General features: G+C 36.1%; 3 protein-coding genes across 11 annotated transcripts in view; 1 reads left to right on the forward strand and 2 right to left on the reverse strand.

Moving 5' to 3' along the window:
* Positions 1-1,100: 1,100 nt before the first annotated feature.
* On the forward strand, positions 1,101-24,725 carry AP5Z1 (adaptor related protein complex 5 subunit zeta 1). 4 transcript variants are annotated; one of them, XM_074281215.1, is made up of 18 exons: positions 1,101-1,385; positions 6,699-6,752; positions 7,491-7,628; positions 8,479-8,665; positions 11,473-11,617; positions 11,985-12,097; positions 12,734-12,902; positions 13,503-13,643; positions 14,637-14,674; positions 14,759-14,921; positions 16,494-16,672; positions 17,300-17,442; positions 19,864-20,004; positions 20,728-20,839; positions 21,397-21,494; positions 22,904-23,036; positions 23,171-23,385; positions 23,695-24,725. In XM_074281215.1, the coding sequence occupies exons 1-18, from the start codon at positions 1,345-1,347 to the stop codon at positions 24,032-24,034; spliced, it is 2,550 nt and encodes an 849-aa protein (XP_074137316.1). In that variant the 5' UTR covers positions 1,101-1,344; the 3' UTR covers positions 24,035-24,725. The 4 variants fall into 4 exon arrangements, with proteins under 4 accessions (XP_074137316.1, XP_074137315.1, XP_074137313.1 ...); XM_074281212.1 differs by lacking the exon at positions 1,101-1,385 and adding an exon at positions 1,480-1,685; XM_074281214.1 differs by lacking the exon at positions 6,699-6,752 and having other exon boundaries at positions 1,228-1,385.
* RADIL (Rap associating with DIL domain) lies at positions 24,330-106,267 on the reverse strand. Of its 5 annotated transcripts, XM_074281206.1 has the most exons (16): positions 106,083-106,267; positions 102,958-103,097; positions 98,384-98,975; positions 70,335-70,651; positions 67,959-68,627; positions 65,540-65,577; positions 54,241-54,401; positions 49,292-49,404; positions 41,555-41,792; positions 36,461-36,633; positions 35,399-35,549; positions 34,026-34,213; positions 33,260-33,665; positions 29,964-30,103; positions 28,949-29,088; positions 25,939-26,204 (listed from the first exon to the last, which is right to left on the reverse strand). In XM_074281206.1, exons 3-16 carry the CDS (start codon positions 98,934-98,936, stop codon positions 26,099-26,101), a joined length of 3,393 nt encoding a protein of 1,130 aa, XP_074137307.1. In that variant the 5' UTR covers positions 98,937-98,975; positions 102,958-103,097; positions 106,083-106,267; the 3' UTR covers positions 25,939-26,098. The 5 variants fall into 5 exon arrangements, with proteins under 5 accessions (XP_074137310.1, XP_074137311.1, XP_074137307.1 ...); XM_074281209.1 differs by lacking the exon at positions 67,959-68,627 and having other exon boundaries at positions 24,330-26,204; XM_074281208.1 differs by lacking the exon at positions 102,958-103,097 and having other exon boundaries at positions 106,083-106,200.
* Positions 106,268-121,020: 14,753 nt separating this feature from the next.
* The window catches only part of MMD2 (monocyte to macrophage differentiation associated 2), a 110,144-nt gene continuing 86,985 nt past the window's right edge, over positions 121,021-144,179 (reverse strand). For both annotated transcript variants that reach the window (XM_074281217.1, XM_074281216.1), the window contains 2 exons: positions 138,591-138,660; positions 121,021-135,448 (listed from right to left, as the gene is read on the reverse strand). In XM_074281217.1, the coding sequence (XP_074137318.1) occupies positions 135,245-135,448; positions 138,591-138,660 (274 nt within the window). In that variant the 3' untranslated portion in view covers positions 121,021-135,244. The remainder of the gene's footprint in view (positions 135,449-138,590; positions 138,661-144,179) is intronic.

Below are 144,179 nucleotides of genomic sequence, written 5' to 3' on the forward strand. Positions count from 1 at the left end.
AGAGGTCAGGACCACTCCTACTTAGCCAGAGCTGGAGATTCCAACCCCACAGAATTGGAGATTAGCCCAGAGACACTCATTCAGTTCCAAGATTTTCTATTCTGATTCCAGCTCAAACTGTACCCGGCCTCCATCAAGGGCTGCCCCCCCTTCTCACCTAGGCTTCAATTATAAAAAGGGGCAATTTGAACCTCACTTCTTGCAGAGGGCCTAACATGCCACGCCAAGGAACCTCTCTCCCTGGCATAGCTCAACCTCTGCCCGCTGAAATGATATTCTCTTTCAGCATTACCCCCTCTCTTTATCTTTCTTGCCTATTTCTCTTAGAAGACTTTATGCCTCTCTGTCGGGATTTCTCTGCTAGAAACTACTTCTCTGCCGAGACCTTGCCACCAAGGAATTGCCTTTCTATTCATGCACAACAAAGGCCGACTTCCCGGTGCCAACAATAAGTTTCTTGTTGCCAGTCTTGCTTTCCGGGTTGGTAAATACCATTTCGGACCTCTGTGCTGCAAGAAGCCGCTCCCACAAGTCCCTGCCCTGCGCAGAATGCAAGGGGAGGATCCCCACCGCTTCACACCAAGACGGGCAGAGCCTCTTCAGTTTTTTTAAAGGAAAGCAAGACCGGCTGAGACTGGGAGCGGGGGCAGAGAAGGAGAGTCCCGTGCCTGCAGAATACAGCCAGTTCAAACCCACCTACGTGGGGAGAGGGGCGTCCCTGGCTCACAGAGCAGGGGGGGGGGTGAGGAGGGGCAGGTGGAGGAGGCCCCACAGGTGGCAGGGCCCCAGGCCGGGCTCTGGAAAGCAGGCATAATCTGAACGCGCTGGAATTCACTGAGCAGAAGGGCGCCTGAGGCAGAGCGGGGGATGACGGGAGGGGCTGAACAGTGCCCAGCTGCCCCAGGCCTGTGTGTGAAGAACTAATCTGTGCTAGGGACCCGGAGTCCCAGGCGGAGAGAGCACGAACAGCACAGGATCTCCTCCCACGGGTGCAGGGGGGGGGAGGGGGGCCCGACATTTTCCAACGTCCCCTGACGTTGTGGACGACAAAGCATTTTCTTCTAATGATTCCGGCCGGGTAATGACTGGTGAAGTGGCATAGGACAGGGCAACAAGGGGTCCGGGCGGCCCTCCCAGCAAGCAGCGGTCCTACGGCGGCTCAGGCGCGCGCGCGCATCACGTTACTACCCAGACCCGGCCTTTCACCCGACCCTTGGGCAGAGGCTCCTCCCCTTTCTCCTGCACGCGGGGTCACCAGACTTTCCTCTTCCTACGGAAGCGATTCCTGGGACTTTGGCTCTTCCGCCTGGTATCCAGAGGGCCAGGAGGGCTACTGGCCGCAGCATGTTCTCGGCGGGAACGGAGAGTTTACTCCTCCAAGCCAGGTGCGGCTAGAGGGCAGTGCCCCTCTGGGGCTGGGGTTTGGGCCCCGGGTCTGCGCCTGCGGCCGAGGTCTCTGCCGCGGAGGGCGTCGCTCTCGAGACCCGCCGGCACGGTGTTGGCGGAAGGGGATGGTTCCAGGTCTGCGAGTCTGCCGCGGGAAGGGGGGAGGAGGGGGCGTAGACACCGCCCCCAACCTAACGTAATCCGACTACCCTTTAAAACCGGAACCGATTCCGAGCGAGTGAAGCTAAAATGTTTACTCAGAAGCACGGGAAATCTATCCAGAATCGGCCAGAATCCAGGTCTGGCATAGAGCTGAGGGGCGGAAAGGTTACTGAGCGTGACATTCAGTCTTGGGGCATTACCGTTAGTTTTATGTAGAAAAAACGCCGTGCCGGGGCTTGCCCGGACCCGAAAGCCTGCGGCGTCAGAATGTTTGCACCGAGACCCTCGTTCTCCACAGCCGGTGGTCTTGCGCTGTGACCGGGCTTTCTTCCCCGCATCTACCCTTGTTTGTCGGGCAGCTTCCGTTAGAAACCCCTCCGTAATTCAACAGATTCCATCCCTTCATCTCTGATGATGTGCATTTTTAGTTGTGTCTGTTTTACTCCGAAGTGTAAAGAAGTCCTCAAAAGATATCAGAAGATAGTTTGTCTGTGTTATGTTGGAAATTAGATTCCCCTCCCTCTTATGATAACAGTGTGGGAGCACCTCGGAAGAACCGCGCCTCCGCTAACGCCGAGGGGTGATTTATCGGGACTTCCGGGTTTCGGGACCCCGAGAGGTCAGTGACTTGTTCGTGTCCCACCCCTAGTATGGGTTAGAGGAAGGGCTTGAATCGGCTCTTCCTGATTTTAAGGGTAACTCTTCATAGAGTCCGTGCAGGTTTGCCAAGCCCTTTCCGAAACTCTCGTTTTATTCTCACCAGTCCTGAAAGGCAGCTCCTGTTGTTACTTAATCCCATTTTAGAAATGAAGAAAACTGAGACTTAGACAAGTTAAGCGACTTGTTCAGAATCATATTGGGGTATCCAGGCCTAGATTTGAGCTCAGGTGTATCTGAGTCCGAGTGGGACTATCTACTGAGCTGTCTCTTTTCTTGATCCACTACATCTCAACTGTCATAGAAAAAAGTCATGAAGGAAACCAAACTGCATATTTTAGAAATAAGAACATATTTATTTAGCTTGTTAGTCTGTTGAGTAACTGTTTGCCATGTGGCATTTGGTCACTTTAGATGATTAAGCATCAGATCCCAAATCTCTTTAGTTTTTCTTAATTAGTCCATTATAGTTCTCTGATTTATTCAGCTGCCTTTCAACATAATTATTTCCTTGGTAATTCTTTGTATTTTATACATTTAAGAGCCTTATTCTGAGAATGGGTACGTGGACTTCACCAAACTGCCTAAGGGATCCCTATCAAGAAAATCGTTAATTCCTGACCTAAATCATCTAATAAGAGTTTGAATGGAAAGACAATATTTTCAGGCAGTACCTTACCCTATCTGCTATGTAAAATGGTACTTGCTTGTTAATACTTGTTAAAGATGTCCTCAATGATTTTGTAATCTCAACCTTCATCTTTCAGGACTAGAATCCTTATAGCTTTTTGATGACTATGATGATGATGATGATGATGATGATGATGACTATTTGGATTAGATTCTCTCTCATGCCCTTTGACCAGAATTGCACAGTGTTACATGGGTAGTTAAGTAGGAGAATGGAGGAGATGGGAGAGAAGGTAGAAGAGGGGGATTAAATGATGGTTTGGGGCCTGTTCATATGTTCATCTTTACTTGTACTTTGTCTTTATATTGGATTATAGACAGTAGTCTATAAATCTTTCTGGATGTTAACTGAGACTGTGAACCATCATGAATATAATTAGGATTCTTTTTGCCTAAATATGCTACTTCACCCTTATTGTAAGATGAATTTATAATTGTTTACATTAAAGCTCAATGTACAAGTTTCTCACTTTCTTGGCTTAAGAGATTTCCCTTCATTTTTTGCCCTAGCATTGGAAGAACTTCCTATTATCTGTCCACTAGATTTCACATTGTACTTTCTTATCATTTATAAAAATAATAAATAAAATTTATTCTAACACTTCCTCTTGAGGAACCTGACTCAATTCAGATGTCTTTATCTAGAGAAATGTCCTTCCATTTTTCTTCCCGAGTCTTGTACATGAATGAATGAATGGTTGAAAAATCTCTCTTTAAAATACTAAAGAAGGGAAAGAGACATATATGTGCCAAAATGTTTGTGGCAGCCCTTTTTGTAGTAGCTAGAAACTGGAAGATGAATGGATGTCCGTCAGTTGGAGAATGGTTGGGTAAATTGTGGTATGTGAATGTTATGGAATATTATAGCTCTGTAAGAAATGACCAGCAGGAGGAATACAGAGAGGTTTGGAGAGACTTACATCAACTGATGCTGAGTGAAACAAGCAGAACTAGGGGATCATTATACACTTCAACAACAATACTATGTGAGGATATATTCTTATTGAAGTGGATATCTTCAACATAGAGAAGAGCTAATCCAATTCCAGTTGCTCAATGATGGACAGAAACGGCTACACCCACAGAAGGAACACTGGGAATTGAATGTAAACTCTTCGCACTACTTATACCTTCGGAATCCAATTCTCACAGTGCAACAGGAAGTTTGGTTTTACACACATGTATTGTATCTAGGTTATACTGTAGCACATTTGATATGTATGGGATTGCCTGTCATCTGGGTGAGGGAGTAGAGGGAGGGAGGGGAAAATTTGGAAAAACGAATACAAGGGATAATGTAAAAAAAAAGAAAATTACTCATGCATATGTACTGTCAAGAAAGATTGTAATTATAAAATTAATAAAAAGAAAAATCTCTTTGTGAGCAAAATTTTCCCTTTCCTTTTCCTTGAAGTTGTTATATATAATAATATTTTTAAAGAAATGAGAAAAAGATCAGCAAAATTCAAAAATATATTTTAAAAGTCTGAAAAGAAATGCTTTTTTAAAAAAAATTAAAGCTTTTTTTTTTTAAAAAACATGTATGGGTAATTTTTCAACTCTTACAAAGCCTTCTGTTCCAAATTATCCTCTTCTTCCCCCTTCCTCCTCCCCTAGATGGCAGGTAGTCCAATACATGTTAAATATGTTAAATCTAAAATATGTATACATATTTATAAAGTTATCTTGCTGCACAAGAAAAATCAGATCAAGAAGGAAGAAAGAAAAAAACTGGGAAAAAAACAAAAAACAAAATGCAAGCAAACAACAGAAAGAGTGAGAATGCTATATTGTGAACCACTCAGTTCCCACAGTCCTCTCTCTGAGTGTAGATGGCTCTCTTCATCACTGAACACTTGGAACTGGTTTGAATCATCTCATTGTTGAAGAAAGCCATGTCCATCAGAATTGATCTTTGTATATCTTGTTACCATATACAGTGATCTCCTGATTCTGCTCATTTCACTTAGCATCAATTCATATAAGTCTGAATCTATATAAGTCTTTTGCATGATTTGGGAGATTGAACCCCAGATATTTAATGCATTTTGTAGTTCTTTGGAATAGAATTTTTCTTTCTGTTATTTCTTATGTTTTGGAGGTTATATGTGTATATGGGTAGGTAGGTATAAAAAGGTTGATTTTTGAGGATTTATTTTGTAGTATACAACTTTGCTGAAACTATTGTCTCTTAATATCTTTGCTGATTCCCTAGGGTTTTCTAATTAAAGCATGACCGCAAATAGGGATAATTTTATTTCTTATGTACCCATCTTTATTCCATTCTTTTGTCTTATTGCTTTTGCAACACTTGCAATAATATATCAAATAATAATGGAGAATGGGCATCCTTATTTCACTTCTGTATTTAATGGAAAAGGTTCTATTAATATCTCCATTGCATATAATGTTTGTTTTTGGTTTTAAATAGATTATTTTTTATATTTAGAAAAGGTCCTTCTGTGTCTGTACTTTTATGGTTTTTGACGTGTGTGTGTGTGTGTGTGTGTGTATGGATGGATGTATATTTCATAGGTCTATTTCCTTTTTCTGAGATTGTTCATTTAAGATCTCTATCTGGTCTTTCAATAGTTTATGTATTTTATATTTTTGAAGATATTTTTCTAATTCTTCTGTGTTCTCAGTTGTGTTAGCTTTTAATTGCATAATTCTGATTATTCTTTTTATTGTGATTTTGCTGTAATTTTACCTTGCTCATTTGTTTTCTTTTCTTTTTTTTTTTTTTTTGAGGCTCGGGTTAAGTGACTTGCCCAGGGTCACACAGCTAGGAAGTGTTAAGTGTTTGAGACCAGATTTGAACTTGGGTCCTCCTGAATTCAAGGCTGGTGCTCTATCCACTGCACCACCTAGCTGCCCCTCATTTGTTTTCTTTAACCAGACATGAAATTTTATTGTACTTTTTAGGAAAAGGTGAAAAAGATGGTGGTGGAAAGGGGAATTGGGTCTTTTTTTTTTTTTTTTTTGATGTATATTTCTGGACTTCTGATATTGTATTAATACATTATTTTTAAAGATGCAAGCTTTATAAGAGATTTGTGATTTCATGTACAATTTTCAGTACTTCTCTATATATGGAAATGCTCATACTTGATATTTGTTAAGTTCAGAAAAACAAAAAAAATTAAAATTAAAAGAAAGTCAATAAGAGTTTCTGTGGCATATTTATTGTTTAATTTGTTATACTTCTTTTTTCTCCTAATTAACCACTACTTTATTTTCCTTTTCTAAAACTGAACAATAAAGTGAGAATTTTCCTGTCCTATTAAAGAATTGGATCTAAAATGAACTTGGACTCCTATAGTAATGGTTGACTCACAAATACTTCCTATACCAGTTCCTGTCTCTTCTGTTTAGAACTAAGTTCATTATGTTTCCTCCTCTCCACTTATTTGTTTGTTTGTTTATACATTCATTCATTTATTTATCTACCTATCTATCTATCCATCCATTCATTCATTCCTCTATCTATCTATCTATCTATCTATCTATCTATCTATCTATCTATCTATCTATCTATCTATTTATCTATCTATCTATCTAATCTATCTAATCTATTTATTTTGCTAAGGCAGTTGGGATTAAGTGACACTTGCTCAGGGTCACACAGCTAGGAAGTGTTAAATATCTGAGGCTAGATTTGAATTTAGATCCTCCTGACTTCCACTGCACTACCTAACTGCCCCTGTTTCCTTTCCTTTTACATGTATGTTCTAGAAATTACTTATACCATCCCAGACAACTTTTTAAAAAAATTACTGATTTTTCTATTTGTATTAATGTAGGAAAAAAATGTCTTTCTGGCTCAACTGTAAAATGGGAGTGGAGAGTGGGGAACTGTAAGTGAATTTATTAGATAAATGTGAATGTACTTTCCAGTTTTAAATCATGTGCTACCAAATTATAGCTAATTGGAAATTCCCTGTTTTTGTTTTGTTTTGTTTTGTTTTTTTTTACTTTTTAAAGCTCTTTTTTTTTTTTGAGCATACCATCCTTCTATTTTTAAATGAAATAATGTTATAAGAAATAAAATTCACATTGGTTCTACCTTAAATTTAATAAGCAAATCCAGAAATTGAAGGCAAATTTAAAGAACCTTTGCATCCTTGAAAATAATTTTCTGAATTTGAGAAAAGGGTGATTAATCTTAGAATTTGTTTTACTTTTAATTGTTATCTTAAAAATGTGTGGAGAAAGAACTTTTTCATTTTTTTTTTGAATTCATTATACTATCTGAATTAACATAAACTTCTAAATAAGTATGATCTGAATTAATGAGGAGTTAACTTGTAGGCATCTCTTAATAAAAGTTAAATAATAGTTCCCCTGTCAAATATATATAATATGGAGTTTCATAAATGGGCCATGTAGAAAAGGTGATTCAAATTAATAAGTTTAAGTATTTATTTGACCACTATTGTGTGTTCAGCAATGGTTTCCATGTTTTATTTTGGAAACAATGATTTCATCACAAATGTATTTGACTGTTTTATTAGAAAGTTATATTGTAGCTATTCAAGTCAACAGTTTTGTATTACTTGATTGAATTCCTAACACATTATCATCTTTCTTTTTAGGGAGATTGAGGATGAGGAACTAAAAAAATTCTGCTCGCGAATAACAGGACTCCTTCAGAAGGAAGACTTAGGACATGAAACCATTGACTGTTTGCAAAGACTTTATCTCATTGTCTCAGCCACAAAATATTCTAGGAAGTGAGTGAAAATAGGCAGTGTTTGCCTTACTTTACCCAGTAATGTATAAAGCATTTATTAATCTCACAGAAATTCTACCATCCTTAAAACATTTTTCTTTCCTTTTCCTTTGAGTTCTCTGGAACAACACTGAACAAAATCATTTCTTCTAATAGTTGAAGATGGCTCTTGTATTTCCTATGATTTGTACATATTTCTATCACTAAAATACTGTTACTTATATTGATACAATCTAAGATTATATATACTTTTTTAGAAACCACTTCATAGTTAGCTTATAATAAACTTGTGGTCAACTAAAATCCCTAAGATAGTTCTCAAGATTTAGTGTACAATTTCTTGTACACTAAATAGTTGGAGTCTTGTATTTTACACTGGAGACAAAAACAAAATAATGACCAACTTTAAAATTTGAAGTAAAAACTTTTTTTTTTTTTTTTTGTACAAGAAAAAGGGAAAAGAATATATATTTATATAGTGGCTGCTCTGTTCCAGGCACTTTGCCAAGTACTTTTTACAGATATCTCATTTGATCCTTAGAGCAATCCTATAAGGTAGGTGATATACCCCATTTCGCAGTTAAGGAACATTTGGGTTTCAGAGCAGCAAATTAGTCTGGCCCTTTTTTTTTTCCAGTGATTTATTTCTTCTCCCCAAAAGTGCCTTATTTCTTTACTCAAACTAATATTTGTAGTGAGTAATCAAGAATTCTGAATATGTGAAAGCTATATAAAGCTAATGTCCTGGGGTTCATAACCAGTCTTAATTTATGATGTAGATTAGTATCTGAATTCTCTGAAATACAAAGTATAAGCATTAGTTTCAGTTTGACATGGTTGTATTTTTACAGGCTTGAAAAGAAATTTGTGGATCTATTGCTGTCAACATTGTATTTTCCAAAGTGTCCTGAACAGGTTCAGGTACTCTGTGCTGCCATTGTGAGAGAAATATCACCTTTTGAAAATTTGACATTGCTTCTTGACCACATCCAAAATACAAAGCTGTTAAGCCTGGTCTCATCAATTCTATTGGCTCAGGTAACTTGAACTCATATTGTTATTTTTCTTTATGTGTCTGATCCCTTTTCCTAGTTGTTTTTGTTCTTGTTTATTTTAGAGCACAAGATGGGAAGTTAGATTCTCTTCCCTGCCTGTGCCATTAGTCATGTTATCTCTTACCCCTTCCATTTCAATGAAATAAGTATTTAATTAAATAACATTGTCTGTGTAGCTTTTGAAGGATCCCTGAAGGAAGGAAGGAAGGAATATAAATGCTGTTGTATTATGATACATTAGAACTATGATACCCCCGATAAATTAGCAAGGTTAGTTCTATAGATTTTTCTAAATTAGAAATTGCTTAATGTTAGTAGTAATCAATAGTGGGGAAATTTTTATTTAAATGGTGCTATTTATATCATATAATCATACTTATGTTTTTTGTGGGTTCGTTTAAAGACAGTTTTTGTATCTAATGAGTATATATTGAAATTTAGATATTATTAAATAAACTGTTACAGTAAAGTGAATTGTTCAGAGATTCCTAAGTATAATAAACTAAGCTATTTAATTATGATAATATGACCTGGACTTTCTTAATATTTATAAGGAAATTTTAAACTTTGATTTTATGGAGTAATTTAAAGTTAAAAGGTGATTGATTCATCCTTCCCTTTAATACCTTTTCCCATAAATAAACTGTTAGTTTCTGTGAGCCTTACAAATGACTTTGCCTCCTGGAATAAGTCTAATCCCTCTAACATTCATTGCTATTTATTCTACATAGATGAACTATAAATATATGTGGCTTGGGGGGGGGGGGGAATAGATAACTTTTTGTGTCCTTTAGACTCTTGGGAAATTTTGGATGTTAGAAGAAAACTGTTGTTACAGCAGATGGCGCCAGAGGTTAGTAATGTCTAAGAAAGACTGACATTAACTCTCATCAGGGAAACAGGAGCTATTAGAGTGTGAAAGTGATTGAAGACTCCATTTAGGATTCACTTTCCATACTAGAGTCTCTTTTTTGAGCTATGTGGACTACTCAGTCTTCTTCTCTACTTGCTTTTACTTAAACGAGTTCCAAATCACTTGGCCCTGAAGAGTCATGGGGAAGATTATATAATTAGAATGGTACATAGGACTTAGTTTTTATAATACCTAGGTCCAAATTATGGCTAACTACAAATGTGTATCTGCTACAGCATAGAGTGCTTCACTAGTTATTTTATCATATGCTTTTTCAGGTTTAAAGCCATTTTATTTGTTTTTTAAAGTAGTGCATTCCAATAATTAAAATCAAAAAGTCCTCAAAACTATAAAATTGATCTTTCTCTTTTTTTTAACTTTCTGCTGTAGAGCTTAGAACTTAGTCTCTGTTAACTCAGATTTTTTGTTTTTGTTTCATTTAAGTTCTTTTATTATTCAATGAGCTCTTTTTATATTCCCAAGAGTAAAACAAACAAACAAACAAAAACTTTATCCAACTAATTTAGAATTTTTTATAAATATAGCTATTAGATAGATAGATAGATAGATAATGTAGTGCTTGTGGAGTGTATTATACATGTTCAGAGGATGGATTTCATTATTCTTCATCTAGTTTTTCCTTCTGTTTCATATTTCTATATTCTTCAGTATAGCCTTACCAAATCTTTGAATTTCAGATATTCCTGCAGATTAAGAGCTTGTATGGGCAGGTGATGGGAAGTGACCTAAGTCTTCAGAGTGGATGCTCTGAAATATTACTTTATAAATTTCTATTGGTTTTTTGCTTTGGAGGAAAATTACTGAAGCATTGGTTCAAGGGAAAGTTATTTGATCTTTCTGGAATTAACTTTTAAAGTTTTGGATTTTTTAAAACAGATTTATTTATTTAAATAGTATTTTATTTTTTCAAATACATACAAAAATAGTTTTCAAGATTCATCTTTGCAAAACCTTGTGTTACAAATTTTTTTCTCTCCTTCCTTCCCCCTCCCCAAGACAGCAAGCAATCCAATATGAGTTAAACATGTGTGATTCTTTGAAACATATTTCCATGTTCAGCACACTACACAAGAAAAATCAGATCAAAAGGGAAAAAAGTCGTGAGAATGAAAAAAAAAAGCAAATAAACAACAACAAAGGTGAAAGTATTATGTTTTGATTCATCTTCAGTCTCCATAATTCTCTCTGGATGCGGATGACACTTTCCATCCCAAATCTATTGGAATTGTTTGACCCTTATTTTCAACTGCATCAAAAAATTAATACTATCTTAAATCCCATCTTAAAGTTATTTGGCCCCAAACTTTAGCATATACAATACTTATTCTGGAGTATTCTTCAGAATTAAACCATTTATTTTTTTTGTTAGCTGCATCAAGATATTCTCCTATTTTATGCTATTGGAGCAACCAAAGCTACTACTCTTGACTTCTTTCCGTCTAGAATTACAGTTTTCAAATGCAAAATAATAGCACCAAATTGCTACTGTATTTTTTTTTTTTTAATCTGTAGTTTTTTCTTTGGGGTAGCTTTCTTATCAAAGAATGAGATTTGATTCATTAATAGATCTGGGACAGTAGAATGTGATCTTCCTACCAGCTCTGTGCAGTTGGGATTACTATAATTATTTTGTGGTAAGTAATCCTTGTGGCCTTCAGGATTTCATATGTGTTAATTGCTGGTCCTTTTCTCCCAATGGCCTTTTTGCTTATGATGCTTCATTGTGCATCAAGAAGATCTCAAGGGACATAGATTTATCATCTGTCATTTTGTGAACAGATTGGAAGTTATAGCACTTGTTTGAAGCCACAAGGACAGGGAAATACATCTTCTTTTAATCTGTGTTTGATTTAAAGGGCAATAAAAGGGATGAGGTCAGAGATGTGGGGCTGCGTGTTACAAAAATCCTTGAAAGTCGGCAGCCTGAGGGACAGAGCTTAAGATACCTCCTGCCTGTCTTGTCAAAGGTCATTACCCTTTCACCAAAAGTCCTCAAGGAAGGTAAAAATGGGTTTTATGTGTTGTGATACTTTTCCTTTAATACTTTTTTTGTTGCTAGTTATTGTAGGATAAAAGAGAAGAAAGCTATTGTGCATTTGAACCAATTTAAGGAAAAATATACATACAGAGCACCTAAGGATGTACATTATGTATCAAAAGATTGTATTACCAGTCTTTTTCAGCTTGTACCATTTTAAGGGAAGGATATGTTAACTCAGAAAGGATTGATTAGCATTTGATTGCCAGTTTGAAATAGTTTTTTTCTGAGAACCATTTTAACAGGTGTTGGTTTATCCCACAAATCTGTTTAGGATAATAACTTACATATTTCCTCTACTTTTCCTCCTTTTGCCCTCAAACCTTGTAGACCAGATAAGCCTCATCAACAAAAGACTAATTGACTGGCTTCGTTATGCAAGTATCCAACAAGGAGTTTCACAAACGTCTGGAGGCTTCTTCTCTAATCCCTGGGCAAGACAGGTAAGCCATGGTGTTTACAGAGGTTAGCTCTCTGATCATTAAATAACTATGGGAAACTTTTTCTTAAGTCTTTTTATGAATCTGAGCCCACGATGCCTAGGATAGCTTTGTTTTATTAAGTTCAAATTTTTAGTTTTTTAAACTGAAATTACACTGTCATATCATCTTCTCTTGCCAGTGTTCTAAAACTGATGTGTCTTCTATCACTGAGCCTCAATAACCTAGAGAAATAAAAGACTAATTGTATTTTAAATCTCTACAAGCAGCACAGTTTTTTTTGTTTTTTTTGTTCTGAACTTAAAGGCCAGGGACAGTTATAATTATTCTAATTGGAATAATTTTCATATCCATTTCTAGAAGATGAATGTCCAAAATACAGGGAATGAGTTTGCATCAACAGCAAGAATGAGCAATGAGACAGAAATAAAACTTATTCCTTGTATGACTGAAGATTCTATCATTCCCACTCTTGTATATCATTCCAACATTATGTCTTTTTAGGTGTTTTTATGTCTCTTAGCATATGATCTGATGCTACTTGGAGTTTTTTTTTTTTTTAATCTATTTAAAGTAACCATCCTTAGTGCCGCTTGGGAGAATTTATAACTTCCTGTCTCGTTTCCTTGTGTCCTACAGCCTGGCCCCATCACTGAGGTAGATGGTGCAGTTGCCACAGACTTCTTCACTGTACTTTCAGTAGGCCAGCATTACACAGAAGATCAGTGGTTGAACATGCAGGCCTTCTCCATGTTGCGTAAATGGCTGCTTTATAGTGGAAATGATGAAACAGACAGTCCAGATTCAGGTACTGCCTTTAGAAGCCCCTGAGGATAAACATGTTGTCTTTAAGAAAAGCTAGCATTACAATTAGAGTATAATAGAAATAAAAATCTGCATTATTGATGTCCTCATATGGTTAACATTTGGTAGCCTTTCTGAAAATTTTATAAAACAGTAGTATGTTTGAGGTCTGGAGGGTGTTAGCAATAAACTGTTCTTGATGAAGTATTCTTAATCAGGTTAATAAATGACACTGATTGAAGATGTTTTGTTTTCTTTGGTACATAAAGTATGATTTGATTAAAATTTAGATTCAGTGGTCCAAGATTGAAAGAAAACTTGAATTCTACTATATGGTTGGACCAAAGTTTTATGAAAAATGTCAGAAACAATTAAAGAGATATACAGAGGTAGCTTCTTTTTGTGTTTGGTGATTGTTACAGTTATTGAATTCTTTTGGAAATGTGATCTTATCATTTTTCTTTTTGCCTCATTAGTTTCTCATGTTGCCTCTTTAAATTGGTAGTTTGTATTTCCCTAGCTGAGCATGTGAGTGGAGTCAATTACTAACACTGTGGCATATGTGCTCTTCCCGGCCCCCTTTCTTCCCCCGCCCTCTACACAGATGATAAATCAGAGCTAGAGGGCTCTGTTATGTCTATGATCTCTGCTACCTCTACCTCTAGTCGCCAGCTTCCCCCAAAGGAACGCCTGCGAGAGAGTGCCTTTGAGTACTGCCAGAGACTCATTGAGCAGAGTAATCGGAGTAAGTTGTGTTTACACTGGTTTTTGTGCTTTCAAATAAGTCGTCTCTAATGAAACATAAAAGTTTATGACGTCTTTGGAACTTGTACTTGACCAAGAGGAACTTCCTAGGTCTCATACTTTTGAATTGCATTTAAAATCTAATGATTCTTGGGGCAAGTAGGTGGCTTAGTGGATAGAGCACAAGCCCTGAAGTCAGGAGGATCTGAGTTCAAATAATCTTAGATATGTAACATGTCCTAGCTGTGTGACCATGGGCAAATCACTTAACCCCAATTGCTTTAGCAAAAAAAAAAAAAAAAAAAAAATCTGATGATTTTTACAAGTCAAGTATTATGGGAAGCAAATTTTTTTAGTTGTGAATATGTCACTAAAGTTGGTCAAAGGATGTCTTAAATCACTTTGTAGCTATAGTGATTCTATTATATGTGGGACCCATAAAGAACACTGTACTGAAAATAAACATAACTAGTGTTCTTAAGATGCCTAGCATTTCAGAATCCTCTAAGCAAGGATATGTAGATACCTTCAAAGAGATACATTTATTACATTTAGCCATACATGTCTTTTTTTTATAACGAGTTAACAGATTGAAGAGGAACTCTACTTGACTTATTGACAATAATGAACTATTTAAGTTTTGTTTTTCAAAGAAAATGTTAAAAATTCCAAGGGGCAAAGAAAGTCGTCATAATTATGATGAATTTTGTTTCCTGTCTTTGCTTTGTTACTATTCCTTACTCTTTCTAGAACATCTCCTGTGTGAAGTATGACCCCAGATTCCATAATATCCTGTCTTTACCATATGACTTTCAACTTTCAGCCTCTATAAGAGACTATATATTTAGGTTTAAAAAATTTAGGATAGATTCTTATATTTTAATCATTTAGTATAGTGAGAACTGAGTTCCTCCATTTATTAAACAGTTAATACTCTCATTTTCCATGAATGATTTGAAGGAAGTAAGTGAACTTAATTTGTTCTTTTAATCAGGAGCCCTGAAGAAACCAGACTGTGAGTTGCAAAAAGCTGTAAGTATCCTTATAGGTGGATAGGGAAGATCAATTAAAGTCCTGCTCATTTTGCTCTGATGAGAGTACTCTCTTCTTATGCAGTGCCTGGTTGAAGCTGTGATTATATTGGATCTACTCTGTAGGCAGGATTCCTCCTTCATCTACCGGACTCTCTCTCGTCTAAAGATCTTACATGGAAGGCTTTGTGGAGATCTGACTTATGTTCGAACATTGTTGCCAGTTGCCCAGTTCTTCCTGAATCACAGTGAGATGTCTTGCTCATTTTTTAAACCTAATTTTGTTGGTCATTTCTCAGGATGGTTAATCCATAATTTTTCAGAGCTTTATGTGTATGTATCCTTTGAAGTAGGCATGAGGAAAAATTGTCATTATGAAGTTCACTGATGCAATGACACAAATGCATACTTAGAACAACCTAAAATAATAGGTTGAGACAAGAATCAAGCAGCAATTAAAAAAAAGAAAGGTTTTTTTATAGCTATGGCACTTAAAATATATATATTAAAAACTCCTTCATAATCTTTTTTTTGTCAGATTGGTCAGTCCTAGCATAGGCTTAGTGTGTTGAGCCCTATCTCACTGGCCTTGGCTCCATTTCTTGGAGTCTTTATCTACTTGATTAGCTGCTTCATTTATATTGAGAATGACGGAACAGACAAAGGTCCAGGACACTGAAATGAACCATAGAGAATGTGGTAGGAACACACCTTGGCTCGTGTATCAGGCATTTATTAAGTGTTTAATATGTATCAGGTATTTAATCAGGTGATCAGGATACAAGGAAAAATTGAAACAGTTCTTATACCTATATGGGTGAATACAAAATAGGTACAGAATGATTTGGGGAAAAGGTATTAGCTGGTGGGGTGGTTCACGAGAAGGGACAGGCCAGAAAAAAAAAAAAAGCTTCTTGTAGCATATTGATCATGAGGTGAGTCTTCTAGGAGACTAGGAATTTCAAGAGGTGGAAGTGAGGATTCACTGGGTCCATTGCATTTCACGCCTGGGAAATGGCTGCTACAAATGTGTAGAGAGAGGACATGGCATACATAGTAACATCAGAGTGACTGGGCCATGGCTTCTTTGTGTCTTTGAGGCTGCTTTCTATCTGAGGCATTTTCTATTTATAGAATTATAGAGTTGAGAGCTGAAAGGGGCCATCAATCATTTTGCAGATGAGGAAAGTGAGACCTAGAGAAAAATCATTACCAAAATGAACATCCTACAAACTACTGGGTCAGAAACTCCTTTACACTGAAGAATAGGGAATATTTAACACATGCATCTCACATGTAGCATGTAGCAGATCCTATATAGTTACATCTGTTTGTACAGCTGAATTTGGAAATACCTGTGTTACCAGAGTGAAAAACGATTTCTAGAATTTTTTTATGCTCATTTCCATAAACATACACAAAGCCAGAAGTCTCTACCTATTAAGTTTTAACAAGAAAATTCATCTTTGCATGGCATATTGGCCTTCTTAATTTCAGCAGTGTTAACAGTAATACTGTTAACCCTTTTTTCGAGAACTCTTTCATTTTATGTACTCTTCTCCTGGCCAATATTCCATAAGCTAAGGCTTATCTGTTCTTTTTTCATAATCATCCCTAAATGGTGCATATAGTATTGTAAAGATATTAGAGCTGGAAGGAATCTTGGAACACTACCCAGTTCAGCCTTTCTACCTTAATATAGATGCACAAATTGAGTCTCAGAAAAGTAAAATGATTTGCTGAAGAGTAACAGTAAGTACAGTGACTTGTCTAAAATCATTGACTCCAAATTCACCCCTTGGCTTGATACATTCTTCCAGGTGAAGCAGCAGCAGTTGATTCAGAAGCAGTTTATCAGCATTTGTTTACCAACATCCCTTCAGAGTTATTCTACAACTCAATGTTGGCCTTTGAATTCATCCAGTTTTGCAGGGAAAACATCCACTTTTTCAATGGAAATCTCAGCATCTTCAAATCAAACTTCCCAAATCTTTTCAAGGTATGTTGATATGTTCTAATGTCCCTTTTGTTGAAATGAAGCAGCTCCTGCAAAGAACAGGAACGTTTTGGGCTAAAACCAAGTGTGTAAATTGCACTATTATTTATTCTTCATTAGCTTTCCTAAGTGACCTCTCAAATAGCTATGGTTTTGAATTAGAGAGTATTCTGGATGTATGTCTGTAAACATGGGTGAAGATGACCCTCCTTTAAATAATTCAGATTCAGATTTCACTTATTTTCATTTTACTGAATGATTTACAATATAATTTGAGTAGAAAACTTCTTAGCATATTTTAAATATAAATTATTTACATAACTCTGTTACTGTTGGTGCTTATTTCACAAAGTGAAAAACACCTGCATATTCTTTTTTTTAATCCAAACTTATGTGCATTTTCACTGAGATTTTTTCAACTTAAGTGATAGTTTTATTGCTGGAAGTCCAATTTTTTTAGATATATTTGGAGTGATTAGTGGCTTATCTAAAGTCATCTAATCAATCAGTGGTATGTCAAACTACCACCATATGTATAAATTCTAATGACTTAGTTCTCCAGATGAGACCAGAACTGTTAATGCCCATCATTTGCTAAAACTCTCAATTAGTCTTATTCTTTTCTACTAGTTTTTGGCATGGAACAGTGCATCCCTGATCTCAGAATTTGTGGATATACTTCCTGTTTTCATTGATGCTAGTACAGCCATTGAGATGCTCCATGTCCTTCTTGACTTACCATGCTTGACTGCTGCCCTAGACCTATATATTAGGTGAGTCCAGATCTCCACTTCCTTGTTTGTAGGAACATCCTGTCAGATAAATCTTCCCTGTCTTTACTTTAGTCACATAATAATGATGACTAGAAAAATGTCATTTGGGCAATTTGGACTTTGGAGTTGGACTTGCCTTCCCTTGTTAGTTCTTTTCCAGAAAGCATGCCTTTTACAATTTGGACTTTGGGTGCCTTTGAATGAAATTCTGCTTTACTTCATGGATTATTATTGCTTAAATATGTGAGATTCTTGCTGCCTTAGGAAGTAGCAGTCTGGCCACTTAAAGAGAACAGAGGCTTAGAATCTCCACAGATTCTAAGTGGCAGAGATGGGGAGGGACATTCATGGAGGCAAGCAGTAAATGGTACAGAGAACAACCAATAGTTGGAATGTAAATGGGAGATGCACCAGGAAGAGCAATATGAAACCCTCCTAAAAAGGTAAACTGAAGCTTGATTGTGAAAGCTTTTTTTCATTACCAAATTGAGGACTTTGCATTTTATTACTTAGTAGAAAGCCATATCCTAGAGGTGATAGTGACATGGTCAGACCTGAATCAGTGTAGTAAGAGCCTAGTTGCAAGACCCCAATTAGGAGGCTATTGTAATAGTTTTCAGGGAACATGTGATTGAGGCCCATTCTGTGGTGGCTGTCTTATATGTGTGGAGAGATAAGTGACAGACCACACATATCATGGAGATTGACTCAACAAAACTTGGTGACTGATTGCATGTATCAAAGGTGAAGAGCTGAGGATTACTCCAAAGCTGTGTGCCTGGATAACTAGAAGGATCTATTACCCTTGACAGAAAAGAGGATATCATATAGGAAAATTATAATACAAAAAAATACAGGAAAAAAAAAACTATGGAATTCTATTTTGGACTTGTTAACTTTATGCAGCTGAATCACGCAGTGTGTTTGGAACCCCAAACACTTATTAGCTGTGTGACCTTGGAGAAGTCATTGACCTTCTCAATTGTTTTTGAATCTGTAAAATGGGGATAATGATTGCACCTACTTTGCAGCATTGATGTGAGAATCAAATGAGATGATGTAATTAATATTCTTTGTAAGTCTTTAAGTGCATATACATGCTATTAGATGATGTTTATGATTACAGGTTATCAAAGTACTCACAGCATCACTTGGTGAGAGGAAACTGGTGCTCAGAAGAAAAATGGGGGTAGATAAAATAGATTTGAGAATCACTGGCTAGAGATGATAACTGAACCCAAAGGTGTTAAGAAAAATCAAAATAGGGACAAGAAAATACCATCTTGCAAAGAGAGTGAGACACAGGATGGTTCAGCAAAAGTAGGAAGAGAGAATAACTAAAAGGTTGATGAGGTCTAGGAGGACGTAAGAATCAATAAAAAGCTATTGCAACATCAAACAATGGAAAGGATTCTGACCCTGGACTCAGACATTCTGGATTTAAATCTCACCTCTTTAGTAAGTCATTTAACCTTCCTGGGTCCTCAGGTTCCTCATCTATAAAATGAGACCACGAGTTCTAGGTCTAATTCTATCATCCTATCATCACTGGTAGCTTTGATGAGACCTGTTTCCATTGAGTAATGAGATCAGGAATCAGATTGCAAGGGGTGAGTGAGAAGACATAAAAAACCTCAAAATTGAAAAGTGAGAGATTTGAAGTCAGTGGAGAGCAGCTGGTAGTTGAGTAGGTGGAATGTCACACCTAGTATCGGGAAGACTAAGTGTGAATTTGGCTTCAGACACTACAAAGTGGAGACCTACCTTGGTCCCCATAACAGCACTTCTCTAGTAGGACTGTGAGGATCAGAATGCACATTCTCTTCCTCAAAGAAAGCTCTCTGAGAGCCAAAGTAGAGGGGATGTGTTAAAGGATATGAGGTTAGAACTGGAAAGGATCTTGTGATGAATCACTTGTTTGGGTTGGGAAAACAGTGGGGTTGGAACCTCAAGGAAAAAAGATTTGGGATGGTCACATCTTGGCAATAATAAGAGGATTTATCTGTAGGAGTGAGAGCTCAGTTGAAATTGTATAAAATAACTTTGTAGAGGATCCAGTCAGCACTACTGTGTGATTTCTCCAGGGGCTCAGCGCTTCCTGAAAGATGGGTGGAGGGGGAGTTATATGGGGTCAAATTATGGGGAATAGATGAGCAATGATAGGACTAGAGTTTGGCAAGGAATCTGAAGATACAAGACAATCTTATTTCAGTGATTGCACCAAGATTTAAAGAGAAATATAAAGCCAGAGCAGGTCATAATGAACAGGGAGCTGTAGGGAGAATGAATAATATGAGTGAGTCTCCACGGGACATCCTTTTAGGAAGGTTCTAGTAATAACTTCCCAAAATTCTGGCAAAGGAAGATCTCATGACCTAAGATTTTATCCTCTTCTCTGGGATTTGGTATTTTGGTGATTAGGTCATCGTCTCCTACAAGTGAGAAGCCTCTCTGGGATCCAACCCTGAAGCCCACCAGCTGCTTGGATGGTTTCCGAGACCCTCACTACCAGACTCTCTTTCAGTACCTGCTGCGCACAAAAGCCAGGGGAATTGTTAAGGGGTAAGATTGGCTATCTGGTTCGTTTGCTATGGTGAGAAAATTCATGGGATGAGAGTGGTTCTAGGGCCTTTCTCACTACTTTGTTATGAAGGGCTTGGGACACAGGAGCCTTGGGAAAATCTGTGAAGAGAATCCTGCCCATGCTGCAAGCTCTGAGGAGAGATTGGTGGGTTGTCAGGAAGGGTGATTTCTCTAGTGAAATTCGATTGAAATGTCTTGAGTCTGCCTTATCTTCTCTTGCCTAATTTGTTTTTTATGCCAAGAGAAAAAAAAAATCAAGATGTTCTAAAAATACTTTAAACTATTAATCTAAATTTTTTTTTTTTTTTTGCAATCCCTTTTTTACCAAACCTCCTACAGAAACCAGAGAATTTACTTTATTTTCTCCTTTGAGGTCACCTGGATAATTCATACATTATACCACCAGCCCCTTTTATTCTCAAGAATATACTTTTCTTTGGGGAGGGGAAGGGGGAAACACCAGGTAATCAGGGTTAAAATGACTTGCCAGGGTCACAGTTAGTAAATGTCAAGTGTCTGAGGCTGAATTTAAACTCGGGTCCTCCTGATTCCAGGGCCAGCACCTGAGCCTGACTCCATTGTGCCACCTAGCTGCCCTAATTTTTAAGTGGAAGTCTATGGGGAACACTGGTTTGGAATAGAGCCAGTTTTTAATTATGGCTCACCTATTATTGCAGGTCTGATATTGATTGTTGCTCCTAGGTTGACTCCACTTCATCAGCTATTGAAGCCTATGGCCAGTTGTTCACGAGTTGTACAGTGTGCAGAGATTGTCCCCATTTTAATACAGCTTTTCTTTACTGTGGTGACTGAGGTAAGCATCTTCTCTCAGATACTGTTTTTCTCTTCAGTTCTAAAACTGTCACATTAACTCTCCTTCTTAGAAACTTCCAGGAAATTATTACCCGAGTTGTCTGGATTTCTCATCTTGGCGTCCTCTTTGTAATATGGTTTCAGTGTCCCTCCTTCTCTATGTTATATGTCTAAAAAAATTGAGTTTCATACTCATATTCTGCAGTTTCCAAACATACTTTTTTATGATTTTTATTCACCTGAAATAAAATTTTTGGCTATGTATACCAACTATTTTCTCATCTGGAATGTCATTTCATACATGAAGCCTTCCCTAATTACCCCAATTGAAAGCAAGCTTTCTTAACCACTACAGTCTTTTGGGTCTCTCTGGAGCACTTAATATATTCTGATCTATATTATAATTACTCATCTTATTCTCTAATAATAAATTGTAATCTCTTTCTTTGGGGGCAGGAACTGCTTTTCTTTGCATTTAGCTACTAAAGAACAGAACACATGCATTCTGTACCATGTTTAGTTGATTGAGACATTCATTATGGCAATATTTAACTTCAGTTTGCAGATGGGACACTAATAAACCAGCTTGTAGTACTACTGTTGGAAAGAAGTGATTCACTCTTTGATGTTCCACAATTTAAAGCTGCTGTTCACAGGTATATTTCTCCTGCTTTTTCTTTTTGTCTACTTACTTAAATTTCTAGACTCCAAATTACCTTCAGGATTCTGTTTGACTTTTTTTTTTTTTTTTTTGCTGAGGCATTTGGGGTTAAGTAACTTGCCCAGGGTCACACAGCTAGGAAGTGTTAAGTGTGAAGGGGCCAGATTTGAACTCGGGCCCTCCTGACTTTAGGGCTGGTGCTCTATCCACTACATCCCCCTAGCTGCCCTGTTCTTGACCTTTTTACAGAGCTTGTTCTTTGGAAGATGTCAACTATCCCTCTTTATAGCAATATCCTTAATGTTTTTGTGTAGCTTCCTACTCCATTTGTTTTTGCAAGCTCTTTAGATAGCTGTTCCTGACTTCCTCATTCCTATTGATGGTACCTTGCATTATTTCATTCTCCATCTTTTTTTTTCCTGAATAAATGTTTCTTGGATTTGTCTGCCCTTCATTCACTATTGCAGCAAGCACCAACCAGGCCACAGCCTAACCAATCTTTCTTCCTTCATGTTCTGGCCTAACTTTAATGAAGAATGTTTTTATTTTGTTATTTCTTTTTTTCAAAAAACCATAAAATAGTTTCTTGTTGCCTTAAAAGAGCAAGCTAATTTTTATCTTCTTACTCTAGCAAAAACCTGTTTCTTCTCACTTCTCACTGTGGTAATTCTTATCTCCATGCTTTTTTTTTCATATTAAGTCTGGTATCAGGATATCTGAGTAGCGCCACTCATTCATGTACTTAAAAGCCAAGATAGATGCTACCTCATTTCACATAAGAAACTTCCATCACTCAAATCTAAATAAATGCTACTCTGCGGAGTGTATTCTATGAAGTTTGGAACTATGAAAACAACTTATTTCCTTCATAGGTTATCAGTTCTTTGTTTAATATGCAACTGGATAACTATAACAATTTAAAAAATTTCTAAGACCAGCCCAGCCAGATAACAAGGTATTGAAGTATAAATGTGCAAAATGCCTCAGAGGACCTAGAGATCTAATTTGTAATTATGTTTTGGATTTTGAATCACAGCTTTCCCAGAGTTTGAGTTAAGTCTGCTTCATTCCCATCTTCTCCCTCTCAAAGTTACAAAACTATACAGTTCTTGTGTTGTTCTTTGCATTTTCATATATTCATGGATTAAGTGGGGAGGAGGGGAAATCCATAACTCTGTAGATTATTGTATTGCCTACTTTCATTTTAAAAATTTTATTATGCAAACCTATGCAAAAATAAAAAACAAAAAAAATTTAAAAATGGAACGAGACAGTATAGGAGGTGATATATTACATTGAATTATGTATTGTGTTATGTAAAATAGCAAATGTCCCTAGAGTCTACGATTTTACGTTAACTCTAATAAATGTCTGTTGATTGTGTAACCATCTCTCCTCTGGCAGGGTAATGAGTTCCCAGCTTCTGGTCCTGTGTAAACTACATCCTTCTCTTGTAGTTGAACTGTCTAAGGAACTACTGGAGTTCACAGGAACGATCAGCAACATCCACAGCAAAGAGAACATATTCACCAATGTGGTAAAGAATATGCTTAGCTGCTGCTTACTTTTGCTTTGTCACTATTTGCTATATAGAATTCTGTGGTTTGTTTTGAGAAAATTAAGCTACTCATCCAATGGGTACTCATAATGGCTTTCTGTGTTTGGTTAAAGGTCTGGGCAATTGGAGAATACATGTCTGTACTCTATGACAGGAGATGTACTGTGGAGCTGATCAACAAATTCTTTGAAGCCCTCGAGGCCTTGCTGTTTGAAATTACCCAGTTTCGCCCCTCTGCTTCACTTCCTAAGTGCTGTCCACGAGTAATCACAGTTCTCATGACCACACTGACCAAACTAGTCTCTCGGAGTCAGGATTTGATTCCCAGGTACATCATTAGGAAGTAGGAAAAAGAAATTTTAACTATACAAACCATTTCCCACCAAAAAGCTTCTTTACTAAAATTATTTGATATCTACTCTATGTCTGCTTTTGTAAGCCTGGTGTATCTCCTATCTCCTCAGTTTGGGCCCTAGGATAGATATTATTGAAAATAGACTAAGCCAGACTCCTTCACAAATTCACTGTATGATCTTAGGTGCAGTCTTTCTTGGCCTGAATTTTCCCCTCTAAAATGAAAAGATTTAAAGTCCCTTTCAGTTTTTAGACTACAATTCTATGCTCTCTCTTTTTTCAGGGTTTTCTTGTTCCTGTCCAAAGTGAGATCCTTTGCTGAGAATCCTGCTATGACTTCTGTGTATAATAATGAGGAAGACATGGAGACTATCCTGACTAGGGCCACTGAGTTGATGAACTTACTAAAAATGCCAAGCGTGGCTCAGTTTGTCCTGACACCATCTGTAGAGGTGTCTAACCCACGTTATCACCTTGACACGAATACCTCCTTACCTCTGGCTCTGAGAATGGTCAGTCAGCTAGTTGAGAAAGAGACTGGCTTTCTGCCTGGGCAAGGTGCTAATGTGACCCAGTGCATCCTGGAAGATTCAGATTTAGAGCCCCCTCCAGCTTGCATTTAACTAAGCTCCTAAATATTAACGGCAATAAATTAATCCAAAGGGAAGCATGTAACAAGTGTGCATGTAAGGAGATATATACCCCTTTCCATGACCATGTTGTGGTCTCTCTCAGGTTTGGACTTAAATGACTGGAAAGGTGCTATTCTCACATTGAGGTCAGAGATCCTAGAATCAAGGATTGTGGATCTACTTAGATGTCTAGGAAGACACATACCCGACTCCTTTGGCAAAGACCATAGTAATTGTATGTGGTAGTGTACTCCAGCTAATGAAAGTGTATAGAGGACTCTTTCTCTTTTTGGTTTAGGCACATTAAATTGCAGTTTTCCTTTTTTTATTCCCTGAGTAAACCCTCAGATTTCTTTGCAGTTACTTTCTAAGCATATTAAAGTAGGTATTTTATTATATCCACTTTTCCACTTAAATCTTTTAATATAATATACTCTTAAACAAATTTGCATCATTTAGTATTGTTATTTGTCAGATAAATACATAAAAAGATGTACAATATTAACAGGAACGAAGAATTAAGTTTCTTGCTGGTGGTAACATCCAAGAATAAAATTTAACATTCCTCCCTCTCCCCCATCCTATTTACATTAATGGAATATTTGGATTTCAATAAACAAAGATGATATATTCCAAATATAGTGTCAATGAAACATTTGAATAAAGGAAAAGAGGTAATATAGGTTTTTGCATTTGCTCTAATTGTGCGTTGGTATGACTGTTGAGCTGAGCCGAAAGGAGTGCAGTAGAATAACATAATTCTTAGGATGTCGCCTAGCCTGTTATTAGTAGGCGTGGTACAGATAAGCTTTGTGAAACCCTCTTATCAGTTTATTTCTATTGCTCAAAAGAACCATTCTCCACGATTTTAATCAGTTTCACTCACAATCCAAACTGAGTTAATTCTATTATGATTGGTCTATATGCCACATGGAAAGTAAAACTCATTCCATTAATTTTGATTGTTACCTTTGGCTAAAAAGTTTTGGAGGAGCAGAATACTAGTGTCAGCTCTAAGAAACACATGGATAGATACCTAAAAGGGGAATGTTTGGTTTTGGGTCAGGCTGAGTTGGCACTACCCACTGTCTCAAGAAGGCACTTAGGGTAACACCCAAGTAACAGCCCAACAAGAAAAATGCACAGGGACAGTTTTTTGATACTAAACTGTCTCAGTTAAAGTATTTTAGATATGTAAAAGGGCTCATCTAGCTTGGTGAGAGAACCAATTTATCCAGAGTTCCAGGAAGAAATCTGTTAGGAACCCTTATCATAAACTAGCCAAGTTAATATTTAATATCACAAACTTTTTTTTCTATGTAGAAAATGAATGATACATGAAATAACTAATCCTCTCAAGAAAATTTCCACATGTTACACGTGACTAATGTATATCTAGGAAGCTGGTACCTTTCTATTCTTCCTTTAAGATGCTTGCTATTTCAGAAATCTTTGGCTGACAGTCAAAATGTCACTATGTAAAAATCAAGTATGTGTGTCACTCTGGCCAGAATTTTACCTTCTGTAATTTCTCATGGACCAGCTGTAGAATAACAACAGTTTTAGGTGCAGGAAAAAGATTAACTAGTAAACTATCCAGTTTAGTATTTTCACACATATGTATGTACAGAACAAGAACTGAAAACTGACCAGGGATTTTGCTGCTCACACAAAGTTCACATATAACGAACAGTAAGTCTTTATAGTAAGGAACATAAAAAAACCCTGCTATCCTGCATTTTGCACTGGACCAGACATTTTAGGTGGCAGACAATGATGTCCCTGTTGTTTAGTTTGTAGGCTGAACACATACTGGGAGCCAGTAGCACCTACCCACTTTATAAACCCTGTTTTTTTTGTGTTTTTTTTTCCCTTATACTGTGATTTCTTCTTCATGGTGTAATACTGAGTAAATAATGCAACATGAAAAGCAGATACCCAAACTGTCATGACCTGCTGGATTCCCACTTTCTAGGAGTATTATCAAGCAGAGCCTGCCTGACAATGCCTTGATATAGGCAGGCAGATGTTAGAGCAGTCCCAGAACAAAAAACCTTAGGAAGGAGAGGCGCTTGAGCTGATTTTCTTAGTTATCTCTATATCTGATTTGGCAACCAGAAACCGTAGCTTCTTTCCCCCAGATCGGATCAAGTCCACAGCACTGCAAGAGAACAACAGAGTGATTATTAGGTTGTAAATGAGGCTACAAATAAAATGGGTATGGCAGTCTAGGGAAAAAAAATCACGGAGATTTGTGGAGCTTTTCCCACTAACATATTTTTATCAAAAACTATATACTTTCTATATATACCTTACCCATCATCCTCCTCCTCCAAGGATTATATAAGTTCATACAAAATTGGCTTTTTTTTTTTTTTAAAGTTTTTATCATATTTTAAGCAAAGATGTTTTTTTTTTTTCCCCTTGATATTTTTTGCTTAATATGTTAGGAAAGGACTTTGGGGAAAAAGTAAGAAATTGACTACTGACCATTTTGTCTTTTCCTTGAAATAGGACATTTTACCTGAACAAAACACATACCACATATGTCCTGTCGATTCAACTTGTCTAGCACTTAGTTCTAACTAGACTTCCCTGTTATGTATTTGTTCAGTTGCCTTTCTAGTCCGAAGAATAGGATTTAAAATTACCCCAATTACATTTTCCTTAGTTGGATTTGGCTCCTCAATCTAACTTTGCACTGAACATCCTCCCTTAACAATCAGCTAATACTTCTTCACCAAAAAAGAGACCCACTTGCTAAAGTTTTTTTTTTTTTTTTTTCCTTATCTCTGTTCATTCAGACAGCTTTCTATTTCCAATCCTGAATGAAAAGGTAGTCCTTGCCAATTTGGATAGCAGTTCCTTCATCCCTCCTATTTTCATGTCATCTGAAAATTTAATAAGCATGCCAACCATCTGCTTCTTCATCCAAGTCACAGAAAAAAAATGAACTCCTCTCCATGTATTTGTGACAGGTATCCTGAACTTAAGGCCTTGTCTACGTAGTAGAATAAATGCTCATGGTAGAGCAGTAATTTCTGAAATGCATTGCTTTTAAAAGTAAAAAACAAATAAAAAGACTTGGAAATATTTCCATTAAATCTGTAGTTCTGACACAGGCAACTTTAAGTTGGAAGAGATCTTAGAACTAATTTGAGTATGCTAAGGAGTAGAAATTTTATGGCATGTTTCTGACTTCAAATCTAGTTCTCTTAATCCTTTATATTACCATGGCTCCCTTCTTGAATACCTAAGAAAACATGTTGCAGCTAAAGTAACATCATTTTCAGCTAGAAAACCATGACCCTGAGGATTTTTTTTTCCCTCATAGAATATCCAAATAAGAAATGGGAGTAGCAGTGGAAAGCTATTAAACTCAATAAGAAAGTTACCTCAACAATAAGTCACCATAATAAGGGACACATAAGAACTTGTGATGTTTTATCTCTTCCTTGCCTCTCTCTTCTAAATTATCTCTGTGAATCTGGCTTCTTCAATTTCATTTAACTTAAATTTCCCTCTTCAATTACCAGGGATTTAATTGCTCATTCCAGTGGACTTCTCTCAATTGCAATCTTTCTTGCCCTCACTCTTGTCATTGGACTCTGATCATTTCCCAGACGCTCTCTAGGCTTATATGATACTGATCTCTCCTATTCTCCCACCTGTCTGACACTTTCCTACTCCTTTGCTGACTTCATACCCTACCATAGGTGTCCCCCAAAGCTCTGTCCTAACCCTATTTATACTATAGTATAAATTCCCATCAATTCAATTATTTCTAGGCAGAAGATTCTTAAGATTTACCTATCCTGTCCCAAGTCACTCTCTAGAAACACAGTTTCATATTACTAACTGCATTTTGGACATCTCCAATTAGATTTCCCAAAGGAAACAAACTTAGCATGTCCAAAACAGACATCATTGTCTTTCTTCTTCTAAACTTCACTAGTACTATTGAGGGTTCTGTTAACTTTCCATTTAACCAGACTTACCACCTCAGAGGCTCTGACCAATTTTCCCTACACATATCCAATCCCTTGCCACATCTTGCTTCTCACTTCACAGTGTCTTGCCCAGACTTTTGGAATAGTCTTCTACTGCTTTCTCTGCCTCAAGTGTTTCTACACTCCAATCCTTTTTTCTTCTTAGCAGTCAAGATTTTTTTTTAAGCCTACATCTGACCATGGCTTTAAGGTGTCACGAAGAATTGGACATGGATGAAACAACTGATTTAATAAGTGATCATGGCACACTCCCATTCAATGAGCTACTATTACTTATAGGATGAAATATAAACTCTTCTGTTTAGCATTTAAAGTTCATTACCAGTTTCTCTTTGAAGCTTTCCAGTCTTATTACACTTTACTTCCCTTCCATGCATGCTATGATCCACCTCCACAGACTTAATTGCAATTGCTTGAACATCTCCCATTTCCTTACCTTGGCATTGACTATCCCATAAATCTTTGCTTTTCTGGGCTTCCTTTAAGACTCAGTTCAATCCTACTGTCTGCAAATGGCTTCTCCTGGCCCCCATCTGCTATTGCTTTCATCCTCCCAGCTTATCTTTTATCATACGTGATATGTTTTCTACACACCTAGTTATTGACTACTGCCCTCCCCATAAGGACATCCTTTTCTGAGGACAGGGATTGTTTTTGTTTTCCTTTGTATGCCCAGTGCTCACAAAGCAGTGGCTGGTATACAGTAAGCACTTAATAATGCTTATTGACAGATATACAATACAATTATTGTTGTTCCATTTTTCTGTTGACAAAAGAGCCGCCATAAAGAGGTAAGCACCCAAAACTATAGAAGACATGTTGGATTACCACACCTGCTCTGAGGGCGGAAGCCCAAATAAAGTCTTTATACAAATTTCTTTATATAAGTTTCTACCTCTGATAATCAGTGCCAATCAAACTAGTGCCATTCACTGCGAGAATCCGATCTCCTAAGGAAAGTCTCCCGTCAGAGGCTGCTGGACTGTCTTGGATCAAGGTCCGGATGTAGATCCCAGGAGCATTCAGAGGAGTGTGCTGTAAAAGATCAGAGTTCACACCAGCAGCCACATCCAGCAGGAAGCAATGTGTGCATGAGAACACCACTGCCTGGAATTCTCACTTCTAGAAAACAGTAACATTTTCATGTACGCTAATGCTGTGGTTCTCCAGCTGTGACAGCTGTGCAACCAGTACATAGGGAGATACTTCCTTCTTTCTGTAGGATCATCTCCAGGAAGAGAGCAGGAAGCAGGGTGGCACAGCAAACAGAGAGCTGGCTTTGGGTATGTGAACCCTTAAGATTTTTAACCTTCAGAACAGTTACCAATATCCACTGGGGAAGTGGATACTCATCAAGGATTCCTTATACCAATAAAAAGTACAGGTCTGGATCAACAAAGCAGTATAAGCTTTAAGGAGGAGAGCAAATAAATTTTCCAGAATTTTCAAATATCCCAATTAATAAGGATAACTGGAGGTTTGGTTTAATCAGAGTGGAAGGTATACAAACAGTATAGAATTTCTTCTAAGCTCTCTTCCACAAAAATACTATAGTGATTCAATAGTTTTAAGTGTCAGTTTGATTTTTTCCATTTTCCCTCTGCAGACTAATAAGCAGGCAATCATTTCCTAAGTAGCTCTTCCTCCTCAGACTAAAATAATTCTTAACATGAAGGTATAACCATAAAATAATAATAATAATAATAGTAATGCTCACTATACATCACACATACTTAATATTTTTAACAAAACATAAAGCTATAAATCTCTCAGACATGAAACAAGTAACCCTTAGAATTATCTAGGAAGTAAAAGAAACACATCAGAGAGTCTCCATCAGGTCTACCTCTTTCAGGAGGTATACAAGCCAGAAGGTAGTGGCTAAGATTAATTGCCTCCGATTCACTTACCAGCCCATCTATCAGACCCATCCCCAGCCCAATGGGTCCTTTTTCCAATTCCACCACAAAGGCATAACAGAAGTCATCAGTAGCTGAACTGCGGCTGGAGGAAGCAGGGGTAGGATAATCAAAGGGGGTGGGAGAATCTCCTGTATAACCAAGAAAATATAGCTTCACTGAAAAAGCAGCAGCACATTTGAACGTGAAGGTAAGAAAATTCTATATGCAAGTATATACATAACAGACCTTATGGACTATTAGTCAATTAACTATACAAAAGCCATAAGATAAAAATACAGTAAACTGGATGATTCTCCAGGCTCCCCATTTCTCCCATCTTTTGACTATCTCTGATCCTCAATGCCTTCTCTAGAGATTGACCAAAGACAATGAGACACTAACAGTTATTACCACAAATACCAGGTTATATATAATATCTCAGGTGGATGTCCCACTATTACTTCTTCCACATATTTGATTGATTTACTCTAATTAGCAACTTAATGCTGCTACCCACAAGCAGAGGTGCTCATCCTTTAGGGCATTTATTGTGCCATTAGGAAATTCAATTATTCTGGAGGTTGTTTTCCCTAGTTGCTTTGCCTTGGGAAGGGAAGAGCCCTTTTTAATTTAAAATTCAACCTACATTGAGGATTACCTTTATAGTGTTCAGCTCATACAAGTTGCCAGTGCTTTCTTAGGTATTATTATTACAGAGACAGCCCCATCCCTATTCCCCTCCAAGACTGTCCTCTCTCCTTATGAGGTTTCTAGATATTAATAAGCAGCTAACATTGTTAGATTTTGTTATTTCTTTGCCTTAACCTTTGAAGAATCTCAGAACTGGAAGAGATTGTTTTTTTTTTTTTTTTTTTTTTTTTTTTTGAGGCTGGGGTTAAGTGACTTGCCCAGGGTCACACAGCTAGGAAGTGTTAAGTGTCTGAGACCAGATTTGAACTCAGGTGGTCCTGACTTCAGGACTGGTGCTCTATCCACTGCACCATCTAGCTGCCCCAGAACTGGAAGAGATTTCACTGGCCATCTTATTCCACCTGAACTTTGCAATTCTTGCAAATCTGGTCATTTGGTCCCTGCTTGAAGAATTCTAGTGGGAGTCAATTTCTACTTCTTCAGATTCCCATTCCACTTTGGATCAATTACAACTCTGAGGGAGTTTCCTTACATCAATCCCCGATCTGCTCAAATACAGCAGTGGTGTCAAACTCTCACAGAAATGGATCCCTGTGAGCCACATACTGACTTAGAAAACCACAAATTAACATTATCAGTGCTGTTATTTGTTAAACATTTTTCAATTATTTTTTAATCTGGTTATAGTCTGAGAAGTTTAACCCGTCTTCTGGTTTTAACCTATCATTCCTCAATCTCCCCCGGGAGGCCAATCTTTCTTACACATCACAGTACTCTTGAAGAGTATTTTTGTGCTCTTTTCAACTCTCCTTCAGACTAAACATCCCCAGTTCCTTCAACTTATCTTTAATGCGAAATGATCTGTAGATCTCTTGGTCTCCATCTTGCCCATTTTTATGCACACTTCAGCTTGCCTGTGTCCTTACCAAAACATAGTACCCAGAACTGAACATTCCTTTTTCTCCATATGTGATTTGATTAAGGCATCATCCTTCATCTTCCTCAAAGCAGAATACCACTAGCATTTTCCACTCATGTCACATTTTTTAGCTCCCATTGAAAACTATTACTCCACTGAAAATGATCCCAGATTTTTTTCATAGGAAATGTTGATCATCTAGCCCAAAGCTTCTTAAACTGTGGGTTGTGACCTCACATGGAGTCATGTAATTGAATGTGGGGGGTTGCAAAATTATGATTCATTATGAGTAAATGTTTGATTTATCTGCCTATTTTATATACCTATAAACCTGGAGTCATGAAAAAATTTCTTGGGAAGAAAAGGGTTGTGAATGAAAGAAGTTTAAGAAGCCTCAGTCTAGACCTTCTGCCATTCTATGTTTGTGAGATTCTTTTGTATTCAATGTAACATTTATCTGTCCTTTAAAATTTTTAAAATCTACCCTCCCCAAATCTAAGGTAATTGGCAGATCATGCCTATGTCTTCCCCTTTTTAGAAGATATGGTCGAATGGTCATTTATTCCTAAGTTTATCACTTCTAGTTCTGTAACCAGTGGAATCCTCTCTTCTAGTCAAAATCAGGCCCAAAGGAGTTCATTTCATTACTACCTCCACATGGATAAACTTATTCAATCAAACCATAAGTACTGGCTACTCTGGCTTTTGGTACAAGGAGTATTTTGGAACATATTTGTGCTACCCTTTCTCTATATCCAGATTAAGTATATGATTTATCTCCTTAACTTCTTATGTATTTCTTCCAGTGATTATACAGTTTCCTTCACTGACAGTATTATTTTTATGTTATATACACAATATTATATATATATTATTATACATAATTATAAAATATTATTTTATATTATATATTTATATTTATTATATATACAATATATAATATGCAATATTATAGACATAAAATAATATGTCTCCCTCCACTGATTCTTACCCAGATATTCTCCATCACAGGGCCTATGAAGTAAAATTTTCTTTTCTTTTTTTTTTGGGGGGGGGTATAATCTCTAGTTCATATTCTATTTATAACTTTGCTTTCAGGAAGAAAGAAACAGAACTAATTAGTCCAAGAAACTCAGGTTTCCCTTTCTGGTTCTGAAAAAATATTACACATTCTTCTACCCCCATGAGACAGTTGACTACTATGAATGAACTCGGGCTACAGGGACCCTCAATGACATCTAAAGGCTCAGGGTAGTTAGCCCATTATAATTTAATTATTTGTGTGTACAGACATCTACACATCACCTTCCCTGGAGCTAACCAAAAAATGTGGCAGGTACTAGTTCATCTTTTTCCCTAAAAGACTACATAGGAATCCAAGAAAACTCTGGGAATATTTACAGTTGGATGTGATAAACAAAATGCTCAATTGCACACAGAGATGTCTATAACTCTATTAAATTCAACTGAATCCCCAAAAGCGAGACTGTCTTTGGAAAACTCTCTTTACCAAGATTAACACTTCCTCTTCTGTATTATGACATAGAGCCCAGTAACAAGGTAAAGCCAAAAGCCCCAACTTTCCTGGAAACAATCTTTTTCCCTTAAGTTCCATGAGTGGAAAAAATTGTTTCTTGTTTTAACAGGGTGGGTGGGTCTAATGGAAACTTTGGTACAATTGTTTATTTAAGGAACTGAGAACTACCAAAGCCCTCAGCCAGAGGGCCTTCTGTACCTTCCTGTGCCATGATCTGAGCAGTAAGGCCATTCCTCTTCAGCTCATGCAGGGATTTTTCACAGCTGCCACAAGGCTGGAGAGAATCCTGACTTCTGGGTTCAAAGTTGAGTGGTGTATTGGGAGGGGTCAACAGACAGGAAGAATCCCCTTGAGATGTGTTCATCTTAGAACTGTTCCTGCCCATGCTGTTCTGGGGCTTTAGCTTCTCCAGAAGAGGGGTTCTACCAGGGGACTGTGCTTGGGAAACCCCACTGGTAGGGACAGACAGGGTTTTGGCCTCTCCAACTGCCCTGGCCACTGTGCCCACCGAATGCTTTGAATCCAGGTGGTCCCCAGCATCCTTGGAAGTTACTAGACTATTTGGACTCTTTGAGTTCCCTTCAGGAACAGTGTGATGCAAACCCTGAAGAAGAAAAGATAAAGAATAGGCCAATTCTACCATAGGTTTAAGATGAAAAAAATAAATAAAATAAAAATATCAGGAAGCATAAAACAATAAAAGTGTTGTGGGTTTTTTTTTTTTTTTTTTTTTTTTTTTTTGGTGAAAGTAAGGCTGAGAAAAGAGAATAAAGGAATACTAGGCCACAGGTATTTGAAGGCCATCTCACCCTTTTAAGAACACATTGGGATAGTCAACTTAGCTTGATTGAGAAATTCCCAGAACCTAAAGCCATAGGCCTTAAATTGTGAATATTCTATCATGGATATCTTCCAAAAGCAACAAAACCAACCACTTTCCTTATGGAGAACCCACCAAGGTTACCTTTAGATTTTCTGGTTCAGGACCTCTAGCATGGGAAGATTTGCTCTGTAGGCTCCACAGGAAGTGGCGGATGTAAAGAAGGTGCCGGTAAATATTATCATCCAAACATTCTACCTCCAAGTCTACCTTGAACCCTCCACTTGGCAGAACAATGGGTGGGTGATTATCATAAGATTCTAGGACATCCTCTGTAAAAAAAAAAAATTGTCAAAGTCCAAGTTAATTGCCTCAGCAACAACACATAAATTGCCTCTGGCTTTCTGCCATCTGTTTTACATACTATACTAAATTTTTCTGTTTACTTTTTTTGGGAAATGAATGATTTTTGGTAGAATGATAGGCAAAATAAGCAATTTGAGCTATGGGTTCATTATCCACAGATAAGACCAACTGCTAAGGAATGAATAGTTCCCCGACCTACCTACCTATCCATAAAAATGGGGACAAATAGATTAAAAGGAGACTTATAGATCTAACAACAATTTATCAATCACCTTTCTTGTATGAAAGCAGTATGTTAGATGGAGAGATAAAAAGTTTAAATAAAAAATAGTAGGAAAAAAAAAAGAAAAAATTCCAGCAAAACTAGTCAAAACATTAAGTCTGACAAAATAAGATGTATTCAATTTCTATAATCTTTCTACCTCTGCAAAGAAGAGAAAGGGCACATGTTTTCATATCTCCTTTTCAGTGCAAACATTGTCCATTATAATTGTATGCTGGTGCTTCAATTACTGTTGGCTGTTCTTTCCGTTTACATTACTGTAGTCATATATGTATTGTTACCTTCAGTTTGCTATGCTTCAAATTCATAGGCCTTCCTTAACCAAAGTCTCCTATACCAAAATTTGTTTAATCATAATCTAATCTAATCATAATCTAATCAATGAACAATCATTTAATAACTATATATTATATGTCATGTACTTTGCCCTGGGCACATAATTACAAAGAATTAAACAATGTCCCTTCTTAAGAAGCTTGATTTCCAATTCTTTGCAACCATGAAAGCCATTGCTCTAAATATTTTGGTGTAAATTTGGTTTTTTTTTTGGAATTCCGACCTCTGAGAGGATGATGACTTATCAGTGAGATTTCTGAATTGAAGAATATGGATTTTTTTTGTTACCTTTATATCATAATTTCATGCTGGCTTCCAAAATTGTTTAATAAGATATCAATTCACACTTTCATCTATAGTGCATTAGTATGCCTATCTACATCCCCTCTAGCACTGACTAGGACCACCTTGTTTAGCCTTCAACCATTTGCTGGGTGTGAGGTTGAGCATTAAAAACTTTTGCGCTGGCTCTTCTGCTATATGGATACTTTTCCATTTCTCATCAAAAATAGATATGGTCAGGAAAACTCACCTGTCTTGAAGGCTTTGGGTCTATCTTCATCTAAAGGCTCCCAAGCAGTCACAGAACCAATGTCAGATGCTAGCTGGTATTGAGTCAACAACCGATGCAGCTGGGCAGGGCTCAATTCTGGAAACTGAGTCCTTAAGGATGACCAAGTCATCTGAGTGATAAGAGGAAGCTCTAAGAGTCAAGGCCTCAAAATAGTATGAGGGAAGCAGGGAGTTAGAACAACAAGGGATACATCAGCATTTTTATTTGTTACCTTATGATTTTATAAGCAGGGCATTCATTCTTGGGAGAAGGATTAGTTATCAGAAGAGATCAAATAACACAAATGTGAGCAGCTGGCCACAACATCCATCCAGAAGACTTTTTTAATATAGTAAATTGCATTAACTAATGTGGCTGTGTCTGAGAGATGGGGGTGGGGGTGGGAAAATAGTCAATGTAGCATTGTACATTTACTTAAGACAATGTCCTATACAGAGCAAAAAGAAAAGGCTAGTTTTGAGTGTTTTATTTTCTGAGTGTCTTAAAGAAATGTGGACTAATTAATTTTAGTAATTATTTGCAAGGCTTATTTTATAATGTTCTGAATGTTAAATTAGCCATTTTGAAGCAGCAATCCCATCTATTTCTACATATAAAATTTCCACTTAGTAATTAGCAGAGAAAAGCTACCTAACATATTTGATTTGTAAAGTCATCTAGCATTTTGGTTTTAGTTGAAGATGGCTTTTTCTAAGATTGCCCACCTCTCCAGAGTATGTAAATATTTTACTACCAAACTGAAGAAACTATTAATTTATTCATACTAGTACCCTTCAAGGCAAAGTTTAAAAAAATTTTTCTGTGACATGGTAATTACTTATAAAGCTATTTTAGGTCTTGATGGCCCTTTACACATAGGAATCTAAGCCAATGATCCAACTATTTTAAAAACAAAACAAAACAAAAAAAGCCCTAAGTCTTTTAAGAGCTACAATAAAACAAACTCCAAATGCCAGACAACATGACTTTTGTGACTCTACCTCTTCCACCTGCCTCCATAATATCATCATCTGTACCTACCTGTATCAGCTGGGCACTGGGTGTGGCCAAAAGGTTTACTGTGCAGGAAAGTTTCTTGAAGAACTGCTCTGCCAGTGGCCCAAAGCCCATATTCTGTGCCCATTCCAAGAGCTGCCGTAAGCGAGCACAAACCTGTACCCCTTTTGGCCAGTGGAAGCAACTCAGTGTAGGTCCTGTGGGAGGAGAAATAAGTGAAGTACTTGACTCTGGGAGCTGGGGAAAAAGTTCTAGGTTTGTAGAGAGAAATAAAAAAGACACAAATTCTCCTTCCCCTAATACTCCCTCCTCCCTAATCACCCTTCTGCTGAGAAAGCTTTATTCTGTTCCACCTGACTGTCCCCTTCCCTTAGTGTGAAGTTGTTAAAGAATACCAATAATCTACTATATGAAAGCTAATTGTCTTTCCTAATAACCACAAACTAGATCTAAGTCACTAGGTAAATGGTGCCTAATGATCACAATACTTACAATCAAATAAATGTACAATCTAGGTCTTTATTTAGCTCATCGCTAAAAATGCTGAACAACACAGGTCCTAACAGCTTAGGGCACTTGAGACAGAACCCTTAACGGTAACTCTGGATCCAGCCATTCAACCAATGTTCAAACCACCTCATCTGAACTACTCTTTGTCCTGCATCTTTCCACCTTGTCCATCAGAATAATAAAATACTTTGTCATATACTTTGCTAAAATCTTAAAGAGTTTATGTGTTTAAAGTAATTCTACTAAAAAAGAAAATGGGGTATCTGGAATGATCTATTCATGAAGCCATATTGGCCCTTGGTGATAATTGGTTTCCTTTCCTAGATGCTCGTTAACCTCTCAAATAGTTCTTTATGACTTAAAAAGTGACAGATATACTTTACTTCATTTGATTTCTATAAAATACTGTAAAAGATAGAGATAATGGAAGTGCTTTTATGGTCTCTTAAAAAGGAGGAACCACACTCAAAGAGTGACTTACACAATGGCATACCATTTAAAAGAAAGGGGCAGGAAACTTACTGATCAACTCAGATTGAAATTTAAATTTTTTAAATTAAAACTAGTATTCTGTTTACCCTCTGATAAGGGAATCATACAACTCCTATGGAAAAATTTACTAAGCAAATTGAAGAGAGATGATTGGAATTTTAACTACAGAAATTCAGGAGGGATTTAAATAGAAAAGGAAAGGGGAAGAAACTGTCTATATAGATTTTTACTGTCTGGTAATCCAGAGCATAAAAAGAACATAGGAAAAAAAAAGCTAGAAGTGAAAAACTAAATTCCTGAAACATTAAAGATACTATAAAATTCATGACCTTAGATATCTATCTACAAATATACAAAGTACCAATAAATCAACAAACATTTATTAAATACTTACTACTGCTATGCTAAGTACTGTACACAAGCAAGGAAAAATACAAGTATGCAAACTGGACCTTCTAGATATAATTATTGAGAGCTGGCAGAATGAGATTTATCAGTGTACATGGCTCTTATTCAGAATGAAAAAAATGATAGAAAAAGAGACAATGGAACAAGCTATACATAGCTTGGTAAGAAGATAACATTCATGAGAGGAAATCTAGGAATCAAGCATGGGGAAATGCACTTGGATCAATGTCTGTCCAAAGCAGAACTAATAAATTAATGCCTTTTAGGACTATTAACTTCATCCTTCCAAATGTAGAAGAAATTATAAAGAGAATTGCCATTTCAAGCTAGATTCCAATCAAAAAGAATAAATTACAGGTTGCTGAAGAGAAACTGATAGGAACCATTGTTTCTTCCTTTATTTTAGAATTCAAGGTAGAAAAGACGAGGAAAGGCATAATGTGCTATATTCTCTAAGACTTAATTTTTCCCTCATTTTTTAGTTTTTTTTCAATTACATGTGAAAAAATTTTTAACATTCATTTTTTTTAAATTCTAAATTCCAAATTCTTTCTCCTTCCTTGAGAAGGCCAGCAATCTTGTATGGGTTATACAAGTGTCGTCATGAAAAATGTATTTCCATATTAGCCATGTTGCAAAAGAAAAGACCTCACTCCCCCCAAAAAACGTGAAGATAGATAAAATTTAAAAATGCTATCTGCATTCATTCTCCATTAAATTTTTTTTTTTTTTTTTTTTTTTTTTGAGGCTGGGGTTGAGTGACTTGCCCATGGTCACACAGCTAGGAAGTGTTAAGTGTCTGAGACCATATTTGAACTCGGGTCCTCCTGAATTAGAGCTGGTGCTCTATCCACTGCGCCACCTAGCTGCCCCTCCATTAAATATTTCTCTGGAGGAAGACAGAATTTTTCATCTCAAGCTCTTCAGGATATCTGATAGCTAAGTCATTTACAGTGGATCACTGAACAATACTGTATATAATGTTCTCTTGGATCTATGCTCTTTTTTTCCCCTGATCTTTAGTAAATCAATGTTCTGAATATTTTTTCTTTTTTTTATTAATTTTATAATTATACATTTTTGACAGTATATATGCATGAGTAATTTTTTAATAACATTATCCCTTGTATTCGTTTTTCCAGATTTTCCCCTCCCTCCCTCTACTCCCTCCCCTAGATGACAGGCAATCTCATACATTTTACATGTGTTACAGTATAACCTAGGATCTATGCTCTTTTATCAGTTTGTATATGTCTTACTAAAATTTTCTGAAACCAGTTTGTTCATCATGTCTTATAGCACTCTAATACTATTATCACAATCATATACCACAGCTTTTTTAGCCATTCCCCAATTGATGGGCATCCCTTCATTTCAATTTTTTTGTCACCACAAAAAATCTGCTATTGATATTTTTGTACATATAAGTTTTCTTTTTCCTTGATCTTTTCGGGGTACAGACCCAATAGTGATATTGGTAAGTTAAAAGATATGCAGTTTTATCACCCTTTGGGCATAGTTCCAAATTGCTCTCCTGCATGGCTGGTGCACTAATGTCCTAATTTTCCCATGTTCCTTCTAATATTTTTCATTTCCCTTTTCTGTCATGTTAGCCAATTTGATAGAGATGAGACGGTACCTCAGAGTTGCTATAATTTGTATTTTTCTAATCAATGATGTTTTGGCATATTTTTTCATACAATTATGAATAGTTTGATTTCCTCTTCTGAAAATGACTTGTTCATATCCTTTGGTCATTTATCAATTGGAATAATTTGTATTCTTATAAATCTGATACAGTTCTCTGTGTTTTGGGAAATGAGGCCTTTATCAGAGAAACTTGCTGTAAAGTTTTTTTCTTGGTTTTCTGCTTTCCTTTCCATTTTGGCAGCATTAGTTTCATTTGCACAAAAACTTTTAAATTTAATATAAAATTATCCATTTTATATTCCATAAATGTTATTTTGTTTTGTCATAAATTCTTCCCTTATCCATAGACCTGACAAAGGAGAATTTTCATGCCATCCTAACTTGCTAATGATATCCTTTGTGTCTAAATCATGTATCCATTTTGACTGTAATTTTGTATATGATATGAGTTGTTGGTCTATGCTTAGTTTCTGCCAAATTACTTTCCAGTTTTCACAGCAATTTTTGTGAAATAGTGAGTTCTTGTTTCAAAAGCTTGGATCTTTGGGTTTATCAAACACTATATTACTATGGTCATTAATAAAATGATCCACTACTCTATTTTTTAGCTAGTACTGGACTCTTCCAATAATTTGTTGTTCAATCATGTCCAATTCTGTGATCCCCATGGACCCTTCTATCCTCTGCTACCTCTGAAGTCTGTTCAAATTCATGTTCTTTGTTGCCATACCACTATTAATCTCATTCTTTGCCATCTACTTTTCTTTCACTTTTCCCAAAAGGAAAATCTTTTCCAATGAGTTCTTATTATGTGGCCAAAGTATTTATTCTTTATCTTCAGTACTTGACCTTTATTGGAATTAATTTTTTTTATTTTTTTAATTATAGCTTTTTATTGACAGAACATATGCATAGGTAATTTTTACAACATTGCCCCTTGCACTCACATCTGTTCTGGCTTTTCTCTTCCCTCCCTCTACCTCCTCCCTTAGATGGCAGGCAGTCTTATAAACATGTTAAATATGTTATAATATATCCTAGATACAATACATGTGTGCATAACCATACAGTTCTCTTGTTGCACAGGAAGAATTGGATTCAGAAGGTAAAAATAACCTGGGAAGAAAAACAAAAATGCAAGTAGTCCACATGGAATTAATTTTTAAAGCACTGATTTGCTCTCTGCTGTGCAGCACCACAATTCCAAACTACTCATTCTCCATTCTCTGGTGCACAGCTTTCCTTATAATCCAATTCTCAAAGACACACATTGTGACTGAAAAAAACCCTTCTGGATCCTTGCCTTGTCATGGGAGAGATGTGCATCGCACAATGCAATGGCGAGCTATGCTGTGCAGGACTTCCTAGGACAGGTGACAGCAAAGAGTTCTGACAGGTGGTGATAAACTACAGAAGAAAATGGCAAACCACTCTGGTACCTTTGTTAAGAAAGGCCCACACCGTGTTAAAGTGATTTAAAAAAAAGATGATGTCAGAAGACGAAGTCCTCAGGTCAGAGGGTGCCCAACATGCCACAGGGGATGAGTGACAGCCAAGTATAAGCAGCCGAGACACTAACAAAGCTGCTCAGCCTGAGACAAAAAGAGAGGAGCCAATGGGAGAAGTTGCATGATTTTCTTCATCTTTATTCAGGAGTAGGAGTGTAGGGCGAAGGTAGTGAATGATCAGCATAATAATTCAAGGCTGACACTTGACTGGGCATAACTGGGAATAATAAAAGGAATACACTTCAAATAATTCCAGAGAAGACAACTCCCCACATCTTTTTGGCAATGAATTCTCAACTCTCACGATTTTTATGGTTAGAAAACCATGCCAAATGCCTAACCTATACTATTCCCACTCTTTATCCTCTGCTCTTTACACATTTGACAAGCATTAGAAATAGGAAATACCTGAAAAAGCCAAGGTTTAAGAAGACACTTTTCATTAATGTTTTCTTGTGATGGTTTCTATTATTCAAAGACAATCCACAGGTTAAGAGGGACAAAAAAGAAATACCTGTGAAGGAACAGATCCTCTCGCATTCCACCTCACCTTTATCTAGGAGCTGGTTGAAGAGCAGTGTATTGGAGAAGAAAAAGAGGTAGGCAAACATCTGGGAGGCAATCTCGGGGTGAACCTCATACTGCTGGAGGAGGTCCAAGGTGGCCTGATAGATGGAAACGATACGTCGAAGCTCCTCGGGCAGTTGTGGGGCTGAGCACCAGCTTTCTCGGTTCTCATTCTGGAAAGGGATACACTCTAGTAGAATGGGCAGAGAGACATACAGAGACTGGAGAGGGGAGAAGAAACAAACAACTTTTTTAAAAACAAACAAACAAATTGACTATAAACAAATCATTGAGATTTATGCTAACTTTAAATTTCATGATCAATTCAAGTAACTCTATCTGTAAGAAACTTTTTCTAGTTCAACCCCCCACACACAATTTCTAGTATCCTCAAACTACTTATATTTAACCACATAATTGTGCATAATGTAGGTAGATAACACTATAAATAGAATGCTGGAAAAAGAGTCAGGAAAGAGTTTTCTCCTGTAAAATGGGGATGATATCATAAAGTACTATGTAATATACACATACATGTTTGTACACATATATATTTGTCTCTTTTTATACTGTAAAATCCTTGAGAATTGGGATGATTTCCTTCTTTCTTATTGAATCCCAGCACCACACACAGAGTCTAGCACAAAAAATCATTTAATAAATACATATTCATTGACTGACTGGAGAGATGAAATTCAAGAGGGAAAAAATATAGATTTGGCATAAAAGAAAGATGGATTGTAGGAAAAGGAGCCAGAGAACACTGTCACAAGTAGTCATAACAGGAGAAAGGATCTAAGTTTGTTTTTCTGGGGAGGGGGAGGAGAGGGGAAGGGAGAAGAGTTATTATTAAACTTAAATGGGATTTCCCAAAATTAATTTCTAATTGTAATGTTATAATCCTGGGAGAAGCTTAAGTATTTCCTTCCACTGAGTTGAACCAAGCCATATAAATAAGTACTCTAAATTGAGTAGCTTAAATAAAATTGTTACTAGCCTGTCCTCCCCTCATGAGGTATATTAGTAGAAAAATAGGTTTTTCACTGCTCTTCACTGTCCATCTGGCAAGAACAATTAATCAAATGAGACAAGTTGTTTGGTTATTTCCAAAGTTGAATCATCTACACCCCACTCCTAATCCCAGGAAGCTATCTACTTAATTAATGAGACTGAATTTAAGTATAGGGTTCCATCTGACTTGCTTGAGGGGATAAAGTCTGATACCAAAGAGAGGATGGAGAAAACATTTATGTCATCAAAAATATGAAAGTATCCATATAACACTGCTGAGAAAAATACTATACCAGTAATGAAGTAGTATATTTGACTATAGAATTTAGCTCATAGCTCTAACATCTCTCATATATATCCCTTCTCTCCTCTGACCCTTATACCACTTTAATGCAAGCTTTCTTTACATGAATGCCTAGGCTACCACAACAGCTTGCAGGTGGATCTTCCTGCCTCAAGGCTATCCCTACTTTCATCCATTCTCTAATCAGCCACCAAAGTGATTTTGTCCTAAAGTATAGGTAGGATCATATCATTCCCCTTCTCTCCCCCCCCCAAGTCTATAACACTTCCAGGATCAAACACAAAATGCTATTTGGCATTTAAAAGCCTTTATATAATCTAGTCTCTGCCTATATTTCTGCTCTTATATCTTACTTCTCAACACGTATCCTTTCTTTAATGACACTGTCCTTCTGAACAAGACATTCTATTTCTCCACTCTGAACATTTTCTTTGGCTGTCTCTCATGGTCTCCCCCCTCAAACTCTGCCTACTGACTTCCTTGGTGTCCCATTTAAAATACCAGTTTTTATTATTTTATTTTCTTAAGCTTTTTATTTTCAAAATCTATGCATAGTTTTCAACACTTGTGTTCCAATTTTTTCTCCCTCCCATCCCCCATCCCCTTTCTTAGATAGGAAGCAATCCAATATATGTTAAATATGTGCAATTCTTCTATACATATTTCCAAAATTATTATGCTTGTAAGAATCGATCATCCTATAATCTCATTACCATGTACAATGTCCTCTTGGTTCTACTCCACTTAACATCAACTCATGTAAGTCTCTCCAAACCTCTCTGAAATTATCCTGCTGATTATTTCTTATAAAACAATAATATTCCATAGCATTCATATGTCATAACTTATTCAGCCATTCCCCAACTGATGGACATCCACTCAGGATCCAGTTTCTTGCCACTACAAAAAGAGCTGTCCCAAATATAAAATCCCATCTTTTACTGGAAGCCTTTCCCAATATCTCTTAATTTCAGTGTCTTTTCTCTGTTACTGATTTCATCTATAGCTTGCATTGCCTATATTTATTTGCACAGTCTCCTTTACTGGAATGTAAGCTCCCTGAGGGCAGAGAATGCCTTTTGCCTCTGAATCTCCTGTTTAGCACAGTGCCTGGCACATAGTAGGTGCTTAATGAATACTTATTGATTTTTTGATGTTCTATATAAATATAGTTTCTTAGCTTTTTGGTAATCTCATGACTCTTAAGACAAGCAGCTCTTTTGGAGAAATGGAAAAAGAAATTTCAAAGGAAAAAAATCATTAAAAAATCCACTAGTCAAGAGTCCAAACCACAAAGCAAATAAGGAAAAGAACAACTATGCTCTATAATCAGTTAGCTTAAATGGGTTCTTAATAAGCTACGATGAAGAAGAAAAAACTATCAACCAAGTTATCATGATATTCCCACCAAATGGCTTTATATTTATTTTGCATATATATACATATATCCACATTGTGATAGAATCTAAGCTCCCTAAGGGAAGATAACAGTCTGACTTTAGTCTTAGTATCTCAAGCTCAGTCTGTTGACAGGTACCCCAAAGGAATTAAGATTAAAGGAAAAAATTTACATGATTCAGAAAATAAAAAAACTCTTAATTCCCAATATGATTCTTAATAAGATCTTAAACCCTATTATAATGAAGTAAAGTTGAGTCACAGCAACATGTTTCTTCCCAGTCAAATGGAATCTGATTTCCCAACTATCTACCTGGTAAAAAAAAATTCAGGCCATGAAATCTCTATCCTAAAATGAAGCCCTTTTATTGCCTTCCTTAAGTAGGTTACCAGCTCCTTAAGAGAGCCAGCTGGTCCAGGAACTTGGTACAAATGGGAAAACTCAATTCCATGCAGATCCAAGGACTTCATAATTTCCTTCTGTCCTATAAGGGGAAGCATATTCCTGCTGAAAAGCTCCTTCAGATGGAGATGGTCTTCTGCCAGAGGTCTGGCCAATTGAAACTAAATGTTTACCACTTGAATGATTCCCAAGCATGTCAAACAAGGGGAAAAGTTGCAACAAATAAAAACAGGTTTATCAGTCAGGTTTGTCATTATGATTGTTCTCTGTTTAGAAATTGTTCCACAGCCTATCCCGGCTGCTAAAGTGCTCTTGGACTTGATTCAGGAGAGAAGAGGTTTTTTTTTTTTTTGGCTTGCTACTTTTTCACCAGATGGGACAACTGAACAGGACACAAAGAGGGACAGGAACAGGAAAAGGGGAGTTAGTACTTCCCTCCTGAAATTCACTATATTTTATTACCAGTTCTAAGAAGAATACTTTTGTTGCTAAGTATAAACTTGTTCTCTTCGTTTCACTCATTTCGCCCTGCATCAATTCATATAGGTTGTCTAGGTTTCTTTGAATCCATCCACTTTGTCATATATTTATAACACAGTAAGATTCTCTTACTTTCTTATACCATAATTTGGTAATTCCCCAATAGAAGGACACTTCTCTTTGCTATTCAAAAATGCCTAGCAGAAATTAAGAGTTAAACCATCAAATCCAAGAGGAGGTAGGAACAAAAGTTGTAAAAACTACTCTAGCTGTTGCTGCCTCTGCTATAGCAATAGGCAGCTGAAGAACTGGGAAATGTACAAATATGAGTGTTGAGGATGAAAAGTGTTTACCAGTCCTGCACATTTATATTCTTAGGAGATCTCTCTGGACACCTTGATATACAATGCAACTCCATTACCTTGCTGTCCCAGGATAAGGTCCTGGTTAGCTGTAAAATAGTATTATGTACATTATTCAGACTATTGGCAGATATGTCCTGGATTCAAGATACTTTGTTGGTTAAAAAAAAAAAAATTTTAAAAAATGTCTCAAATGAGTATAGATCATGGCTTGGGTGTGGTCAGGGAAATAGAAGAGGCTTAGAAATGAAATTTGAACTTATGGCCAAAGCTAGTAAATCATGATTCAATGACATATCACAGATATATTAAGTATTCTCATTATAAAGGAATTCAAAAAGAAAGAATAATTTTCTACCCTTATGTTACGGACCAGAACTTGAATCAAGGTACTAAGTGGAATTGAGGAAACAGTGGTTAAATCTACTTTAGCACTGATTTAATCCTGCAACAAATAATGGCTTCCTAGTGATATAATGATTGATGTATACTCAGTGTGGAACATATAAGGAGGAGCTCTCAGGGCCAGAAAGTACAGGCGCAATAGAAGCTCTCGGAGGCTGAGACAGATTCATTCCATCTTCCACTTTTGTGCTGGCTGGAGGCTGAAGTACAAATCTTTGGATTCAGAGATAGTCTGGGATATTCAGAAGCCAGAGAAGGCAGTCGAGCAGAATTAAGGAAGATAGAAAAGTGGTGGCAGGGTATCCTGTGGAGAACATTGAAACCAAGATCCAGAAGGCCTACAGAAAAACTAGCTGAGCTCCAAGTAAAGGAGACAATAAAGGATTTGGACTTTAATTTCTGGATGCACTTGTGATAACTGAACTTTAAGTAAGGCTTCCTCCAAAAGCCCCCCAAGAAACCTGCTCCCAGAGAAGATTACACTTTAGAGAAGAATATTATACCCTTATCTTCACAAGATCGTTTTTTCCAAGCTTGAAAAAAAACCTTTCCCCGGAAGCAGCTGCTGCTTTTCCTATAGTTCCCAAAGAATTAGAGTTAATATGGAAATAGATAATCATGTTGAAACAGATTAATATCTGAAATAAATAATCTTGTTGAAGGACCCATTAAATTACAACTGCCTTAATTCATCTTATAGGTATCTAGTTTGTGGTTTCTACAACTGTTTTCTAACAGCCTTTCTCACTGGAGAATGAAACAATCATAATTAATCAATGAAATGAATAATAACAGTGAGTTGATATTATTAGAACATATATATTTATCCTTACACACATTTATACATGTTATACCCATGCTTGGATCTTTGTGGTTTAAATAAAAAAAAATATTAGAAGTTTATTGTCTCTCTCTTCTTTTAGAATCTGAAGTTAGAACATCCTTATGTAGACCCTTGAGGGAAAAAAGCCAGAAGCATTTCCTTAGGGCTTTTGAAATTTTAAAACACAGTCAAAAGCCTGAAAATTTAAGGATAAAATATCCTATCTCCAAAACAACTAAGTTGGTAAACTGATTAAGGGATGATTGTTTAACAATAAATGTATTACCTAAAAATCCATGACCAAAAAAAAAAAGGGAATTGAAATATTATCTATTTCAAGAAACCATGAAAGCATAATTCACAGGTCTATTGGAACCAGAGGGTAATGTAAAACTAGAAAAAAATCATTAATCATCTCCTGGGGGAAAAAAATAAGTGATAAGGAAGACAAAGAGGGTAATAATTTTAATAGGAGGAAGGATTATAGAAGAGTTACTTTGAAAGGGATCAGTCAGTCTCAGTGAAATGACTTATCTGCTATGGAAGGGAAAGAAAGAGAAAGAAAAACTATAAAGCAAAAGAGAAAGTGAGGGAAAGAGGGTGAAGAAGATGTGAAAAAGGGTGAAGAAAGACGGGAAGAAGGATAAAGAAGACAGAAAAGGAGAGGGAAGAAATGAAAAAGAAAAGGAGGGAGAGAGGGAAGGAGGAAGAGACAAAGGGAAAGGAAAGAAAAAGAAAGAAAATAGGCAAAGAGAACTATAAGAGAAAGAAAGGGAACCTGTGACCTAATAGTTATGAAAGGAAAAGAGAAGAGTCAGGGAAGTAGAGGCAAAATGCATTGAACAAAGCACTGTATAAGAGGACAGAACAAACATAGATATACAATTAAAGATTATAGTTAAAAATAAGATGAATTTACCCATAAAAGAAAAAAAGCAGACTCCAACAATATATTGTTTACAAGAAATGCACTTTACACAAGATTCACACAGTTAAAATAAAAGACTATAGCAAAATCTATAGTACTTCATTAGAACTCAAAAGATCTTGCACATCCTCCTTTATATTCAATTGGATTGGAATAATTCTCATTTTAATTTATTCCAATTCCATATTTTCATCCCATTTAAACAACTACAGAGCTCAAAGATCCCAAAGAGAGATCATGAAGAAAAGTAAATCTAGTTCTCCACCAATCACCATCCACATACCCCCTGAAATGAAGGATCTCTAACAAAATATTGGGACTTAATCCTATACAAAAAGAGAAAGTTGAGAAACCATTTTTGAGCTAACTGGCTCATCATCACCCTAAACTGGACACAGATTGGAAATATCACAACATCCAGCCGTTGCTTTTAGCCAACTGTTTGGAATATTCTCCTAATATATCTCTTCAAGACCCATGATGTTTGTTGGATTCCTCCTGTTCCTGTCTCCAGTATGGAACCTGGGTTACATATAATAGCTCACTTCAGAGAAACATTTGTTCTCAAATATATGAATTGAAATGACCAGATGAAACAGGTAATTTTCCCATTTTAAAACTCAAAAATCATACAATGAATCCTAATTGTAACTATTGTAGTGAATAGTTATGACTTGAATCTCTGAAGACCATTCTAACTCTAGAGATCTATATATGTAATCCCATAAAATTTGGGAAAATTTCTGGAATTAAAGAAACACTGAGTCACAAAAGGGAGAATAAATTCATGGGTATAAATGGAAGTTTATTAGGGTTTGTTTGTTTTTTGCAAATATCAAAAAAGATTCTTCATTAACATAAACTGGGAACAAGACTCTTGGAGAGTTGGAGATGTTAGGGGGTGATAGAAATGTGGCTGAATAAATCCCTCTCTTTAAAACACAGGTGACTGTCAATAATTTGAACAGGAAAAACTTTAAATGAAACAATGTCTCCAGATTGACTAATTCAACATCATTGAAAAATATGTCCTGTACCATATTTGCATATCATGAATCGCCTTGTCCTAACTGCTAAGTAATTAAAGTATATAAGTCATATATAGGTCTGGACCATAATTAGGTTAACCAATCAATCTTTTGCTTCTTCCCTGCTTTATGCTTCTTAAAATCATTCATACACTGAATCTAAAGAGCATGTCATGATTTTAGAAAGAAGAAACACGTTAGGATCCAACAACAGACCACAAATGAAAAAAGGTGGGGGAGGGACAGGAGATAAAGAAGTAGTATCTGTTTCTTCCATTCTTGACCAAAGGAGTCCTAGTAGAATTAGTTATAAATGAACATTGCTCCTGACTCAATTTTGTTATGAGAGATTAATAAGAAAGAGGGCTTCCAAATGGAGAAAAAAAGTCTCTGGGTATTCAAAGATATATGGACTATGTTATTAAGTTACTTTGTCCATAATTACTACTACGTCTAAAACAAACCTTTGTCTGCATGATAGACAAAAATGAAGATTTGCTACGCATCCCCACTGGGAAGCTTCAACTTTTGAGAAGGTGAAATGAGCTGACAATACCTTAAAGATATAATACACATACCTTAGAGATGTAATACACACACTGCTGGAATGTGTACATGATCACCTCCTCTAAAACTGTCATGGCTTCCTCACTGGCTGTGATTGTTGAAGAAAACAATGATTCCTTAGAACCTAAAGGCAAACAGCAAAACACTGTGAGAGAACCACAATAGAAAGGTAAACATCTCTAGGGTGAGTTAAAAAGAATCCTGTGTTGAAGGTGGTTTTGGCCACAACCAGACTAAATCCATTTTGTCAGCTTAACCTAACAAAGTTAGTGTTAGAAGATAAACAAATTGTAAACAAAATAGGGTCCCACCTGCACCTCTTGTATATTTCTGAACTGAGATCACTCTACAACCAGGTAGGGGACATAACAGATTTTAATCCCAAATCAAGAGAAATACTGCCAAAAAGACAAACTTTAATTATAGATCTATAACCCAAAGAGACACAATCAACAGTCTCAAAATAAAACTACCAAATCTTTCAAATTAAAATATTTTTTAAAATAAACAAAGGGAGGAAGGGAAACCCTCTTATTTATGTTATTTTATTCATGTGAGATGTTATTTCTGCTTCTCAGTAGGGAAATGGCTTTTCCCCAAATTATGTGATGCTATGTAACAAAAGGAATTAGTAGGGTCAGGAGCAAAACCAAGGCTTTTCCTGCTCTTTTCTGGCAGTTCTTAAGTCAAACTTGGATGTCAAATATGCAACAGGAATTATGTTCTTTAATCACAAACCAGAACATCAATGAAGAATTGAAACCCTACCTTACTTGGTATTGGGGATAATAAAAAGAATACTGTATAAAGTGATCAGCAAGAAACAATCAAATCCTGAACTGTTAAAATATTAGTGCACACTCAATATATCCCATGTGCATCCGGATCTTGCTATTTTCCTTCCCACAGTACTTTCACCCTAGTGTAGATATTGGTGACCTCTCCTCATCCCCAATCCCCAAAGCTCCTGCAGAGCACTGTTTACTCACTCAGCACACATGAAGGCATGGAGCTAAAGTCCTATCAAGCTTGCCAAACTGGCCCCACCCTTAGTTCTTCCCTATGTAGCCAAATGGCACATTCCTTTCCATTATTCAACTGAGCTTATCCAGAACAGCACAGCCAGCAACCATCTTATGTTAGAAATTTTTCTGTGCCCTCTTACTTTGTTATAACATTCTGCTTAGTTGGGCGTTAAAATTCCGTACAATAAAGCCCTCTGCTGGTCTTCATCTCACCTGATCATGTAAGGCAACTATGCAAAACAATGATAAATTAATATTTGTTGCTAGCTAACATATATACAAATGACTTATTCACACACATGCTCCAATATTCCAATCCTCTAAAGTACAGAACTCATACACCATAGAATATGATATATAGGGGGACAATATCTATTTTTTAGATATAATGCAAACGGTTCCCTATTTTATTCCATTAATATATGCTTTTCTATCCTGTAATAGTTTCCAAGAAGTTCGATTCAAAATTTACTATATAACTATGAGATGTCAAAGGAGTAGATAAAAAGGCTAAAAAGAACTGGATCGAACAAAATTAACAGCTTAATTATATAGATATTTATCTCCAAGATATTCACAGAAACATAGATCATTTCACTGAAACATATACATATGTGTGCCAGGCATCTTCTTGATCAATTTGACAACCTCATTCATAATCTAAGATGACAAACATGTCACTTGCTTACCATCTCTTTGTCCATCTATGGTCTATACTAATTTTCAAAGACAATGACTAGAACAAATCTTGTCTTTCTCTGCATAGCCATGACCAATTGTCTATATGACATGAGTATCTAAAAAATCAGCTACAAGGAACAAAAAGTGATCTAGAAAAGCCTAAAACTACAAAATGCCTGTGCCAAAAATTTTTTAAATAAACATGATGAATCTCATTCTTTTATGTAAAAGAACTCCTGCTTACAAAAATTCCAGATCAACACTTGAGGTAACTTTTTTAGATTGTAAAAAAAGGTATTTTAAACACTCTCAGGACATGACATCTTTGTTTTTAAAAGTCTTCCCACAGATATTTCCTGTGGGTCAAGAGGCTAAAATGTTGATTTTAACCTTTATTTCACCCTTGTTATTATTTTTTCTTCTGGGTTCTTTGGAGCCCACTATGATCATAGCATTTATTTATCTAACTTTCAAAATTCCTGCCTCTGCTTCCCACCACTCCACTTTCATGCTCAAGAGCTTCTCTTATTCCATAGTTTACCCTATTGAGTTTGAGAATTGTGGGCCAAATGATTAGACTAGCAAGCTGTTACCTTACAATCTACTATATTCTAAACCCTATTCAGGCCATAAAATTAAGAATGATTTCCCTAACAATATTTATGATTTTCTTCTCATAGTGGATGTTCCAACAAAAAATGAATAAAGAAAGTGACCTTTTTCTTTGCACTAAACTGTGCCTCCTCAGTTTTATGAAAACATTCTTTCCCCATGAAAACTACATATCCAAAAAAATCCACCATTTAACTTTTTCCCCCCCAGTAGATGCTTATCTACCTTTATTTTTCATTTATTTATTTATTTATTTTGCTGAGGCAATTGGGATTAAGTGACTTGCCTAGGGTCACACAGCTAGGAAGTATTAAGTGTTTGATCCAGATTTGAACTCAAGTCCTTCTGACTTCAGGGCTGGTGTTCTATCCACTGTGCAACCCAGCTGCCTCTCACTGAGTATTTAACTCTGAGTAAGAAAAAGCAAAGAAAAAATAACAGATCAACCAAAAATCATTTTAAGAGTCCTGTCCTGGGTTACCGTAATGTCTTGCAGAATAGCAACTATAAAACTGTAGCAACTATAAAACATTATAAAAGAGAAATTCAGTGTAAAAGTTTATGAGTTTGAAGAGAAAAAAGGAATCGAGTTTCCAAAATTTATGATAAAATATGAAGTAAAGATTTTGCTATCACTTTCCCAATGGTACAAGACTCTCCTTTTGGATTCAAACTAGTTAAAAACATTCCCACATACATTTTATCCATGTCCTGGGTTTTATAAGTTTTCTTGATCAGACACTGCTCTAGATGCTCTTGCATCTCAAGTCCCTAACTGCTATTTAAAGATAAGGTCTCTAAAAGGCTCTGAGAATAGCCTATTCCTAAGGGGGTCTCTGATGAAATAATAACTTCCAGATATGAAGAATATTAAATGTCTGTTGATGGTCAAAACTGAAGTGAAATAATCTCCAGAAAGTAGGCAGGGCAAATTCTTAGGATGCCAAATCACTAGATAGAATTTCTAGGGGATTGGACTTCCCCAACAGAAGGGGAAAAATTTTATTTCATAGGATAACAAAGACATTATATTCTTCAACAGATTTTTTCAAAAAGCTTAAAGCACCTGTGTCTATGAGGAAACATTCTACCATTTCAGTATTCACTGGCCAACTACACATTGGCATAACATATTTTTTGCTCTTCATTCATTTCAGTCATGTCTAACTCTGTAACCCCATTTGGTGTTTTCTTGCCAAAGATACTAGACTAGTTTACCATTCCTTCTCCAGATCATTTTACGGATGAGGAACTAAGGCAAATAGGATTAAATGAATTGTCCTGGGTCACAGAGCTAATAAGTGAAGCCAAATTTGAACTCAGGAAGATGAATGTTCCTGACTTTAGGTCCAGCACTATATCTACCACACTTGCTCCCTACATATTTTTAGCCTGTGGGAAAGAAACTTTTTAAAAACTCTCATCAGAGAAGAATGCCCTCCCCTCTTCTACATATCATATCAGTATTAGAAACCTAGATAACCAAAGTCCTGGAAGCCTTCCAGAATGCTGGAAGGTCTTTCTTCCTTGACTACAAATAAAAGAGAAAATAAAATGCTAAGAAACCAGAACATACTGAGAGGGGAGTTCGCTTAATCCCAGCAACTCACTATAACTAGGATCTGGGACCTACCATTTCATTAGAGTCATTACCTCCCCACATCTCTTTCAAAGAACAACAAAGTATCAATCCTATTCCCAAATAAACCAATTTTGTCATTCCTCACCCTTTCCCCACAAGTTGGAAAATGAGGTAAAGCAGAACTGAAGAGCCAGAAAGTCTGAAACTCTCCAGCTAGGTCTCCTTCAACTTGGTTCCTCTTCCACTCATTTTACTGGCTCAATGTGCAGGTCTAGGGAAATGCAGTTGAGACACAGGTTTCATCAAGAGAAAGTAGGCAACTCTACAAACAGATGATATGCCACCTTCCCTTGCTTATGTCATTTCTACCCAAAGGGCTTCAGGCAAAATACCCTCAACTGCTCAGCTGATGATTCTGATAGGAACAGGTTGATTTTCTCTGTTATGAAATCTATTTCTCTTTAGTACCCCAGTGCACAAAACCAGACTCTCAGCTGCAAGTCTGCAATCACTGAGACTATTTTTAACAGCTCTGTTACTTTTATCAGGTACTTAGCAATCTAGGATCCTACTGAGTGTCTATGTTCGGCATGCTGAGCACTCAGGGTTTGTTTGTTTTTAATGGGTTCTCTGAAGATGGGTTTTGTTGACTTCTCTCAGAGATACTCAGCTGTATACACAGACTAAGGGTATACTGAATGAAGTCAGTGGCAGTCTGGATGCTCAAAATTTCCTTAGCTCTATCATACTTTAGTTATCTATGCCTTATTTTGTGCAACTGAAAAATGAGTATGTTAAAATGATAAACAGCAAGTTTAACATGCTGTAAATTATGTGAGAGAAGGTGGTATTATTAATTCAAATGATGATTATTATTAGAGCTAAAGAGGGATGTTTTAGATTCACATAAAAAAGACTCCTAGCCTATGCATGCACTGGGCACAAAAGAAATGCTTCTCTTTCTTTAGAATTCCTATGAGGCCCACTCTGTCAACATGATTTCAAACCAAAGCTGTCCAACTAGTGTCAAAACAATAACAATGATACATAAAAGTCATACCTCTGACATCCAGCTCCTCTTCCATGCTTTGGATATAGAGTGGAGATTTCTGCTGGACAAAGTAAAGGAGCTCAATGGAATTAGACATCCAGAAGAGAATATATTGGAGGTCTGGCAGTAGGTCAGCAATGGTGAGACGGGAAAGGGAGATAGGATCCTGGCTAATGAAATATGAAGAGGGAAAATAATGGTTAGTTAAATTCAGCTATAATGTGACAAATATAACAAAACTTAACATTTGAACTATAAAAGAATAATATAAGGATTCAAGGGAAATAGCTAAACTGTAATGGATGAATGTTAAAATAATAACATACTACATTAACTTAATCTGCCCTCATTTTCACAGCTAAAGTCTCAGAAAACACTTCTACCCTAATTTTCTCAATTTCTATTCCTCCCCTTTCCCAATGTATTTTAGGGTTTATAAAGTGCAGTTCAGGTATTATTCTTCCTATTTTATAGATGCCTAGGACAGAACAGAGAGTCATTTTTTCAGCCCAGGTTAGTTCAGGGTGACAGAGAGGAATATGGACACTGGTGATGGCCATGACCATGCAGTGCAAAGCATCCAGGGACATGAAAGAGATTCAAGATAAAGGCAGAAAGCACTAGGGCAGAAAGAGATCCCACTCCTGCTGGTACAAGAATGGGTGCTATCTGGCAACTGGGTCAGCCACTATGCAGTTCCTGATCACAAATGCAGGGCAGAGAGGAGTGGTCACAAGAATGAATCTTGTGAAAAGCAAGGACCACAGTTCAGAAATGCTATGTGGATTTAATCCCAGGAGCAATACAGTGGCTCAATTCTAGCCATTAACCTTAAATGTGGGCCTGCAGTCTTAGAAAAAACAGTGAAAGGGGGAACAAAGGGCAGTTGTTGGTCACTTTCTCTCAATGAGCAGAATCTTCCACTAAAATTCTTAAACAAGATGAGAGACTCAACCTGAATCAGGAGCTTGTAGAACTAACCACAGGACAGCAATGAACAGACAGACCTTGCCTCACACCGTAGGGTCTGAGAAAGCAGAAGAATGTAAAATGTCAATAACTTAGGCCAGACATCCCTGCTAATATTGCAGAGCCTAACATGAACAAAGTCAAAAATAAAGAAGTGGGTTAGAAGAATGAGCAACCAAAAAAAGAATCCCACCAAAGAGAGTTATTATGGTGACAGAAAAGCTCAAGACAAAAAAAACAAAAACAAAAACAAAAGAAAATGACACTAAAACATCCATAATCAATGACTCAAAGAAAAAAAAAAGATGCCACCTAGACACAAGTGCAACAAGAATTCCTAGGAGAGTTAAAGTAAGAGATTCAAAAAAGCTAAATGAGAACAGTGGAGGAAGAAATGAGAAAAATTAGATCTTGGAAAAATACAAAACCTTATTGAAGAAAATAACTTCTTGAATATCAAAATTAGCCAACTGGAATCTAATGACACCATAAAACACCAAAAAATAATAATTAAAAAAGTAAAAACTCTTAAAAAGAGGTGAAAATATGAAATATCTCTGGAAAAATAACTGACCTAGAAAATAGACTGACACAAGACAATTTAAAATCATTTAGAAAATTGAAAAAGACTCTACAGATTGTATTTTAAGAAATTATAACAATATATTGCCCAGATATCTTAGAAATAGAGGGCAACGTTTTGAGAAAATTCATGTCACCTCCTAAAAGAAATCTTCAAATGAAAATGCCCAAGTATATTATAGTAAAAACCCAGAGCTTCCTTGTCAAGGAAAAAGTACTTCAGACAACTAGAAATAAAAAGAGCACACAAGATTTAATAGTCATCACTAATGAAGATATTAAAATATAATATTCCAGAAGGCAAAAGATCTAGTTTTACAACCAAGAACAACCTATCCAAGCAAAGCTAACAAACAAACAAAAAACCTTTCTTTAAAGGAACAAAATAGATATTTAATGAAATAGAGAATTTTCAAGCATTCCTTATGAAAAGTGCAGAGCTGAACAAAAATTAAACAGAAGACTCAAGAGAGTAAATGAAAGAGTAATCATAAGCGTCTCAATGAAGTTAAACTATTTACATTCCTATATGGGTTGATGATCTAATGCCTAAGAATCTGATCATTATTAAGGCAGTTAAAAGGAATTTACATAGAGTGCATGGGGAGGAAGTGACTATTTTGGAATAATCTCCCAAAACCCCAAACTCCAAAAACTCCAAAAGGATGAAAAGGGGATGAACTGGGTAAAGGGTAAAGGTAAAGAGGTAGCATAGGGAAAATTTTCTCACATAAAAAAGGTGTGCAAAGAAGAGCTTTTATAAAGTGGAGGAGGAAATGGGGGGGTGGCACAGTGCTTGAACCTCTCTCTTATTGGAATGAGTTAAGAGGTAAAAACACACACACACACACACACACACACACACACACACACACACACACACACACCCCTATAATTAACCCAGTAGGGAAATAAAAGGTAAAGAGCAAAATAGAGAGAAGTGATTAAAAAAAGAGGGCAGATTGAGGTAGGCAATGGTTAATTAAGCAAAACAGATTTTTTCATCAGGGACATGATAAAAAAAAAAAAAGAAAGAGAAAAATAAACCGAAGAAAATGGAGAAAGGAAATGTACACTTAGTAATCATAACTTTGAATGTGAATGAGAGGAGTTCCCCTCATAAAATGGGAGCAAAGAGAAGAATGGATTAAAAACAATCCAACAATATGCTTTTTACAAAAGACACCTGGAAATAGTCAGACACACACACTCTCTTAAGATAAAAAGCTTGAGCAGAATCTCATATGCTTCAACCGAAGTAAAAAAGAAAGAGCAAGAGTAGCAATCTTGATCAGACAAAGCAAAAGTAAAACAGACAAAAGAGATAATTTTGGCAAATTACTTTTTGCTAAAAAATCAATGAAATCAATGCTAAAAAGGCAATGAAGTAATACCAAAAGTTTTTATAGCAAGTAAAAATAAGAGCCATTCACCAATTGATAAATGATCAAAAGATATATACAGGAAATTTTCAAACAGAAATAAAAGCTGTCTATAGTCATGAAAAAATGCTCTAAATCATATTACTTAGAGCAATGTACAATAAAACAACTCTTGAGGTACCACCTTACAGCTATCAGAAAGGACAAATACTAGAGGAATGAAGGAAAAACAGATACAGCAATGAAACGTTGGTGGAATAATGAATTGGTCCAAATTTTTGGAGAACAATTTAAACAATGCCCAAACAAAAATCCATACTCTTTAACTTTGTAATACCACTACTAGATCTGTATCCCTAAGAGATTAGTGAAAAAGGAAAAGGATCTTTATGTACAAAAATGTTTATATCAGCTCTTTTTGTGGCAGTAAAGAATTGGAAATCAAGATGTTCATCAGTTGCAGCATATGATTGTGATGAAGTACTATTGTGCTGTAAGAAATGACCAGGATGGGTGGTTTAAGAAAAAACATTACAAGACCTATGTAAATTGACTTACAGGAAGAACTGGGAGATCACTGTGACAGTAACAGCAATAGTAATGATGATCAACTGTGAAAGACTTGGATACTCTATTATAGCTAATTAATCAACGATAATTCCAAAGGACTCATAAGGTAAAGAATTCTATGCAACTCCAAAGAGAGAAGTAATGAACTCAATATAAACTGAAGTATAGTTTTCTAACTTTCTTGCTTTTTTTTTTAATATGGAAATAAGTTTTGCATGATTTCCCATGTGTAATCGATACACTGCATATCTTTTCAGTGGGAAGAAGAGGAAGAGAATTAGAACATGTTAAATGTTAAAAAATGTTTTAAAAAATGTTAATGTTAAAAATATTTTTAAAATGTTAAAATGGGGCAGCTAGGTGATAAGAGTGGATAGAACACCAGCCCTGAAGTCAGGAGGACCTGAGTTTAAATCTGGCCTTAGATATTTATCACTTCCTAGCTGTGTGACTTGCACATTGCAAATCATTTAACCCCAAATGCCTCAGGAAAAAAAAAAGTGAAAAATAAATAATGGAAATATTTAAATGACAACAACCAGGAGCCAGTATCATCTATGGGAAAAAAAAAACTAAAAGCATTCACAATAAGCAAGGATATCCATTATCACCATTACTATTCAATATTATTATTATTAGAAATGCTAGCTATAGCAATAACAAAGAAAAAATTAAAAGAATAAGCATAGACAAACAGCAAACAAAACTATTACTTTTTGCAAATAATTTACCTAGAAAAACCCTAGAGAATCAAATAAAAATCTAACTGAAACAATTAACAACAATTAGCAAAGTTACAGGACACAAAGTAAACCCACACATTTTTGTATGTTCAGCATTCAGCAAATGGAGATAAATTCTACTTAAAATAACCAGACACAGTATAAAATATTGGGAATCTACATGCCAAGATACACAAAAGAAGTATGTGAACACTTTTACAAAATACCCCTTAAACAAATATAGATAGCTCTATAATTTCGATAAATTTTGTTTGTGTCCAAGGCAATATAGTTTTAAAAAATACCACTTAATTTATTTATTCAGTATCATATTCATCAAACTACCAAAGGATTATTTTATGAAGCTAGAAAAAAATAACAAAATTTATCTGCAGGGAAAAAAGGCCAAGAATATCAAGGGAATCAACAGGGAAGAAAAATTGGAAATGAAAGAAACCTAGCAATACCTGATCTCGAATACTCTGAAGGCTTAATTATCAAAACAATCTGGTAATGGGTGAGAAATAGGTTGATTAGTGGAATAGATAAATAGAAGCAAAAGAGCATATGGTATCTGATAAAGCTAAAGATCCCAGTTTTGGCAAACAGAACACACTATTCAACAAAAGCTATTGGAAAAACTAGAAAACAGTCCAGCCAAAACTATATAAAGATCAATATCTCACTCTGTATATAATCTCCAAATACGTACATGATTTAAACACAATGGGTGACAACATAAGTGAATTAGAGGGTCACTATAAAACAATCAGGTCAGATCTAGTATATACAGTACAAATAATCACTTTTAAGAAGACCCTAATTATCAAAAAAACATAAATTAAAATAACTCTAAGGCAACAAATGACACCAAAAGAGCAAAAAAATAAAATAAAATAAAAATGACAAAACTCAATGTTGGTCAGATTGTAAAGAAATTTTATTATATTTCTGGGGGAAAAAGAGAATTCTGGAATTTTTAGAGAGAAAAATCTGACAATACACTGCAAGAATTATCAAAAGGATTTTATCTCTTTACTCAGTAATTATTATAAATATATATTGATAACATAAAAAGAATTATCTATTCAAAGATAATAATAGTAACATCAATGTTAAATAATTTTTCCGAACTGGAAACAACCTATATATCCAATAATTGAAGAACAAATATGATGCACAAACTATGGTGGACCAGAGTAATGGAATTATTCTATTGCTACAATTCAATTATGAAAGAAAATATGAAAAAATGGTATGAAATAACAAAAAAATGAAGAAAGTAGAATTCAATCAAAGACACGAAGTGCCTTCTGCATACCAGGCACTGAGAATATAAATATAAAAACAAAGCTGTATCTTCTGAAAAAATCTTATATTCTGTTGGAGGAAAACAACATATAAAGAGATAAGTGTATACATTGTAACTTAAGAAGGGAGTGAAAATTAACCATTAAAGGAATTAGGAAAAGCTTCCCATAGATTCATAAGTTGTATCCTAGAATAACTAAGAATCCTGGGAGGCAAATGTAAAAAGGGAGAGCACTGCTGGCATGGGATCGAAATGGGGGTAGTTCTAGAAGAGGGAAAGAACTATGCTGAGGTGGAATAAGTGTGAGTTGGGAATTTTGAGTTTAAGAAAAAATGAGTTAACTGGCCTAAAAGACAAAATCTCTGAAGAGGAGCAATGAACTAAGCCCATGAAGGCAAGCTGAAACTAAACTGTGAAGAGCTTTCAAAGTTAAGCTGGGAAATAATACTTTATTCTAGAGGCAATATGGAACCACTTCAGTGGTTTATGCCCTGGAGTAACATAAGTCAGATTTATGCTTCTGGAATATTATTTCAGAAACTATGTGGAAAATAAACAAAAAGAGTGAAGCTGAAAGCAGGGAGTCAAAATAAAGAGGCAGTTAAAATTATACAGGAAGAAGTGATAAGAGCCTATGGAGAAGACATCTAAGAAATGTAAGGGTGCTTAACAAATGAGTAGTACCCTCAAAAAATGGAGGATAGAGGAAGGGTAACTCTGAAGAGAAGATAATGACTTCTCACTACGATAATTTTAAATAGAATTTCTCTTATCCCTTGCCGATGGGTTTTGCCAGAAATATATAGAAATGCTGATAATTTATTTGGGTTTATTTTATATCCTGCAACTTTGTTTCCATAAGTTTTTGCATGATTTTCTAGAATTCTCTAAATATATACCATATCATTTACAAAGAGTAGTAGTTTTATTTCTTCATTGCCTATTCTGATTTTTAAATTTCTTTCCTTATTGCTAAAGCCACAATGTTGAATAATAGTGGTGATAATGGGCATCCTTGTTTCACCTCTGATCTTACTGGGAATATGTTCAGCTGTTTTTGCTGTAGGTTTTAGAAAGATACTACTTATTATTTTAAGGAAAATTCCCTTTACCCCTATGGTCTCTACTATTTTTAATAGGAAGGGGTACTTGTCAAAAGCTTTTTCGGCATCTATTGAGATTATCATATGATTTCTATTGGTTTTTATATTGATATGGTTGATTATGGTAATAATTTTCCTGATCTTGAACCAGCCCTGCATTCCTGGTATAAATACCACTTGGTCATAGTGAAATAATGAGTTCTGTTTTCGACATGGAGTTTGAGATACTGGGCATCTATTTGGAGATGTCCACCAGGCAATTAAGTGTTGTTTAGCTTTGGATGTACAGTTCTGGAAATCATCTAAGTAGGGATAATTAGACCCATGGGTACTAATGAGATCAATAGAGAGAATAAATATAGAAAAAATAAGGATAAACCCTTGTGGAGTCATGTAAAGGAGATTGAACATCAGTGATGATCTAACAAAAGAAAGCAAGAAAGAGCAATCAGAAAGGCAGATTCTTGAGAATCTGGAACAGACATCACAAAAACCTTAGGAGATAATATCAAGAAATTATTGACCATTGTATTTAACAATGAAAAGATCACCAAAACTACTAAGCATGTACCCCAAGAAGTTCACTGACAAAAGGCCCTATATACACAAAAAATATCTACAGTAACAATGTAATAAAAACCTCTATTCAATAAAAGGCCATGGAAACATAGATTATAAATGAACTGGAAATTAAATAATCCAATCCTAAAGAATGAGTGGGTCAAAGAACAAATCATAAAAATAATAATTTCATTAGAGAGAAAGAAAACAATGAGACAATATACCAAAATTTATTGGATAAAGTATTTAGGGAAAATGTTTATCTCTAAACTCATACATTAATAAAATAGATAAAGAGCAGGTCGATGAATTAGTCATACAACTAAAAAAATTGGAAAAAGAACGAATTAAAAATGTCCAATTAAACACTAAATTGGAAATCCTGAGAATCAAAGGAAGGATTAATAAAGTTGAAATTAAGAAAACCAGTGAACTAAAATGAAATTAAAACCTGGTTTTATGGGAAGAAAAGTCAACAAAATTAAATGATTAATTTGATATATATAAAAGAAGAAAACTAAATTACCAATTTTAAAAAGTAAATTTAGGGGTAGTTAGGTGATGAAGTGGGTAAAACACCAGCTCTCAAGTCAGGAAGTGTCTGTGGCCAGATTTGAACTCAGGTCTTCCTGTGTGACCCTGGGCAAGTCACTTAACCCCAATTGCCTCAAAATTAAGAAAAATTAAAAATAAATTTAAAAGTAAATTTATTACCAATGAAGATGAAATTAAAGGAATTATTAGGAACTATTTTACCCAATGATATGAGCAAAAATTTTGACCAGTAAAATGAATGAATACTGACAAAAATACAAATTGTTTAGATTAACATAAGAAGAAAAAAATATTTAAATGATCCTATCTTAGAAAAAGAAATTGAATCTGCCATCAATGATCTCCCTAAGAAAAAATCCTAGGAGTAGACGGGATTCACAAGAGAAGTTTACTAAACATTTAAAGAATAATTAATTTTCACAAACTATTTAAAAAAGTAAGCAAGGAAGGAGTCCTGTCAAATTCCTTTTACCATACAAATATGATGCGGACACCTAAAACCAGAAAATGCAAAAACAGAAAAAGAAAACTATAAAGTAATTTTCCTAGTGAATTTTTACACAACAATTTTAAATAAAATACTAGCAAGGAAATTACATCAACATATCACAAAGGTCATACATTATAATTTACATCAAGAATGTAATTTATAATTATAAAATTAAAAAATTAATTAAAAAAAAAGAATGTAAGGCAGATTCAATATTAGGGAAACTGTTAGCATAACTAATCATATCAACAATCAAACCAATAAAAATCATATGCTTATCTTAATAGATTCAGAAAATGCTCCACAAAATACAACATTCGTTTTTATTAAAAACACTAGAAAGCATATAAATAAATGAAGTTAAGATTTAAAAGCTTCAGCAAGCATTATCTACAGATAATTGTTATAACAAGGAAAGTTAAGATCAGGGATAAGCAAGGATATCCATTATCACCACTTTTTTTTGGAAATTTTTCTAGAAATGGAGGTATAACAATAAGTAAAATAAATTGAAGGAATTAGAAGAGGTAACAAAGAAACAAATTTATAATTCTTTGCTGATATGATGGAGTACTTACAGGATTTTAGAGAATCAAGTAAAAAAAAACAGTTGAAATAATTAACTTCAGCAAAACTGCAGGATACAAAATAAATACACATAATTGATCAGCATTTCAATATATTACCCACGAAATTCAGCAGGAAGAAAGAAAAAAATTCCATTTAAAATAACTGCCTACAATATGAAATACTTAGAAATCCACCCACCAAGACAAACTCAGGAATCATATGAACACAATTACAAAACATTTTTCACACAATATAAAGTCAGAGTTAAACAACTGTAAAACTATTAATTGCTCATGGGTAGGCTGAACCAATAAAAATGACAATTTGAACTACATTAATTTACTTATTCAGTGCCATGCCAATGAAATTATCAAAAAATACTATTTTATAGAGCAAAGAAAAAAATAACATCATTCATCTGGAAGAACAAAATGTCAAGAATAATAAGGAAATTAAAGGAAAAATATATGAAATTAGCTAGCAGTTGCTTTTGTTCAGTCATTTAGCTATGTCTGACTCTTCAGAGTCCCTCTAATGGGTTTTCTTGGCAAAAATATTGCTTTACCATTTCCTTCTCCAATAAATTAAGGCAAATAGAGATTAAATTATTTAGCCAGAATCACACAACTAGGAAGACCAGATTTGAACTCAGATCTTCTTAACTCCAGGTCCAATACTTTATCTTCCTCCTGGCAGTATCAAATTTCAAAATTTATTACAAAGTGGTAATCATCAAAACAATTTGGTACTAGCTAAATAACAGAGTAGTGATCAATGGCATTGATTAGGTACGATACACAGTAATAAATGATCAGAATAACCTAAAGATCCAAAATTTGGGGACAGGAAATCACTATTTCAACAAAAATTGCTGGGAAAACTGCAAAGCAGTTTGGTAGAAACTAGGTATAGACCAACATCTCACAACACGTATTTGAATAAAGAATAATATCATAAATTGGGAAGCATGGAACATTTTACCTGTCAGATTTATGGATAAGAGAAGAATTCAGGACCACACAAGAGATAAGAGAACATGAGATTATAAAAAATGGATACATTTGATTATATAAAATAATAAAGAGGTTTTTTTGTACATAAAAACAATGTTGCCAAGATTAGAAGGAAAGCAGAAAACTGAGGAAAAAAAAATTAGGACAAGTCTCTCTGAAAAACCTCATTTGTCAAATAAATAGAAAACCAAGTCCAATTTAAAAGAATTAAAGTCATTCTTCCATAGAAGTGAAAGGATACAAACAGGAAGTTTTCAAAAAAAGAAATCAAAGCTATAGTCATATGAAAAATTCTTTAAATCATTATTGATTATTGTTCAATTGTTTCAATCACATCCAGATATTTGTGGCCCCATCTGGAAAAATACTAGAATGCTTTCTAGTTTTCTAGATGAGGGAGCTGAGGACAACAGGCTTAAGTGACTTCCCAAGGTCACACAGTAAGCATCTGAGGCCAGATTTAAACTCAAGAAGATGAATTTTCCTGCATTTTAGTTTCAGCACTCCATAGCCACTTAGCTATCCACTATTGATGAGAAAAATGCAAACTAAAACAACTATGATGTACTACCTTATACTTGTCAGACTAGCTAATATATAGAAAAGAAAAATGTCAAATGTTGGAGGGAATATGAAAAAAAAATGCACTACTGTTCAAGTTGTGAAACTAATCCAACCATTCCAAAGCCCAGAGAGCTACAAACGGGGTACATTCTTTGAATTAGCAATGTCACTACTAGATTTGCATTCCAAAAAGACCAAAAGGAAAGGAAAAGGAGACCAAAAAATGTGTGGACAAAAATATTTATAGAAGCTCTTTTTGTGGTGGCAAAAATTGGGAATTGAGAGGATATCATTTGTTTATATGTTTATAATTATATGATTGTAGTGGAATATTATTATGCTATAAGAAATAATGAGCAAGAGATATTTTCAGAAAAACCTGTAGAAACTTACATGAACTTTTGCAAAGTAGAATGAGCAGGACCAGAACATGAATACATAATAATAACAGTATTATCAATGGTCAATTTTGAATGACTTAGCTATTCTCTGAAGGACTAAGGATGAGAATTCCTTACCTATTTCCAGAGAAAAAACCAATAAGAGTCTAAAGTAGATTGAAGCAATTTTTTTAACTTTATTATTCTTTGTTTTACTTTTAGTCTTTTATTTCTTTTACAAAATGGCTAATGTGGAAATGTTTTACATGACCACATATATGTATCTTATACCAAACTGTTTGCCTTCTCAAGGAATAGGAAAAGGGGAATGAGGGAGGGAGAGAAAGAAGAAGAGTGAGAGATATAATTTGAAACTAAAGATCTTTTAAAATGTGTTTAAAACTTCAGTTTATATGTAATTAAGGGGAGAAAAAATGCAATGCTCAACTTCAAGAGAGCTTCGAAATGGCTTCGAAACTGATTTACTCCATATTTGATAAGTACATTAGGGACAACATATAACTATTATACTTACTGCTGAGACTGTTTTTCGGCTAGTTCTTTGGTTTTTTCCTAAAAGAAAAAAAATGAGTAAACAAAAAAACAATTTAAAAAATGAGTAAACAATAATTCTGTTATAGAATTATAACCTATTTAAAAAAAACATGTAGTACCCTGATCAATATCAGAAACATGAAACTATCATGTCAGATCTAGTCTATATTATATTAATTACTCTAAACTATGTTGGAAAAAATCAGTATTATATCATTCAAAATTTTTTTTTGTCATTCCCTTCCCCAAATTGACCTACTTATTTCCTATAACAGACACATTTCATAATTCTTACATAACAATTATCCAGTGAAAAATAATAAAGACTAAATACTTAGCACATTCATAAATTAGGATTCTGTTTATGCTTTTTAAAATGTCTAATCCTGTGATTATGAGTAAATGAAAAGACATTTGAATTTCTAGCAATATCTGAATGTTAACATGGATCCCCAGGATTGACCAGTATTTGCAGTGCTAATACTTAAAGTGAAGGAATAAGTCTAATTTTAACTACTGATTTATTAAGGTAAACTGAACTATAATTCATATTTATCAGTTAGTCTTCTTGCTACCTACATTAGCCAATATTTGGGTATCTAGTTGTTACAGCAAAAAAAAACAAAAACAAAAACAAAAAAACCAGAAATGAGTTAAGCACTAACTCTGCTATTTAATTAACCAAATGATTAGGCAAGTTCCTCAAATTCTTTGATCCCATTTCCTCATTTGTAAGATGAAGAGTAGGTGATTTCTAACTCCAATTTCAAAATCCTATATCAGCAAACTTTGTAGACACTATATTGAAAGGAAGGGGTCAAAAAGCTCCTTAAATAGATATTCAAAAAAAATTCGTAGAGGAATCAAAAAAGTTTAGTAGAAGAATCATAAGATTTAGAGCTAGAAAAGGCTATCAGGCCAAGAGTGACTCTCATATTTTAGAGATTAGTACCTACCAATCAGTATTATAGAGCCTTTTGGTAGAATTTATATTTATTTCAAAATTAAATATTTCAGATTTCATTATTTTTATTTGGGCTTCAATTCTATATTCAATGTGTTTATCTTTTTGAGACTAAGTGAAATAAAAATATTTTAAAAGTTAAAATTAATATGACATACAGGAATTCATTTTTACTAAACTGACTTCATCAAGTTACCATGCAAATTATTAGTTCTCTGTGTGATTATTGTTATGGAAATCACAATATTGAATTTCATAGCGAGAATCCTAAGAGAATTGACACAGTACCTAGCTCTGTGTTCTGGCATTAAGGGTTAGCTATCAGATGTATGTTGCAAACCTTAGTCACATTATTTTACCTGTCAACAGCAACAACAAAAACAAGCCAGTATTTCTGAGCTTTGCTTTTTCACAAGTTTGTTCCAGGCTATAGACTAGCCTAACTTTAGCAGAAAGGATCACCCAGAATGACCAATCTGAACTACAAAGGATCTCTATTTCCCTGGATAATAAGATTATGACTGTGGCCTTTCTCATTTAGGAGCTACAGCTCAGATAACTCATCAGCCAACAGCCAATTCCAACACACTTCAGACTTTCCGAGTGGCTGTCGACCTGCCAAGGAGAGGGTATCCCAGATGTTAATAGTTAAACCTCATTTTGTAGTGTTGTGTTAATTTAAAAAATAACTAGTGCTATCCTATTTCTGAGTCTGAAAAAGCTGGCCATGCTCCCATAAGATTTTCATGAGCATGAATCAGGAAAATTGCAGGCAGTGCTTATTCTAATGGCAACGTGCCAATAAAGAACCATTTGTAGAGAATTCTAAGGGGACTTGATATATAAATATAAAACTATCATTTCTATCAATACAGAACTATCACCCTTATTCCCAGACCTAAGTTCTCAGTACATAACACCACTGGGGAACATCACCTTCATAAAGGGCCCAAATGAGAGATTCAAAAGTTATCTAGGTCAGTAAAAAAAGGTAGGGGGAAGAATATAGCTAGAACCTAAGCATGTTAAGCAAAAATAATGCTGATTCATTCTAACCCTGCTTGAGGAAATTGTAGCAAGATAATCTGGTACCCTTTTTCCTTATATTTCAAGAGTTTTATTTGCTTGCCTAGTGTGCTTGAGAGACATGAAAAATAAATTAGAAACTGTAAACAAGTAGAAAAGGTTTTGTGAGTCGGGCTCCACTTCTAATAAATTCTGATGTCCCAAATTTCCTATTGAGGAAAGCATCTAGCTTTCCTAATTCAATTTGTAGATAAAAAATTGAGGAGGAAGACCAGAAATACATTACTGCTACTTAGGTGCTAGAAACTAACTCGAAAACTGTCTCTCCTGAAAAACCAGGCAATTAGCACAAGCACTGCTGGTCACACCCTTAGAAGCCCAACTGCCCTCAATCCCCACTTTGACTAACCCAGACTGTCCTCTGTATCAGTTTCGCCAATTTAAGCAACAGGTGCCCAAATTCGCCTGGCTCAAAGTTGGTGGCAGAATGTTGAATGCAGAGGCAGAGTAGGAAAGCAGGTGTCAGCTTATGGTCATCACCCCCTGGCTCAATCAATGTCATGATCCTCTTCACCAGAACATCTTCTACAGCCGGTTCAAACTCCAGATGAAGCCTTCGTCGAGGGTTCTTCTGACTAGGCAGAGCTCCACGCCTCTTAGATGAGGAAGGCGTTCTGCCCCTGAGCACTGACCCACACATTTTACAAGTGACAGGGTCTGATGTTCGGGGGACAGCTTTGAGCCGTGCCAGGGTCTGGGCAGGGAGAGTGTGGGCTCGTGCAGGATCCTTATACAGCAGCAGGTAGTAAAGCCCCAAGGAGAGTAGGTCTCCATGGTGAAGGACTATTGTCTTTCCCACCTCTGAGAAGTTGATAGATATACTAGCCCCAGGAATTGGCTCAAGAATAAGCTTCTCTTCTGCTTGGGAGTGTCTCGAATGGCTGGAGAGGTGGAGCCGACGGATGGTACAGTGAAGGGGCAGAATGTCTGGGGCTGAAAGGCTGATGCTGGGCTTGCTAGAGGGAGTTCTCTGGCCCACTGTGTGCTGTTCACGGTTGAGCATATACACTAAGCTATCCTGAAATGAAAACATAAAACTTCAGGGATAATCCAAGGCTTCAAGTAACTTGATCAGGAAAAATACAAGGAAAAAGGCACTCTGGTCACTTGAGCTTCCAATGCAAGAAGAGCTGTCCCGAGGGCCCTGGACCTACCTGAAGCTGAAGAGCCATGGCGTCTTTTATTTACATTTTGCTCTCCACCTGCCCCACATTTAGCATCCACCCTTGGATTAGGTAACTTTCTTTTCTTCTTCCCCAGGGATCAGTGTCCCAGAGGACAATACGTAACAGGTTTGAGACTCAACAGATTGTTCTATTCTAACACCTTTGAATCTGCAGTGGCAGGATAACAAGTGGCCTAGAAAGAGAGAAACTTGCATACTGACCACATGCCTATAACTGTTAAACTGTCCCCAAGTGATCCATAGCACTGCTTCCCTCTAATGTGCAAGTACAATATCTTTCCTTCCAATTAAGTAATATGATATTTACCTTAATACTTGAGCATTTGAAACTTTCTATTTTATAAGTTTTAATGGCATATAATTCTTAAATAGAGTAGGAAAGTAAATTAAAGATGAGTAAATTTTAAAATGACGAAGGAGAGAAAATGCAGAGTTATCTGTAGAGATCATGGCAAGTGTGGACTAGAGGAGTAAGGCATTAATTTCTGACTAAAGTGTATTCAATGGTGCCATTAATGGTAACTGCTTCCAAAGTCATCTCTCAAGAAACAACATTTTATAAGCTTAAATATGTACATACAACCCTAGGAAAGAGTCTTTTCAGTTCTACCAATGACGTTGTAAACTAGAATGAAGTAGTCAGCCTGCCCTATTCTCTTAAAAATGAAAACCATACAATCCTTTTGTGTCTGTCTTGAAGCTCTCTGGGAAAGGATCATGAATTCAATGGAAAATTTAAGAAGTAGGAGGGATCATTATTGAGTCCAATCCTATACTCGGGATTCAAGTGACTATAATAGGCATAAATGAAATTCTGAAGCACATTTCCCACAATTTCTGATAGCAAACTGGTTGATAGAGTAGATATCTTTGAAATAAAAAAGTCAAGCTATCTTAATGGGCTGGATATCACTTGACAGAAGACTCCTGACTTAAGATATAGGGGAAAACTCTTAGCATTTTCCATCTGAGGAATAAAGATCAAGTGCTATAATATATAGCAAACATAATATAAAGCAAAAAATATATAAATATAAATATATATATTCTTAAAAAGTGGAGACTCAGGTTTGAATCCAAGCTCTCACACTTAATAGCAAGGTATCTTTGGCAGGTCATTTTATTTTTCTGAATCTGTGTTCTCTGCAAAATGGGTATAAGAATGCTTACATTATCAACTGAACTTATGTAGAGAACTCTGAAAATCTTGAAGTGCTAATAAAAGTGGGTCATCAAACCATGGATCCATTTGGTCCTAGTAAATCTTGCCCTTTTAAATAAATTATTAAATTGTTCTCTTAAAAAAAGGGGGGGTCATTATTGTTACCTAAAAAGTCAAACTTCCTAATAATTTTAATACAATAATGTAATTTTTCAAAATATTTTCATGCAAAGGTTGTAAATTACAAATCATTCTCACAAGGAAAATCATTTGACTAAAGACTAAAAGAGGTCACTTAAAGAAGGGGTAAATTTTATTCATCAGAAATCTAGGAAATGCTTATCCGTTCAGTTTCATAAGAGAAGTAAAGTACGTACATGTTGCTGACTATAGCCCTGAAGGAGGAGAAGGTGTGGAGACTGGTAAAGTGAGTATCTCATATTGCTACTGTTATTTCTCTCCAAAACAGGGTCTGGAAGCTCTTTGTGTGGGTCCTCTGGGCTCCGGGTGGGGTCTAGCAAAGTGGGATAATGCCCCTTTGGCTCCTCCTCTTGAGCACTGGTGTGGTTCAAGCTGGTTTCACTAACTGTGCGCCGAAGTGTGGGTGGGGTGGAATTTCGTTTACATCCAGCTGTCAGTGTTGTAGCACCCTTTGCACGATTCTTCTGGAGTTTCCTTGCCTGAGCATTGATCCCTAAAATGAAAACCAAGTTGTTTTCAAAGAATTACATTTTTCATAATATCTGGGGTTTTAATTCAGGACTTAATTTTTCACTATATCCTTTTGGTTCTCATTTTAACTAAAGAAGTTTCTCTTTAACTGAGGCAAGCCTTCTCAAATGAGTCTATGCCTCCAAAATATTGTCTTCTTTCCCCATCATTCTTCTGATAGTAGTATACTTTTCAAATGTAGGAGACTATATAAATATCCCCATGGCCCATTTTCACTATAACACACTGGGAGTTTTTCTTTTAAAATAAGCTCGGGGCTGCTAGGTGGTGCAGTGGATAGAGCACCAGCCCTGTGACTCTGGGCAAGTAACTTAACCCCAACTGTGAAAAAAGGAAAGAAGCAAGTGGCCTGAAATTTATTTGCCAATTTTATCTCCGAGGGGAATTTATTTGAAACAAAGAGAAACTCACTTGGCACAACGGATATGGAAAGATTTACTTGTCACTAAATTCTCACAGCAAAAAGATCACCAGATTGGAAGCAAAGGCACTGTCAAAGAGTGGGAAGTCACTATTCACTTCCATAGCTTTCATTCAGTGGTCCACAAAATTCCTTACCAGACATGATAGCTGCCTCTTTTGAGTCTTCATGGAGGATCATTAAAAAAATTTCTTTAGATGCCTAGTGACCTTAATTTGGATCTGGATCAGTTTACAGGAACTTAATGGCTTTCTTCTAACTTCCCTTTTTATTTCACAAAAAAATTCAAATGGTTTTTAAATTTGATGGATTCTAGACGCAAAGTCTATAAATATATATATAAATTAGTATATATATATATATATAAATACATATATTTATATATATATAAATATAAATATATATATATTGATAAACCTTGCCTTTAAGATCTAAATGACATCTTCTTGAAACTACCACCAGGGTGCAGTAACAGCACCAATACAACTGGCCAGTATATTTCCTAGGGACCACAAGTATTATCACAACACCTATACTTAGCATTCATAAGATCCCCAGTGAAAAAAACTTATCCTTCCCTCAGAAGTCACTGGAAAAATGCAGAATTCATGCATCACATTTATTATATTACCTTTCATCTGCATAGTGCTTCATAGTCAAATACAATTTGCAATAAAATTGCAAATAAACGTGCTTTTATTTATTTTACTTCACTTAATCTTCACCACCTTCACAAAATAAGACCAGTATTATCCCCAACTTACAGATAAGGAAGAAAAAAGGTTCAGAGAGATTGAGTTATTTGTTTGATTTGAACAAATATTGCAAACCTGGGGAAAAACCCTAGATCTTCTGGCTCCTGACCCAGTGGACCTTATGCTTATCTTTTATCACCAAAAACCAAGGCGTGAAGATGTGGGGAGAGCAAGAGTTTGAATAATAGAAATTATAACATTGAAAATAAGACAAGTTTCCTAGGATTATATTTTAAAACTCACTCTATTCTTTTAATGTATAAAAATAACATTAAGTACAACATTAAGAACTTATAAATACAAAATCAGGGATCTTTCAAGTCAAAATAATTGGAAAACCTGAAAAATCACAGTATATAAAAATTAGCTCCAAATTACAATGCTCCACAAATTCATTATTAAGCATTCTCTTTTCAACCTTCAGTTCCATTTCTCCTTCAGAATGCCCTTTAGGCTTATTTTGGCCTTATAAGAAGACCCATGGAAATCTGCAGCATCAGCTGCCTAGAGTTACACAAAATGAAAATAAATAAAAGAAATATCAGGGCACAAAGCTTAAGGACAAGAGATTCATTCCTTACCATATATATGACTGAAGCCAAGGGCTTGTGGATGGGTCTTTTCCTTATCCTGTACTGTACTGAAGGATGACCAGTTCTGGCAATAAGCAGGATGAGAATGCCAACTGCCTGAACCTGCAGACTGCAGTATGAGGAATCTCAGAGTCTGCCTGCTGCAGAGCAGACCTTAATTAACTTCTGGGTATCAATTTAGAAAACAGTCAGAAGAATGAAACTAAGGGACAGCATATAGCTCTTACTCCAGTTTATCATCATCCCTCTGCCTGTCTGTCTTAGATCTTTTATCCCAAATAATGACAGATAAAGCTCCCTTCTGGGGTTGATAGCATTCTGCAAACTAAAGATTATATGAGGCACAAATCAGAAAGGAAAGTAAAACAGAAAAGGTAAAAATGGCATTTTTAATCTTTCAATCTTATCTCAATAAAGGAAAAAGATTCTTGAGTACTCTAGTCATAGTATAAAAATGTAAAAAAAAATCATATATATATGTATATGTACATGTATATATATATGTATATATATATACATACATATATATATATATATATATAATATTTCTAGGAGAGAGAAAAAAATTATCTTTCAGAAGTCATGAAGCTATAAAAACAACAGGGAAGTCTGAGAAAAAATAGTCTTTTTCCTCTCCAATTTCCAAATTTCATTTTATGTGGCATGAAGCCCAGTAAATGAATGTAGAATAGTGTATTTGTAAGTACAGGCTTCTCCTATGGGATCCTATCTCCAAATCCAAAGACTCAGACATAGTGTGCACTCTATGCCAGAGACAATGTCTTTCTGCAGAGCCTGTGTTTTCAAGTCTGCTGACTACTTAAAGGGTCCTTGTCAAGTTGGGGTCTAGAAATAGATTAAGTTTTAATATTGGTAACTACTAGGTGAAATTTATTCATAGTAGCGAAATGTCTCTTCAACAGAAGAGGGAAAGGTTTTCTGACTTAAGATGCATCATTTGTTGTTTTGAACAATTTCTCATGTAAGCTTTACTATTATTGTTAATAATAATAAAAATTTTGTGGGAGCTTGAAACAAAGAATTAAAGCAAGTCTTTTGGCAATTTGTGAATTTCAATTTTCCCTAATTTCCTCTTCCTGATTGTTACAAGTAATCAAGAGTTGAAAGAGTACCTTGGGTAATTTGTCAAATGAGTTATATATTACATCAAAACTGATTTCTAATACATAAAGAAAAGACTAAAGACTAAATGTTTAGCTTGGAATTTAATCTCAAAAGAGCCCTGCTATTAATTTTTAATATGAGAAAGAAGTGCTTAGATAGTCTGTAAACTAAATAAACTAGGCCCAAATAATCAAGAGTCAATTAGGCAAGAATGCCATTCTTCCACAGGGGATGAGAGATTTCTTCCTTGCTTTGTCAAACATTTTGGCACTGCATTAAAAATTTAAAATTAGGAGCAAAATAAATAATTCCTCTTTCAACATCTTAAGAGTACTACTACAATTGAAGTAAACCAGAGCACATGGTTAACATCTCAAATAAAGCATAACATCTATTGGCTCTACCTTTGGCTGTTCAGTGTGATTGTGCTCTTCCTTTCTCTATTGTAGAAATCTGTTGGGCACTGTCATTAGGATAAAAAACCCCACAACAATTCCAAAATCATGTTTTCATACTTAGGATTAACTATGTCAGAGACTGAATATACACTAACTTTAAACCAATGACAAGAAAAAAAAAAGGAGAATGAGATCACTTATCCAAGAGAAGTTAGATAGGTTACTCTGCAGGAAAAAAATAAATGATCCTTTTTCTATCTATATCAGTTTCATAAAATGAGGCCATGTGGAGAGGGGAGAAGAAGTTGGACAGTAAAAATATTTTAACTAAAAACTTCTCTCCCTCAATCCCTCAATGAAATTAGTATCCCCTTATCTACTGGAGAGGAAAAACTTCTGTATTTATTTAGTATGGTAAAATTATCTTTGAAAAGCAACTTTTCACTGCAGATAGAGCTCCTGTCACAAGTTCTGTTCAAACTACTGAACTTCATTGGAAAGATAAACACAGCTTTTTTCCTGAACATAACAAAGTCCCTCTATATAACCTTAGTACCTTCAGTTTTTACCCTCCTGATCCTGTTTTTCTTCTTTCCTCTCAATGCTGTAACTACCTTTGAAAAAGTATTTTAAAGGATTCAAAATTTTGAAAGATTTCTATTACATAAGTCCCAAACCAGAAGTAGATAATGATCTAAAAATTCGGAGTATAATGGACAATCATTTGGAGCAAAGCAAAAACTCCTACTGGGAGAAAAAAGTAAAGACTTTATAAAAAGTAGTTTCAATATGCCTTGTAAAAAAATAATAAGTATGGTAGAAATATAGGCTATCACTTTTTAAATTATGTAACATATTTGGGATTAACTATGTTTTATTTGTTTTTGTATGAATCTGCAAAAATTGAATCAACTGACACTTGAAACCAAAGTTCTATAAGATTTAAATAGCTTACATTTAATAAAGCCATTTGAGGTTTGTAAAGGATTCCACATATTATCTCCATATAAGCACTCCATATTATCTCATATAAATCTTACAACAAATCCAACTTAAAGGAATTACTTTAGCTCATGAAGACCCTTGAAGGACATGAAAGTAACATTTTATCAAGCCCACTCAAACCCATACAACACAACCAGGAGTTCTACTAAAGGCCAAAATGGGTATATTTGGAAACTAAAATTTCAATAAAACTTTGACTTTTTTTTTTTTTTTTTTTTGCAATTGGGGTTAAGTGACTTGCCCAAAATCATATACAGCTTAGTATGTGTTAAATGTCTGAGGCCAGATGTGAACTCAGGTCCTCCTGACTCCAGGGCTGGTGGTTCTATCCACTGTGTCACCTAACTGCCCCTTTCAATTCTTTTTAATAGGCCTCTGGTCTGAGCATTTTCTATTTAAATCCCTGAAAGCCTCTATGAATAACATAAAGTGAAAAGACATTTTAAAATTAATATAGCACCTATCCCCTGATGGGAGAGTGCCTGGGCTGCTGATCTTCTGAGAGCACTGTCAAAGCTGGGCAAGTCTATCCCTTTCTTTTCAAAATGCATCTCTTTAAAAGAAACAATCCTCACTCTACTTTCTACCTTCTGCTGTCTTTTAGCATTGAAAAAGCCTTTTGATTCCCTATATATGGAGCTGAAAAAGACATCAAAAGAGCATCTGATCCAGGATCTACCTTGTCAACAACTGATGCCCAAACCAGCAGGGTTTCTTCAGTTTGCTTCTCAGTGCTTGTGCCAGCTATGCCAGTGAAGTCTATGTAGCAGACATGAAGTTTCACTTATTACTGACTAAATGGGTGCTGTGGAAGAAGTTTTAGCTGGAAGAGAGGCAAGTGACTAATTACCAAGGCCTGATAATTAAGTATTAAAATAGATTTGGATGCTAATAGTTCTTTAATAGTCATACTATGATACCAACAGGTTAGGCAATCACCTCTCTATTTCTGGGGAAAACAAACAAACAAACCAGCCCTTTGCAGTGATCAGTAACAAAAACTTTATGGGTTATTCTTCTAAAGCTAAATTGTTTACATCAAATAGAATACCAGACAACCATCGAGTCTCAACATTGCAAGATCATTTATGTTTATTACATTAACACCTTACCTGAGGCAAAACCCAGAAATCTCACTATTTTTATCTAATACTATTTTGTCTAAGATTAGATCTTTTTCTGGATTAATCTAAAGCAAAATACATTAGAGGAATTGATCAGATGCAGAATCAAAGGATACTATGTAATTGTTTGGGGAAAAAAGAGAAAAGACATTTTATCAAATTCCTTTTATAAGACAAATGCAATCCTGATATCTAAACTAGGAAGAAAAAAAACAGACAAAACTATAGACTAATATCCTTAATAAACATTTACGTAAAAATAATGAATATTAGCAAAGAAGCTATAGAAACATATTTTTTAAAATCATCTATTCTGAGCAAGTTGGATTTATACCAGAAATAAAGGGACAGTTCAACATTAAGAAAATTATACATATATTAGATCACATTAACAAAGAAAATAAAAATAATGATTATGTCAAGAAATGCAGAACAGACTTTTTAACAAAATGCAAACTTCAATTTAAAAAAATACTAGAAAGCATAGGAATAAACGAATTTTTCCTCAAAATGGCGGGGCAATATCTACTAAAAAACAAAAGCTAGTATTATCCATAATGGAAAAATACTAGAGGCCTTTCCAGCAAGATCAGGGATAAAGCAAAGATGTTCATTATCAATAATAATAACAGCCTTTATATGGAGCTTTAAAATTTGCAAAGTATTGCACAAGTTATCTTAGTTGTTCACCAGTTATTTTAAAATAATTCCAGAAATGCTAGCTATAACAAAAAGAAAACAAAACTGAAATAAGCATAAGAAGAAAAGCATCAAAGAACAAATAAAGTTATCACTATCTGTAAACCATAAAAGGCTTAATTAGAAAACTAGCAATTCCTCTTAAAAGTAATTGAAACAATAATTTAAAGTAGCAGGAGAGAAAATAAACTTACAAAAACCATCAGCATTTCTGTATATTACTAACAAAACCCAAAAGGAAGAAATAGGAAAAAAAAAAAAATCCCATTCAAAGTAACTACAGAATATATAAAGAATCTGGGAAGTCTATCAAGACACACCCAGTTAAATAACTATATAACACTTTTAAATAAAATAAAGGAAGATAAATAATTAAGACACAGTTTATGGTTAACTCAGGCCAACATTTAATAAAAAGGTCAATATTACATAAATTGATTGGTAAATTTAGTGTCATATCAAACTATCAATGAGTTGTTTTCTTCATCTGGACAAAATAACAACAAAATATATCTAAAGGAACAAAAAGTAAAAAATCTCAAGGGCAATCATGATAGGGGATGGAAGGAGGCATAAAGGGGACTTTGCAGTACCCTTTTTCAAAATTTTCTATAAAGTAATATGATTATTGAATCTTTTTAAAAATTGGTACTGGCTAAAAATTGGGCAAGTTGATTAATGGAAAGTATTTGTGACACTAGATGATCATGTATGGACTCCCAGTTTGATAAAAATTACTAGGAAAACTGAAAAACACTCTAGCAGAACTTGATTGTTTAGATCAATACTCTGTCTCAAATAACCACAATAAATTCCAAACAGATAAATGACTTTAGTATACAGGAAAAAAATGGTGGACAACTATGGCTGGCAGAATTCTTACTGAAACCAGAAACAGAAATGATAATTAAAAGATAAACAATTTTTATTATGTGAAACTAAAAAGCTGATACATTAAAAATAAATGCAGCTAGAATCACAATAAAAATAATTTAGAAAAAAATTTCAAAGCACATTTCTCTGATGAATGTCTAATAGCCAAGATATGTAAAGAACTGACACAATTAGTGAGTATAAAAATTATGCTCCAATAGTTATGTGTGACAGAATATATAAACAGATGGTTTTCAAATCAAGAAATATAAGGTATCAGGGCAGCTAAGTGGAGCAGTTGATAAGAGCACCAGTCCTGAAGCTAGGAGGACCTGAGTTCAAATCTAATCTCAGACACTTTAACACTTCCTTAGCTGTGTGATCCTGGGCAAATCACTTAACCTCAATTGCCTGGGGGGAGGGGGGAAATAAAAGAAATATAAAGTATCAACCATCATATGCAAAATTCTCCAAGTTACAACTAAAAGTAATGCAAATCAAAATGACTCCGATGTTCCCATCTCACATTCTTCGGATTAGCAAAGGTATCCCAAAAAAAGGAAATAGCAATTGTTAAAGAGATTGTAGGAGTACAAGCACACCTTGTACTAATGGTGACTAATGGTGAAACTGAAAAATGGACAACAATTTGAAACTATATTCTAAAAGTGACTAAACTTGACCCACAATATTATTATATGCACATATCCTAATAATATTAATATTCTCTTTCAATAATCACAGAGAAAGAGAACTTTTATGTATAAGAAGATTTATAGCAGCACTTTTTATTGTACTCAAGAAATGGAAATCAAGTAGGTCCCTATCAATTGGAAAATGCCTGAACAAATTTTTCATGATATGAATTTAAAAGAATCTTACTGCATCATAAGAAATGACAAGAGAGAAATAGGATATAACTTGTATGAACTAATGCAGAGTAAAGTAATCAGAAGAACATTTTTTACAGTGACTATAATAATCCGAGAGGAAACAATTATAAAATACTTTAGAACTTTAACTAAAACAGAGCCCAACAATGATTTCAAAATACTAATAAAACGTATCTTCCACCTCTTCATAGAAAAATAAAAAACTCAAGATATTTATTTTCAGACTTGGCCAATAGTTTTGCTTGATTATGCATTTGTTAATGAAGGAGAGATTTTGCTTGGAAGGAAAAATTCAAGTGAATTGATGGGCAATGACAGATAAAAAGAAAATATCAAAAAATTTTTTAAATTTTTTAAAACTGATTTAATGTGGAACTGAGAGGTACAAAGACAAGATACTAATTTTACAAAAAATGCTTTTCTTCCTATAACTTGACAGTAACCTTTTTTTGTACCCAAGTATCTCCAAGTCAGCACACAGCAACAACACATCACAATACATAAGCAGTTACCTTGAAAACAACTGAGCAATCTATAATGAATAGACTGACACTTCCCTCTATTTGGCAACTACACAAAGCTTGCTTGTATTTTCCCCTAACACATTTCCATCTAGTTGTCTGGCTGCTACACACCATCTCAAGCATGCACCCACACTAATTCCCAACCCTGTTCTTACAGCTCAGTTTCCACTCCAACCCAGCCAGTTTCATTATAGTCAAGGCTGATTATTTCCTAACACCTGTATGCTCCACCCAGTTTAATGCAGAGAACTAATGTGTCTGCTTTTATTGCACTTTTGTACTCTTATCTACAACAGATGAATGATAAGTGTCCAAAATATCCAAATCTTCCTAAAAAGGCAAATTTCTATGAATTCCCCTATTCCTCCTTCAGAGGAAGGGAAAAAGCAGTGAAAAATCTTAATTCCAAGGTAAACATTTTTTCTCTATTTGGAGATTTCCATACTAATTAGTGACTCAGTACATAACCCTCTCCCCTCCTTCTCACTCAGTTTATAAAATAATTGGCATAACAGTAACTGAGCAGATAAAACTCTTAAGCCATTTAGGACACAAATGGAAACAGAACCTTCCAGGACTATGGCAAAGGAAAATCTGTATGATAAAATTAGGTATGCTGCAAAGAGAATTTTTTAAGGCTGAAACCAGAGCTTGTATCTAAATAACAAAGACTACCTTGTTCCTAAGTTAAGGAACCAGTATTGTCTACCCTAAGGGGCTCCCTTTGCCAATCTTTAGATGGAGTTTGTCAATGGGCATCTGTAATTTGGTTTTAGCCTGGGAAGGATAAACGAAGAAAGTAGGAAAGAAAGGATAGGTAACTATGCTAATGTCCATGGGCAAGAGTTGGTAAGAACACTTGCTTAAAATGAAGTATTTTTGTAATGCAGATAAAAATACCTAATTGTATTCTAATTTATAAAATTTGTAAAATACCTAATATATGAAATATTTAATATTTTAAACTAGAAGGTAAAAAGCAATCAATAAGCATTTATAAAATGGCCTCCACACTAAGTATGCACTAAGAGCCAGAAATATAAAGTAAAAAATGAAATGGTCCTTACTCTGGAAGAACTTACATTTGGGTGCTGGGAGGAAGGATGGGGATAGCTGACAACACACACAGATTTAAGAAACTACAAAATAAATACAAGGCAGTTTAGGAAGAGATGTATTAGTAGCTGGCGATGGTGGTGGATCAGGAAAGACTTCATATAAAATATAATACTTAAAGTGAATCTGGAAAGAAGTTAGGAATTCTAGTGAAAAGAATCCTCCAGTCATGGGGAATGGCTATTAAAAAGGCACAAAAGACTGGAGATGCACCTGCTACTGTACCAATAGCAGTGACAGAATTTAGCTGGACTTTAGAAGTCAAAACAAAGTAATATAAAATATAGCAGGACAAATAATTGGGGACAGGACAGGTTTTATACATAGCTAATACTAGAATCAATAGGGAACCTCTGGAGTTTACTGAATTAGGGGAGTTGCATAGTCAGACCTGTACTTAAGGAAAAATCACTTTAGCACCCACATAGAAGACTGATGAGAGAGATGAGAGACTCAAGCCAGAGAGATTAATAAGGGGACCGCTGTTACTGTCTAGGCAATAGGTGATGAGGGCTAAAACTAAGGTGATGGCTGTGTAAGTAGAGAGAAGGGTCTGGATTAAAGAGATTTTGTAAAGAAAGAAATGACAGCTTTTAGCATCTGCTTAGATAGATGTAGTAAAGGAGGGTGAAGAATTAAGACTAGCCCCAAAGTTCTAGACCTGGGAAATTAGAAATTAGTTTGCCTTCAACAGAAATGGAAAATTTGGGAGAGGGATGGATTTTTGAAGAAAAATAAAGGAATTGTTTTAGACATGGTGAGTTTGAGATGTCTATGAAACATCCATTTTAAAATATTCAACTGGTACTTAGTGATACCTAGGACAGAAGCTCAGGAGAAAGGGTGAGGATGGATTTAGATTTGAGAGCTATTAGCAAAAAGATAATAATTGACCTATGGGTTTACTAGAGAAGTCAGGGGAGGTTGTAACAGTCAGAGCTGCCTTTTAGGAAAATCACTTGGACAGCTGTGTGAAAGATAGATTAGAATAGGGAGGTTTGAGATAGGAAGATCAAAATTGAGACAATTGTAATAGTCCCAAGTGACAGGAGATAAGGGCTTAAGCTAGGAAGGTATATGAAGAGGAAAGAATATATAAAGAACAAAATCTTCCAATTAGATAGGTAAGATGAAAACAAGAACAAGGAGCAAGAAGGACCAGACCTGAGTGACTGGAAGGAAGGTGATACCCTTAATAGTAATAGAAAAATTCAGAAAAGTAGGTTTTGGAGAAAAACATCATCTGTTTTGGACATGGTTAGCTTGATATGCATGTGGCCACTGAAATAGGAATTTCCAAAAGGCATTTAATTGGTGATATAGAAGTGGAGTTAAGAAGAGAAATTGGGGTTAAATATATGATTAAATCTAAGAGTATTTGGCAAAGAGATGGTTATTGAATTTATGGAAGATGATAAGGTCATCAAATGAAAGTGTAGAAAGAAAAAAAAGTAGGCCTAAGATAGAGCCATGAGGTTCACCCAAAGTCAGTGGACATGAGTTGGATAAGTAGCAGTTAAGATAGGTAAGGGAAGAATCAGTGTCAAGAAAACCTAGAGGAAGACAGAATCTAGGAGGAGGAGAAAGTGCTCAATGGTGGCAGGAAGATCAAAAAAGATAAAAACTAAAAAATGCATCAGATCCGACAATTAATTAATGATTTAACAAGTAATTAACAATTAATGCTTTCTAACAAAGGAAAACTCTGGATGTGTTTCAAGATAACAGGAAAGGAACCAGTAAAAAGGAAAAGGCCAAAGATTATCAAGAGATGAGGTGGTTTGCTGGAGAAGAATGTAAAGAATGAAATAAAACATTTGCATAGAATTTACTGGAAAGAATGAGACATTCCTTCAGACTGAATTAAATACAGTAAGAGATGATGTCACGTTAATGAATAGTGAATGAGAAGGTAGTCTAACTTAAATGGCCTTGATCTTTTGAGTAATAAATGAGGTGAGAACCTCAAATGAGAAATTGGTAAGAGATATTGAGAGTCCCCAAATCAATTAGGGAGATGTAAAAGAATTGTTTTGTTGAAGAACTAGAGATCATTATTGATCACAAAATAGAAATTTTTGATTATATCAAGTTTAAAAGCTTCTGTACAAACAAAACTAATGCAGACAATATTAGAAAGGAAGCAATAAACTGGGAAAATATTTTTACAGTTAAAGGTTCTGATAAAGGCCTCATTTCCAAAATATAGAGAGAATTGACTAATTTATAAGAAATCAAGCCATTCTCCAATTGATAAAAGGTCAAAGGATATGAACAGACAATTTTTGGATGATGAAAATGAAACTATTTCTACTCATATGAAAAAGTATTCCAAATCATTATTGATCAGAGAAATGCAAATTAAAACAACTCTGAGATACCACTATACACCTGTCAGATTGGCTAAAATGACAGGAAAAGATAATGATGAATGTTGGAGGGGATGTGGGAAATCTGGGACACTAATATGTTGTTGATGGAGCTGTGAAGGGATCCAACCATTCTGGAGAACAATTTGGAACTATGCTCAAAAAGTTATCAAACTGTGCATACCCTTTGATCCAGCAGTGTTATCACTATATATCAAAGAGATATTGAAGAAGGGAAAAAGACCCACATGTGCAAAAATATTTGTGGCAGCCCTTTTTATAGTGGCTAGAAACTGGAAGCTGAGTGGATGTTCATTAACTGGAGACTGGCTGAGTAAATTACGGTATATAAATGTTATGGAATATTATTGTTCTGTAAGAAATGACCAGCAGGATGAATACAGAGGGGTTTGGAGAGCCTTACATGAACTGATGCTGAGTGAAATGAGCAGAACCAGGAGATCATTGTACATTTCAACAATACTACAAAAGGATTAATTCTGATGGAAGTGGCTCTCTTCAACAATAAGATGATTCAAACCAGTTCTAATTGATCAGTAATGAACAGAACCAGCTATACCCAGTGAAAGAACACTGGGAAATGAGTGTGGACCACAACATAGCATTTCCACTCTTTCTATTACTGTTTGCTTGCTTTTCTGTTTTTCTTCCCAGGTTATTTTTACCTTCTTTCTAAATCCGATTTTTTTTATGCAGCAAGATAACTATATAAATATGTATGTATGTATGTATGTATGTATGTATATATATATATATATATATATATATATATATATATATATATATATATATCTATATATCTATATATCTATATATAGATATATATATATATAGATATATCGTGTATTTAACATATTTAACATGGATGGGACTACCTGCCATCTAGGGGGAGGTGGGGGGAAAGAGGGGAAAAGTTGGAACAGAAGTTTTTGCAAAGGTTAATGTTGAAAAATTACCCATGCATATATTTTGTCAATAAAAAAAAGCTATTTAAAAAAAAAAAGAATTGTTTTGTTGCAGGAAGGTTTCTTGATCTTATATATTTGTGTTGATTTCTTACATATTTTGGATAACAGATTTATTTTAGAGATAGTTGATGCAACATTTTATTTTCCCTAATGGACAAGTTTCTCTTCTTGTTCTACATGCATTGATTTAATCTGTGCTAAAGTTTTCCAGTTTCATGTAACTGAAATTATTTATTTCATCTTTTTTAATGACTGCCTGCATCTCTCATTTTGTTAAGTATTTTCCCCCTAACCATGGTTGTTGTTAAAGGTACATAATATTATGCTTTTCTAATTTTTAAAAATGATATGATCTTCAAGATTTAAGTCAAATATCCATGGTAAGCTTATTGAAACATATAATGAAAGATTTTTTTTTATCTATATATCTATATCTAAGCCCCTAATTTTCAACCTCATTTTATCCATTGGCTCCTTTCCTGATATCCTCATCTCCACCTTCCTACTTACTTCCAACTTACATATCTCTCACATACTCTGCATTCTATTCAGATCAGCTAACTTAATCTTTTCCATTCATGAAGCTTCATCTCCTATCTCCATTCCTTTGCATAGACTATTCCCCTTTGCCTGGGTTCTATCTCCTCTCTCATTGGAACTTCTATTGTTCTTTAACTCAGGTTGAAGTTCCTTCATGAAATCTTTCATGGTTCTCTTAGTTGTTATTTTCCTCCTACCTTGAAATCATTGAGTTTATTTTGCAAATAGCCAATAATTACTTATCTATGGACACGCTATATTCCTTAGTAGAATATAAACCTTTTAAGGACCAAGCCAATTTTATTTTTTTATTTTTATCTCCCCACATCTAGCACCATGCCTGGCACAAAAGAAGTGCTGACAGGTCATCTCTGAGATGGATAAATAAATTACTGCCCTGTAAATCACTGGTAGAGATGAGGAATTCTACCAAAACATATTACATTGGACTTTTCTTTTCTCTGAAAGGTAATGATACTGTTTATATATGACTCAGTATTTGATGGACTCAAGTTCTGATCTACTACACAATATCCTGCCCTCCTTCCCCAGAAACCTATCTCCAAGGAATTTCTTACATAGCCTTGTCTTAAGTTCTTGATAAGCAATGGTACGTGCCACTCCCTATTCTCCGCCTTTTAACTCCTATCCACCTCCTCAGATGGTATATTAATAACTGCTGCCTTTATCACAACATTGAGCACAGCCCCCTCTTAATATGTCAGATTCTAACTACTCATCTTCTGGGGAAGACTCAAACAAGTTCCAGCTGTGTGTTCATCCTAAAACAGAGCATTGGCAACCTGGGTCCCTAAAGTTTCAAAGAAAAAGATCAGAATGAAGAATCTACAGCAAAAAGTCTTCAAGATAAATAAGAAATAATGCTTGCACATGAAAGACTCAAAATTCATTCTAAAAACTCATCTACAGGGTGAAAGTAATAGTTTTTTATTAGGAAGACATTTACTTTTGTTAATCTCTTGCAAAAGTACAGTTTCTATGCTAATAAGTGTTGCTGAATGCATTAGAGTTGTGAGAAAAATCAAGAGGATGACAACTTCAGAACCAAGACTTCCACTGATTTCCTTTTCCCTGGCTTAACCCAGTCACTTGTTAGAAATCTTTATATTGACCAGATTTTTGGGCTCTAGTTATGGGAATGAGGATTCTAAGCTTTGCACTATGTAATTTTTTGCAAATCACAAAGACTAAACTTGCATACCCTCACAATATGACTCACAGAACTCAAGGGAAGTGTCCAGGAAGCTACAAAAAAGCATATTACAAATGTTTTCCTGAATGGAAAGAAATTTTTCTACACTTAAAATTTTACCATTAGGCTCTTGCTTGGGTGACTATTGTTGCCAGTGTTGTTTATCCTCCATTCTTGAAGAAGACCATGACATCCAAGTGAACTGGATTTGAGAGTGAGCAGGGCAAAGTCACCTGCCTCCCTTTCTCCTTCCAAGCCTTCTGGGTCTGGTGGCCAGAAGTAAATGAAGCTCTCAGCAGCAAGTCTGTCACTGATGCTTACTCAATTCCTTTTCATTATTACTTAAATAACTCACATTTACATAATAGCTTAAGACTGATAATGTTTGTCACCATATCCTTTAAATTGGGTAGTATAAGTATTATCATTATTTTATTGATGAAGAAACTAAGGTCCACAGGCTACATATCCAAAGCCATTTAAATAGTTTTACAGCCTTGATTCAAACTCAGGTCTTTGGATGCTACCAGGTTATAATGCTGTAGGTTTATCAATCTTTCCCATTAACAATGCACTCCTCTCAATGCCATTCCAAAACAACCTTTCAGAGAAAATAAATCAGCCAATACTTAAGGAAATCAGTTCATGCTATTCAGAAGAGGTCAAATATGAAAAGTGAAGTTTAAATACTTTGGCCACATAATGAGAAGACGGACTCATTGGAAAGACCTTGGTTTTAAGAAAGACTGAAGCCAAAAGGAGAAGGGGATAGTAGAGAAAGAGATGGAAAGGTAGTGTCATGGAAACAATGAATATGAACTTAAACTGACTTTGAGAGACAACAGAAGACAGAAGAGCTTAGCATACTATGAGCCATGGGATGAAAAATAGACACAACTGAAAGACTGAACAACAACAAAAGACTCTAATTGTTTTCTCCACAAAGCCCCTCCAAACTTTTCTTCTCACTTCAAACTTCCCACAGGCCCTCATGCCCCAACCTTCTCTATGGAGCACTCCAACTCATACTTTATTAAAAAAACAAGTTATTCTCATGAACTTCCTCTTCTGCCTAAGAGTCATATCTTGGAAACTCTTGACATTAACCCCCATTCTCTACTCTTTTCTTCCAGTTACTGATGAAGAGGCAGCATTTTTTCATCAAAGACAACACTTCTACACATACCCTTCAATCCCATCTCTTCCTTCCCATATCTTTCTGCAAACTGCCCCCCCTCCCAAATCATTTCCTTTCTCTAATCTTCATTCTCTTCAAATCCACTGGTCTTCCCTGTTGCTTATAAATATAACTACATTTTTTTCCATTCTTAAAAGAATCACCTCCATTGTCCTCTTCTCCCTTTCATAGACAGCCCCTTATAAAAAGCTGTCTACATTGGTTGCCTATACTTCCCATCCATTGAAACATGGCTTCCAACTTCATCACTCCAACCTATCACCTTTTAATTACAAGATCCAATGGCCTTTTCTTAGTACACTAGTGAATGTGCACACACAAAATACAGTTGGCCAAGGTAACTCACACCTTCAGCATTAAAGAAGCCAGACTATTCTCCATGGATGTAGCAATTCATCCTAAGCAAGCTATTTTGCTGCAAAGCACCATTGCTGAAGGAGAATGGAGGAAGAAATACTTCAACCCCCTGTACTTTGGAAGAGGCAGAGAGGGAAAAAAAGTAGTTAGCAACTGCCTTTCAAAAATTAGATTTCTTTCTCCTTAGCTACCTCTTTCCTCAACTGCAAAAGATGACTTTCTCTTCAAAGCTTACACTTGTTTTTGAAGCAACAATGGCATGACTAATCCTACAGCTAGCCAATGGCTAATTGTATTATAGTTATGACAAACTGTTTGAGGAACTTTTTCACACTTCCTAAAGGAAAAAAGAAGCAAGAATGCTTCTTTAGACTCCTTTTACATGGCCAAAGTCCAAAAGAGGCATACGGTATTGTAAATGAGCCACTCAAAATCTAGAAGGCAACAATCTTTATTACCTATTATTTCATTAAGTAGGTTGGAGAAATTCAGCTGATAAGGGCTCTGTCAACCTGCCTACAGTTTCTTGAATGATTGTTAATGGGCTATCCTTCTTATAGCATTTGACCCGGCCTATCACATCCAACTTCTGTTTATTTTTTTCTTGGACAGAAAAACCCAATAAATTCTGGATCCTCCAATCTCTCTAGATATCCCATTTCTTTCTCCCAAAATTCTGTTCTTGGCTCTCTTTTCTCTTTCCTCTCCAAACAATTTAATTCATTCTTAGACCTTCAATCATAACCCCTAAAAAAAAAAAAAAATCTCTAGTCTAACTTTTATTCAAAAGCTTTATATCTAACATCTCCAGTACCTACATACAAAGACCACTCCAGCTGGATATCTGGATATCCACTATGTTTTGAACCCTGATACCATCTTGACTTTTGTATCTCATAATTCTCAATGTTACTAAACTCTACAGAGGGCAGGTAGGTGCCACAGTAGAGTGCCAGATCTAGTCACCAATTCAAGTCTGGCCTCAGACACACCAGACAAGTTATCTTAACTCTGTCTGCCTCAGTTTTCTAATCTTTAAAATGAGCTGAAGGAAAAGGAGACCCACAAGGCAGTAAGAGTCAAGCACAACTTAAACAAAATGACTGAACAACAAAAACACTATTGATTCTATCTCCACATTGTTCATATCCACTTCCTTCCCTGTCCCACTGGGTTCTTTCCTGGGTCTTTTTCTCTTCTTTGGTGTTACTTGGTGGTCTCATGAATGCTCATGAATTTAATTACTATCTCTATGCTGATGACTCTTAAATCTACTTATCTTTTTCTAAGCATTTTCATATCTCTAAATGTCTTTCAGACATCTTGAACTAAATGTCCAGTAGACACCTAAAATATATCCAAAACAGAACTCATTATCTTTCCCAAAAAACCTTCCCCCTCTCATCTTCCCTATCTACTCGTAGAAGGCAACACCATCTTCCAGTCTCAGGCTCCTAACCTAGCTGTCATCCTTGACTCTTGACTATATCTCATTCCTTTCCTCTGACACTGTTCCCCATGCTAGTACTGCCATTATCATCTCCCATCTGGACTAGGGCAATAGTCTGATGGTCAATCTGCCTACTTCAAGTCTCACCCTATTCTTCTCTATCTCCCATTCATCCCCAATTCATTCAGCCAACACAGTGATTTTCCTAAAATGATTTTCCATGTTATCTCCCTACTCAATAAACTCTAGCAGATCCTTATCACCTTCAGGATCAAATACAAATTCTTTATTTGGCATTCAAAATCCTTTATAACCTCCCTTCCCAGTCTTCCTCACTATTTGACACTGGCTGCCTATTTTATAAATAAGATACTCTCATTTTGAGACATCTTCTCTGGCCATCTGCCATGCCTTTGAAGGCTCTCTTTCCTTATTTCTGTCAACTGCCTTCCTTGGCTTCCTTTAAATCCTAACTAAAATCTCTCTTCTATAGGAAGCTTTTCCAAATCCCTCTTAATTCTTATGCATTCCCTCTCTTATTTCCTATTTATCTTGTATATAGCTTGTTTATATGGATGTATGTGTATGTGTGTAGATTGTGGTTAGTGAAGAGGTCAGAACACAAATAGCATTAATCAATTAAACTTCCTATCTAATATGGGTGTAGCCTGTGGCACTCAAAACAATAGTAACATCAACAATCACTGAGCATAGATCACCATAACAGATACAATCATAATGAAAAAGTTTGAAATATTGAGAGAAATTACCAAAATGTAACACAAAAACTTAATGTGAACACATGCGTTAGGGAAAATGTTGAGAGATTTGGTTGACAAAGGATTTCTACAAATCCTTCAATTTGTAAAAAATGTAGTGTATATGAAGCATTATAAAGCAAAGTAAAATAAAACATGATATGCTTGTAATATGGGTCTGTGAGAAAGACCTGGAGAGACTTACATGAACTGATGCTGAGTGAAATGAGTAGGACCAGGAGATCGTGGTATACTTCAACAACAATACTATATGATCAATTCTGATGAGAAGAACCAAATCAGTTCCAATAGAGCAGTAATGAACTGAACCAGCTACACCCAGCGAAAGAACTCTGGGAGATGACTATGAACCACTACATAGAATTCCCAATCCCTCTATTTTTGTCCGCCTGCATTTTTAATTTTCTTCACAGGCTAATTGTATACTATCTCAAACTCCTATTCTTTTTATACAGCAAAACAACTGTTTGGACAAGTATACATATATTGTACTTAATTTATACTTTAACATATTTAACGTATATATTGGTCAACCTGCCAATGTGGAGGGGGGGGAGGGAAGGAGGGAAAAATTGGAACAAAAGGTTTGACAATTGTCAATGCTGTAAAATTACCCATGCATATATCTGGTAAATAAAAACTATAATTTTTTTTAAAAAAAGAATAAACTCTAGAAACATAGGGGAAAAAATGATAAGGATTGGTCTACTCTCAACATGGCATTGGTTTTAAATGACAATCTTCTTAAAAAAAAAACAAAAACACTTAGCAGGTTCCATCAATGCTCTGTCACCCTCCTTTCCATCTCTCTATCTCCCTAAACACAAAATAATGTGACTCTGGAGAAAAAAAAAAAAAAAAGGGAAAAGGCAACTAGGGAAAGGCAGAATCATTGAGAAATAAAAATCAAAACAACTTGCCCACTAGCCTATGACAGTAATCTGGTTTATCTCTTTCATCCATTTATCCAATAATGCTAGAAATCCAAGTTCCTCTAGATAAGATATGCATAATATATTATGTACCTTCAATTTCCACCTCCCATTTTAAGCTGAAATTCAGCTCTGGGGAAATAAAAATTTAAACTTTTACTAAATGCTTAAATTGAAATCCACTACAAAACAAGTCAAGCCAATAAGACTTAACTTAGTTAAGCTCCTATGGACTCTGTCAACTATATACTATGAAAATGTAAAAAGGCAAAAAACAGTCCCTGATCACAAAAATCTTACTATAATAAGACAGATAATATGCAAACTATGTACAAACAAGATATATTACAGGATAAATTGGAGATAGCTTGAGAGGGAGATAGAAACTAGCATTAAGGGGAAAGGCTTTTAGCGGAGCAGAGATTTTTAGCTTGGATCTGAAGGAAAGCAGAACATAGAGATCAGGAAGCAGAGAATTCTAAGCACTGAAGATAGCCAGCAAAATTACTAATAGCTATTAGAGGGAATGGAAATGACTTATACTGGGAAATATAATCATACAAATTATTATTATATAATGTTCACTTACTTGAAAACTAATAGGACAAAAATTTATCTCCTTGAATGTATGGAGATGGACTCTTACTTTTCTCTACTTTTCTATGGTCTCTATTTTTCTACTACTGTTTCAGATCAGATTACCCCAGAAAGCAACTGGGCTTTTGGTGGGTGACAAACATTTTACTCTTTTAAGATATGGGGAAAAGACAAAAATAAAAGTATCTTAGAAATCCCAGAACCCATTTAGTGTCATCTGACTAGGGAGGAATTTGCCTGATTTCCTCCAGCAGGAGAATACAATCCCAGCTCCAAATCATGCTCTTTCCACTCTACCCTTTCCCACCAAAAACTTAAGACCCAGAGCTCTGTTAGATGACTTTCTTTATCTCACCTGCAATCAAGACTCCACCTCATTTCCATGCTGCTAGCTCCAAAGCGTGATATGCAACATAACTCCTTTCACCCTTTTTCTAGCTCCTCTTTTTAAACTAATATCAAGGCAAGGAGTTTTAATGTATCTCCAGCATTTAGTACAGTATATGGCACATAATAAATGTTTTATCTATAGATCAATAACAATGAAACCTTTGGCAAAATTCTATTAACTACCATGATAAGAATTTCTTCTTTAAAGCAAAACTGTTTTTATGTCCCATCAGGTGACCCACAGTATTAGGTGACAAATGAATTAAATGGAGAATTGCCAGGATAGCAAGTTGAGAATATACGTTCAATGAAGAACAACTCAAAGAATACTTCAAAACCCTGTTAAAAACAGAAAAGAAAAAACAAAACAAAACATGGTAAAAGTCTTCAAATAACTGTAGGGCTGATATATGGAAAACTACAAATGGGTTCTATGATTCAGCAAAAGGTTGGCTAGAATCAATGAGCTTAAATTTTATCTTAACATAAGATCATTTTAATGTTTATATTTTATTTTTTCCAATTACACATGATAATTTTTTAACATTTGTTTGAGTTCTAAATTTTCTCCTTCCTCTCCTCCCCATTGAGAAGGTAATCAATTTGATATAGATCATATAAAGCAGTCATGCAAAAATTATTTTCATGTTGTAAAAAAAAAAAACAGACCGAAAAAACCTCAAAATAAATAATTTTTTAAAAGTATGTTTTGATTCATATTCCAACAGTTACTTTTCTGGAGGTGGACAGACTTTTTCCATCATAAATCCTTTGGAATTGTCTTGGATCTTTGAATTACTAAGAATAATTAAGTTATTCACAGTAATAAAGAAAACCAATAGCAAAACAGGCTCTTTGGGAAAAGACTAAGGTAAGTACCTCTTCACTGAAAGTATCTAAAGGCAGAGGCTGGATCAATATCCCACATGTTGTAGAAGAGACTGTTCAATAAATGAGAGTCTAAAACTAGATCTACATACAGGCTCTCTTCTAATTCTAAGAATTCTATGAGTCTATGATAACAATTACAATAAATCCACAATAATGAATAAAATTGTACATCCAAATTCATATCCATTTGACTATGTTGTGTTCTAAGTATGTTTATCTACTCTACTGATAAGAAGGGAAAGAGAAAAACCAAGTGCTGGCCAAGCTTTCAAAAATTCTTTACATTTACCATGATACATACTCATTTAAAAACTAAATCTGTGATTTCATTGGTATTGGAAGAAATTTCCATGAGGAAATTCTCTCTACCAATGCGCATCTGTATCTGTTCTGCAATTCTGACACTTAGCTGTCTGGGAGTACTGAGATGTTAAATAACTTTCATAGTGTCATAAAGTCAGTAGTGACAGTGTCAGAGGCAAAGCTTGAACTCAGATATTCCTTGCTTCTTCTCTCTCACTCAGTGAACCTCATCAATTCCCATGGGCTTAGTTCTCTCTCCATATCTGAGATCCAGTCTTAGACTCAATCTCAACTCCTTTCTTTATTCCACATATATACAATCAGTTGCCAATTCTTGTTGATTTTACTTCCACAATATATCTCATACCTGTCCCCTTTTCTCTATGCATAAAGCTACTGCCTTCATTATCTCTCACCTGGACTAATACAACAGCCTTCTAACTAGTCTCTCCATGTGAAGTGTCTCACACATTTCCTTCCATCCCATAACATTTCCAAATTGATATTGTCAGAAAGGAGCATAATGGACAGAGAGATAGGCTCAGTCATCAATAGCTATTCAAATTCTGCCTCACATATATTGGCTATATGACCCTGGGTAAGTCAATTAACTTTTCATTCCCCAAAAACCTAAGCTTTATAAATTGCAAGTAATACATATTGATAAAGGTAGTCCCTACACCCAGGAAATCATGGGTCCATTTAAAAACAATCTTTTCAGCAAGTTTCTCTGATAAAAGACCGCTATGTAAGATATTAGGCCCTGATTCAAATATATAATTCCTAAATAAATATTCAATGACACTAACAGACAATTCTCAAAATAATAAACCAAAGCTATCAAGAGACATATGAAAAAAGCTCCAAAACACTAAAAATTAAGAGAAATTAAAGTTAAAATGATTCTGAAGCTTTATATCACACCATCAAATAGACAAAGATGACAAAAAAATAAAAATGATGCTGGAAAATCTAAGAAAAAAATGCTTATTAATGCACCACTGAAAGAACTGTGAATCCAGTTATTCTGGAAAACAATTTAGATATATGCTCCAAAAGTCATCAAGCTTTATATAGCTTTTGACCTAAAGATACTATTAAACCTAAATCTCAAATATGTCAAAGTAAAAAAACTCATATTTACCAAAATATTTATAGGAGCTCTTTTTGTTATACCATAATACTACAAACAACAAGAATAATGAATAAATGAATAAATGAATGGTATGTGAATATTACCCTATAAGCAATAATAAATGTTCCTGACAAAAGGGGCAGTTTCAGAGAAATCTCAAAAGATTTGTATGAATTGATCCAGGGTGAAATAAGGAGAACTAGAACAATGTATACAATAAAAGCCAACAAGAGTTTTGTGGGGGGGGGGGGTGAAACCAAACAATTCAGAAGACTTAAGAAATTTTTTTGATGTAATGACCAACCATAATTCCAGAGAATCAATGATGAATTTTCTAACCACCCCCTAAGACATAATAATTCAAAAATCAGAATGAGTCATATATTTTTGAGCATGACCACTATGAGAATTTGTTTTGCTTGACTATAAACATAATCTATATTTCACAGCTATAAAAGGGATTGTTAACAGGGTTGTCAAAAAAAAAAAAAGGAAAGAAAAAGAAAATGAGGTCACTGAAGCATTTTTTAAATGCACACAAAAGAACAGAAATAAAGGAAATACAAAGAGGACAGCTTTGAAAGTTACATTTTGATTTTATTATATATTTAAAAGGAAAAGCAAACTGTACATTTGCAGTTTCATGCGCACCCCTTTTTTATTCTTTGTCTATAGAAACATCCATTTTATTTAATGTTTAAGTTCAAAATTAAAAAAACCCAAATGTTATAAAAACACCTCTAAAAAAAAAACTGATATTCTTAAAACACAGATCTAATCACATATGGTTCCCCCTACTCATTAACTCCCATGGCTCTACTAGAATAAAATATAAACTCTTCTGTTCAGCATTTAAAACACTACATAATCTGATTCTAACCTGCTTTTCAACTTTTTTTTTTTTAATTAACAATGTTCATCTTCACACACTCTACAATCCAAGTAAACCATTACTCTTGCTGGTCCCCACAAATGACACTATTACTTTTCAACTAATTACATGTGCAAAGGCTATCTGTTTCCTTTGCTTTAAAATCCACTCCATTTTCATTTTGAAGCGGGTTGTGGTCCCTTTAAGAAACTGTATTTCCTGTTGATCTGTGATCCCTTTCAGATTCTCAGCCCATTCCTGGATGAGACATATCCTCCCCAGACAAGTTATCTTTCCAGGATGCTTGGGCCCTTGATTCAATTACAAATCCTAGTCAAAAAGCATCCCTTTGAATTCCAATAGGAGATCTGGGCTGTCCCAACCTCCTCTGGGTCTGAGCCAACTTGGGCTGTCCCAGCCCCCACTAGGTCTGACTTGCTTGAGCAGTCCCAGCTTCCACTGGTTCTGATCTGCTAAGCTGTCCCAACCCCCACCAAGACACTCAATATAATAGCTTCCAACAACAAAGGTCTTTTGCAGATGACCTTGGCAGCACCCTCGCTGCCAGGACCTTCTGTCCACTGACAACTGCATTCTCAGTGCAAAACTCCATTTTCCATAGATCTGCCACTATAGAAGTCAGCCTCTTGGTAAACTGATTTCTATTTAACAATAAACTCATTTTGCAACTAATATTTTAGGAATGAGTGAATTCTTTCACTCCTAAAACCTGTGGCCAATTTAAAGGTTCCTCCCCCCCCCCAGGCTGGGGTTAAGTGACTTGCCCAGGGTCACACAGCTAGGAAGTGTTAAGTGTAAGACAGCAGATTTGAACTCGGGTCCTCCTGAATTCAGGGCTGGTGCTCTATCCACTGCAACACCTAGCTGCCCCTTAAAGAGGATTCTTAATAACTCTCTTATAGCCACTAACCTCTAGACTACCAGGAATCTAGATCACCCAAACAGCATCAATTTCAACCTTTTGAAATCTTTAATTTCCTCCAAAGCTTAGCTCTATCAATGCCTTATACAGAGGCCTTTCCTGATCCCTCCCATTAATTAATGCATTCCTATACTGCCAAAAAAAAAAAAAATTAAAATTTCGCATATACTTATCTAGAAAAAAAGGCCCTGATAACACAGAATTAAGTGATTTGTCCAAGAAATGTTACACAAAAAGACAGTAGCAGGAATTGGGTTAAAATCCAGAACTGAATTTCCTATTTAAATTAGTAGCTCTCTCACAATGGAATGAATGTAAATTCCCTGAATGCAAAAATTGCTTCATTTTTGTCTTTGTATCTCTAGCATCTAGCTCAATAACAAAATAGAAGGTTGTTTGTTGACCCTCTATTCCATGATGCATTTCAAGTAGAAATTACCTTTCAATACATCCTTAAATTTACATAATTCTTTTATAGAGTGTGGTCATTATTTCATTAGATTCTTATAATCTTATGAGTAAAATAAGGCAAATATTATCATCCACATTTTACAGATGGAGAAAGTGAAGGATAGAAAATAGTAATTTATTCAGATAGTAAGTTATATTCATAGGAATTTATCCAAAAGTAATTTATAGTTACAATAATTTATCTAAATTTATCCAGTCATTCAGTTAGCGGCAAAACTAGAACTAGAACTGTCAGTCCTATTTTACTCATCAAAACATTCCAACCACCCCCAACAAAACCAATTCAGCTACTTAACCATCTCCTAAGTTAAAACAATAATACAAAGATCTAGAAACTTAGATGGAAAGGAATAAGGGGAATGTAATGCGAGTAAGGCTTCCTTCCCTTTCAATTTGCAATACTGTTCATTTTCTAATTGATTATAAAGAGAATTTAGGTACTAATTGTATTCTAGACACTAGCTATTACAATCTGGAATGTGGTTTTTTTTTAGCAGTGTTCTCAATAAACACAATTTTATAATGATGGAAAATGGCATGCAAGATGAAGTTCCTTAGAATAAATAATGAATCTCTGGATTCATTTGGATGTGAACTGCTATTTTAAAAAGGAATTCGGTTCTGGATGTCAATCTTTGCCATTGACTTGTTATATGACATTTCTCGAGCAAGTCAATTACCTCTCTGTGTTACCAAAGCCTCTTCTCCATATATGTGTTGATCACACGTGGTAGATCATTTAATTAAAATCATCTTACAATTTGCAAATGTACAAAGTATTTTATAAATACTCAGTGATAGAGTATAAATAGCTAGCTTTACTAACTTTGGGACAGTACACTTTTTTGACACTATATTAACTCATAAACAAGATTAGAAAAGTTTTATTATCAATTTACCCAATTGGACGTGGAAAAGCTACAGCCAAGTTAAGCCATGGAGCATTTCTTTTTAATAGGTCAGTCCACCATGAAAAGAACTAGAGGCTATAAAATTAACTCCAATTTTCTATCATAACCTTTCCAGGACCTGATCTTCAAAAGTAAAACACAATTTTCTAAGGGGTCATAATTAAATCATACAGAAAATTAATATTCAGAACCTGGCAAATCTGTTGCTTTCTGCTAAATAGATGATCACAGACTAAATATATACCTTGTTTTCTTGTCCTATACAAACCAGTATGTGGTAGGAAAACTCATAGCCATATTATCTACTATCTAATTATCAAAGAATTAAATCTGACCGTGGCCCAGTGTGTTACTGGTATCAAAGATAACAAAACAAGGTGCCAAATAATTTAAGTATTTTAGACTCCATTACATTAATCAGAATTAATTCTTCATTTGTCTTTTGACCTCATTAGTGGCCCCTTCAACACCAGTAAGAGGAAGTTAAAAAGATGCTTAAATACTATCCAAGTTGTACAATCAAGAAAGAGCATCAATTTTCTAAATATATACACAGAATAATTAAGCAATAGATATAATTAGTTTTTCATGCATATAAAGATTTTTAAAATAGAAATCAATGACCAGTAAGTGTAGGGGATGTGGGAAAACTGGGACAATAATGTGCTGTTGGTGGCGTTGTAAACTGATCTACCCATTCTGGAGAGCAAAATGTCTATGTCTAAAAGGTCATAAAACTGTGCACACCATTTGCTCCACCAATACCACCGCTATTCCAAAGACATCCAAAAAAGGGGGAAAGGACCTATTTGTATAAAAAAAATTATAATAACTTTTTAATTGAAAGACAAAAGGTTGCTTACCAATTGAGGAATGGCTAAACAAGCTGTGGTATACAAACCATATTATTGTGCTATCAGAAATGGCAAGCAGGATGATTTCAGAAAAACCTTGAAAGACTTAGATAAAATAATGTAAAATGAAATGAACAGAATCAGGAGAACATTATTAGTTCTCCTAACAATACTGTTTAACGAAGAATTGTGAATGACGTCGCTATTCTCAGCACTTTAAAACCCGTTTTCATGAAATCAAGTTGGAAGAAACCAGAAGAAACAGAAGTTTAAGTGCTTTAAAAAGAGAAGACCATGGCAGGCCAATAGTGGAAAAGCAGCTAAGAGCTCAAAAAGAACATCCCCAAAACTGGATTTAGAGTGTGATTAATATACTAAATACAAAATAGCAGGAGAGGAAGTAATCTACATTCACTTTGTGGTACAGTAAAGACATATAGTAGGAAGTCATATCCCACAAAAAACCTGCTGATTCTATTGGAAATAAATCTTTTTCTTTCAAACTTCTACAATCCTCTGCTTTCATTACTACAGGTATTCATTCTTCCATTCACATAAACCCTAACTTCTCTTCACTGGCGTAGATATTTGTAGGTTGCTGTGACCAAAAAAGATCACCATCTTGTGACTAACTTTCTAGTGAACTCCCCAAACCTGACAGACCAGCCAGATACAGGAAGTCACTAGGGACACACTCAGAGCCTTCTTAGTTTAACAGGATGTGGCAAAGCCAGCATTCTCCTTAAGTTTTCAAGAATGTACCATCACCTTCATATAAAGACAAGGTACTGAAACAGGACATTAGTAGAGCAAAGAATACACAGCATACATAAAAAAGTATAGGTATACCTGGCTTTTCAGGGAATAGAAACCTCCTTGTTCTTCCTCCCTTTCTCTATGTTAGACAGACACCACCACCCCCAAGCCCCCAAGGAATCAGCTGTATAGCCTTTTTGTATTCTCCTATCATCTCACCTGCTGTGATAGTGTCCACATCCCTGGCAGCCAATTCTTCCACCTCTGATCTCTTTCTCAACTCAAGCCTCCGAGAGAAGCCTTCTCGGGGCTTCCACAGGTCCTGGATCAAAAGGGGCTTTTCATTATCCCGTAGGACTCGAAGGCCTTCTGCCTGCCATTGCTGTCCTAAGCCCCCAAATCGCCCCACCACATCACATAGCACATATTGGCTGGCTGACACTGCATTCAAAGCATAACGCTCCAGTGCTTCCTTTACCAGCTCTTGAGCACTAGAGCTAGCCGTGGCCAGGACACTCTTGTAATGAGCACCTGTACAGACATTGTCCCCAAACACCTTTAGGACACCTGGGGCAGAAAGTTGTGTGGAAAGTTCTGCAGGATCATCACTGGCACCCAAGTTGGGAAAAGTAGAATCAGAGCTTCGGTCCTTATAGCTCAGTGTTCGGGACAGCATGTGGGAGAGCAGGCGACTCTGACGCTTTAGTTTGCTTTTGCTAGGTGGAGACATGGTAGAAGGAGATCCATAAAACATTGTGGGAGAGGTCGTCATGGAACAAGACTTTGAGCTTCAGTCAAAAGATATAGTTTCCTAGAAAAGAATAAGAATGAAGATAAATACCATTATAATGAACTAATATTAAATAAGTCTTTAAAAGCAACTGAATGTGATGCAATAAGATCACTATTCTATTTTCAAGAGGTCTCACAATCTGAACCAAAAGATGTTGATCTTTAGGGGGAGTAAAGACTGAAGAAAATAAGTTAGATTTGAACGAGGTGAAATAGTTCAATATTTTAAGGATTTTGTGATCCTTTTAATGTGGAATGAAAATTAGAAATGAAATATTCTATACTTTAATAGTCTTTTGAAATTTCTATGTCTTGGTGTTGCAGTGGATAGAGCACCAGCCCTGAAGTCAGGAGGACCAGAGATCAAATACGAACTCAGATATTTAACACTTCCTAGCTGTGTGACTCTGGGTGAGAAACTTAACCCCGATTGCCTCAGGGAAAAAAAAAAAAGGAATTTTTATGGCTTAAAACATTTATCACTTAGTATCTAACCTTTGATAAGGAATCTCTCCATGCTTAACTAAGCCTATCATCAGGCATATAATTCATAAATATACCCATCCAAGATACCATTCGGGCTAAATAGAACATGCCCAAGATCTGCTGGCAATGCCCTCCAAAACCTGATGTTACTTTTATGCTCTTATGAAGCACCAGAGAGGGATCATAGCAGAGAAGGGAGCTCAACTATCCTCCCAGAAAGAGCTTTCCTCACCAGTACCAGATATGTGGCTGTCTCAAGTAGGATCCCAAATTGATATAACAAATATGCCTAATAATTTCTTTTGCTTCCTTATACATAATTGTTAAAATATGTTTTTCTTTCTTTTTCCTTTCTCAATGGGAGAAAATTATTGATTGTTGATTGAAAAAGAAAATGGAAAAAACAAAGCAAAACAAACATGCCCAATGGAAATGGTAATCACATACTTCTCTAAGGGTGTTGATTTCTAAGAAGCACCCAATAAAATACCTTTCACACAGAAGAAGCTCAACAGATATTTGTTGAATAAAAGAAGTATCAATTATAATTAAGGAGCTTAAGTTCAACAAGAATGGCTTAGTTAAGCTGGGGAAGCCCACTTGGCATAGAATTTAAAGGAACCATCCTCATCTCAAAAGTTCTAACTCAATTAGGAAACAAGTGAAATAAGTCAGGACTTATTTGCTATTATAGAAATGTGACTCAAATACAACAGGACACCAGATCTTCAGCAGTAACTTTAAATAGAAGGAATAAACTGACATTCAAAAAGGCAAACATTAAAATAAAATAGCACTCTTTACCTCCTAGGATAAAGAAAAGAGGTTCTAACATGACAAAGATACACTTTTTAGGGGTAGTGCACCAGAATGTTAGGAAGTCAGACAGACAAAGAATACAAAAAGACTATTCCAGAAGCAATATAAGCACGACTGGAATTTCTACATTCCACCCACTGCTTCAAGACTGGTATTTAGGCTCTCTCCAGGCCAGATGGATGCAATATTTTGTTGGGGGGATGAAGAGGAGAGGTGAAGACTTAGTGTGCTATAAAATTCATAATTATACAGGACACATTTCTAACAAATTCAAAAGTACTGAATAAACATTTTCTCAATTCCTTTTTCCATTATCTCTATAAATTACTTATGAATTAGAGATCTGAAGTTCACCATAAGTAAATGGAATACCTAAAAACCAAACCCACATCTCCTGGTTCTTGGTCCAGTGACCACTAGATTATTCTGTCATGTTTTAAATTTATAAGGAGATTATAATGCCTTAAATTATCCAGACGGGGGAAAAAACTTTTCAAAAAGCCTCTGGAATTGGAAGCCCATTGAGAGCTATGGCTCTCAAATATCATCACTTTGATCCTAGTTCCTAGTTGACTACTACTTTTCAATTACATTCTTTTTTAAAAAAAATATTTTACTAGTATATTATTGTCCAATTACATGTAAAGATAGTTTTCAACATTCATTTTTGTAAGATTTTGAGTTTTAATATTTTTTCCTTCCAAAGACAGCAAGCAATCTAATCTAAGTTGTATGTTACACGTCTTAGAAAGATCTCTCCTTCTTGTCAAATGTTATGAAAACTCTTTTGTAAGTAAGTCTTAGCCATTCACTTTCCTTAAAAATTAATGATTAGAACCAAATAACAAAACTAATCATTCTGCCACCCTATATTAGCATCTGCCTATCAGATTTTACATAAGTTCCAGGTACTTAAAAATTTTACCTCCTATGATAGGTTTACCCCCTACCCTAATTCCTTCCTTAGGGCTCACAATTATGAATCCTCTTATTATGCAGAAAACAAGTAGGTATAGTATATGTTATATACTTCAATTCTTTACAAAATGTTAGGACAGAATCACACATATAAAACTGAAAAAGACCTCAGAGATTATTTAGTCTGACCCTCTCATTCTATAGTTAAAGAAACTGAGGCTCAGAGAAATTAAATGACTTGATCAGAGTTGAAAGATCATGACTAATATGACAAAAATAGAAAATGATAAATATTGGATGTGGGCAAAGTAGGACATTAATGCACTGTTGGTAGAGTTGGGAACTGATCCAACCATTGTAGAGAGCAATTTGGAACTATGTTCAAAGGGCTATAAAACTGTACATATCTTTGATCGTACCAGGTCTGCATCCCAAAAAAGTTTTTTTTAAGAAGGGAAAAAAAACTATTTGTACAAAAAATATTTATAGCCTCTTTTTTTGTGGGGGCTAAGAACTGGAAATTGAAGGAAATGTCCCTCACTTGAAGAATGGCTGATCAAGTTATGATATATGATTATAACAAAGAGAATATTTCGGAGCTATAAGAAATGACAAACCACATGATTTCAGAAAAGCCTATAAAGTCTTACATGTGAAGCAAGTAGAACTAAGAGAACATTATACACAATAACAGCAATCCTGTACGATAAACTATGAATGACATAGCTATTCTCAACAATACAATAATCCAAGACAATCTCAAAGGACTCATGATGAAAAATGCTTATCCATCTTCAGACAAAGAACTGATGTCTGACTGAAGCATACTATTTTTCACTCTTTCTTTTGTTCGAGTCTTCTTGCACAAAATGACTAATATGGAAATGTTTTACAAGATTGCACTAGAATTACCTATATCAAATTACCATCTCAGGAAGGCAAGGGAGGGATAGAATTTGAAACTTAAAACTTTAAAAAGTATTAAATTTATTTTTATATGTAATTAGGGAAAAATAAAATATTATTTTAAAAATGTTTTAGTATTGGCTACAATAAAAAAAAATTTAAAGAAAAAAAATGGATCCTCTGACTTCAGAGCCAGTTCTCTTTCCAAATTTCTGATATTTGCTTGAATACAGATATTTACTTTTAATCTATCTTTAGAATATCTGAAAGTGATCATGTGAAATTTTGTTTTTGCTGGAGGGGAAAATGTGAAAGAAAACCAAAAAGAAATCGGCCAAAAGTTTTGCTTACCTAAAGAACATGCATTAGGTATCTTGGAATGCACTGGAAAGTACATGTTGGTCATGGTTTCTTTCCCAATGATTAGGCATAAAGGCTCTATTTAGTTTGCAATATTTTTAAACATCAATTCAAGTATTCTTATTTAGTATTCTTGTGGCCAGCACATGCCTTTCTGACAGTGTGTTACACTGACAGCTCCAAAGAACTCCCACTTCTAAAAGCAATCATATCTCATTTCAGGCTTCTGGAGTTAATTTTCAAAACTGGTGGTTCAGAATCTGAGAAAAAGTAGTCAAATCAGCTTATATGCTTTTCTTAATGACCAAGAAGTTCATCCAAAAGAATTTCAAATTTCTAATGCTTGATAGTCACCTAAAAATCTAAAAGGCCTTTGAATTGCTTCATACCTCAACTTCTTCACAAGTTATTCTGTGTACCAGCTCACTCTTTCCTTCCTTAGCAAATCTGTGCCTATTTAGTGCATTCCTGGAGATTTGCTATATTCCTGGAACAAAAAGCAAATGTCTTACACGTGTTATTTGGTCTGTAGTGCCTCTTCCTGATGCAAAGGGCTGTTATAGGCAATTTAATGGCTTTACATGGCTCAGTCCTTCCAAGTGATGGGTTACATTGTTGGCAGGTTGAACAATCTCCAAGTAGGGAAAAGTCACTGTCAGAAAACATAATAAACAGGCAATAAAAATTCCTTAAGATACTACACTAAAGCAGAAAAATCTTTTGTATATTGCCTTTTAGGCAGGCTGCTTTACAGATATGCTAACCAATTGATTTTGTTAGTTATCAAAGAAAAGGGATTTTTATTTTTAAAGTGAAATCATTGGCTATTATTCTTCTTTAAATGCACTGAACCAAAGCCAAATATCCCCATTAGGACTACCATATATTTTAGATATTTCAGAAAGTATTTCTTGGAGTAATGTCTCATTGCAATTCTCTAAGAGAGGAACTGCTGAGAGCAGTCACCCTTTCTCCCATCAACTTTCTTAAGTAATTACAGGTTGTACATAACATACTGTTTGTCAAAAATACTGCAGATTCAAAAAAGAAGAAAAGTGCAAGAGGAGGAATCAATGAGAACTCTCCTGAGTTGGAACTATGTAAACTGATTTATTTCTTAGGAAGAATGAGCTGATTATTTTTTTTTATTTGAGTCCTGATATTCTCCCCAACAGAAGTCCTAAACAAAATATATATGTTTCTTTTGTGGTAGAAAGAAGATGCCTATATTAAACTTGTAATTGCTACTTTTAGAGAATGTTTTCCTCATGTTCTTAAAAGAGAGTCCAATTTCTGATGAAAAACAGACTGAAGTTATTCCACTGGGAGAAGGAATAGAAGGGAGGAGGTTGGTGCAATGTTCTGTGCAAATAAGATGGGTGGAGGCAAGCCATAGTTCCAAAACTATGATGTGGAACCTATTATAAATTTCAACTAGTAAAATAAATAAAAAGTGTGGGCTTGTTATACTCTGCTTTCACTCCACCTATTAAAATCCCCTTATCTCTATGGTTCCAGCAATAGTGATTCTAAATGCAAAAATTACTAAGATCAGAATAAAAAAGCATTCTATCATGAAAGACTACTTAGTTAAGAGGGTTTTCAATGGAGAACTAAAATTAAAAACAAGAGAATCACCACTGATTCCTGGAAATTAAAGTCCTAAGTTTCTGGTACATGACTTTAGATTATCTGAGTAATCAAAAATTATTTTCAGCTATTTTGGATTAAACTAACTCATTTTGTGTGTGTGTGTGTGTGTGTGTGTGTGTGTGTCTGTTTGTGTGTGTGTGTATGTGTGTGTTTGTAATTGCTCTACTAACTACCAACTCTGGCTTGTGTGATACTGAACATGATATTAGAATATGCCTGTTTTTTCTACAGGGATTAAACAAAGTAGCTTTCTCATATTTGCTAATCCAGGGTCTATTTTCTATTTTTTGTTTTTTGAAGATGTTTTGTTCTGTTGGACATGAAAGACACAGTTTGGGTATAGAGGGGGAAAGAGAGTTTCCTTTGGAGGGAAAAAAAGAGCTCCATGTGTGTTAATTACTGAATCTACTGTGAAAATCTGAGAGAACACAACAGTTGCCCTTTCCCCTTAATATGCTGCACTTAGCAAAAGTTCCCACATATCTAAATATAAACTTAACTAGGGAGAAATAAACACCGGACAGGCTCCTTTTTCAGGTGCCTGTTCCTTTCTTTTCTTTTCTTTCTTTTTTTTTTTTTTTTTTAACAATCGAAATATAAGTTTAATAGAATTTAAATCAAATGATGATTATACTAAATCAATCAACAAAACAATACAGAACGCCTACTATACTCGAGGCACTTTCTCCAAGGCAGCAGTTCCTAAGATGGGACAGGTTCACGAACTTGGACCGAGTCGAGGGGGGGGAGGGGGGAAGAATCACATTGTCATTTTCATTAACTTTAACTGAATTTCGGCATTTCCTTCCATTATGAATTGAACAGAAAGAATGCATAGATTTCACCAGATTGCGAAAAAAGAAAAGAAAAAAAAATTAAAAGCTCCTGCTTTTTCTTTCAGATCTTTCTTTCAATTTAGGAATCAGTGACCAGAACTAGAAGTCAAAGGCTGCCCTAGACAGGCAGCAGCCCGAATTCCCAGCGCTCAAGTCCCCTCCTCCCCCCCGGGAGCACATACTCCGGTGCCCCGCGCGCGCGCACGCACACCCACCCACCCACTCACTGGCTCTCACACACTCCTGGCTCTCCTGTATTTTCAAACCTCAAGTTTCCCCCACCTCTCCAGGAACACATGCTTCAGTGCTCCTGCGCGCTCGCACATTCATTCTCACTCTCCTTCTCGTCCTTTTGCATTTTCGAACCTGAAGTTTCTCCTCTCCTCCCTACCCAAACGCCCACTTTGGTATTTCTGTGCGCGCGCACGCACGCGCGCACACACACACACACACACACACACACACACACACACACACACACACACACACACACACACAGCCCTTGCCCATCTTCTAGTTGCACCTCCATCACGTAAAAAAAAAATAAATAAATAAACAAAAAACTCGGGACGAGGCATGCGTCCTCCAAAGAAAACCACCTGCGAGTGCTGCCTCTTCCGCATCACTGGTACACTCAGGAGGGCAGGTCTGGTCTCCAATAGCAACCAGAGAAACCTTCATCCAACACTTTCTCTCCTTCGGGCTTCACTTTCTGAGCGCGGGGACAACCCATGTAATTGCTGTTTTCTATCACTCCTCTTTGGAATTTTCCTCTGCACGCTCTCGTCCCGCGACCCTACCCAGGTGACAGATCTTTTCACTCAGGGAGGGGTCTGCCCAAGTCACCTGGCTCCATTCCCCTCCAGGGAGCTGTCAAAGGCCAGAGAACGCCCCTCCGGTCCCCTCGTGGGCAAGCCTTCCGGACCGCCCCCCCTCACGCTGCAGCGGGAGGGAAGGTCACGAAGTGAGAGTCGCGCGTCACCCCGCCACCCTTCTCTCTTCCTCCCGGCCTCGCGCTCGACGTCGCCCCCTCCCCCTCGACGTTCGCTCTCCCTCACGCACGTGGACACAATCTCCCCGGCCTCTCCTCCCACCTCCCCCAGTTCCCCCCATTCCGCAGGGAACGGCCCTAAGTTGCTCTTACTCACCGCCCGCCCAGGGCCCCGCGTCGCCGAGCGGGCCGCTCCTTCCTGCCTCTCTCTGGGCTCCGCCGCGTCCTTCCCCTCCCGTCTCTGTTCCTCGCCTCTCGTCAGTGCCGGCTCCCTCACTTCTAACCCCCGTGCGCAAGAGCAGAGCGGCCAGAGCCCGCAGCATCCCACGTCCCCGAGGCCACAGGCGCAGGAGACGTTGGCGCCACCTAGTGGCGGACGAACCTAACAGCCGCTCTTGAGGGCGGGGCAAACGATGTAGAAAAAGCCCACGCGGGGACCCCCACTCACGAGTCCTGCCCTGGTCCAATGGGATTGGCAATATTTTAAGAATACTTGATATAAAATAAGCGAGGCTTTAAAAAGTTGTGATTCTTCGCAACACCGGCTATGGCTCGTTTTATTGGGAGAAGCTTTTTAGACCCCCGCGCAATTGTAAATGTTTAACAACCAGCCCTCTGGGAGAAAAAAGTTCACGGAGCACACGTTTAAGCTGCATTATTATTCTCTCCACCACCCTCTTAGTCCTAAACAACAAAAGCAGCAGATCAAACGAGCATTGTAGCATCTGCCAATGTCTGTGCACAAATGCACATTTAACAAGCAGCTCGGATTCGGGCCATCCCCTTCCCCCACTTCCCTGTGTCTATTCGCATCCTTTCTTGCGTGTGTTTGTGTGATATCCCCAACTTCTAGCAGAGGCGGTCTGGCCAGTAGTAGCAAAGATACTGGAGTGATTTCCTTCTCCAACTCACTTTACAGACGAGGAAACTGAGGCAGAGATAGTCTGTCCACTGCCAGGAAGCACGTGAGGTCAGGTTTGACCAAGAGAAAGAAGCCATGTTTCCGGGGGACTTGTGGCAAAGGAGGCCCACGCATTATTTTGTAGATGGATAAATTGAGGTCCAGAGAGGTATTATAGGAGGATTGCCTAAAGTCAGGCATGCAGCTGCACAGGGGGGATCCATTGTTGGGGTTCAAATCCTTAGGACTATTCTCAATTTCCTTACCTATAGGGGCAGCTAGGTGGCGCAGTGGATAGAGCACCAGCCTTGAATTCAGGAGGACCCGAGTGCAAATCTGGTCTCAGACACTTAACACTTCCTAGCTGTGTGACCCTGGGCAAGTCACTTAACCCCAGCCTGAGGGGGAAAATAAAATTTCCTTACCTGTAAAATGGGGATAAAATGAGCACCTAAGTCACTACTCTGATCCGGTGAGCTCCTGGCTGTGGCACCCAGGACAATCCATCTCTCCTCTGGGAGCACTTTCTTCAGTTGTCTCGTTCCTGGACACGGCCCTCTCCCACTCCAGCTATTGACTTCCCTGCTTCCCATTAAGTTCCAACTAAAATCCCACTTCCCCAACTCCTCTTACTGTAGCACCTGCCCTCTATTATTTCCTACTTATCCTACAGATCGATTGTTTTGTATATTTTGCATGTGATTGTTTCTCACTCAGTCTTTCTCTGAGCCCTGGCTGCATGTATTCCCTAAATGTAGCCTCTAAGTCAGGGGTTCTCAAACTACGCCCGGGGCCAGATGGACCCGCTGAGGACGGTTATGAGGCCCGCCGGGTTATGGCAAATGGGCTGAGGGGCTTTGGCGGCCACTTTATTTTGAATCCATACTATCTGACGTAGACTTTATTCATCCAGCAAACATTTATTAAGCACTTACTATGTGCAATCCACACCACCTAAGGTGGGCTTTCCCCTTCACTCACTATGTGAATGTGTATTGAGTACCCACTACATGCCAAGAATGGAGTTCAGTCCTAGGGTTAAAGAGAAAACACTCAGACCATAAGAGGTTTATATTCTACTGGGAAGATATAACATGTACACAGGGAATTTGAGGAAGCAGACAACAGCAATAACTAAGAAGTAGTGATAGGGGTAGAGTGAATCAGAAAAAGAAGAGTAAGCCTTAAAGTTCCAGTGGTCCTCACACTTTTTAAATAGGGGCCAGCTCACTGTCCCTCAGACTGTGGGAGGGCCGGACTATAGTAAAAATAAAAACTCACACTCTGTCTCCGCCCCTCAGCCCATTTGCCATAACCCCGCCTTAATAAACGTCTCAGCGGTGCATCTGGCCCCCAGGCTGTAGTTTGAGAACCCCTGCCTTAAACAATGCTAAAAATTCTTAACAGTAAAAGGGGAAAGGACCCACATGTGCAAAAGTGTTTGTAGCCCCTCTTTTTGTGGTGTCAGAGATTGGAAAGTGAATAGATGCTCATCGATTGGAGAATGGCTAAAGAATTTATGGTATATGGAAGTAATATAATATTGTGCTATAAAAAATGATGAACAGGCTGATTTTTAAAAGACCTGGAAAGATTTGCATGAATTAATGCTGGATGAAACAAGCAGAACCAGGAAAACATTGTACACAGCAACAGCAAGATGGCGGGATGATCAACTATGATGGACTTGCTTCTTTTCAGTGGTTCAATGATCCAAGGCAACCGCAATAAACGTTGGATGAAAATACTATCCAAATATAGAGAGAAAACGATGGAGACTAAACAGAAATCAACACATGCTATGTTTATTTTTCTTTCTCTTCTGATTGTTTTTCTCTTGGGGTTTTTCCCTTTTGTTCTGATTTTTCTCTCCCAACATGATTCTTAAGGAAATGTTAAAAAAAAAAAAAAGAATGTATATGTATAATGAAAATATGTTGTTTCTACATGCAACTGAGGAAAATGAAAATTTAAAAAAATTCTTAACAATGGAGGTAAAGTGGGATTTCCACATGCAAGGCATGGGAATAGGATATGAAATTCTAAGTTCTGAAAACAGCCAGTAGACCAAAATAACAATATGAAATAACCTTGAAAAGCATGTGGGAGCCAGATAGTAGAAAACCTATGTAAGGACCAATAAGGAGCCATTAGTTTTAGAGCAGGGGCAAGATATGGTTACCTGTGCCTCAAAAAAAAATATTATTTTTGCTCCTTTATTTCAAGAAGCACAAGAATCTCATTCTAAATATCATCAGGCTGCCCGAGCTTTACGTTTGTAATTTGGAATAACAAGAGAAGAAGCTAGGAGCATAGTAAAAGCCTGTACAGCTTGCCTTCCTTTCCATGCTCCTACACTCTCTCCAGGGAAGAATCCTCGTGGTTTGAGACCTAATGAAATTTGGCAAATGGATGTGACCCACTATAAATCTTTTGGTCGTCTATCTTTTATCCATGTCATGGTAGACACCTTTTCAAGATTCACATTTGCAATGCCAGCAGCAAAAGAGACAGCCCGAGTGGTCACTGAATTCCTTATACAAGCATTTGCAATTATGGGTGTGCCACAAGCAATAAAAACAGACAATGGACCTGCATATACATCCAAACATTTTACACACTTTTGTGCACAGTATAAGATTTTACATACCACGGGCATACCCTTTAATCCTCAAGGGCAGGCAATAGTAGAGAGGAGAAACAGAGATATTAAGACACTCCTCCAAAAACAAAAGAAAAGGGGAACCACGGGTAACCCTAGAAAACTTCTAAATTTAGTTCTCTATACCATTAATTTTTTAATTTTTGACAAAGATGCACTGGCTCCGGCAGACAGGTTTTATAACCCACCGGAAGGGCAGTGTCCAGTGCGAGGGGCTCCACTGTCTTTAGATAATTGCCAGGTGATGTGGAGAGACCCAGAAAATGGTAAATGGAAGGGACCAGATAGGTTAACTGCTTGGGGGAGAGGGTTTGCTTGTATCTCCACAAATGGAGAAGGAATAAGATGGGTGCCAACGAGCCGTATTCGCCTTATCCATCGGAGAGAGACAGAGCAGACCCTTGAAACGAAGGAGAAGACCCAAGAAACATGGGGTGGTTCCATTGCTGTGCCCACCACTGAAAGAACCTGGCAGTTATGGCGTTAGACTCATGGACATCAAAAACTGTTGGACTTGAAAATCCTCAGGAATCATTGGATTCTCTGAGGCATCATAAGACTGTTGTGGGACTTCAAAACCTGTAGGAATCATTGAATTCCCTTACATATAAAAAGACTGATGTGGGACTTCAAAAACTTGTGGGGATCATTGGATTTCCTAACAGTGAAGCAATGGACAATAGATTGGTTTTGGACTATCTCTTGGTTGCTGAAGAAGGTGTATGTGTGATTGATGTTTACATACCCTCCTTCTAGGACTTCCGGAAATCTCTTACAATACCGTGTTGATTTATATTGTTTGTTATATCACTACTTGCATGTACAATTCCTGTTTGTTACACCACATTGAGCCTGCACTGGCTGTGGGGAGAGTCACCACTAATAGCCTCTGCATTATTGCTATGTGTTTGTGTAATAACTCCCATGCTGATGGGTTTGTGCATACTTGTCTCTAATAAGGCCCTTCAACCCAGAAACCCGCTAGCAATCCCCACTTCTCTTTGGTGCTTTTCATCTCCCTTCCTGAGATGTCAGGGAGGGCATGATTATCTCTTTTTTAGTGCTTTTATCTCCCTTCCTCAGAAGTGGGGTGTGTGTGATTACTTCCTTTTTGGGGTTCTCACCTCCCTGAAAAGTCAGGGATGGTGCAACCACCTGTTTTCTAAAACAAAAGAAAGCGGGAGATGTAAAGGGCTAGAACTGAGCAATGCACTTGGATAATGAAGCACGTGATACTAATCGCCAATTGGACATTTCCCTACTAATTTGTTTGAAGGTTGACCCTCCCCAGTTGTTCTGTGCTGACTTGATTGGTGGGACAAAGAGGGGGGAGTGACTTGTGTGGGAGGAGTAGGAGGAAGAAGAGGAAGTGAGACAAGGAAGATGACTCAGTTTCTCCAGGCGTTTGAGGGAGGAAGGTGTGTGTGAGGCAGCTAGGCCTAACCCCCTGATCTTGACTGTAAAAGATCAAGAATAAAGACACTAGTGATCCTGACTCCAGCTGATTTCTGGGAAGACAGAGTTCCAGCAAGCGGAGGATGTAGTAGAGAGCAGATAAGACTATATGCAGAGAAACCATTTAGGAGACTATAACAAGAATCAAGATGAACATGTGATAAGGGCCCAAAATTGGATTAATAGCAATGGAGAAGAGAGGTATTTAAGAAATTTTGTGGCAGAAAAATAGAGTAGACTTGGCAACTGAATATGGAGTCATGAGCATGAGTATAAGAAGAAATGAGAGTGACTTGGAGGTTGTAAACTTCAGGCACTGATAGAATAATAGTATCACCCACCTGGTTCAGCTTCATATACCAGACAAGCTTCTACCTCAGCCATCTCATCATCTTCCCACTGCCACTGACCTGCTCCTCCTCATTTGAAGTAGCACCTCCACACTGGACCAGAGATTTCTGACTCTATACTTCCTTCCTCAATTGTGCTCCATTGTCAAGTGGGAGTTAATCATGTTATCTCTGGAGATCCCACTTTCTCTGTTGATTGGGAAAAGAGTATGTTTCACTGTTCCACTGAGCCATTTATAGTTACTATGTTTTAGATCACACAATCACCAACCCAGGCCATCTCAATTTGTTTTCCATTGCTAGCCCCTCCACCTAGACCAGCACCTGTAGAAGATAGTGATTTCAGATGGCCCCCACAGTCACACTTTAATATTCCCCAGAATGAAATTTCCTTCCATGGTTTCCTCGACTTATATGTTCTATCTTCCTTTAGGACAGCAGGTCTAGTAGTTTGCAGTCTTCTAACAGGTTCATTCATGATAATGATCCACTAAAAATTCTTTAACGGTAGCTTAAGAAGTAAAAAACAAAACAAAACAAAACAAAATTCTGCCCAATTATTAGAAATGTGTTTTTCTTCTGTGACAAGCATATGCATGTTTGAAGCATTATATATTTGTTTCTTCAGACTAGAAATCTCCATTATTATGAGCACAGTGACTTTGGTGTTTAGTAATTATACCAAACTAATAGCTTCTAACTAAATGCCATATGTTCTTTGAAGTTTCTCAACCTGTCATCAAATTATTTTCAAATTGCCACAAGGTTTTGACATTTCAAGACAAATCATTCCCTAATAGATAGTCAGATGCATGCACAAACTCTCATTTTCATTCCATACAGTCAACCAGAGTGGATCCCTTTTGTGATACCCTGTAATTGTATCTCATCAGCTATATAATCATACAGTCAAGATGTAGGAACATTTGTGTTCTTGTAGCACAAATGTCAGGCTATTTGAAAACCATGGTTACTAAGTATGTGTATTACAAGCAGTCTTGAAATCAACATGGATTATGTCAAATGTTCTGGAGAAATAAACCTTATATGGCCTCTTATTAAAAAATTAATGCTATTTTCTGATTTAAAACTTTCCTCTACTTATATTCTTCTTCTTCTATCTGGCAGATTTTCAACCATTTTTCAACCAGTGGGTCAATCATTTTGTAGAGCTTCTGCAAGAATATAAGCAGTTTGTCAGTGGGTATAAATGAACAAAGTCATGTCTGAAAAGATCACTTACTAAGATTAATTTATGTGGAAACATAGTTTAAAAAACAAAGCAATATATATGATTGAATTTTAAATATACTTATCATTTAGCACAACACTTATCACTAGCCAATAAAAAAGTAAATATTTTATGTTGTAATAAACTATTCATTTTCACCAATTGGTCAGATGGCTAAAAATAAAAATAAAATTAATTTCTATCAGCAAAAGAGATGTAAAATTCCACCATATTCCATCATATATTTGAGGGAGCAAGTGTTTTCATTTCATTCTTGTTTTAATCAAAATAAAGAAATATACTTGATGGAGAAGCAAATTTAAGACTTTATTAGACTTGTCTTGTGTTAATTTGATCTTGAGTCAGATTCTTGACATCTCTTGCTACTTTTAAGTCCCAACTAAAATCTCATATATGTTTATTATACTATGTTTAAATATCTTCCTAATTGTAATTTGTTTCATTAAAAATGTTATTTGTAGCCAATAGAATTGATAAAATAAAGAAGAACTCTTTACCCATAATAATAAACTTCTGAAGTCTTGCTGGCTTGTTCCTTTTAATTCTTATAGAATGTATTATATATTTGTAATCTTTTTTATAATTAAAAATTTTAATAATTTTAGATAGAATAAAACTTAATGTTTTATAATTATAAAATGTTCATTTGGACAAACATGATTGAGTTATTTTTAAAAGTGAATAAAATCTAAGATGTTATTATGTCTATTAAATATTAGACAAATATTATGGATATAATATCTAATAAATCACCCTGGGGAAGTCACTTTTTTATTGTTGCAGTTGAAGGGGTTTAAAGAACAAAAAAAGTTGGGAATCATGGCTCTAGTAAGATATGAGTTTTTTCTTAGGGGAAAAAAATCTCTTATTGGATAGAAACTGCTGAGAGACCTGGAAAGCAAACTGGCAAAAAAAATAGGCTTAGATCAGCACTTTAGCATCATATTGCACAATACATTTTTTTCCCCTAGGAAATTTATATTTTTTACTTTTTCAAACATTGTGTTATTGAGTTCTGTTGTTTCTGATTCTCCCTTGTCTAGTCCATTCTATTGGTTTGTCTTTCTGTTTTTTAACCAATACCAGATGTTTTTGATAGATGAGTCTTTATAATATGTTTTGAGGACTAGAAATGCTAGTCGTAAGGGAAGATTCTGGGAGGATGGCAAAGAAGGTTGATAAATTTCAAGCTCTCCCGATTTCCTCCACAAATAGAAAAATTTGTGCCTCAAGTGGAGAAAAATCAAGAAGACTTGGGGCAAAACAGAGGACCTCCTGATACAATCAGAGAAGATCTGAAGAAAGACCGGGGTCTAAGGATTAATCTATCTGAAGTTCAAATCTCTCCTGGCTAGCTTCACAGAAACACCAAGTAGGGAGCCCTGGGGTGAGCTGGGTGTGGCTGGAGCCTCTGCAGGAACCACAGAAACTTTCACCTCTTGGACTTTTTGTCGAGTCTGGATTTGAGTCCAGAAAGATGAAGTGAACCGTGGCTTATTGGGAACATCAGGCCCAGCTATGCTGCTGAGATCCAACCCTGAGCAAAAAAGGAACCAGCACCTAGTGAATATAGAACAGTGGGGCGGGGACACTACTGGCTGTGGATACTTGCAGGAGGGTGGAGCTCTTGGTTTGGGGATCCTGGTCAGAAGGGAGAGATGAAGGGAAGCTTGAGATACCATTCCCCACACCAAAATTAGAGATGCTTAGACTAATACTTCGTATTAAAAACAAAACAAAACAAAAAAAATGAACCAGTAAAGGAGAAATAATCCCAACTTTTAAACATATAGGAACAAGGAAGTGTAATGCTGGAGAAACTGAGGCAAGATAGAGATTAGAGAGTTTTTAATATTTTATTAATTGGAGAGTTTAATTGACTGGACAGGACTCTTGTCTCAAAGTATCCAGTGACAAATGGGAGAATCCAAAATCCTTTTATACCTTTCAAACAAAGAAAAAACATCAAGAAAGATTTTACAGAACAATTTGGTTCTATCAGGATGGGGGAAGCTATAAATACTTACTAAAAGCCAGAGTCAGATGTTTGAATAAACAGAAGTAAAGATGCCAATGAAGTATCTGGGATAGTCTTACCTCTTGGAATATTTTAGAGGGACAGTGTCATAAATTCTTGAGGGCAGAAGGAACTAGGAGCCAGGAAGTCTGATCTGCCCCTTATCTTGAGCCTCACAATTTACAACCTTATAGCAAATGGTCCTCAGTCTTAATGAACCAGAAAGGGGTTTTACAACCAGGGGATTGAGGCAGAACAGTTAAGGAAACTGAGATAGAATAATTCAGGGAAACTCAGGACAATAAGGGAAAGGGAGGCAAAACCAATTAGGGAAACTGAGTCAGGACAATTAAAGAGAACTGTGGTACAACAGAAGTCTAGAATTCATTTTCAGAAGACACTTTAGTAAAAAGAAGCTTCTACCCCAAAGAGTAATGTGAAATAACTTCCTGCTCAGAGAGAATTTATAGAACTCAAAAAAGAATTTTAAAATCAAATGAGAGAAATTGAGGAAAAACTAAAAAACAAAACAAAACAACCATCCAAGAAAAACAAGATTATAAAAAAAAAGTTAACCAAGAACTGAACAAGGGGAAGCCAGTGAAGCTATGAGAGACCAAGAAATAGCAAAACAGATTATAAAGAATGAAAAAAATAGAATAGAATGTGGAACATCTTATAAGAAAAATGACAGATCTGTGAACAGATTAAGAAGATAAAATATAAGAATAATTGGATTGCCAGAAAGTTTTGACCAAAAAGAGAATCTTGCCACAATAATGCAGGAAATAATTCAAGAAAATTGTCTTGGAATGATAGAACATGAGGGCAAAATAGAAATAGAAAAAAACCACTGATCACTACCACCAAGAGATCCTTTGTAAAAAACACATAGGAATATTATTGCTAAATTTTGAAATTCCCAAATCAAAGAGAAAATTTTGCAAGAAACACAAAAAAAATTCAAATACACTGGAAATAACACCTAGACTTATACAAGACTTTATCAGTAGCTAAAATAAAGACCGCAGGTCCTGAATCATATCTATAGATAATCAAAAGAGTAAGATTGGTGGCCAAAAATATGACTTCCAGCAAAATTATCTATAGTTTTTGAATGAGAAAAAATGGACCTTCAATGAACTTGCAGATTTTCAGGACGTTCCATCTACCAAACCTGAATTTAACAGAAAATTTAACATAGAAGAGCCAATATCAAAGATCAATTTTAAGGAACCTAACATGAACAAACTATTTAAACATGGAGAAATTGTTTTTTTAAACATGGGAAATGTATATTATATAATTAAGATTCACATCACAATCAACAATGAAGATTGGCAGAGTTAAGATAAAAATAATAATCATGTCATATAAATGAGGTACAGAGGAAGTATAGACATAGAGACATTAAAGGGGAGAGGAAGGCTTGTAGTTCTGAAAATCTACTCACATCGAGAATGGATTCAATAGGCAACAGTACATAGATGCCATGAAGCGTATAGCACCCTCCAAAGAAATAAGAGGGAAGGGATGAGGAGATGGGTGAGAGAAGAAGACAAGGGAGGAATCCTTGGGTAGGGGAGGTTAAGTAATAGCAAAGCAAATATGGAGCAGAATTTAATTAAAGAGTCAGCAGGGATAGGAAAGACATGTGTGTGTGTGTGTGAGTGTGTATCTACATCTGTATACATAAATATATCTTTTCTTAACTGTATCTTGTTTGGAGATAGTGGAGGAGATGAAAGGGAAAAAAAGGTATAAAATAAATAGGATGTGCAAGAGAGAACCAAAGAACAATTTACAGGGAAGTAAAGAAAAAAAAGGACATTTGTGAATATAATTTCTTCTATTAATTCATATGTTTTCCTTGTATCTTCTTGGACTAGCTCTCTGGAGGATCTCAGTACCAGCCCGAGTCCTTGATCTTAGAGGAGGAGTGATGAGGCAGGGACCCATGTGGACTGTCAAATATGGAGTCTGTTTATTTCAAGTTCTCTCCGCCTTAAATATCTTAATACAGGGGGCAGCTAGGTGGTGCAGTGGATAGAGCACCAGCCTTGAATTCAGGAGGACCCGAGTTCAAATCTGGTCTCAGACACTTAACACTTTCTAGCTGTGTGACCCTGGGCAAGTCACTTAACCCCAGCCTCCAAAAAAAACCCCCAAAAAACCTTAGTACAATTACATCACCATAGCACACTGAGCATGTGCTATCTGTAGTACAATTACATCACCACAGCACACTGAGCATGTGCTAACTATAGTACAATTACATCACTATAGCAAACTGAGCATGTGCTAACTATAAGCACCTTGCTATTATTATGTAAATGCATCTTTACTGCAAGTATCTCTGCTTCAAGGAGAACACATGTTGTCACATCCCCCTGATTTCTCAGGAAGGCTGAGAGCCCTTAAGGGAAATGGGGAGCCGAACCAGACATTATCAGCAGGTTCCCTCTGGGCTGAAGGGTCTTATACCTCACCCAGAGTTCCCCCACTCGTCTGTGGTCCTCTACATTCCCTGATCTGGTAATTTGTTGTTATATATTTTGAATCCTCCCAATGTTCTGCTAGGCACATGACAATATTCTTTTTTGTTTTGTTTTATATTCCTTTTATATTTATCTGTTTTTCTTATTCTGTTTAAAATAAATTGTGTTAAAATATCAGTTAAATTGCTTGCATTTTTTTTCCTTATCAGGTTTTTTTCTTTCTTTCTAGATCAGATTTTTCTTGTGCAGCAAGATAAACTGTATAAATATGTATACATATATTGGATTTAACATATATTTTACATGTATTGGACTATCTGCCATCTAGGGAAGGGGGTGGGAAGAAGGGTAAGAAAATTTGGAATAGATGGTTTTGCAAGGATCAATGTTGAAAAATTACCCATGCATATGTTTTGTAAATAAAAAGCTATAATAAAAATAAAAAATAAAATAAAATATCTGTTAAAAATCTATTAAATTTTTAAAAAATGTTAGTCACCTTTTGTTCCTATTTTTTAAAAAATAATTTCCCTTGATTTTCTAGATTTTTTGTTTTCCCAAAAGAATTTTGTTATTATTTTATTAAGTTCTATAAATATCTCCTTGGTATTCATAAGCTTTTTATGAATTTTTTTTATTCATTCTATGGAAGAGGGACAATTTTTAGAAGGAAAGATACAAAGAATTCTGTCTTGGATATATAGAAATAAAAGGGACATTAGTAATATTAAGCAATGGAAGGGGAGACATAGCAATATGTAGAATTCAGAAAAGAGATTAGGACTGATTATTTGCACAGAGATATTATTGTTGATTGTTGATAAACTTGAATTTCTTATTTTAGAATACCAGTAATTGATAATTGCAGGAAGAGTGAAGAAACAGGCCCATTTATTTAGTAAGCTTATTGCATTATAAGAAATGTTTCTATGTAAACAGTATTCTGAAATGTTATATTTTATGTCTTTTTAGTTCTGAGTCCATCAATCTCATAATGTGCTGGTGGGGAAAGAGAAATATGGAACTCTAATTCTAAGATTTTAAAGGAGAAAGGATTGTTTTGAGTGCCTTTAATTTCTGCATAATTAGGATCCATCCTCTAAGGGGAAGGAGATTTGGACATGAAATAAATTGTTCTAGGGACCAGGAAGAAGTGACCAGAGGTTAAAGGAAATCAATCTACAAGCCAAGTAAGAATGGCAAAAAAAACCCAAAAAACAAAAAACAAACAAAAAAAAAAAAACCCAATACAAACAAAATCCATGGTCCTTGCCTTCAGAGAGCTCACATCCTATCATACAGATAATTAGGAATTATCTGTATGAAAAGAAGAGAAAATTCCTGGGAAGGGTATTTTATCAGAAAGAGAAGGAAAGGAAGGAAGAAAGAAAAAAAAGAAGGGAGGGAGAGAGATAGGAGGGAAGGAAGGAAGGAAGGAAGGAAGGAAGGAAGGAAGGAAGGAAGGAAGGAAGGAAGGAAGGAAGGAAGGAAGGAAGGAAGGAAGGAAGGAAGGAAGGAAGGAAGGAGTGAAGGAAGGAAGGAAGGAAGGAAGGAAGGAAGGAAGGGAAGAGATGGGGGGAGCTGGAACTTGAATTTTGCTCCCCACTATTGCCATGAATAATTTGGATTATATGGGTCCAATGAGAAAAGCAACCCCAGGTTTATTCTCTTGGGTAAGATAATACCATAAAATTAGATACTATTATAGGACTTTGGGGTAAAAAGGATAACTCATGGAATGTTGGGAAGTTGTTCTTTCAATCCTAAATTCATTTTCTTTTCAAAATTAGAGTTCAATCTATAAGGAGATTCAATTTACTAAAGAAAAAAGAGGAATAGTACTAATTATTTATAAGTTACATACGTACTTTCTACATTCCCTTGTGGTAGAATAAAAACTTTTCTCTATTTCATTTAGAAATAAAGATATGCATACATATGTATATATGTATACATACAGATATATATATATATATATATATATAAAACTTGTGGTATAATAATAAAATAGAGGAAATGCTTGCATATATACATACATACACGTACACATGTACATACATATATGTATGTAGTGAGAGAAGGGAGAGGATACTCTGAATTGATTTGGGGACCTTTTATCTACATATTGGAGAGACCTAGAAATAAGCTATATTTGAATTTTTTGTTATTGTGTCAATTTTGGCTCTTTGTGATCCCATTTGGTATTTTGTTGGCATTCACTAAAAAATTCACTAAAACTTCTCCACCTCATTGAATAGATGAGGAACTGAGGCAAACAAGGTTAAGTGACTTGCCAAGGGTCACACAGCTAAGAAGTATCTGAGGCTGGATTTAAACTTAGGAATTCCTGATTTATCTTCCTGAATCCAGTTTCAGCATTCTATCCACTTTGCCACCTAACTTCCACATTTGAACTATGTAGTCTTTAAGATTTCTCAAAGGACATCCTGGATATTTTGGTGAGTTCCAATATTGTACCTAATCCGTGCAAACCCAGAGCATGGAGTCAAGGGCTGCACATTGTAAAAGCATCAGACCTAAAAGAGAACATGAGAATTTCCTGAGTCTCAGTCCCCTGTTCAGGTTCTGCTAGAAATACCTTTTCCCTGATTAGGACAATTTTAAGACTCGTAAGGAAATCAGCTTATTAAACATTAGAGGGCGCTCAAAGCTTGATAATATATGAATAAACAGTATAAGTCAAATTGAAATTATCCTTTCAGTATTTAGATGGCAGGTTACCTAACTTGACAAATCAGAGAAAGAAAAAAAAAAAAAAAAAAAAAAAAAGAGCATCCTGTGACCATATGAAGACTTTCAGAGACTAGCTAGTTTCATGGATTGTATGGGGTTTTGGCTTTTTAGTAAGTCTAATAAAATTCTCTCTCTTATCAGAAGCTGGACAAAATGAAAAATTTCATGCCTTGATTATATTCTTGGTGGAGTCATATTCCACTTTCATTAACAATAACACCTTATAATAAGATATTTGCTATGGGCTTAGAATTTCCCTGGAAGTCTTTAAAAGATATTCCCTAATAAGGTATTAGACAAACTTTTCTCTCTAGATGAGCTTGCTTAATTAAAAAAAACAAAAAACAAAAAACTAAAAAAAAAAAAAAAAAAAAAACCAAACAAACAGAATATATTGGAACAGTGGAGTACAGTGGGAATAATGCTGATTTTTTTGTAGTCAAAGAATTTGCATTCAGATTCTAAACCCGATGTTTTTTTATCTGTGTGACCTTGGACAAATTGTTCAAATTCTTGGTGCCAAGTTTTCTCCTTTGTGAAAAAAATGGGATTGGACTACATGAGTTCCAAAGACATTTCTAATTCTCTATCTGTGATCAACATTACAATCTTAGAGCCAGGAAAATACATAGTGTTGGATGGTTTGGTCACTTTATTTTCTAAATGGTCTATACCTGCTTCACACTTCTATAAATTTCCTTTAGAATTACTAAATGATACAGGTGGGAGGGCTCATTTTCAATCAGTCCACAGGTATGTAAATGATTAAGATGTGTCAGCACTGAATAAAGTGCTGGGATGTAAAGACAGAAATGCTATAGTCCCTGTCCTTCAGGAACTTACCAGGAATCCACATGCACATATGTAGCTATATACAAAACAAATAAAAATAACCAGGGAGGTGAAGATTCTAATATCCAGGACTCCAAGAATAAGGTGGTATTTGTGCTGAGTCCTGAGGGAAACCAGGGATTCCAAAAGACAAAGTTAGGGATGAAGGCAGAAGGACAACCTGGTAGTAGGATTTTAATAAATATTTGTTGATTGAAAGACTGAGGAGATGGGTCCAGGTTATGCTATTGGTTCCAATCTGAATTGATCATTTTTTTCTCCCCCCAAAAAGAATCAAGACACATTTGTAAGAGTGAGGTATCGAGTTTTATTTAATTCCTACTCCACAGGAAATAAGAATATTCTTGGCCCTAGTTATTCTTATTACAAACCTTTATTAAATACTGTGTTAAATACAAAATACTGATTTCACCAATCTAGATGTGATCCAATACAAGACATTAAAAAAAGTCACAGCTGCAAATCCCATTGACAGACATTATAGACATTAACAAGTCAGTAAAAGTTAGTATCAAAGACAGTTCACTCCTGTTTCACAATAAAGCTTCATAAAGCACAGTAGGACCTAACACTGAAGGGAGGTAAACCAACTAGCTTGGCAAACCCTGGGGTGGTGTAAATGAATTTGAAAGGTCATTCAGTTTAAAGCAAACACTGTGAACTTAATATCTTTTATTGATAGGATGGGTAGAGTAGCCTTTCCAAAGCCAGCATTATCTTTCTTTAAAATGATTTAATTTCGATCTTTGCCTAAAAAGAAAATGTGTGCCTGCTCAAGTTTACCAATTCATTTAAGGAGGAATACTGGGTGGGGACATAATCAGTCAAAATTTGGGAGTCATTTCCTAATATTGGAATCAATCATCTAAAACCCATAATTTATCTGAGAATCCCAAGTATAAAACTTAAGGGAGCAGGCTGACATTTCTATGAAGATCTGACCCCAAGGCCAAGACCATTAAAAATAACAGTATAGGGAGCTGGGGAACAATGGAATCTTGACCTTATTTCAGTTCAGTGAAGCCTTTTTATAATCTCTCATTCAATAGTTGGTCCTTTCTTCACTTACTGAATTTCCTATCCATCTTTAAAGCCCACTCAGATGCTACGCTATTCAGTAAACTTTCTCGCTCCTTGGTAATAACTTTCTCCCAAAGACTTCACATAGCATATTTTTTCCAGTTCTCCAATGCAATTATAAGATAATTATAATTTCTGAGTTTGCCTCATTCTATTAGACTGTAACCTTCATGAAGGCAATGCTATGAGTGTCTTGCCTAAATTTAGACTCCCCTTGGGCCTTTATCATGGCATTCTACATAAAAAGAGGCACTTCATAAGTGTTTTTTCGGTGAATGAATGAGCAAATGAATTTATCCGAATACTCAGGTACTAGCCACTATGAATCACACAAATGCGTTTTCTATTGTCCATTCTATTGTCAATGACAATGTCTATTCTATGACAAACCTGCATTCTCAAGGTCAATAATCTATATTAATAATGAAATTAATATACATAAATAGTGGGTCCACATGACCTAAAAATGACAATGCAATTGAATTAATGATAGCCCCTGGCTGAATGAGCTAAGGAAATACCAAAACCTAGTGTATAGAACCAATGACTCCAACATGATAAGAAACTAAATCTTGGAAGAAGCATCTCAAAACAAAGTTAAGGCTCATAGAGGCCTTCTTTCCTTATGTGGCTTCCCATTTAGGCTGTTGTGAGGATAAAATGAGAGAATGCATATAATAATAATAGTAATAATTTCAACTGAAATTTATAGATCACTTTAGCATTTATAAAGCTCTTTAAATACATGTTAAAAGTACTTTTAAGCCTTATAATTCTATACAAATGTGAGATACTATTATTACTGAATTTCAGTTTTCTTCTGTCTCAATACTAGGCACTCAAAGAGACAGCTGTGACTATTGCTGGGAATTTTCTTTAACCCCATCTCTTAGTCCCCAATTAGCTTCAAATAGACTTGGTGGTTTTGAAGTATAAAGACCACTGGAGGATATCTTTTGTTGTTGTTGTTTGATAGATGCTCTCCTTGTTTTTCTTTTAACTTTGAAGTCTCTCTTTGGGAAGTACAATATGAATTTAGAAGCATTCATTAAGCAGTGTGTACTAGGCACTATGCTGAGCACTAAGGATACAAATAAAGCAGTCCCTTGTCCTGGAGCTTACATTCTAATGGAGGAGACAACATGAGCACATATGGGAATATACAAGAGGTATAGGGATAGATGCTGTGATTTCATTGGTATAACATACTCATGACAGGTCTGCACCTTCCTCTGCAACGTACAACCTTAGAAAGTTAGCCAGAAGATCACTGAGATCTTTTTTTCCCAGGGTCATGTAGCCAGTATATGTCAGAGTTGGGATTTGAACACAGATCATCTTGGCTCTGAAGCCAGTTCTCTATTCTTTAAGGGCAGTTAGGTAAAACAATGGATAAAGCATTGGGCTTGCAATCAGGAAGACTCATCTTCATGAGTTTAAATCCTTTCTCAAACACCTATTAGCTTGGACAAGTCACCTAACTTTATTTGCCTCAGTTTCTTTATCTATAAAATGATTTGGAGAAGATAGTGGCAAACTACTACAGCATCTTTGCCAAAAAAAACCCCAAATGGGGCCATAAAGAGGACTGGAACAATAACAGCGACCAACTACAATAAAACAACTTTGTTCATTATGCTGCAAAGCCTCTCAAGAGATGAACAAAATAGATTACCTCAGTGGAGAAAGCAGCAACAGCTTCTTTAATACAGAAGGATCTCCAGTAGATGGTAGCACTTGAGTCAATTTTTTTTGGGAAAAGCTAGAAATTCTTAGGTGTAAATATGGAGGGCATTCCAAACATGGGGTAACAGCAAGTACAAAGGCAAGGAGATGGGAAATGGATGGTGAGGTATGGAAAATTGAAAGTAGGTCAGTATCACAGGCTTTTCACGGTGAGAGTAAAGTAGAAAAGTAGAAAAATGGGAAGGAACCAAGATGTGAAGAACTTTGAATAAAGGAGTTGTTATTTAATCCTAGAAGTAATCTTCTCCATCACCAAGAAGCACTTCTTCTCGTTCTGACAAATTAACAATTTCAGCTCCAACCTATGCAAATCTCCAGGATGGTCTAAGGATATATTGCAACTTCCTTCCCTGATTAGGAGTCCAAAGTAGTCCAGGAAGTGAATCATATGACTAGAAGGAGGAGACAGATGGCTAGAATTGCCTTAGGACAACTCACCAATGTACTTTGTTGGGATGCAATCTAAACATCTCCTCCCTCCCTCCAAAAATTGCTGGGTTAATAGAACGAAGAGCTAGATGGGATCTGATGAGTCATCTATCCAATCTTTGCTTTTTTCAGTTCAGAAAACTGAGGCACTTGCCCAGGATCACACAAATAGTAAGTGCCTAAGGCAGGGTGTAATTCCAGGTCTTCCTTATTTCAAGTTTAGCACTCCTGTTGTTCACTACACCACACTGCAAAGTTGTTTCCACGTTTCCTAGATTTAGGCCAAGCAAGAAGCAGAACACAGCAAACATTCAAATTTAAGCAATTAATTGGCACACACCTGCCAACTATCCTCCATCTCCCTCTGGCACTTCATTATGTTTCATTTCTTCTAAGTTAAAAGTAGCCTATGCTGACTTAATAGGACACACACCAGAAGCTTGGTTTCTTAATCCCTGTTGAGTTAAAGTGGCTCAATTTTAAAGAAATGAATATTTATCAAAGCTCTTAAAGTACAGAACAATCTCATTCACTCTCTTTCAAGTCAAATATCAGGTGCTAAGAAGATGATCTGGCCTATTTCTCAGGTTCTAGAAGCCTTGACAATCTCTCCTATTCAAGTTGCAACTAAAATGATAATACTGACCCACTTCAAGTCAAGATCAACCTATTAAGTGAAGCTGGACTGGTCATTCTCAGTAGTTATTAAAGATTTAAAGCTAAGAAGACCCTTAGAGAAAGGTCTCCCCAACCTAGAAGAAAGACTACTTTTGATTTCTTTACATAATCCAATGGAAGAGAATGTACATTAAAAATGGAAAGTTAATGATAGGCTCAATTCATTTATTCATTTATTCAACAAGCATTTACTAAGCTCCTCCTACGTGACAGGCCCTTATGCTAGGTACTGGGTATACAAAAATAAAAGGTCATTCAACTATATGGAATCACAAAGAATTTCAATTGGAAGGGACTTCAAAAGTCATGCAGTCCACTCCAAATCTAAACCATGAAATAATAGCTATTTAATGGTCCTTTAGCCTTTGTTTGAAGAATTGCAGTGAGGAGGAGACAGATCAGCACATTTTAGGATAACAGCAATCACTGGAAAGTTTTTCCTGATTTGAAACCTGAATTTTCCCTTTTATTGTTTTCACCTCTCACTCACTGACCCAAGTACTGCCCTGTGGTGACAATCAAAATAAATCCTTTTCCTATATAATTGATTTTATTCAATTCAATTCAACCAATAGTTGCTGCACTCTGCCCACTATTTTTAAGGCTCTGTGAATACAAAGCAAAATGAATATTACATAAATGTGGCCTCTGAGGAGTTCAAAAATTTACACTCTTGTTCCTTCTACTATCAGCCCTACTCCCTTCAGAGACTCCTCAGGGCAACAGTCAACAGAATGGAGTTCACCTTTTTCCACCTCAAAGGGAGTCTAGCCACATGGTCTGCTTTCTGGATTTACAGGAAATTGAGCACTCTGCCTCAGTAACTAGTAATCCACTGGTGGGGGAAAACCTGTTGTAGACCAATTGCTTCATTTTACAGATGAAGAAAGCAGGCCCCAGAGAAGTCAAATATCTTGCCCAGTCACACAGTTACTTAGTGGCTGGATCTTCTCACTCCCAGTCTTTTCCACACGAAATACTGCTCGTGCTCATACCAACTAATAATGCCAGTAAATGAAGGCAAAAAACAAAGGAGTGGATAAAGTTTTTTGTTTGTTTTGCTTTTTTTTTTTTTTAAATGTGGCATTAGATACTTATGTTTTCTTTAGTCCTTTGAAAAAAGTAGGGAAAGACCAGAAATATGTTTTGGTCTTCTAAAATTCTGAAGAAGAAAAAGCTATATGGATTTTAATGGGAAAAGCCTTAAAAAGGAATCAAGCTGACATGAGGTTTAGTTTAACTCCAACACTAACTATGTGATAGATGAGTATTTTATGTGATAGATGAGTAGAGATGAGCATTTACACCTCAGAAATCAGTAAACACTACATATTAGGGCCTGATTTATTATTTTGTTAATTGTCTAGACTTAAGAAAATAACAGAACACCCAGGGAAAGAACTCAGGGAAATGAGTGTGAACCACTACATAGAATTCCCAATCCCTCTAATTTTGTCTGCCTGCATTTTTTATTTCCTTCACAGGCTAATTGTACACTATTTCAAAGTCCAATTTTTTTTGTATAGCAAAATAACTGCTTGGACATGTATACATATATTGTATTTAACTTATACTTTAACATATTTAACATGTATTGGTCTGCCTGTCATCTGGAGGAAGGGATGGGGGAAGGAGGAGAAAAGTTGGAATAAAAGGTTTTGCAGTTGTCAATGCTGAAAAATTACCCATGCGTATATCTTGTAAATAAAAAAAAAACTATAATAATAAAAAAAAGATTTTGCACAGACAATAAAGATTAAAAAAAGAAAAAATGTAGAAATGCTGATAAATTTAATTTAAATGTCAAAGTGTGTCAAGTGTATGTTTTCCCCTTCCCTTTCCCCTTCCTTCCCCGCCCCACCCCAATCTGGTTGTTAAACTTTGCTTTTAAAAAGCAAAGATAACTGTATACCACTAGTTATAAGGCAATTTGGAGATCATTTAGTCTTAGACAATTCCCTCATTCTGTAGAGAATAAAAGTGAAGTCAGTCGCATAAGTAACAAATAGCAAGGGCAGCTAGATATCACAGTGGATAGAGCACCAGCCCTGAAGTCAGGAGGACCTGAGTTCAAATCCGATCTCAGATATGGAACACTTCCTAGCTGTGTGACCCTGGGCAAGTCACTTAACCCCAATTGCCTGGGGGGGGGGGGAAAGTAGTAAATAGCAGAGTGGAAATTTGATTATAGAAGCACCTGTTTCTATTTATTGTGAGGATCAAATAAAAATATTTGTGAAGTAGCTCATGCTTAATAAATGCTTATTAGCCTTCTCTTTCTCCTTCCTTAAAACAAGGTAAGAAGTTTTTAATCTTTTTGTTTGTTTTGTAAACCTCTTGGGTAAATTGGAGAAACCTACAGATTTTCTCTCAGAATAATATTTATTTTTTTAAAAATGGAAAGAAATGCTAAATTTCAGTTAGAGGTTAGTGAAAATAAAGATGTCATTTTTCTCTTTTTATTCACATTTTTAGAACCCTTGGAGGCCTCTAAGTCGCCCCCACAATTAGATATTTTTAAGATTTCTTTTAGCTCCAAAATTCTATGAGAGAGGTGACAGTATCTTACAATAAGATAAGATCCAAGCTTTCCTAAACTTTATTGGCCGATGGGTTTCTTTGATGCAACATGAACTAACATGAGAGAGGTTCTTAGAGCCTAGCTGTTCCCTAGAGGAGCAAGGGAATTTTATCAGAAAATAGTTATAATTTCTGTGATTTGGTTCTCTTCAAAAAGAATCTTTCTCTCCCTTCTGGAAAGATACCTAGAATGTAGTCTGAATAAACATGTCCAAAACTGAAGGAGCTTCTGGGGCTCTTTCTAAACATCCAACCAAGCTGCTCTGGCATTTAAATACTATTCTGAATAATGGTCCTCCCTTCATTGAATTGTATAGATTAGGAAGCCCTGTTTCATTACCATGCAAAGTTAAGTTAAGGAGAAAAGATTTAGGGATGAATCTTTTTTTTTTTTTTTTTTTTTTTTTTATTAAGAGCTACTTTGAAGAGCAGTGAAACAATAATAGCATGGAATCTTAGTCTCTTTTGCTCATTTTAGCACCAGGAATTCTGAAACATAAGTTTTACCACTCTAAGCACTAATAACAGCATACTGACAAACACTGCCCACATTAACCTTCTGTCATAGCTAAGGATTCCCTAAAAGGAACAAGATAAGATGTGGGTGTAGCAGAAAATTTAAGTTTCCTAAAAGCCTGTGGCAGGGATTAAAATTATGTAATGTTCTATAATATTTAAAAATTTAGAGGCGAGGCCCTATCACCTTTAGCAGAGTTTCCCCTAATTTATGCTCTGATCAACTCAAATCAAAGGTTCTGCTGAGGGATTCCTGACCCTCCCGGCATTGGGCCTAGTCAATATATGTGAGTTAGAAGTTCTAATTCCCTAATCTCATTTCCAATTTTAAGTTTGGGAATCAGTTAAAATAGGCCCAGACAGAAATAAGATCTAAAAGTGCTTATTGTATGGAGATATTTCCTAAATCTCAAGTGTTTATGGGATATGAAAAGAGAAAAGCAGTTTAAATTTCTTGTTCCTACCAGTCTTTATTTCCCTTGCTTAGTAAAGAAATGACACAAGAAAAGCTGATCTTTGAGGTCCTGCTTCCAATCAGTGACAATAAAGTCCATGAGGACCTAGGCTGGCTTCAAATCTGGTGATATTTGGAGTGACTATATTAGTCACTCTAAGATGGAAAAGATGAGAGAACCCTATAGCAGTCATGTCCAACACTTGCTTCCCCAAACTCCCACTTTCAGTCTTTTTCTCATTCTATCCTACCAATGCTTTAAGACAGAATTCTTAACTATTTTTAGACCCTTTTGGCAATCTGATTAAACCTATAGACTCTTCAGAATAATGCTTTTAAAAGCATAAAAATAAAATAACAAGAATTAGAAAAGCAATCAAGTATACTGAAATGCAATATAACACCCCTATACATCTATATATACAAGAGTTTAACAAGGTTAAGAACCCTTACTTTAAGAGGAAGTTTTGCCAAATGTCTCCTGGAAGTACCCAGATCCCTCCCTATTTCCATTCCAAATTTTCTTACCTTTCTATATTCTGAAGAGAAAAAAAGAGAGACATTGAGAGAGAGAAGCAATTTCCATCCTCAAGGAGATGATTTAGCATCCCTTGAGAGAATATAACAAGGAGTAACATCAATAAAAATAATACGATCACATAGTGCTTTAAGGTTTGTGAAGATCTTCATATATGTGTATCAACTTATTTGCTCCTCACAACTCTATGACATATTTGGTATTTTTGTTCCATTTTACAAATGAGGAAACTGAGACTGAGAGAACTTAAATAACTTATCTAGGATCCCAGAGCTAGCAAGTACCTAAAACAGAATTCTGACTCAGGTTCTTCTTGAATATAAGGCCTACCTTCTATCCTCTAGAGCCTAGACTTTTAAATTGTGGTTTGTGATCTTATGTGGGAACGCATGACATTTAGTCATTTAGATATTTAGTGAGGTCATGAAATTATGATTTTATTATCAGCAAATGTTTGATTTGTATATTTATTTTATATACTTATGTATCCTGGGTCATGTAAAAAATATACTATACTACCTAAATAAATATACTTATAAGGTAGTATACAAATAGGGCAAAGTAGAAAATTGAAAAATTCAAGAAAAGAAACATTTTTTGGGAGAGGATGAAATAAGGAAGGGGGATCAGAAAGTGTCACTTGTACTGAGTTTAGAAAGAGGATTTTATTCAAAACCTCAACATGGGGCTCAACACAAGGTATATATGCATTACTAATGAAAGAATTTCAGATCTCACTGAGGAAGTCATTCAGGAACAGAAATTTCTTGTCCCTCAAATCAAACTATTTATGGTTTGCATCTTCTGTCTAGTTTTGAGAATCATGACATCCTCCCTCTACCTCTGGAATCCAACAGTGCTCAGGCCTTGTGGCCCATGTGGTCAGAATATTTGGCAAGATAGATTTTTGCTTGGGTTCTGTAAGCCTGATAACATCCCTTCCCTTTGCTACTCACTGTCCCCAGCCCTTCCTCTAATTACATCTAATTTTCCATGATAGTTCATAAAGTACAGCACTATTTTTAGCAAGGTGTGGTGCCCTTTGCATTAACGAGGCTCTCCCCAGGTAGAAGTATTAGCCCTGAGAAATATTATTTTTTCCTCCCCCTTTTTTGGTCAGATGTTCCTCAAAATATGCTCAGGGGTTTTTAGGATCTATATATGGAAAAATAATCACCACATTTGGGTGGAAAAGAAACTAAGAAAAGGGATATTTTTAGGCTTAAAAATCTATTGGAAAGGTTTTAATAAATGATTATTTAGCCTGCATTCAATCCATGTCTCCCTGTTGACATCCCATGGGTGACTAGCTTGAAAGAGCTGACTTTTAGCAACATTTTTGGATGCTTCACAATTCAGGCCTAATGTTAGTTTACCTACTCTACTGGTTACTTTTCAGTCTTCTGAGGTACGGTAGCTGAAACTAATAGAGAGGGAATAGTGTTCAATTCTCTACATATCTAGTTGTCAACTGTGGTTTTTAATCAAATGAACAAAAGCAAGGGACAGATCTGGAACTGAATAAAACCTCAGAGCTATTGATTTAAATAAGCCCCTGACAAATATGCTTGTAGGTCACTGGGATGGCCACAGCCACATTCTGCTCTCCTAGGGGAACAACTGCCAATTAGGTGGCACTTTAGTTATGAGACATCCAAAAAGGATGGACTGCTACACCCAGACCACAGAAGCAAGCTCTGTCCATCTTTCTTGGCTTCCTGACTCCTTAGCAGGTGGTTTGGTAAAATTAATACTCCACTCAGGAGGTCTGGGTTCTAGAGCACTAATTTGTCAAGGGGATCAAAAGCTTGTCTTTTTATTTCCCGAAGCCTCAGTTTAGACCTACTTGTTATAACAGTTTTGATATTTTTTAATTGTTTTTTTTAGGGGGGAAGGAGGAATAAAATAAATGCTTGTTGATTGAAATAAAATAAAAATAAAAGTTCACCAAAAAAGGGGGCTGGGCTAGAAACTGAGGATCAGAACTGGAGAGCTGAAAGATACTTCAAAACCAAGTTCAATTCTCTCAACCCAAGGATCCCAAAGCAATGTCTAAGGTGGTTCTGAAGCCAGCTCGCTTTGTTTCCAAGCCTAGCATCCCCTGCTGTACCACAATACCCCAGAAGTCTTTCAGGTTGCTTCTCCATTCTAGAATTCCAGGATTCTATAAGACTGCTGCTTTCTCCATCTCCCTTCTTCCTTTTCTCTCCCATGTCTCTCTGTTGCTATGGAGGCCAAGTATTTCTATTCCTTGCTGTTGTTGCTCTGCTACTCATCCCACTAAGCTGACGTCACCCAGTCCCAGTAGCATCCACCTGACACTGGATCGACAGCTTGGGAGCCACAGCTGACATGCCTAGAATGTCAAAGATGCGACTCTTGCTGCTGATGGAGGCTGCCTGAGCAATCAGCAGCTCCAGAAGGCTCTGTCAGACAAGAATGTGGGCAGACTCCTTTGCCCTGGAGCGGGATCAACAGGGCACCTGATTTAGTATTCACAGGCAACCAGGAAGAAGAGGGCATGGGGATTTTAAAATGCAGAAGTCTGCAAGCAATCCCCCCCACTCAGAATTTGTATCAGACTCACCAGGTGGCTCCCATGGCTGTTTGTGTAGATTAGAGGGGGCAAATACCTGGACTCCCCTTAACACTGCTGACTGCAGCCTGAACCAAATTAAACTATGTTTTATCTGATTTTAATGTGTTGATGCAATAATAAAGAAAAAATATATTAAAATGAATGGTTTTTTAGGCCAAGGTGCATCCGCTGGCATCCTTAATTACAATTTAGTGTCCTCATTTCTATTTAAGCTTAACATGACTGCCGTAGGGAATGGTCAGTGTCTTGTGGAGATGAAATAGGATGATAATGTTAATAATAATAGTTAGCATTAATACGTCACTTAAAGGTTTTTAAAGCATTTTATGTGTATTAACTCATTTGATAATAAATTAACCTTATTTAAGGACAATGATAAACAGACAAAGGTTAATGAGAGCTTAAATTGGTTTTTAGAAGAGAACTTGCTTATGTCCAATGCTGGGTCCTACTTTAAGGACCTAAGGTCTATTGATAAATGATCTTCCAATTGGAGTCATATGTTTAATAGAAGTTTCTTTAAATTGAAGTGACATTCTTATAGAATTTAAACTCCTTGAGTGCAGGGACTATTTCATTTTTAGCCTTTGTAACCTCAGTACCTAGCACAGTTCTTAGAATATATTAAATGCTTAATAAATGTTTGTGGACTAACTGGTAGATGAAAAACTGAGAAGCATCCCCAAGGAAAAATAACTCCCTTTTTGGGTCATCAAATGTTTGTCTTAATTCTCATCACTAGGGATTCATTCTTTTGATTCTAAAAGATATTTTACTTTTCAGTGTCTCATATTAAAAATATAAATATGCTAAGGAGAAGTACTATCTTAAACTAGTATTGTTGTTAATAATAATAGCTAACATTTAAATAGCCCTTTAAGGTTTGCAAATATTACCTCATTTGATATTGGCAGTTGCTTTTTAGCTTGCTAGGTAGAAAAAAGAGCTGGGCTCTGGCTCTTGAGAGAGACAGTCCAGTAGAAGGAAAGGAGAATTTTGAAACTCTTTGGAAGCCAGGAACTCAAATCAAGAGCAGAAACTAATCTTGGAAATGAAAAATTTAGAGATCACAGATTTCCAGATTTAGAGATAAAGAAAGGGGCCTTGAGTTCAGCTTCTCATTTTACAGGCAAAGAAATCTGAAGCCCATAATGATTAAGTGATGTCACCCACAGAGTAAGGAGCAGAGCTGGAATTTGAGTCCTTCAGAGCTTACTTCATCCATACCACAAACATTGCAGCACAGAGAAGACCAGAATGAGAGATCTAGTCTAACTTTCTCTTCTTATAGATGAGAAAACTAAAATATAGGAAATTTAGGCAACTTGTCCAAGCCTCTTGGTATATAAGTAACTACCACAGCCAGAGTTACATATTGAGTTTCAAGATTTCTGGTCCAGTGAGCCTGGGGATATAGGCAATACAAGGAGACAGGGAAAGGCACAAAAGCAAACCTTCCCAACATTGTAGGTTACCACAGGGTATCTTTGCCCAAGCTGAATTCTGGCTTCTCCAAGGTATCCTGGCAAATACTGTCAATAACAACTACTACATTGCCTGATTCCTGCCATGCCTTGAACTTGGGTTTCCTTACTTCTTTCTATTCCACGCTTATGCTAAGCTAGCTCCATTATCGTGTTTTAGAAGATACAACAGGATTGTCTTGGTCTGAGTACAGATGAAATTCCCTCATATAGAATAATCATACTCATATGTTTTAGGCTGGTTTCAAATCTCAGTCTTCCTGGCACCAAGTCCAACACTCTATTTATACCAGGATGCCTCTGTCCTGGTGGCCAAATGAGGTATTATATCCATGTAGAACTTTTGAGTCCACGATTTAGAGATAGAAGGAACCTTGGAGATCATTTAGTCCAATGCTCTTGATTTTTTACAAATGAGGAAACTTAGGGCATGTTCTAAAGTAAAGTAAAATCTTACTAGAATGGATAGTAAGCCCATATTTACAACATAGGGTTATCTTTAGCAAAGTACAAATCCTCCCAGGACAAATAAAGTTCCTCACCTCTCAACCCAGCCTAGAATCTGCTCAATGGGTACTTTTACCACCTCTAAATTGAGGTATCTAATCCAATATTCTAATCTAACCTGGAGAAATAACTACGCTAAAGCCTGCCATTTTAATACTCAATTGAGCAGACTTACAAAAGTCCCCAAATTCCTGAACAAAGTGCATCATCTTGGCTCTAGGATCACATCTCTATGGAATGTGTCAAAGGTATTTAATACTGACTTAGACAAAAGGGATTCCAAAGCCTGGAGCCCTCAGATAGTCCTGGAATGTATTCAAGTTTAATTAAGTACTATATAAGGCTATGCTGATTGTGATTCTGTAGGGAATAAGGTGTTTTAGAGTCAGGTCTTCCAATGCATTGGGTCCACACTTCCTGTTACTTCCTTTTTTCTACTAGAAGCCTTGAAGTAGGCAGGAGAGGCTGTGATGGTCAATGTGGGACCTCCACCAACAGACATCACAACCTATCAGTTACTTGGGAGAGTAGCCCCATAGAGTTGCTTTAGGCACATGAAGGTTAAATGACCTGCCTAGGGTGACACAGCCAGTTAATTATCAGAGACTGGTTTCAAATCTCAGTCTTCCTGGCGCCAAGTCCAGCACCCTATCTATGCCTCTGTCTAATGGTCAAGAGAGGTATTACATCCATACAGAACCCCCAGCCCATGGAATGAGACAATACCAGTTGGTGTCTGGAAGCTTTTTCAGTCTGGATGGTCTTTGGATTTCAGAAATTTTGGCCTAGAAGTTCTGTCAGAATTTATGTTTACATTCACTGCTGGAGTTTTCCTCTGAGACCATGTTGGGGATGGGAAAGAGAAGAAGGAAGAGTCCCAATTTCTTAAAAGAAATGGTTTTAAGTAATATCAGATTTTGCCACTTGGGAACAAGAAAAAAAAATTTTTAATCTGAATATTGTAAATTCCTTCCAGTACATGTCTCCTGCCCCATCCCTTAAGAGCATCAGTCACTACTTGCTCTTGTGTCATTTGGGGCTCAGAAGTGGCAAATAGTTTTAAACAAAGCTCTTATCCTTTCCCCAAATTGCCCTTCTAATTCTGTTTCTGGGGAGATGTTTAGGACCCTTCCCCTCAAGTCATCTCCCAACAGCACAAAGCGTCTAGATTTTTGTTGTTGTTATTGTTGCTGGAATCGTGACCCACCTGCAGATTCAATCTAGAGATTAAAATAAACACGGCTTTATCATGTATTTTCCCTCCAGCTCCTTTCCAATACAACTAAAATGTCAGGGTAGGAAGAGCCATATCAATATATACCTAAGGGTCTGAAAAAGACTTTAGTAAAGGAGGGAGCAAAAAAAGAATGTATTCACTTTCTTAAAAGAAAAAAGTGTCCACTCTTAGATGGCCTTAGATTAGGCATTGCCTATTTCCAGAAAAGGTCACCTTCCCATCCCCAAAATTACCTAGAGACTAATTGATTCTGTAGTTGGGCAGTTTGAGCTTCCAGGTTATAAAAAAAGTTGGGCTCTGATTGATCTAGCACATACAGAGGCTGATTTTCTCCCTAGAGGAGTATAATTGTCACTTTAAAGGTTTTCAGGACTCTGTGAACAAAGTCTTTGCTTATCATGCCCTTTTGTTTCCAGAAAGGGATAAGTTCCCTTTCCTGACGACATTAATGTTGATTTTTGTTATGGAACACTTGTCTAAAGCATAAAATATCTGGTTAATTTTTTGCCCTCCAATAAAGCCTTCTAGTGCCTTTTTTTTTTTCCTGTACCAGACATCCTCAAGATTTCTGGCAATCACCAGACATGCCCCAGGACCCATCCAAAAAATAGTATTCAGTAGTGAAGCAAAAAACAGGCCTGGAACCTCTGAGCAGGACCTCATCCCAGTAACATATCCTCTAACGCACTGTTCCAAGGGCACCAGGCGTGTAGCAAGATTCTTTGATGTCTCACTTGGACACTTTAGATTCCAGAGTGTTGGGCTGGTAGAGGTACCTCCAGATGGCATAGTAGTGGGTGCCAGCTCCAAATGCCACAAACAAGTGCCAGATGGCATGGGCAAAGGGAATCCGACCGTCACTTTTGAAGAACACCATTCCAAAGCAGTAAAAGACACCTCCAGTCATGAGTTCCAAGATTCCATCAGTGTTGGGCTGTCAGCAAGGGGAGGGGAAGGAAAAAGTCAGTAGTGTAGTAGAATGGAGGGGCAAGGAAACAAGATGGAATTCAGCTGAGGAGAGGAGAGAGACAGCTGGGTGAGACACACAACTCACACCCACACCGAGAGAAAGCCACAGAAAGACAGAGAGATAGACAGACTTTGGGAGAAAACCCTTGTGGGTCCACACTATTTGAAAAATTCCAGTGATCCTTTTATCTTTTTCACTTAATTCACCTATTTGCCTAATAGTATTTCTTCCTTTTTTTTTCCTTTTTTAAGAAAGGGAAGGGTGAAGTGGAATAAGCATTTATATGGTGCCTTTTATTTGCTAGGCTCTGTGCTAGCATATTTTTACAAATATCTCATTTGATTGTCATTATAACCTTGTGAGGTAAGTGCCATTTTTATCCTCATTTTACAATTGAAGAAACTGGGCAAATAGGTTAATTGATTTGCACATAGACACAGAATTAATAAATATCTAAGCTCAGATTAGGTTTAGTATACTGTCTACCACCTAGCTGCCTCTAAAAGGAGAATTTAAGTGGAAACAAACTCATAGCTACAATACCAATAACTCATATTTCTATAGACTTTAATAAGTTTGTAAAACACTTCCCATACTTACAAAGAAGCCACTTACAGAAATAGATGCCCAGCAATCATTAGCAGGTGGCTTCCATAACAAATGGCACCCAATGTGGGGCACAAGAAACACAAGAAATAAAGAAGCAGTAGTGCTCAAGAGCTGTTCATGAGTAGGATCTTCCCAGGAGAGTTCCTTTGGTAACCTTTCCCTTTGGGAAAGGAAAGGGAGAAGAGACCCAGTAAGACTTTTTCATCTGGGGTAATTAAAATGGGCCAACACATCAAAGGGAGGAGCCAGGAAACTGATGAGCCTACTCTGACTCCAGTCCTACTTATCCATTTGTCAGAAAGTTTGCCTCCATGATATCTCACAAGATTCAATACCTGCTATAGCATCTCACCCTGCAACCATCCAGGTCAGAAAAGATTTTTGATAGTGCTGTCTGCATTCCTCAGCATACTGACTCGGATAACAGCCACTTCACAATATTAGACAAACTTACTGACCATGCTGTTGAGGGGGGTGGGAAATAATCATGTTCCCATAAAACAAAAACCGGGGAATTGTTGAGGACCACACCTAAGTGCAAAAGGATGGATCGATTATCCAAAAGCCCCCACAGCTGTGAATTATAAACACACTTGAAGGAATTGGAAATCAGCCTTTATTGATGCAGATGTTGCTTGTAAATTGGGAATGAAATATCTTGGAGGCAAGAGGGAAAAGGAGAGAAGTCAGAGAATGCAACTGCCTCTCAAAATCTCCTTGTATCTTTATCATCCTCTCACATGAAGGGATCTATTCTGCTAGTCAGTATTAGATCCCCAGCAGCCACTAGCAGGTGGCTCTTGTAACAATTTGCATAATGCCTGGAATATATTAAATGCTTAAGATATGCTTGTTGATCAATTCTTTGGTTGAAAATGGAGGGGGACAAAGAAATCACAAAAGAGGAAAATTCACATCTAAAACTCTACCATTTGATATTTATAGCTCACTGGAACCTGACCCCATCAAATGTTTGTAAGCTTATTTTTATATTACTCTGTTGTGTTTATATAGGATATGGTCATTTGCTACATATTTTGTGTAAATGCATTCTTGCTGCTTCATACATATAACACTCTTATCTCTCATCTATGTGACTTTGCACAGGTGGTCTACCATACCTGGTAGGCTTTCCCTTTCTATCTCTGCCTGTTGGAATTACTGATTTCTTTCAAGACTCAATTAAAATTCCATTTTCCAAGTGAGATCTTTCCTGTTCTTTCCAGCTGCTCCTGCCTTTCCTTCTAAGGATCATTGAATTTATTTTGCATAAATACCTTACACATGTATGTGTGTGAATTCATGCATGTGTATAACATCCACATGTACATATACATGATAACAAGGAGACTGTTGCATGACAAGTGAATTGGACACATCCCTTCATGTGAGAGGATGATAATGGTACAAGGAGACTTTGAGAGGCAGTTGCATTCTCTGACCTCTCTCCTCTTCCCTCTTGCTTCCAAGATATTTCGTGGTAAGACTGATGCTCAAGAAAAATCACACTTGCTGTGTGAAGGATGACTAAAATGAAGAGAGATTTAAGGAAAAGTGAACAGTTAATAGGCTATTGAAATAGTTCAAGTGAGAGATAGTCTGAATTAGATTACTTTTGGTTTGAGTGGAGAAAAGGGAGAGAGATTTGTTATAGAAAAAGAAATGAAAAGATTTAGATTGTTTACTATCCTGGAGACAGGACACTATTGTAAGGGAAAGAAGAAAAATTTGGAACACGAAGTCTTACAAAAATGAATGTTGAAAAATATCTTCACATGTATCTGGAAAAATAATATATTATTGAGGAAAAAAAAAACAAAAACAAGAAAAATAAAACAATTCGATATTTTGACAAAAAAAGAAAATGGAGGGGTAGAAAAGTTTTAACTCTTCAAGAGAAAAAGGAATGGGGGGAAGAGAAATAGGAATAGGGGAAAGGAAAAGGACAGTCAGTGCCCACAAAATACATAATAGTATCCTTGTAGTAACTCATTTAATCTATTGGGAAGACTAACTGTGGGTATATGCGGTTCACTTGTGAACTGCAGGTATGCTCAGTGATGATCCCCCTCCATCCTTCTATATAAGATGCCCCTCTTACACCTAGAAAACTACTTCATAGGAAGTTCCTAGCATGGAACATAGCCCTTTTGGGTATATATTGTTTTAGCTGTAGGAAGCAGATGAATTTCTAGATTAAGGATTCTGGAAGCCTGCATTCATTAGCTGGAAGCCAGCTAAGAGCAGGAGAGATATTGTTTTCTTCTTTTGGTATAGTCTCTCAAATTAGATTATGTTCACTTTGATCTTGTCTACACAATCCATACTGCCAAACCATGAATTGAAACTAAGGGAAAATGGAGATTAACTTGATTGTTTTGGTCATTTAATCTTTATCAGCAATAAATATCTATATTCTCGTTGACCCTTTTTAAATGCTTTTAACTAGTTCCAGATCAGTATGCATGAGGTTCTTCTTTAGGCAGGAGTTACTTACCATAGAGAGGATGACTAGGGCTGGGAAAAAGCCCATCACAACATAACAGAGAAGCTCCACAAGTTTGTATCTGGTATGAAAGAACAAGAAACCTTGGACTTAGAGTTGATTTTTAATATTCAGTACATAATTTCCTGATATCTGATGGCAGCATCTTGGATGGAAGGAACTAAAAACTGAAAACCCAACTCTTCCATCCTTATTTCCTCAGCAGAGTTTCTAACTTCTCAATCACTGGCAGGGTCGCATTCTCGATTGGCTGTGCCAATTAAGTTTACTGGTGTTTGTTAATGATGATTTGCTTAATAAATGTCCATGTATTGTCCACAAGCTTCTTCTGCCTTTTTAATTTATTTTATTTTTTAACAAAATAGGTTGGGAACTTAATAAATCTTAAATAAGATTGTGGAATCACATATTTAAAGCTGAAAGAGACAGAGTTCATCTAGTTCAACCTCTTCATTTTATAGATGGGGAAACTGAGGATCAAGGAAATTTATTGGCTTGCTCAGGTTCACACTAGTACTGAGTGTCAAAGACATGTTTTAAAGCCATGTCTTTTGGTTCCAGAGCAAGGGTTTTTTAATCTGGTTGTCCATATAGTCAAAAAAACAAACAAACAAAAAAACAAACATATTTGAACAAATAGATTTCAATTAAATTACTTTCTTTCGTAATTCTGTATATTTTAATTTATGCATTTAAAATGATTATTCTGAGAAAAGGTCCATAATTGACAACTAAATCTATGATGCAAAAGAGTAAGGAGGCCTCTTCAAAAGTCTTATTAGAAGTTAATTATTGTATATTTACTAAAAAGAGGGAAACTTTTTTTTTTTTTAATCCTAAGAGCCTAGAATTCAAATAATGTAATTATGATAATTTGGGGGGGAAAAAAAGATCTTTTTTTTCAAAAAATAGGTTTTTTCCTCTGAAAGGATATTTTATTTCCTAGAGAAGTCCTCTCATTCTTTCTTATTCTGCTGCCTGCCTCTTCTCTGGGACCCCCTTCCTTAATATCTAGAAGCTTCTTGCTAGAAAATTCCATCCTATATGAACCTTGTTAATTGGTGCTCCAACTTTTTGAGACATCAAAAGTAGGAAATCAATTAAGTAAAACCATTCTCTTTTGGGTAAAAACAAACAAACAAATAAAAAACAAAAAACAAAACCACTTAATCAACCTTCCTATAATATTTCTATGTGGGATAACCTAGTTGTCCTGAATCTAGAATGACCAAGAAAAACTTGGGGGTCAGGTTAGGAGGATACCTCTTGCTTGGTTCATCAATCCCCATCATCTTCCTGTTGGACCTGGAGACCATGAACCCAAAGTCTGGATGGACTCTGTATATCCAGTCTTCTCCAGAGATCTGGTTGTGTCCTTTGTCTCTTTGCTCTACTTTTTTCTGGAGGGCTGGTTGGTCAGCATAAGGGGAAAAATCTAATCATTTACCTTAAAAATCATCCCCTTGTGCAGAACTTCTATTGAGGCCCTTTTCTTAAAAGTTGAGTGATAGAAGGGCACCCCATTATATTCTATCACACCTTCTTGTAGAATCATAGTTTTAGTTACAAAATCATCTAGCCCAGCTCTCTCAAATATTTAACTATAAGCGAACCATTTTATATATATATATATATATGTGTGTGTGTGTGTGTGTGTGTGTGTGTGTGTGTGTGTATACACATACAGATAAGGGTCCAGAGAAATTGAGTGCCTAGTGTCACATATATCACAAGTAGCAAAGCTGGAATTTATTTGAACCAGGTCCCTTTGACTTAAAATCCAGGCTCCTTCTCTGAAGCATGTGGTTTTCTTTAGTTCTACCCATTTATTGAATTTTTAAAGGTCCTACCTATCAGAGTTTCTCTTCATTTCCATATGTAAGCGCTCAAGAGTTTACTCCTATTTTCTATTTTTTTCCCAAAACTACAGCCTAAAATCTTACTGACATGGCATGAATCAGATTCAGAGATTAAAAGTCAAAACACTTAATCCATGATGAAAAATGTCTGATGTAATGGAATCATCCTGTGAAATGAGAGTTTGTCCAGTGCTCCTTGCTCCTTCTGTTAATACTAGAATTCTAAAGGACTTCTACTGTGTGGCTGACACAAAGAAACTAGATATTACTTTACCAAATCCTAAATCTGGATTACTCCCACAATCCTCCTTCTCTTCTGTTCCTGTTCATAACAATGAGGAATGGAACTGGAAAAAATCATGCAGTCCTGCTGATTGGGTTCACTACAAATTTATGTTATTTAATCTCAACCTAGAGTCTCACTGCAACAAAGAAACCATTTTACTCTTCCTTAATTGAATTTTTATCCCACTCAGCCCAGCTTCTCTTCTAAGCTATTTTTTTCTTTCACAAGCCTTGCACACTTCCTCCTTTCCCTAATCTCTTACCTGAATACCTCACTCAGAATCTACTAGAGAGTTTAGGCTATTAACTGTGAGGTCTCTCTTTTCTTCCTCATCTCAAAAGCCTATGACATCATTTCCAATTACCTTCTTTATTAGATTTTTTTGGAGTAGATGAGAGGAGATTCTTTGCCTTCAATTGCTACCTAGTCTTAATCACAGAATGGGAGCAGCCTCATCAAACTGAGACCTGTTGAAGATCTTAGTTTACAAAGGCCAGGATCTCCTACTTCATCTAGGGCCATCCGCAGTTGTCCTGATCTATCTCTGGCCGCTGGACCCAGGTGGTTTTGGAGGGAAAGTGAGGCAGGTGACTTGCCCAGCCCTCCCTCACTTAAATCCAATTTACTTGCATGTGATGTCATTACCTCCCAGATGTCCTAGATCTCTTTGAGAACGAAGGACAAATAACAAGCAGTCTCTAATGGAGAAAATATTCTTGATAAGGCTTTTCTTTAAGCATCTTGATTCTTCCCTTACCTCCTCCTTTTCTTCTCCAACAATCTTCTCCTCTTCAATCTTTAATCTCTTCTGTACTGCTGCCTTTTTTTCTATTGACCACAAACATTCTCCTCCATTTAAAACAACAAAACTTTACTTATATTTCACTATCTCTAATAACTATCATCCTACATTTCTCCTCTCTTTCTCAGCCAAACTTCTTGATAACACTGTCCACATCCATTGCCTCCACTTTTTCTTCTCTTGTTTCTGAAACCTTTGCAATCTGACCTCATTCAATTGAAGTTGCTCTCTCCGTAGTTACCAATAATCTCTTCATTACTAAATCAAATGACTTTTTCATAAAAGTGGAAAGTATGGGCCCAATGGATAGAGCATAGAATTTGGAGTCAGGAAAATCTGAGTCTGAATTTTGCCTCAGACACTAACTGTGTGACTCTAACCAAGTCATTCAAATTCTCTTTGCCTCAATTTCCTCATTTGTAAACTTGGGGATAATCATACTTCCACAGGATTATTATAAGGATCAAATGAGTTAATATAAAGTACTTTACAAGCTTTAAAGGATATATCAGTGCTAGTTCTTATTCTCATCCTTCTTAACTTCTATGCAGCCCTTCATATAGTTGACAATTCTAGTTATGAAAATTCTTGGCTCTCTGGGTTTTTACGATTCTGTTCTCTCTTGGTTCCCCATCTACTTATCTCACCACTTCAGTCTTTTTCTGGATCATCTTTTATGTCTTTCCTCACCAAGGTTTCATCCTGAAATGGTATCAACCAAATTCATATAGATTAAAAATCAATTAAGGCATACTGAAAATGCCTAATGTAATGGAATTATTCTGCAAAATTAATTTTCATCCTTTTCTTTCTCTCCATTATCTCTTGGTGACTTCATCAGCTCCTATCCACTTAATTACCAGATCTATGTAAATGACATATAGATGCATAGATTTAGCTCCAGTCTCTCTCTAGGGCATTACCAATGATCTACTGACATTCAAACTAGATATTCTACAAATCTCTTTAGCTAAAACAGAATTCATTGTCATTCTCTCAAAACCCACCTTTTCTGAAATTCCTTAATATAGTCAAGCCAACACTATCCTTCCATTTAATTAGGTTTGAAATGTGGGTGTAATTCTTAACTTCTTAATTCATTCTGCCTTGCCCAACCCATCCAATTAGTTGCTAAATCTTTTCATTTCTTTTTCTATAACAAATCTCTTTCCTTTTTCTCCACTCAAACCAAAATTAATCTAATTCAGACCATCTCTCACTTAAACTATTTCAATAGCCTACTAACTATTCACTTTTCCTTAAATCTCTCTCCATTCAAGTCATCCTTCACACAGCAACCTAAGTGATTTTTCTTGAGCATCAGTCTTAGCATGTTACCTACTACTTAGTGAACTCCAGTGACTTCCTGTAAACTCTAGAATCACATATAAAACTCTTCCATTTGATATTTATAGCTCACTGGAACCTGACCCCATCAAATGTTTGTAAGCTTATTTTTATATCACTCTGCTGTGTTTATATAGGATATGGTCATTTGCTACATATTTTGTGTAAATGCATTCTTGCTGCTTCATACATATAACACTCTTATCTCTCATCTATGTGACTTTGCACAGGTGGTCCACCATACCTGGTAGGCTTTCCCTTTCTATCTCTGCCTGTTGGAATTACTGATTTCTTTCAAGACTCAATTAAAATTCCACTTTCCAAGTGAGATCTTTTCTGTTCTTTCCAGCTGCTACTGCCTTTCCTCCTAAGGATTATTTAATTTATTTTGTATAAATACCTTACACATGTATATGTGTGAATTCATGCATGTGTATAACATGCACATGTATATATATATGATAACAAGGAGATTGTTGCATGACAAGTGAATTGGATTTAAATGAGGCAGGACTGTGCAAGGTCACCAACCTCATCTTCTCCTCTGTAACCTTCTAGGTTCAGTGGTAAGATATGGATCAAGATGGCTGAAGATGACTTTGAATGCGCACACACACACACACACACACACCCCTTATATATCCCCTTAGAAATTAAACCCCCTGAAACAATATTTCACTTAATGAAAAGTACCTAGCATAGTATATAGCTCATAAAATGTACTTAACAAATGATTAATCAATCACTTAAAATAAGTTGATTAATTGACTGGCATATTTCCATCTATATATGTACCTATAGAGAAGCAGAATGTCTTAAAGGATAGAGAGCTTCCTTCAGAGTCAGTAAGACCTGAATTCAAGTCCACATTCATATGCCTGTGAAATATATAGTTGTGTGACCCAGATAAGTCATTTGAATTCTCAGTGCCCCAGACTATAAGAATAAATTATAGTACAGGTACTGATCTTAATTCCTCACTGGGAATAACTGATCCCTCCTATGACTTAAAAACCAAAAACCAAAACCAAAACAAACTACAAATATAGTTATAACAGAAGATATGTGAAAGGTAGTAGAATACTGAAAGAACTGAAAAAAAAACACTGGAATTGAAGTCAGGAAATCTGGGTTCTAAAATGGGGTGTTGCTCCCTACTAGGTATTGCTATGAGGAAAGCGCTTAATAAAGCCTGAGAGTTCCATAAATTGCTTATTATTTTTGTTGTTGTTATTTAGTTCTTTAGTTGGGTCTTCATGACCCAACTTGGGGTTTTCTTGTCAAAA

Source organism: Sminthopsis crassicaudata, chromosome 1 (assembly GCF_048593235.1).
Source record: "Sminthopsis crassicaudata isolate SCR6 chromosome 1, ASM4859323v1, whole genome shotgun sequence".
NCBI classification, from domain to species: Eukaryota; Metazoa; Chordata; class Mammalia; order Dasyuromorphia; family Dasyuridae; genus Sminthopsis; species Sminthopsis crassicaudata.

What these genes read in the sequence shown, in the direction of transcription:
- AP5Z1 (XM_074281212.1), top strand. Translation starts at nt 1,636, where the DNA reads ATGTTTACTCAGAAGCACGGGAAATCTATCCAGAATCGGCCAGAATCC. An exon ending in AACAGACAGTCCAGATTCAG is followed by an intron (nt 12,903 to 13,502) that starts GTACTGCCTTTA and finishes CCCTCTACACAG; the next exon opens with ATGATAAATCAGAGCTAGAG. An exon ending in GCCCTAGACCTATATATTAG is followed by an intron (nt 17,443 to 19,863) that starts GTGAGTCCAGAT and finishes TTTGGTGATTAG; the next exon opens with GTCATCGTCTCCTACAAGTG.
- RADIL (XM_074281206.1), bottom strand. Translation starts at nt 98,936, where the DNA reads ATGACGACCTCTCCCACAATGTTTTATGGATCTCCTTCTACCATGTCT. An exon ending in GTGTGTATTACATCTCTAAG is followed by an intron (nt 41,793 to 49,291) that starts GTATGTGTATTA and finishes TCCCCTCTCCAG; the next exon opens with TCTCTGTATGTCTCTCTGCC. An exon ending in TGGGTCTGATAGATGGGCTG is followed by an intron (nt 29,089 to 29,963) that starts GTAAGTGAATCG and finishes GATCTTTTACAG; the next exon opens with CACACTCCTCTGAATGCTCC.